Source organism: Zootoca vivipara, chromosome 16, assembly GCF_965207765.1.
Source record: "Zootoca vivipara chromosome 16, rZooViv2.hap1.1, whole genome shotgun sequence".
Classification (NCBI taxonomy): Eukaryota; Metazoa; Chordata; class Lepidosauria; order Squamata; family Lacertidae; genus Zootoca; species Zootoca vivipara.
In genome coordinates this window covers 33,530,766-33,670,879 of record NC_142599.1, presented here as the reverse complement: position 1 = coordinate 33,670,879, position 140,114 = coordinate 33,530,766, and the positions used below count along the sequence as shown (strand labels likewise).

The window sequence follows — 140,114 nt, the reverse complement described above, 5'->3', positions numbered from 1 at the left end:
CTCTCTCTCGCTTCCCCCCACACACCCCACCATCTTTGCCCAGCTGGCACCCAGGTTATCTGGGCGAAAGGTGGGTGGGAGAACAGGATGCAGCGGGAGAAACATTATTAGAGGGTGCCGGAGGGAGTTTGGAGGGCGGCAGATATTATTATTATTTTACTTTCATTTGTATATACCACGTTTTTATCCAAGCAGCCTAAGGTGGCATGCATTGCTCCCCCCTCCCCACAACAACCCTGCAAGGTAGGTTAGGCTGTGAAGCAGTGACTGGCACCAAAGATCACCCAGTGAGCTTCGTGGCCAAGTTGGGATTCAAACCCTGGTCTCTCCCAGGTCCTAGTCTGACGCTCTCGCCACCACTGCCGCTCTCTTAAAAACTGACGTCTTTTAATTGGTATTGGGTAGAGGACGCAGGTGGCGCTGTGGGTTAAACCACAGAGCCTAGGGCTTGCCGGTCAGAAGGTCGGCGGTTCGAATCCCCGCGAAGGGCTGAGCTCCTGTTGCTCGGTCCCAGCTCCTGCCAACCTAGCAGTTCGAAAGCACGTCAAAGTGCAGGTAGATGAATAGGTTTCACCAGAAGCGGCTTTGTCATGCTGGCCACTTGACCCGGAAGCTGTACACTGGCTCCCCCGGCCAATAAAGCGAGATGAGCGCTGAAACCCCAGAGTCGTCTGCGACTGGACATTTTAGGGGGCGAGCTAACCCTTTTCATTTCAGTTTCTCATTTCTACCACTGTTCGGTTTTTTGTTTTCCCAAAAAATGAAAATTCGTTCCGTGTGAATTTTTCCTACTGTGCCCATTTTTTTGTGTGCAGTTTGCCAGAGAGGCACATTTTCTTTGCAGAGCATTTCCCCCTAATATAATGCATGTTTGGGTAGGGTGTTTTCACGAATACATGCACCCCAAAGCACAATTTACCCTCAACAGTGTTTGCACCATCATCCTTTCCCATACCCCAGAAGTTGTTGGACTACAACTCCCATCATCCTTGACCATTGCCTGAGCTGGCTGGGGACAATGGGAGTTGTAGTCCAGCATCAGCTTGGGGAGGAGCCAAAGCTGAAGAAGGCCGTGGCCTAGATTGAATATGCTGGAGAAACTGCATCACAAAATTCAGGCGAGTGCAAATTTCGAAGGCGTTTCAGTTCTCGCATCATTTCGGAAAGTGCAAAAATTAGGTAGGGTTGCCTTAAAATGTGAAGTGAATCGAAATTCTCCCTCTTTCTTGGGAAATTGCACCTGGGACCTCACCTACAGGGGTCTTTATAGTTCTACTGGAGGTTGGCAGGGGGTTGGACTGGATGGCCCTTGTGGTCTCTTCCAACTCTATGATTCTAGACTCCTGTCAGCCCCCAGTCAGCATGACCAGGGCTCAGAGAATGAGGGGAGCTGTAGTCCAGCAACTTCTGGAGGGCCACAGGCCCCCCTCTCCTGTCCTGGACCGTGTCCCAACCCATCAGGGATCACATATGAAATGATTCCAGCACGGCCTACCCCTGATCTGTACTCTGGCGCATAGAAACAGCAGTGCCCCATAGCACATACAATCAGGATTTCTACCTGGGAAGCGCCACGCAGCCTTGTTAGGAACATCTAGGGCAGCCAATGCCCTCCAGAGGTTGGGAGCGGTCATTCACAACCTCTGGAGGCCAGGAGGCTGATCTAGGGAACGGCTTGGCTGAAGAGGCTATGCTGAGGGCCACATTCCCTTCATGGGGGGGGGCACGTGCCAGTGATGGGCGGGGCCAGGGGTAAAACTGGGTGGAGCAACAGATGTGATTTGCCTGGATAAAAAGCGCGGTTTTGTGGAGGGAGACCACGGTGCAAAATTGTGCGAGGGCACGGCAACCAAAATGACGGCCGTGCTCTCTCCGTAAAAAACCGGGAAGATAGTACGTCTGGGGAGATGGCGTCCTGGATTTTGCCTTCAAATTTGGTATGGGCTGCTTTCCAACCACCACATCCCCCTCTCTGTCTCTTGCCTAAATCCAGGCCAGCCTGAGGCATGATGGGAGTCCAAGGCTGCATCCCAGCCAGCAAGGGTGTGAAGGCAGGGTCCGTGAGGGGCGTGGCCTAGGGAGAGAGTTCCGGGGGCCAGACTGAGAGGCCTTAAGGGCCGCCTGAGACCTCTCCCCCTCCTTCCTCCTGTAGCTTTCGCTCTGGGTCCCCTCTCTCTCTCCTCGGGCACCCTGAGAGTGGAGGGTTTGAGGCTCGCAAGTGCCATGGGTCGTGGGCGGCAGGAGGGAACCGCCCTATCTTTCCTAGGAATCTGCCTCTAACTCTGTCTCTATCAGGCCCCTGATCTCCTTTGCACCGTCTGGGGGCGAGGGACTTCCTCCCGCTCTGAGAAGAAGTCAGTGCTGTGCTCTCTCTGAGTCTGCACACTTCCTTTTCGTGTGTGTCTGATCTTTTTTGAGTTTCTTCACGTACATCTGCCATCTTCCCTGAAGGAGGCCTGGCTTTTATTCCTTTATTTAATTGAAGCTTCCACGTTGTCTTCTCTCCCCCACCTCATTCAGTAGAGAGCGTAAGACTCTTAATCTCAGGTGTCAGGCCAAAATATTCCGGCATTGCAGGGGGTTGGTCTAGATGACCCTCGAGATCCCTTCTGCTATTCCGTGATTCTGTGATAAAGGTTCTAAGAGCAGCTTACGTAAGATCAGTTAAGAAAACGAACAACTGTAACGCAGCTCGCCTGCTTGCACTCTGGAAGACATGGCACAAAGGGGAAAGGCATGTGGAAGGAAGAAGAAAGTGAGCGAAACACAACCCCTTTTTTTATTTAGGCTTGGAGGGGAGGCAGGCGGGAAAGGTGAATCCTGCACTAAGAAGGCCTTTCTTCAAATCTCGCCTCCGTCTTGGCCACAAAGCTCACTGTGGGTGACCTAGGCCCCGCCACTGCTCTTCAGCCTAACCTGGGTTATTGTGGGGATCAGTTTGAGGAGGAGAACCATGTACACTACCTGGGGGGAAATGGTGGGATTTAAATGCAAGAAATGTATAAACAGGACTAACTCAACCCTCTGTTAGCCTTAGTAAATGATTGCGAGTTTAAGGAACGGATTGCAACTTGAGGGATTAATTGATCAAAACTTCTCTTCTCAAAATATTGTCCGTCCCCAAACACCTTGCTTTGAATGGCTTTTAAATACAAAACCTAAATGCTGTCTGTATTGGCTGGTGCTAACATCCCTGCTCCACCCCACCCCGCTCTTTTCCCCCTGCCCTTGCAGGTGAGGCAATGGGAAGCCCCGAGGATGACTTGATTGGGATCCCTTTCCCAGAACACAGCAGTGACCTGCTGGGCAGCCTCAACGAACAGCGCCGGAGGGGAGTTCTCTGCGACGTGACCTTACGGGCCCAGGGATCGGAGTACCGGACCCACCGGGCAGTTCTGGCAGCGTCCAGCCGCTACTTCCGGCGGCTCTTCGCGGGGCCCGGCATGGGCGTCTGCGAGCTGGATTTTGTGGGGGCCGAGGCACTGGGCGCCCTGCTGGACTTTGCCTACACTGCCACCCTGACCATCAGCACGGGCAGCCTGGCAGAGGTGCTGCGGGCCGCGCGCCTCCTCGAGATCCCCTGCGTCATCAAGGCCTGTGTCGAGATCCTGCAGGGAAACGGCTTGGAAGCACCCGTCCCTGATGACGCCGCCCGCGAGCGTGCCCACCGCTACCTGGAGGCCTTTGCCACCCTACCCAACGCCGAGGGTGACCTGCCCGAGCCGCCCGTCTACCCGGCCCCCCGCCGCAGCAAGAAGATCCGCAAATTCCTACAGGCCAAGGGCTCCCGCCTCAACAACCACCTCGCCGAGCTGTCGCAGTCGCCGTCCCCTTCGTCGACGGGGACGCAGGAGCGGCCGAGCCCCCCCAGCCATGCCTCTCCGGTGCCAGTCCTCGCGCACCCCCACGAGGACGAGGTGCTGGCGCCCTCTCGCGCCTTCCCGTACCCGTACGCCCCCGGCCTCTCGCCGGAAGACCTGGGCTCGGACGAAGAGGCCACCGAACACGACATCATGTCCTACATGCGGGCGCTCAACCCGGAAGTGCCCTCCCTGGGCCTCGACCCCCCGGACAAGCTGGTGCGCAAGCGGCGCTCGCAGATGCCCCAGGAGTGCCCCGTCTGCCACAAGGTCATCCACGGCGCAGGCAAGCTGCCTCGCCACATGCGCACCCACACCGGGGAGAAGCCATTTGCCTGCGAGGTCTGCGGGGTCCGCTTCACACGGTGAGCCTTTGCCCCCTCTCTTTCGAATCTGGCTCGCTGTGCCCGCCAGCCCGCTGCAGCCTGGCTTGGCGCCGGCAGCAGGATGAGGCAGGTGCAAGAGAACAGACTGTACCACATGGGAGTGTAGGTGTGTGTGTGGGGGGGAGGAATACCACAACTTCCTCCTTTTGATGTTGGCCATGTTGTTGAAAACACAGCTCCTTGCAAAGGGGGAGGAAGAGGTTCTAGATCAGAGGGGAAGGGGGCTTTTTCTGTCCGAAGGCCCCATTGCTTTGCAGGGAACCTTCTGGGGGCTGGCATGCCCAGGGGTAGATGCAGCAAATCCCCCAGGAAAAGGGGATTGGTGGTTAAACCACTCAGGGGGAGGAAGGAACGGGTGTGTGTCTCCTAACAGCTCCGTTGGTGTAGCATGAGGTTCTTAATCTCATGTTGGGCAAAAGACTCCTGCATTTCAGGGGCTTGGACTAGATGCGACCCTCGGGGTCCCTTCCAACTCTGAAATTCTGATTCTAAGAACTCTCAGCACTCCTGTCAAACTACACTTCCCACGATTCTTTGGGGGAAGCCACAGCTGTTTAAAGTGGTATCATAGTGCTTTAAATCAGTGTTTCCCAACCAGTGTGCCTCCAGATGTTTTGGGACTACAACTCCCATCATTCCTGACCACTGGTCTTGCTAGCTAGGGATGATGGGAGTTGTAGTCCCAAAACATCTGGAGGCACACTGGTTGGGAAACACTGCTTTAAATGGCTAGTGCAGATGGGGCCTAGGCAAAACCTTATCACTCCCATTTCTGCTGAAAAGCTGGCCCCCAGCTTCCTTCCGTTTTGTTTGTAAATGGGCCATTAGTCACCCTCCGAAAAGACCCATTGAAATCGGTGGGCTTAAGTGACTCAGGTACTGAATCCAGCCCAGTGTTTTTTTAAAACCGCACTGGCTTGGTTTTATTAGAATTACAGAATTTGTAGAGTTGGAAGGGGCCACGAGGGATATCTGGTCCAATTCCCTACAATGCTGGAATATTTTGCACAACATGGGGCTCGAACCCACGTCCCTGAGATTAAGAGTCTCATGCTCTACTGAGCTATCCCAGATGTCTTACTTGGTGTGTGTCCCCTCCCCACCCCACTGTGCAGAAGGGGGACAGAAGTTTAAAATGAACAGTACCTTTTAACCCTGCACAAAGTGGTGCTCCCTCTCCTAGAACTGTCAACAGGTGAAGAGACAGGCAGCGAGGACTGTACCATCTGTAGCAGTCAAGGGAGTCTGCCTATAGCCAAACTTCAAAGAGGCTTCTTCTCCTTTCCTAGAGCTCCCTCTAGAGGCCATTCTGCATTTATCTAACTGAGCAATTACTGCAGGGGGGGGGGCGGGCATTCTGGCTATTTTTGGACCCCATTTGCCACCAGCCCCTGCTAGCAAGGACAATGCTCAGGCATTGCGGTTTTTGCATAGCACGCAGACACACAAATCATGATTTGCAATATATCATATTCTCCAACATTTCTCTGATGAAAATAGGGCCGTATTATAATTATCTGAAGAAGTGTGCATGCACATGAAAGCTCATACCAATGGCAAACTTAGGTGGTATCTAAGGTGCTACTGGAAGAAAATTTTGTTTGTTTGCTTTGACTCCGGCAGACCAACACAGCTACCTACCTGTAACTACTACTACTACTACTACTACTATTATTATTATTATTATTATTATTTACTATTTATACCCCACCTGTCACAGTGGTCGGATGGGACTACTTCAGAGTAACTACTCTGCACCGCTCTGCATTTTATCTTTTTATTGGTGCTGCTTATTTACAGTGCTAAAGGTAGAGCTATTTACAGAGACACATCTCTTCAGCTTTCATCAGAACCTCCGAATGGCTTTTGGCGCGTCTTGCGCCAGCATAACAACTTGGGGAGCCCCATCCTCTTTCCCCGACGCTTTCTGCGAAGTTCCGGAGTTGGGGGGATGGGTCTGCCCCCGCTCTTTCCTCCTTCCTGTCCCACCTGGGACGCTGGCTCTTCTACCCTGCCAGAGCCTTGGACCCCACTTCCTGTTTCCCCACTGGAGCTGGAGCTTTCCCTGCTCTCAGTCGTGCTCTGGGCTGGGCTGGAACTCAGGAGGGGAGGGGCTTCGCGATACCCCTTGCCCCTCACATCCATTCCCCTCCCAGGCCCCCCTTCCTCCCTCCCGGGCGGCTGCACGGGTGTCGGTGGTGACTGAAAGCCTAAAAACTCCGTGCTGTCCGAGCCGGTTGGTGTGAACACCTCCCCCCAGTTCCCTTGGCCCCCTCTTTCCTCCTGGGAAGAGGGAAAGCCCAAAAAGTCCGTGGCCTCAGAGCTGGTGGGGGTGAAAATCTGCTGCCAGTCCACCTCTTCTCCTGACTGAGTGGACCTCGGAGATACCCACATCTCCTCCTCCGTGTCCTCAAACTCTGCTTCCCATCTCCATGGTGAACTGCTTTCCCCCTCCTGTGCTTCCTCCTCCTCCCCCTCCCTTTCCATGTGCCAGGGCTTGGGCCTGTGTGGGAAGAGGGCGTGGAATTCTTCCACTAAGAATTCCTCCTGTATCTGGGTGGCTGGGACCCATTCATTTTGGGATGGCGGGGCGTCCTCCCATGCCATAAGGTACTCCAGGCCCCCCACCCCCCTTCGTGAATCAAGGATGGCCGTTGCTTCATTGAGTGGCTCCCTGCCTCCTCTCTCCCCCCCTCCCTCGGGGGTCTGTGCTCCGTCTCGGAACCTGCTACTTTCCCTGTACGGAGACAGCAGCGATCTATGAAACACTGGGTGCACCCTCATGTCCTCTGGCAGTGCCAGCCTGTATGCCACCGGGTTTACCTGCTGCGTGACCGTGAAGGGGCCCAACCTTCTGGGTGCCAGCTTCTTGCACCTCCCTCTGGTGGGAAGGCCCTCCGAGGAAAACCAAACCTTGTCCCCCACCCTGATGACCTCCCCCGGTCGCCTGTGGCGATCTGCCCCCTTCTTGTACGCTTCCTTGGCCCTCTCCTCCCTTGGCTTTCTCTGCATCCAACTTGTTTCGGAGGTCCACGGCTACCGCCCTTAACTGCTGCTCTTTCTCCTGAAGTGCTCTCACCTGTTCAGCAAGGTTGTGCCTGTCCTCTTTGATTTTCTCCGTTTCTTGCTTCGCAGCCTTTAATTCCCCCTGTGCCTGCAACGCCAGTTCCTGCAGGTCCTGCTGGGCTTTCTCCGCGATCTGCCGCCATGTCTCCGCTTCTTGCGCGCTCATCCCGGCAACTCCAAAGTAGCCCAAAAAAGATTCGGAGGTTGCTGTCACAGTGGTCGGATGGGACTACTTCAGAGTAACTACTCTGCACCGCTCTGCATTTTATCTTTTTATTGGTGCTGCTTATTTACAGTGCTAAAGGTAGAGCTATTTACAGAGACACATCTCTTCAGCTTTCATCAGAACCTCCGAATGGCTTTTGGCGCGTCTTGCACCAGCATAACAACTTGGGGAGCCCCATCCTCTTTCCCCGACGCTTTCTGCGAAGTTCCGGAGTTGGGGGGATGGGTCTGCCCCCCCTCTTTCCTCCTTCCTGTCCCACCTGGGACGCTGGCTCTTCTACCCTGCCAGAGCCTTGGATCCCACTTCCTGTTTCCCCACTGGAGCTGGAGCTTTCCCTGCTCTCAGTCGTGCTCTGGGCTGGGCTAGAACTCAGGAGGGGAGGGGCTTCGCGATACCCCTTGCCCCTCACATCCATTCCCCTCCCAGGCCCCCCTTCCTCCCTCCCGGGCGGCTGCACGGGTGTCGGTGGTGACTGAAAGCCTAAAAACTCCGTGCTGTCCGAGCCGGTTGGTGTGAACACCTCCCCCCAGTTCCCTTGGCCCCCTCTTTCCTCCTGGGAAGAGGGAAAGCCCAAAAAGTCCGTGGCCTCAGAGCTGGTGGGGGTGAAAATCTGCTGCCAGTCCACCTCTTCTCCTGACTGAGTGGACCTCGGAGATACCCACATCTCCTCCTCCGTGTCCTCAAACTCTGCTTCCCATCTCCATGGTGAACTGCTTTCCCCCTCCTGTGCTTCCTCCTCCTCCCCCTCCCTTTCCATGTGCCAGGGCTTGGGCCTGTGTGGGAAGAGGGCGTGGAATTCTTCCACTAAGAATTCCTCCTGTATCTGGGTGGCTGGGACCCATTCATTTTGGGATGGCGGGGCGTCCTCCCATGCCATAAGGTACTCCAGGCCCCCCACCCCCCTTCGTGAATCAAGGATGGCCGTTGCTTCATTGAGTGGCTCCCTGCCTCCTCTCTCCCCCCCTCCCTCGGGGGTCTGTGCTCCGTCTCGGAACCTGCTACTTTCCCTGTACGGAGACAGCAGCGATCTATGAAACACTGGGTGCACCCTCATGTCCTCTGGCAGTGCCAGCCTGTATGCCACCGGGTTTACCTGCTGCGTGACCGTGAAGGGGCCCAACCTTCTGGGTGCCAGCTTCTTGCACCTCCCTCTGGTGGGAAGGCCCTCCGAGGAAAACCAAACCTTGTCCCCCACCCTGATGACCTCCCCCGGTCGCCTGTGGCGATCTGCCCCCTTCTTGTACGCTTCCTTGGCCCTCTCCTCCCTTGGCTTTCTCTGCATCCAACTTGTTTCGGAGGTCCACGGCTACCGCCCTTAACTGCTGCTCTTTCTCCTGAAGTGCTCTCACCTGTTCAGCAAGGTTGTGCCTGTCCTCTTTGATTTTCTCCGTTTCTTGCTTCGCAGCCTTTAATTCCCCCTGTGCCTGCAACGCCAGTTCCTGCAGGTCCTGCTGGGCTTTCTCCGCGATCTGCCGCCATGTCTCCGCTTCTTGCGCGCTCATCCCGGCAACTCCAAAGTAGCCCAAAAAAGATTCGGAGGTTGCTGTCACAGTGGTCGGATGGGACTACTTCAGAGTAACTACTCTGCACCGCTCTGCATTTTATCTTTTTATTGGTGCTGCTTATTTACAGTGCTAAAGGTAGAGCTATTTACAGAGACACATCTCTTCAGCTTTCATCAGAACCTCCGAATGGCTTTTGGCGCGTCTTGCGCCAGCATAACAACTTGGGGAGCCCCATCCTCTTTCCCCGACGCTTTCTGCGAAGTTCCGGAGTTGGGGGGATGGGTCTGCCCCCCCTCTTTCCTCCTTCCTGTCCCACCTGGGACGCTGGCTCTTCTACCCTGCCAGAGCCTTGGATCCCACTTCCTGTTTCCCCACTGGAGCTGGAGCTTTCCCTGCTCTCAGTCGTGCTCTGGGCTGGGCTGGAACTCAGGAGGGGAGGGGCTTCGCGATACCCCTTGCCCCTCACACCACCCATCTGACTATGATGCCCCATCCACTCTGGGCGACATATATGAAAACATAATAAAACATTAAACATTTTAAAACTTTTAGATGGCTTGGGGGTTGGATAACTCCATATCCTCTTAACATTTCTCCAGTGAAAACTAGGAAACTTCCTAAGGAAAAGCAGGACGTTCCGGAATCAAATCAGAAACCAGGATGGCTTTTTGTAAATCCGGGAAGGTCCCTGGAAAATAGGGTCTGATACATTGCCAGGTTGAAAATTATGAAACAGATACAGTATCACAATGTGGACTTCAGGCCTGTTTCAAATAATATATCACCCAGCCTTAATTCCGTGTGGTCCGCTGGGTTCCTCTCCGCTTCATAAGGACTAGCAGCGCTCTTGTTTGAAGCGGAGGTTGCCCACAAGCAAGGAAGATGCTGCTGGGTCGTGGGCAGAGGTTTCCCTAAGCTCTTGCTGATGAAAATCTCCTGTCTTCCCCCCTTTCCCCCCTCGCAGGAACGACAAGCTCAAGATCCACATGCGTAAGCACACGGGAGAGCGCCCCTACTCCTGCCCGCACTGCACGGCCCGCTTCCTGCACAGCTACGACCTGAAGAACCACCTGCACCTCCACACGGGCGCCCGTCCCTACGAGTGCTGCCTATGCCACAAGGCCTTCGCCAAGGACGACCACCTGCAGCGCCACCTCAAGGGCCAGAACTGCCTGGAGGTGCGCACCAGGCGCCGGCGCCGCGGGCCCGAGCCCGACTCCTTGCCTGCCGCGGGGACGCCCTCGGCCGACCACGACTTGACCAACGGGCAGGCGGAGGGGCTGGGCCTCTCGCTCGCCCGCGGCTACTGGGATCCGGCCCGCGCCCAGCAAGCCCTGTCTCCTCACGTCAAAGAGGAGGAGGACGAGGAAGAGGAGGAGGAGGAAGGCCGCGAGGAGGGAATGGCGACGGACGACGGGCCGGCGGCGGAGGCAGAGGCGGAAACGGCGTAGGCTCCCCCCCCCAGACTAGGCCTCAGGCCTTCTTTGCTTTGGCCGTTGCCACGGCGACTCCGGGGACTAGGCCGTGGTCCAGGCCTGGATGCACTATTTCCCCACCCTTTCTGTTGCCGCGGCGACGGAGACGAGATGCACTATGACCCGCCCCTCCCTGGCGCACTGATTTGGTGCCTTTAGCAGCCCCTCAAAGGTGTAAGGGGGCAGTTAATGAACCAAAGCAGGTGGGGTTGGGGTGGTGGGAGGGCAGAAAAGCAAGGGAGAGGGTTCATATGCTCAGGATCAATGAAATAAGCAATTAAATAGGGGTAGCGCTATTTGGGAGGGGGGTGGCGTGGGAGGGAATCCTGATTTTTTCCCCTAAGAAAACAAGAGAATTATATAACTTTGGGAAGGGGGGGAGTGGTTGGTGGCCCCCCCAGACCCTGCACTTTTGGGGGGTGCTCTGACCCCCACATTAGGGAGGCTAGGATGGGACGACTAGATTTATTTATTTTTCTTAAGGCGAAAATGTCAGGTTGAGGAGCTTTTTAGGAGTGTGCCAGGTTTCCTGGCTTTGATCCCTGCAGAATTTTATTTCTGAGGAGGCAGGAGAAAGAAAAGAAGATCTTTATATTATTCTGGGCCCAGAGACTGGAACCTGCTTTTTGAGGAGGGGGTGAGGGGGAGGCCCTTACCTTTGCATGGTGGGGAAGGGAAAGCAGGGGGTGTTTTTTCCACACCACCCAGGGACGGTGCCTGCTCCCTATATCGACTGCACCTCCTTTTTTGCACAGAGAGCCCCCTGCTCGGCCCTCGACGCTTCCTGGTGGCGTCCTTGCACAGTGCAATGGGCTGGTCCCAGCAGCAACCCGTCCCCCCCCCCCAGCTTGTTTTTTTGGGGGTAGGAGGATGCCCCCGAAACAAGGCTTCTGACCCACATCCCCATAGCTCTTCCACACCAAGACCCAGAACTCCTTGCAAGAAGATTGGTTTTAGCACTTGGCGGGGGACGGACCATCAACTTGGGGTTTGCCTCCTCCACCCAAAAAAACCCCTCCCCACAGAAGTTTCATTCCACAGCAACAGGTGTCAGGTAAACCTTTGCACAAAAAGGCAACGACCCCGTTGTGTTGACACAACACCCCCCACCCCACTTTAATTTTCCTCCTCCACCATTGCACTAGGGTTTTTGCCTGCAATTTGAGGGCGGGGAGGGTTCGGACTGACACACTCCTCGGTGGTGGTTAGGAATCAGGTCTAACCCCTCACCCCCATTTGCACATTCCTAAAATTTCTGGGGGCCCCCTCATCTCTCTGGAGGGGGCAAAACAGCCGGTGGGTTGGGTTAGAGAGAGGTGGCGTTTGGGGAGCACAGGGGAAAGTCCGTCCCTAGAGTATTAGCACAGAGTTTAATCTATATTTAAGAGATGATGTAATATATTATTCCCCCCTCCCCAAACTCTGCTTTCCCTTCCACCCCCAACCCTGTCGCAATTCCCCCCACCCTCCCCGCAGGTGTTTTTTTGGGGAGCCTCTCGTTAGGTGAAAAGAGGGAGGGCGGGTCTCTGGTGAGAGCCCCATGTCGTCTTCCCTTTTTTTAAAAAAAAGTGCCTGTATGTTTAAACTTGAATCTTTAGCCTACTTGAAGTGCAAAGAAAAACCGCTTCTTCCACCTTACCCTGCAATACCTCAGCTACACCTCACCCTGTCTTCCCTGTCTGGAAAAACCCCTCCTCTTAGACTCTTCCTGCAGCAGCGATTTGGTGATTTGGGGGGGGGGACAGCTGGAGATAAATGGGAAAAAAACACTCCCCTCATTGCCTTTCTCTGGGCGCGCTAGCAAAAATGTGCATATTTTCCCAGATGGCTGTGGGGGCAGGTATGTGGAAAAGACGGATGGGGTGTTCACCTTCCCGCCCATTTAATTTGTTTTTTAATATTATTAATGTGCTGGTATTCCCGGTGACTGTTGTCCGTTGAGGCTGCTTGACAATAAAAAAGGAAAGCAGGGGAAATTTTGGGTTTGCGTTGGTGTCTGTAGCCTTGCCTTCATGGTCAAAAATTCTCCCAGAAAAGGTGGAGCGAGGTGGCTTGCATTACCTGCTGCACGTGGCATTACCTGTGCCAGGAGGTGCCACTAGGCCGGCTGCTGCCACATTGTGTGTGCAGTGCTTTTTTCTATTAAAAAAATATGTTTAGGGGTACTCTAACCACCATTTTATAGTTCAACCACCATTTTATAGTTCAAATCGGGGGAAATAAATACAGTAAATGGACAAAAGTACAAAGAATCACAAAATGTTTAGGGGTATATGTACTATGTCCCCCCAGAAGAAAAACAAAAGCACACACGCACACACACACACACACACACACACACACACACACACACACAATACACATCAATAGGAGTATAGCATCTAGATCAAGGGAAGTAATAGTACCACTGTATTCTGCTCTGGTCAGACCTCACCTGGAGTACTGTGTCCAGTTCTGGGCACCACAGTTCAAGAAGGATACTGACAAGCTGGAACGTGTCCAGAGGAGGGCAACCAAAATGGTCAAAGGCCTGGAAACGATGCCTTATGAGGAACGGCTTAGGGAGCTGGGCATGTTTAGCCTGGAGAAGAGAAGGTTAAGGGGTGATATGATAGCCATGTTCAAATATATCAAAGGATGTCATATAGAGAAGGGAGAAAGGTTGTTTTCTGCTGCTCCAGAAAAGCGGACATGGAGCAATGGATTCAAACTACAAGAAAGAAGATTCCACCTAAACATTAGGTAGAACTTCCTGACAGTAAGAGCTGTTAGGCAGTGGAATTTGCTACCAAGGAGTGCGGTGGAGTCTCCTTCTTTGGAGGCCTTTAAGCAGAGGCTTGACAGCCATCTGTCAGGAATGCTTTGATGGTGTTTCCTGCTTGGCAGGGGGTTGGACTGGATGGCCCTTGTGGTCTCTTCCAACTCTATGATTCTATGATTCTATATACACGTCTTGCACAAATTCCTGCCCTGGAAGGGAAAATATGTGGCGAGCAAAACTCCTCCTCCTTCTACTACTGAGGGGTGACCATGCTTTTTGGCTGTGGCTTCCACATGGGGATGTGGGAGAGGGTAATAATTATATCCATGTAGCACCTCCAGCAAAACGCCGCAGGGATTCGAGTGGCAAGAGAGGAGATTCTTATTAAACCTTAGGAAGAATTTTTTTGACTGTGGGATGGAGCACCTCAGAAGCTGGTGGACTCTCTATCGGACGTTTTCAAACAGAGCCTGGACAGCCATCTGTCAGATACTTTAGCCGCAATTCCTGCACTGTGCGGCCACTGAGAATGCTCAGTCCTCACTGGACTGATTTTAGGGTATTCCTAGGGTATTCCACCACGTCCCTTAAAGGTAAAGGGACCCCTGACCATTAAATCCAGTCGCGGACGACTCTGGGGTTACGCCGCTCATCTCACTTTTACTGGCCGAGGGAGCCAGCGTTTGTCCGCAGACAGCTTCCGGGTCATGTGGGCAGCATGCCTAAGCCGCTTCTGGCGAACCAGAGCAGCACACGGAAACGCCGTTTACCTTCCCGCCGGAGCGGTACCTATTTATCTACTTGCACTTTGACGTGCTTTTGAACTGCTAGGTTGGCAGGAGCTGGGACCGAGCAATGGGAGCTCACCCCGTCTCGGGGATTCGAACCGCCGACCTTCTGATCGGCAAGCCCTAGGCTCTGTGGTTTAACCCACAGCGCCACCTGCATCCCATACCATGTCCCTTAGGCTTTTCCTAAATACCTCTCAGGATGTGTGTGACATTTTGGCAAACCAAGATTCCCTCCTGCTTGCGGGTGGATGGTGCAATTCTGACTGCTTAAGGACCAGCATGCCCTGGCTGTATATTGAAAATAGAAGGCACTGATACCTAATTTATTGCCATACATACTTCCTCTCTTTATGGGAGGTGACAGAACCTCGTTCTCTGCCTCCCTCCCTACTTTTTTGGGCCAGACCTCTTTTCACTTTTCACCTCCTCCAGCTCCTCACCGCTGCTGGTCTCCACTTCCTTCTGGTAGCTGAAATCGAGGCTGCTGGAAGTGGGGGGAGGGGGGAGAAAGGGGTGGGTGATATAGGAAATCTCATTTAATTTTAAATGGTTTCATAGCCTCACTTTTCCCGCTCGCCCGAGGTGCTTGAAGCTGCTTGCAAAGGGACGTCTTAAAAATGAGACGATCTCGGCAGAATAATTTTAAGAAATGATTCAGGCTTGATGAGGGGTTTTTTTTTATAAAAAAAAAACCCTCTGTAAGGTCAAGGTTTGCTTCCCACACCACCTTCTGTGGGGGGCATGTGGGGGGCAGAACCAGAGGCACATTGGGTGGAGCATTCCAGATGCTCAGAGGTTGCTACAACTATGCACACGACTTCCCCCATGGCATCCAACAACACCTGGAAGAGCCGAATTTCCCCTTCCCTGGTGTATTCTCTGCTGTCATGAGCTGTCCGGCAGGCAGGAATTCAACAGGCGCAGTTGTGGCTTTGGCACGCCCCTTTGTGGCTGGGCCACAGTGCTGCCGGTTGACTGCCTGTCTGTCCCACAACTGCCAATGGCACAAAACAGTGTTTGGGATGAACAACGGCGGCTCTTAATGGGGGGGGGCCTCTGCTTTGGGTTCATTCCCTGGCATCTCCAGGCCAGGCTAGGATAGACTCCCTATCTGAACCCCTGAAAAGCCCCTGCTTGCCGGTGCGGGGCACAGATTGCAGCTTTCCTGTGTTACTGTTTTGACCAGCCCAGAACCCTGAGGACTGGCATCTTTGTTTTATTTCTAGAGACAAGGCCCCAGAGCTCCAGCTCCTGGGAGCTCCTAGGTGCCAGCCCTCCCAGTGGGCTGCGAAAGAACTGCTGGCAGTCAGTGTAGACAGTATTGAGCTAGATGGCCCCAATGGTGTGACTCCTGGGATAATAAGGCACTTTCCCACGATGCCTTGCCCTCACCTGGATGTCGACCCCGAGGAGCCGTCTTCCTCAGAGCTGCTAGATGTGTCGTCGTCGTCTTCGCTGCTGCTGCTGCTGCTGCTGCTCCCTTCCTGCTCCTTCAGCTGCTCCAGGATCTTCTTGGCCAGTTCAGGGGGTAACCGGCGGCAGCCCCCGCGCCCTTTCACGGCCCGCTCGATCCGTGCCCTCAGCAGTCGCCGCTGCTTCTGCCGTTCCTTGTCTGGCGACCCGCTGAGCGACTGCACTGCCTTGGTCCACAGAGCCATGGCCTCTTCGTCGCTGGAATCCCTGGATGAAAGAGAAGGGCTGTGTGGCTTAGTGAGTGGAGCACCTGCTCTGCATGCATCTCTGGGTAGGACAGGGGGAGGCACACTGCCTCAAAGTCTCGAGAGCTGCTGCCAGTCTCAAGACTGGCCAAGAGGGACCAGCGGTCTCACTGGGTGTGAGGTGACTTTCTATGATTTTTTTGGTTTTGGTTTTTTTTTTAAAAAATTATCACTTATTTTTACATCCATATGTAAAAATGAGGGGGCGCTCAAGGTGGCATACACTCCCCAGAAGCTCAGTCGGTAGAGCATGAGACTCACAACCTCAGAATTGTGGGGTTCGAGCCCCACGCTGGACGAAAGATTCCTGTATTGCAGGGGGTTGGACTAGATGACCCTCGTGGTCCCTTCCAACTCTGCGATTCCACAATTCTACGAGGTAGGTTAGGCTGAGAAGCGGTGACTGGCCCAGGGTCACCCAGGAAACATCCTGGCAGAGTGGGGATTTGAACCCTGGTCTCCCAGGTCCCAATAGTGTAGCGATGGGTTGCCAGTACCTGGGGCAAGGCAAGTATTGCGCCCCATAACCCATGGTTCCTGTCAGGGCCGGACGGCAGCAGCAATGGTGGCGGAGAAGGGTCTTCTCAGCAGGGAGAAGGAAGCTGGGGAGGGGACAGGAGCAGTAGAGGCCGTTTATTTTATTGTTATTATTAGTTTCATGAAAATTTTACACTGCTTGATTTTTTTTTAAAAAACCCCCTCAATATGGTTCTTTTTCTTTTGAAATCCCCCCCCCATTTTGCACCCAGGGCAACAGCCCCACTGCCCCCCCCCACTACTCCACTGCCAGGACCTACCCCAGTGCTCTAACCACTACGCCACAGTTCCTTTGCCATGGTTTCAGCGCCAACGACGTGTAAGCTCTAAATCATTTCATCACTTCTTTGCGTGCATGCATGGGTGCGGCAGGAGAGGCGCTGCAGAATTAGCTCCTAGAGAGGCTGACATGATTTACTAAGTGAGGGCAATGGAAACATGAAGTTTATCACTCACACCTCCTCGTCCATGTCTCCCTGGTAGGTTAAGGGTGCCATGCAGATGGAGCACATGTTGTCCAGGAGTTTGTAGCAGTCCGGACAGTAGATACCTGCGGAGACGGGATGGGGAGAGTCACGGGGCGTAAGGCGAGCTAGGCTGGGATACCTTTATCAACCCTCTGAGTGGGCGGGGGCAGAGACAAAGATAGGAAGAGCAATGGCAGAGTGAGAGGAGCAATATAAGGTGGTTCACTTTCCACACACTCCTCTTATCCAGGAAAGATCAGGGTGTGAAGGCAAGGCCAGTGAGGGGTGTGGCCTGGAGAGAAGGGGTGTGGCCAGTGATGGGGGTGTGGCCTGGGGGAGAGTCCTGAGGGCCAGACAGACAGGCTTGGAGGGCCGCATTTGCCTCCTGGACTGTGCTCTCCCACCACTGCCGTACAGATTTCCTGGGGGACAATCCCAAGGGTACATACGGAAACTTTTTCAGCTCAAGACATGGGCATAGCTCGCTGCCCCCCACCCCCAACCGCCAAAATCACATGAATAAATAAAAATACTTAAGTAAAAATGGACAGAGCAAAGGGTATAAGTTTAACCTGTTACAGCAAGCTAGTTCCTACCCTCACTGCCACGCACCCCGCCCGGCGCTCTAGTCTCCGTCCAAACAAGTGAGAAACAGGATCAGAATTCAAGGACACAGTCTGGCCAGGCAAGAACATGCAAGCAGGGTCGGGAGCAGGCTTGGTGAAGGCTGTGGCCTGGGGAACGCTCCAGATAGAGAGGTTTGGAAGGCTGCATTAGCCCTCTGGGCCTGAGGCTGCCTACTCCTGCGGCAGCGGCCAGTAACTACATCCTGCAGAATATTATCGACTCCACCCGCCTTTTACAGCCTTTCTGGGCCTCGCCTTTGCCCCACAGCCTCCCTCTCCCTGCCCCGGCTTCCAACCTCGGCATCCCTGCGTACTGCAGGTGACAAAGTCCTCGCTGTCCGTGTCCTTGCGGATCTTCCCGCAGCCCATGCAGTAGGACTCGTGCACGCCCAGTTTCTTGACCAGCCACGAGCACAGTCGAGACCTGCGGAGGAGACCCATGGGGGATGTCTATTTCTCTCTCACACACACAAACGGAGACACAACACACTGCATGTCAAGATTCTGCAAAAGCACCATCAGTCTCTGCTTTTATCTCTGTGCAGGTGCAACGTCGTCGTTTTGATTTATATACCACCCTTATCCAAAGATCCCAGGGCATCAGCCACAACTGTCTGCAGGTTCCTCAACCCTATTATTACAACCTGCCCTTCACCAGAAGGTCCCTGGGCAGGTTACACCAGTATAAAATAAAGCATTAAAATCAGCGTGAAACAAATCAGAATCACAACCAAAGTGTGTCCTGAAAATATATTTCTCAAATGTAGGATGATGGATAGGTTGTATTTCCTGTGCTCTGGCCAGAAGGAAAAGGATATCGGATGGAAAGCATTTCTGACAACGACGACAACAGAATTGTGTGTCCAATGTTTTTGACTACAAGTCCCATCAGCCCCTGCTGGCACGACCATCATAGACTACAACTCTTTCCTTCCATTGTGGGGAAAGGGTTTGGGGGCTTACTTAGCTGCGAGGACCAGCAAAATGTTGGTGTGTCCCCCATCTGCTGAGCGATTCCTCACGGCCTTTAGCACGGCTTGGGCCAGCCCCGTCCTTCGTGTCAGGATGGTGTTGTAGAGGTAACAGGTGCGCTCCTAGAGAATCGTTGCGGGGAAATAAGGTCACTGGGTTGAGCAGGAGACCAGGCGCCCAGGGAATTAGTTGGGGTGAAGGCCGCATGCAGAAAAAAGCAGGAGTTGAGGTGGACAGGTGGCTCAAGGTGGTGCTGTGGTTAGAATCGTAGAGTTGCAAGGGACCCCCATCTAGTGTAACCCCTCAAATGCAGGAATTTCAACTAAAGCATCCACAACGGATGGTCATCCAACTTCTGCTTTAAAAAAACACACACCAAAAACCTTCAAGGAAGGAGACCCCACCACCTCTCGAGGGAGACCTTTCCACTGCTGAGCAGCTCTTGCTGTCAGAAAGTGCTTCCTGATGTTTAGTCGGAATCTCCTTTCTTGTAATTCGAAGCCAAAGTTATCGATTGCAGAGGAAAGGGAAGAGAAACAAACTCCTCCCACTCCATACATCTTTGGCTTATTAGCCCACCTAAAGCTAAATTCCTCCCCGATCAAAGGACGTGTGTGTGTGTGTGTAGAGTCACTCACCTGTTCACGGGAGGGATAGTACCAAGCACACACCGCCCGCCGCAGGCGCTGTATGTAAGTGCCGAAGATGGCGATGAAGAAACAGACGCCGTACATGAGACCTGGGAGATGGGTGAGTGAGAGGTTTGAAGGAGCAACTGCCGGGTCACACCACTTACTTTATCTACTTATTTGGGGCATTTATATCCATCCTCTCCCCCCCCCCCCCGGAACTTGATGTGGCGTGCATGGTTCAATTCAGTTAATCCCCACAACAAGGCAGGCAGGTTAGGCCAAGAGGCAGCGACTGCCCCAAGGTCCTCCAGTGAGCTTCATGGCCAAGTAGGGATTTGAACCCTGGTCTCTCTCTCCCCCCCCCCCCCCGTCCTAGCCCGACACTCTAACCCAGGCATCCCCAAACTGCGGCCCTCCAGATGTTTTGGCCTACAACTCCCATGATCCCTAGCTAATAAGTTTGGGGATGCCTGCTCTAACCACTGCCCCACACTCTGATATCACACGGAGAATCCTGGGAACTGTAGTTTGTTAAACCAGCTTGCCGGAAGGAGGCTTACAAGGCACCACCCAACCATCTCAGGGACACCACTCCAGATTTGTGCAGGGTTTGTCCCTGAGCCTTTTCTTCCCCCGGAGATATCCCACAAGGCAGCAGAGGTTTGGGATCAGAGCTTTCCTTCTCCCAGGTTTTCTGCCTCCCAAGGGATATGAGCCCCACCTGCCCCTCACCTCCCTCTAAAGCAGGTGCAGAAATCACCTTCTTGACTGTCGGGCCCACTCTTGGACTTGCCCACTCAATCCTTCAGAGCCTGTCTTTGCACGCAGGGGCATTCCCAAATTCACCGAGGGTTTGTGACCCATCGGCTCCCCTCACTTGGTTTAGCCGGCCAGTCAAATATGTTTCCCGGAGTGTGGTTGCTGTCACACGCTGACGCAGCTTCTAAGAGCCACAGGTGACAGGTGGGTGCAAGGTGGGGACCCAAGGTGGACAAACTAGCCTAGAAGGAGCACGATGCAACTCCTGCTCCCCTAACACCCCTGTTGTACCCTTGCGGAACATTTCATGCACCCTGCAATTCCAGAAGCAGCCACAAGAGGCTGGTGCAGAGCTTCGCGCTTTTAATGGGAGAGTCCATGGACCAGAGCAGTTCAGCAGTCCAGGGAATCTTCCTCTCCTCCAGCTAATGTACTTTGTCACTGATATGAAGTTCTGGTGCGCTTTCTTCTGAGTGATACGGCTTAGACATCTGTATCCCCCCCCATCTAGTTTCTTCCCTGATGCTGGTGGCCAAGTTCTACCTTACAGGTAGACTTGTGGCCACAATCCCATAGGGACCTTTCAAGTCCGCCTTTCACCAACCTGGCACCCTCCAGACGTTTTGAACTACAACTCCCCATCGTCCCTGAGCACCGTGGCTATTGACTGATGGGAGTTGTAGTCCACAATGGCCCGGCTGCCTGGGGCCGATGGGAAATGTGGTCCAAAACATCTTGAGGGTGCCAGGTTCGTGAAGGTTGCTCCAGCCCACAACCTCCCACAACCAGTCCTGGAGTTCTGCCCGGACACGGAGGTCCAGCGCCGAGGGCCTTCTGGCAGTTCCCTCGCTGCGAGAAGCCAAGTTACAGGGAACCAGGCAGAGGGCCTTCTCGGTAGTGGCACCGACCCTGTACAACACCCTCCCATCAGATGTCAAAGAGAAAAACATCTGCCAGGCTTTTAGAAGACATCTGAAGGCAGCCCTGTTTAGGGAAGCTTTTAATGTTTAACAGGCCATTGTATTTTAATATTTTGTTGGAAGCTGCCCAGAGTGGCTGGGGTAACCCAGCCAGATGGGAGGGGTATAAATAATAAATTATTATTATTATTATTATTATTATTATTATTATTATTATTATTATTATGGAGTGGCTCTGCCTGTCACTGTCGCTGCTGCCACCTACTGCTGGCCTCCCCATGCCACGCTACAGCAGAGGATCTCAACCTTTTGGGGTCCATGGCTCCCTTGACCAACTACATTCTTTCTGCGGCACCGCTGTGGGGGCTCGGGAGCCCTGTTTTGTCCCCCCTTGCCTGCAGAGCTGGCAGCCTCTCACCCTTTTTCAAATACCCTCCCTTGTGAAGTGTCCCCTCGGCCTCCTCTCTTCTCCCCTCTGCTTGGGAGTCCTTTGGGCAGCCACAGCCACTGCCCCTGGTTTCTGAGCTACCTCCCCACCCCAAATAAAGGTGCCTCCTCACACTGCCCCACAGGGGCTTGGGAAGCACCCCCTAGCCAGCCCCAGAGGCGCCATTCGCTTGCAACAAACAGCTGTGCAAGCCTTTGGGAGGCAGAGACGCAAGAGGGCATCAGAGGAGGGAGGGAAGGAAAGAAAGAGGGTCCGAGGCCAGTGTTGCCCACGGCACCCCTGACCATAATTCAAGGCACCCCAGGGTGCCACGGCACACTGGTTGAAAACCATTGCTCTACAGGACAGAGGCAGGAACGGAAGCAGGAGGGGGCTATTCGTGTCCTGCCCATCTGATAGGCTCCCTGGGAGCATCTAATGGGATGGCACTTCCAGGAAGAAGATGGGGACAAAGCTAGCATTCGTTATCTCTGCTCTGGCTCCACCTACTGTTGGACCTCCAGTCCTACCAGTCCCCAAAGGCAGCCACCACTGGGGAGGAAGCCTTTCCCAGCCCACCCCCAGTTACCAATGACGATGTAGCCGTCGTAATCGGGCTCCGACGGGCGCAGGCGACATTTCCGGGACAGGACGCTGACGTTGCCCCGCTGCAGGACCTCGAAGGCCGAGACCATGTCGCGGTACATCTCGCCGGTGTAGCCCGTCCCGTTGACACTGACGCTCAACGTCACAGGGGCTGCGGGGAGACACGGCTCAGGCCCTGATCTGAACGGGAGCCGTTATGTCTGAATCTGAATCCCTGAATCTCCACCCATAATTAGTGCAAAAACAGGTCCACCCTTGTACTCTTTTGGCGGGGCGGGTGGGCTGCACAATTGGCCACCACCCCACCAGTTGTGTTACCTCTTGCAACAATTTCTCCATGCAGCAGATACCGCACCAAGTCCAACAGCCAGAAGACCGAAAAGTCAGCAATGATCAGCAGGACAGCAAGAATCAGTTGGCGGAAGAGGGAGACAATGGCCAGCGTGTAGCGGAGTTGCTCTTTGCGGGGCAATATGAGCGAGGCTGCAGAGGAAGAAGCAATAGCAGCTGGGAGGGCACAGGGTGAGGGGAAATCTGCCTCTCTCTCAGGCCACATTCACACCATTTAAAGCGCTACGGTGCCCCTTTAAACCACCATCCTTTCCCCCAAAGAATTGTGGGAGCTGTAGTCTGTCTGGGGTGCTGAGAATGATTAGGAGACCTCCCAATTCCCCTCACTGAGCTAAACTTTGGAAATTGCCATTGTGTGTAGCACCCTTAACACACTACATTTCCCATGATTCTTGGGGGGGGCGGAGCCATGTTGTTTGGTACTGCTTTAAATGTACAGTGCAGACAGGCCTCTTGGCGTGTAATGCAATATTATTATTATTATTATTATTATTATTATTATTATTATTATTATTATTATTTATACCCTGCCCATCCGGTTCAGTTGCCCCAGCCACTCTGGGTGGCTTCCAACACATATAAAACGTAATGAAATGTGGTGCATGCTCTAGTTATCTCTCGCTTGGACTACTGCAATGCGCTCTACGTGGGGCTACCTTTGAAGGTGACCCGGAAACTACAACTAACCCAGAATGCGGCAGCTAGACTGGTGACTGGGAGCGGCCGCCGAGACCATATAACACCGGTCCTGAAAGACCTACATTGGCTCCCAGTACGTTTCCGAGCACAATTCAAAGTGTTGGTGCTGACCTTTAAAGCCCTAAACAGCCTCGGTCCAGTATACCTGAAGGAGCATCTCCTCCCCCATCGTTCTGCCCGGACACTGAGGTCCAGCGCCGAGGGCCTTCTGGCGGTTCCCTCGCTACGAGAAGCCAAGTTACAGGGAACCAGGCAGAAGGCCTTCTCGGTAGTGGCACCCACCCTGTGGAATGCCCTCCCACCAGAGGTCAAAGAGAAAAACAACTACCAGACCTTTAGAAGGCATCTCAAGGCAGCCCTGTTTAGGGAAGCTTTTAATGTTTGATGGATTTCTGTATTTTAATATTTTGTTGGAAGCCGCCCAGAGTGGCTGGGGGAACTCGGCCAGATGGGCGGGGTATAAATATATTATTATTATTATTATTATTATTATTATTATTATTATTATTATTATTATTATTAAACATTAAAAACTTCCCAATACAGGGCGGCCTTCAGATGTCTTCTAAAAGTTATGTGGTTCTCCTATTTATCTGATGGGAGGGCGTTCCACAGGGAAGGCGCCACTACCGAGAAGGCCCTCTGCCCGGTTCCCTGCACCCTACATATTCATGTTTCCACCCAACGCCTCTCATTTTAGTAAATAATCTCCAGAGACCAGAACATCCAGGCTGGGTCTTTCTAGAGTTGCTGCCTTACTTGGGCGGATGTACTTGGTACACTCCTTCGCAGACAATGGCAGGACAGTGGGCTTCTTGTTCTTCCTCCGCATTGCGTCCATCTCCAGGAATGGCTTGGTGATGAAGATGTTGTCAAAACTGTCCTCGTGCAAATAATGCTTCCGGTAAAGCAGAGCCCTGTTGAAGCCAAGCAGCTGACATTTCCATGTCGCTTTCACAGGAGAAAGGCTGATAGGTTAGCTCCGCAAGTATAAGCAGATCCCTGCTGGATCAGGCAAATGGCCCATCAAGCCCAACACCCTGCTCTCACAGTGGGACCCAAGCATAAAAAGCACTGTTCTCCTGCAGTTTCCAGCGCCTGGTCTAAATGTCCTCCCAACCAATCAGGGATCACATATCAAATTGAACTTAACAGTGGTGTTTAGCCAAATGGAACTTATAGAGGTGATCCTCCGGAGGTTGTTGGACCATAGCTGCCAAGTCTCCCGTATTCCCCGGGAAACCCCCGTTTTTCCAGCTGTTCCCAGCTGAAAAAATGGATTCCCCCCCCCCCGGTTTATTCTGGCGCAGCGGCCATTTTGGAACTGGGCAGAGCATGCTCAGAAGCGACTTTTGATGCAGCTCTGCCCAGTTCCAAAATGGCTGCAGTGCGACTTATGGCGTGGCGGCCATTTTGGAACTGGGCAAAGAAGCATCAAAAATCGCTTCTGAGCATGCTCCGCCCAGTTCCAAAATGGCGGCAGCGCTACTTCTGGTCTGCTACTTCCGGTCCAGTCCCTTATTTCTCAGATAGGAACTTGGCAGGTATGTGTTGGACTCCATCTCCCATCAGCCCCAGCTAGTAAGACCAATGGTGAGGGATGATGGGAGGTGTAGTCCACCACCGCTGGACAGTCCTTAGCCCTGTCTTAGGAATGGCAAAGAAGCTCCTCACTCTTCTTGGCCTCCTTGCTGTGACTCACTTGACGTAGAGGTAAAGAATGACCAAGGTAGACATATAGCCAAAAAGCCCCACAGCCTCCTTCGCAGGCTGCAGGCGCCTGGAGACGTCCTCCATGATGTCAAAGGCGACTTGGGACAGGCTCTTGCTGGCATTGACGGTCACATCGTAGTGGTGCACAGCTGTGATGTTGAACTCAAACTCCTGTCGCACGCGGTTCAGCACATCCACAATCGCTGGTGCATATTGGGGGAGATGGGAGGGTGTGAGAACAAGGGTGGCTACGTCTATACTACAACTCTAGCGGGGGCTTGAATCGCTTTGTTAAAAGGTCACGTTTTGGTGACTCACAGCGCCACAAGACTGTTAAGTATAATTGTTTAATAGCACAGTGAGATTGAGAATGCCTGTATGTATATTGCGAAGGGTTTACTGTTGGAATATTCCACTTGAGCTTCCTGAGCTCTAACAGGTTGATAATTAACTGCTGGTGTTCTCTGATAGCTGTATCGTGAGTGTTTAACCTTAGATCATGTGAGGGGTATTTGACTGCAAATCTCTGAAGGGAGCTGCCTGTTAGTCTTTCTCTGGAAGCCACAGGGAGCAACGGATGTGGTAATGATGTTTCTCCAGCAGCAAATAACCTTATGCTGGATGCAGCTATGGCAGAGATTTTGGCTCTGATCGTAATTATATTATATATTTAAGAAGAAGAACCTCTGCTTGAATATGCATATGCTTCATACTACTTTCTGGGTGTGTCATTGATCGTTTTTGTACCTGTTTTGAAGGAGTCATGGTCAGTAAAGCTTTAAATCATATTCATAGGTCTGGGCAATTTTTATTCCAAAAGGAGTCAGTTTTTATGCATCCAATTGTTTCATGGTGCGCAGGGATGATGGGAATTGTAGTTTCAAAACATCTGGAGGGCCGAGTTTGCCTATGCCTATGCCTGGTCTGAGTTTTGGGTTTAGTTTTCCTTTGCCCTCCCTGTGCCTTTTACCTTATGTGTCTTTAAAAAAAAAGATTGCAAGCTTAGGAGTAGGGATTGCCTTGCTTTGATTGTATGTAGGCTGCTCTGGAAGCCTTTTGCGGTATCAGATGCTATGTACTGTATAAGTAAAGGTGTCCACTTAAAAACTCAGGGAAGGCCCTGCTGGATCAGACACCAGTTCAGGCCCACCTGAGCTAGACAGGTGCTTTATCCCCCAAGCTTTCTTCACACTCACGCTCAACAACCTTGCGGCGCAGGAACGGTGCTATGTACTGTGGGATTATGCAGAAGACCAGGAGGACTGTGGGAGGAAAAGACAAGACCATTAGGAGGGCAGGGCAAGGTGGTCTAGCTCCCAGCCGCACACTCATTCATTGGCTGGTCTCAACCACAGCAGTACTGCTACTCCTAAGCAATAATATAGTGATTCGGTGAGGTCAAAGCAAGTTCAACACATTATCTCATTCGCCCACATGCAACAGTCCTCTAAGGTACGCTGGTATTACGATCCCTTCTCTTGTCAGTTAATCGGGGTCTGAAAAGCTAATGAACAGCAGCTACCATATATCTTGCCAGCACATAACACAACCATAACACACCAGTCTCCCCCGCCCCAATAGCTCCCAACAATATATTATTAAATGGCTGATTTCTGCAAATCTCTCTGGATTCAGCTATACAGTTGCAAACATAACGTTTTAAGTGCATTATACAAATGTGACAATAGATGGTGATGGTGAGCTATTGGCAAATTCAATATATATATTTAAACTTTTTTTTAAAGCATTTTTACAGCATTTTTAAAAATGTGTCTAGATTCCATCTCTGTCTGGCCTGGTCGGACTCCAGGGCTGAGCTCCGGCGGTGTTTGAGGTTGGGGCCATGCAGAGTTTGTGAAGAAGCACCAGAGTCATGCTAGCTATTTGCCACAGACACCAGAGGTCAAGGCTCACACTAGCATGACGAAGGGGTCAGAGGTCAGAGGTTACACAAAGCAGGGCTCATGAGAGGTCAAAGATAGCGTTAAGCAGGTGGACGAAGGGCTCAGAGGCCAGTTCATGGACTGTGATTAAGGCCAGGGGTCACAGTAGGCAGAAACAAAGCTGCCCAGGGGCCAGAGGTCAGGGGTCATCCTAAATAGTGACCAGGCTTGTAGGAGCTAGAGGAGCTATGCCGTGTCTATCATGAATAAGCATAGTTTGTGCTGGCTAGGTCACAAACAGTGACTAGACTAACGTGGAGTCATGCCAAGCAGTGAAAAGTCGGAAGAGGTCATAGGTCAGGGGTCATGCTAATCAGAAACTAAGTGAACCAGGGGTCAGAGGTCAGGAGTCACACTGGGCAAGGACTAGGTTAATGAGAGGCCATAGGTCATGCTAAACAGCGATTAGCCTAGCAAGAGGTCAGAGGTCACAGTAAGCAGTGGCTAGATTGACGAGAGGTCAGGGGTCACGCTAAGGGTCAGAGGTATGGGGATGAAGGGCTGGAGACAACAGAATCCCACTGACCGCTGCCCTAGTGTCAGAGGTCAAGTGCAGCCATTGGAGGGGCGACAGGAGGGTCAAGGGGTCAAAGTTCATGCTCACTATTAGCCAGGCCGCAGAGGTACTTGAAGAGCAGGACGACGGAGCAGAGGAAGTAGAGGAAGGGGATGGCCCGCTCACACGTGTCCTTGGCGTCGTCAAAGAGACGGGCGCACTTCCGGTAGGGGGTGCCCATCTCCTCGTTGCAGACCTCGCCCAAGTTGAGGAGGAAGTACCACACGTTGCGCAGGCAGTGAGCTGCTCGGAAGGAAGGGACAGAAGAGAAAGGCGTGAATTTGCCTGTCGGAAGCACGTGCAGAGCGCAGCAGCTAGGCTACTTGGGGGGGCTTGTGGCTGCCGGCCAGTAACACCCTGCGGGCAGGATTTGAACTCGCGGCGAGTCTTCTGCTGGGCCAAGTTCAAGGTATAATATGTCCTTCTCCAGCTCAGGAAGCAGGTTACTTGAGAGACAGCCTTACCCCTTATACATCATCCAGGAGATCACTGTGGTCTGCGGCAGGATCTCTCCTAAAAATCTCAAAGATTTCAGAAATCCACTCTCTCAGAGCAGGGCTTTTAGGGGGCCTATACCTGTTCTGTGGAACAGTATCCCTGTCCAGATATGATAGGCACCCCATTAGCTGCACTTCCTGGAAACAACTGAATATATTTTTGTTCTGACAGGTTTTTCCAGCCGGATGAATGGGTCTTTTCCACAAGTGTGCACTTTGCTTGTCTGTTTTTAATTCTGCTTGTGGAAAGCTCTCCCCAGAGAGACCCGCCTGACACCATCTTAGGCCCTGGGGAAAAAACAATCCTCTTTCACCAGGCCTTTAGCTTGTAACTTGTAGGCTGTTTTAAATCGTTTTTAATATTTTGTTTTAATGTTGTAAATCATACCTTAGGGTGAAGGGCGGCTAATTAGTAAATAATAGTAATCTGTGGCCTCATTAACTGGGTGGGATGTTTTATTCCTGCCTACTGGAAAGTGGATCGTGGTTTAGGTTTTTCTCTTCTTTTGTGCCAGCTTTAATGGATGTGTTTGTTTGTTTGTTTGTTTATATACCATAGGTCGCTTTGAGTTATAGATGCATTCATTATTATTATTATTACGGTAAATTTATTGATTGCTTTTTCTTTTCTTTTTTACCAAAGCCACTTTTGGTATATAAACAAACGAACACATATTATTATGATTACATTTAATTTTTATTACCTGTACATTTGTTTGGAAGGTGATTAGTAATTCAAAGATGATAAGGATGATAATCGTAATAATGACAGACAGTCTCTGTGGGTAAATTAGCTGCCTTGTGATAGGTTGGAATTAGCCAAAAGCTCTCTTCTCCTTTAATCCCACGGGTGACACCATAGGAAACCCAGCCAGATGGGCAGGGTATAAATAATAAACTCTTATTATAGGGCGCAACCCCTTTTGTCCATCTCCTTGGCTTCTCGCATCCCCCCCCATCCCAACCCATTCTGCGCCCCTGCAAGCTCACCCACATGCCGTACAGAGTCCATGACAGATCGGAAAAGCTTTCGGACGCGGTCACCAACCACTTTTGCCTTCTGAGCGATGTCCTTGATTTTTCGTAGCGCATCTAGGCAGATGATGTTGGGAGAGAGAGACAGCCCACCTTAATTATGGTCGGTGTCTACTAAGAACCAAGAACAGCGCCAGGGTTGCTAGATAGGGTTGCCAGATTCTGGAGCTTTTTTGGGGGGGAAACCTAACCCAAAAATAGTGATTCTAAGCTTTTTGAGCTGTTTCCACTGCTTTTTCCACCATGTTGCCATACACCCGGCTTTTCCCCTGACATTTTGCCAATTCAGCAAAATTCCCCCCTGGCGCCGTTTTTGCACCCGAAAACCAAGACGTGTCAGGAATTTTCCTGACGTATGGCAAGTTACACCAGCTCCTGTTAGGATGGTTAATGAGGGTGCTTGGCGTGGAGAAAGCAGATAGGCTGCCTCATCAACACCGTTGGGCACCCGAGGGAGATGAAAGTTTGGAAATTCGGGACAGATAAATGGATGTCCACACAGTACAGAAACGTAAGGGATATGCTCCAAAAGGAGGCAGTGATGGCAACTAGCTTAGATGGCTTTAAAAGTGGATTCAGCAAAATCACAGAGGCTAGCAATGGCTACCAGACACAGTAGAGATGTTCTGCCTCCAATGTCAGAGGCCTTCATGTGCCTCTGAATTACCGGTACCAGTTTGGTGGGAGTTGCTGCCGCACTCTGTCCTGCTTTGGGGTTTACCAGATGCATCTGCGGGTTGTTTGTTTGATTGTGTGTCTGACTGTTAACCAGAAGGTTGGTGGTTCGAGCCCACGTAGGGATGTCTGTGGGGAGGATTCCTGCGCTGCAGGGGGGTTGGCCCAGGTGCCCCCCCCCCCAGGGGTCCCTTCCAACTGTACAATTCTGTGATTCTACGATTGATTTATATTTTGCTATTTGTTTATTCATTGGATTTATATACTGCCCTTCATCACAAGATTTCAGGGCGGATCGCAAGATCTCTCCTCCGGAAACTTGTGCGGAATCACATGCTAGTGGTGGGCGATGTCAGAGACAAAAAGTGGGTGGGGCCACGGAGATAAATATTGCCTTTGCGGAGAGCAAGTAAGGCAAGCAATAGGCATTCCTCTTCTTCAAGGGAGCATGTCAGAAAAAAACACAAAGAAGATGTGAAGCTGGACTGCTGAGGGGGCGTGGCCTGGGGAGAGGAGGTGTGGCCTGGGCTGCTGAGGGGAGCATGGCCTGGGGAGAGGAGGCGTGGCCTGGGCTTCTGAGGAGGCGTGGCCTGGGGGTGATGAGGGGGCGTGGCCTGGGGAGAAGGGGCGTGGCCTGGGGAGAATTCAGAGTGCCAGACAGAGAGGCCTAGAGAGCCACATTCAACTCCTGTGGACAGAGATCTTCCAACCCCTGCCTTTTAAAAAAAATACACTTCCAACCCAGCCAGGAATAAAAGTGCACGGCTGGTGCAAGCACAGCAGCAACAAAACCCCGTCGTCTCACTGATCAGGGGCTCGCGGGCCCTCTGCAGCATTTCTGCCGTCTGGTTGAGGGCGAGCTCAGCGCCACACGACACGGCATCGGCGCAGCGGGTGAAGTTGCGGATGATGTTGGCGAAGGGGCCCTCCATGGCCAAGCCGAATGCCAGGACCAACAGCATGGTCTTGCCTTCTTCTGTAGGGGGCGATAGAGATGGGAGAAGGAATAGAAAAGCGTCAGGGGCTGAGTGGGGGTCCCTCTCACAGAAGCCTTTCTCCCCCTGCCCCAGAACCGCAGCTGTATGTCGCCAGCCAGTTCTTAGGCCCTGCCAACAGCACTGAGTGAGGCGCTTCAACAAAACGTTGCAGTGGGGAGTGTGGCTGTTTGCAGCTCTCTCCTCTCAGGCCTACCTGGAGATGCCAGGCATCGAAACTGGGACCTTGTGTATGCAAGGCAGATGCTCTCCCAGCGACTACAGCCCTTGTTCTCTGAAGTAACCAGTATTAGGGGTAGGAATATCCCCCAAATAATAGCAGCTTTTGCTGTGGGTCGTTTCCCAAAATGGTGGATTCTGTCTGGGGACTGCATTATTTTCACTTGTCTTGGGTTTCCCCACACTTACTTGAGAAGATCTGCGGCAGCATGAGGAGGACGGTGACACGAACTTTGCGTGAGAAGGCCATGCCAAGGCCAAGGCCAAGGGCCAGGGTGATGGTCGACAGAAGGCAGTACCAGATGTTGTACCCCTGCACGAAAATGACCATTGCCCCATAGGCTGTGGCAAGGATCATGCCCACGGCAAAGCCACCCACGCTACGGGCCACGGACCGGCTCAGGGTGTCCTCGACCACCCATGGGACCTGTGGCTTCTTTCTCTTCCTGTTTTGACCCCCACGCAGTGAGAAAATAGACAGTAGACCCATGGCAGTGATGGCTTCAGGGAGGCTACCCAATAGACTACTGCATGGACCAGAGCAGAAGGTGTTTCTTGGTCGGTGTCTGCGATGGGTTTAGAAGTGTGTCTGGTAAAACACACTGTGTTGAAAACTTATGGGGTGGTAAGATATTTGGAATGGGGGAGCCAGGAAAGGAGAAAGTCTCCAGTCAGTGTGTCATTGTCGCACCAACAACTATACCAAGGTTCCTATTAGAGATCTGAAAAACCAGTAGTCTCGAGATTCTGCTAGGCTCCACACTGAGCATGTCAGATTCTGTCCCTAGCTCCACCCACATTCTAAGTAGCTCCTCCCATCACCTGCTGGATACTCTCTTGACTCCACCCTAGCCACGCCCACATTCCACACTAGGTCCTCCCACCACTTGCTGGATTCCTTGTTGACTCCACTTTAGCCCCACCCACATTCCACACTAGCTCCTCCCCTGGCTTACCAAATTCTGTCCCAGCCTTGCCCCTAGTCCCACCCACTTTCTGCCCTGGCTCCTCCCATCACTCGCTAAAAACACTTACTGTATTTTCAGATTCCACTGCAAGTCTGTTCCTATCCATTTACTTAAGCCCTGCCCTGATTTTGGGTGACTCCCCCTAGCCCAACCCCCAGCATTATGCAGAGGATATTAAATTTGTGAAATCAGTGTTTGGCAACTTAAATCAGAGGGACAAGCCATGAATTGCTCTAGAACCTCAGAGGGTATCCTTTGAAAGGGCATTGTTAATAATAATAATAATAATAATTTTATTATTTATACCCTGCCCATCACAGAACACTAAAAACAGAATAAAACTTCAAACATTAAAAACATTAAAAGTCAGATAGTTGTTTATTTCCTTGACATCTGATGGAAGGGTGTCATTACTGAGAAGGCCCTCTGCCTGGTTCCCTGTAGCTTCACTTCTCGCAGGGAGGGAACCGCCAGAAGGCTGGACGATGGGGGTGGAGATGCTCCTTCAAGTATACTGGGCAGAGGCAATTTAGGGCTTTAAAGGTCAGCACCAACACTTTGAATTGTGCTCAGAAACGTACTGGGAGCCAATGCAGGTCTTTTAAGGAACGGTGCGGCCACTCCCAGTCACCAGTCTGGCTGCCGCATTAACCCAGCTTAATCAACTCAAATCAATTCTGCTCTTGCAACTTAATCAACCTTGCTTCTATTCATCCAATGATCTCAACAGATGACTCAGCAGAGGTGAAATTCTGAGAGAGAAGGCAGTGCATCTTTCCTGTCCCTTGTAAACACACTTTGCACGGCAACGTAGAACCCAGATTGTGATGACACAATTCTCACGGAAGGGGTCAAGCTGTGTTTGGAGCTGCTCCGCTTCAGGTTACTTGTTGGTGTGTGTTGGGGGGAGGGGTTCCCCCTTCAATGGAATGCTCATCTGCACAAATAAGATAAAAGAATCACTGCACTTAGAAATCTAGCCTGTCAGGAAGAAGGCTAGGCTAGTGGGACTTTCTGCCACTCCGGCTGTTACCCAACTGCTGATAGATGACAGTGGAGGGAGTTGACAGCCTGTTGGAGTTAATTACTGTGCACGAGGTTCTTGCATATAATTAACAAACAACAACAACACCCTGACCATTCTAATTTTCCTCGACAACGTCCTGCCCTTTTTTTGCATCAGGAGACAGGTGCTATGGGGCACTCAGATGGCAAAGGAAAGTACCAAAGAGTGACGAAGCAGAAGGGCCGGAGGCAAAAGCCCCCCAACACCAGTAAGTCTCCCCCCCTTTGAGCCCCTGCCTCCACTCGAGCCTCGGAGGAGAGGTGGGGTACGCACACTCGAGGGTCAAAACAATGTCCTCCAAGCCTCCCTCTCAGGCCCTTAGTGACTCTCTCCTGGCCATGCTCCCTCTCCCCCAGGCCATACCCTTCACTGGGTCTGACAGTGGAGGAAGAACGTAGGAACCAGGACTAGTAACCATTGGCAGACTTCCCCATTAATTTGTCCGATCCTCTTTTAAACCTGTCCATATTGGTGGCCATTATGGCCTCCTGCGGAAGTGAGTTCCATAGTTTGCGCTGTGTGAAGAAGTCTTTTCTGTTATCTGTCCCAAATCGTCCAACACTCAGCTTCATTGTACTTCCATGAGTTCTATCCACCCTCTCCGTGCCAAGCGTAGTTTTATAAACTTCTCTTGCAGCTCTGAAACGCGCTCTCAGCTTCCTCCTGCCTCGCTTCTGCATCACGTTCCTTTGGAGTCAGCCGGACGAATTCTGGGCTGCCAAGTTTTTCCTGGGGGCTGGAATCGGGAGCTTGTATGCTCTGGGTGAGTCCACTTTGATCCAGTAAGGGCTGGAAACGTGAATGGAGACTGAGGTATATATGTGCATTTTGAAATGGTCTCGGCCAACGTCGGGTCCCAAACTATCAGGGTCCCATGAAACAGTTTGGAAGCAGGTGGGTAGTCCATAAGAGGCAAATGTTGCATTCTAGAGAAGCAAAGAAGGGCAATAACTCAGTGGCAGAGCACCTGCTTTGCTTGCAGAAGCTCTCATGTTCAATCTCTGACATCATCTGAGAGCTCTGGGTATAGGGCGGTACAGTATATATATTCAGGAAATAATAATAATAATCTCCAGATAGGGTTGAGGGAGACTCCTTGTTTGAAACCCTGGAGAACTGCTGCCACACAAGGTAGACAGTATTTAGCTCTTTTGGTGATCACTCGTAGCCGAGTAAGATTGTCTTCCATAAACACAGTTTTAACAATGGGTCCGTAAGTGACTGTGGAGTCCAATTCTGGATCCGCACGTCCTTCCACAGTGGGGTCATTGGTTTCTGGGCGGGAGTTGATCACGGTGTGGGTTTGCCAAGCATGCCTTCCTCTTAGCACGTTTCTCCCTTGCAACCTGAGATTGAGTGTCTTCAAAGCCCATGACACCTTTGGTAAAGGCTGTTCTCCAACTGCAGCGCTCACAAGCCAGTGTTTCCCAGTTGTCAGTCTTTATACTATTTTTTTTAGATTTGCCTTGAGACAGTCTTTAAACCTCTTTTGTTGACCACCAGCATTACGCTTTCCATTTTTAAGTTCGGAATAGAGTACAGTGGTACCTCTCCTTATGAATTTAATGCGCTCCGAACGCACATTCGTAAGTCGAAAAAAGTTGTAAGTCGAATCCCATAGGAATGCATTGGGAGAAAAAATTCCTAAGTCGAAGCAACCCTATCTAAAAATTCGTAAGTAGAAAAAAAATCCTATCTAAACCGCATCCAAGATGGCAGACGGAGCTTCGTTCGTAAGTAGAAACATTCGTAAGTAGAGTTATTCGTAAGTAGAGGTACCACTGTACTGTAGTTGCTTCGGAAGACGATTATTCATTCATTCATTTAGCTACACGGACCTAACTCAGTATATGGTAGCTTCGTATGTTGCCATTTAAGTCACCCCTTTATCCAGAACCATGAGGACTGGTATCTTTATAATCAAGGCCGTAGCTCAGAGGTAGAGCACTTGTCTAAAACCCTGCTTGGCACAGACAGAACTGATATAGAAAGAACAATTGGTCTGACTTGGTATAGGGCAGCTCCTGTGCTCCTTTTAAAAATCACCTCCTTTATTAAAAAAAACAACCATGAGGACTGGACTCTTAACTTTATTTTTAGACACACAGTACCACAGTAGCAGAGCATGAAGTGTTGACATTCCTAAGGTAGATGGACCAGTGCTCTGACTTGGTATGAGGAAGTCGCCTGTCTCCTATCAGACAAGCATATTCTGAGGCTAGGAGTTTATAGGGCCTGGGGGGCTGAGATAGACCCTTGCAGATTGTCAGCTGTGGGGATACTCAGCTCAACAACTTTGGGCAAAACTGGATTTTCACTTTCTGAAATATGGCAAGAGCCATGGCTGTTGGAAGCTGTCTCAAAATGCTTTAAATGCATGGTGTGAATGTGGCCAATGGTAGAGGGTGGTGGGACCAAAATAAATATGGTTTCCAAGGGTGGGGGGGACCAGAAAAGACGATGCACCGTTCGTTAAAGGGATAGAAGCAAGACAGAGGAGGGCAAGACAGAGGAGGGCTGCCATACATCCGAGAACTGGGCTGACAAAATGGCGTCCGCACAGATTTTTGTTGATTGGCAAAATGTCTAGGGAAACCTGGCCGTATGTCAAGTAGGGGGATTTTTATTTATTTTTACAAAAATGCTTTTTTAAAAAAATCAATCAATAAATAAATCAGGATTTTCACTTTGGGGAACTCTAAGCAAGAGGAGCTGCAGGTGTCACACCTGTGACCCAGGCGCCTGTCTTGATTCCCAGGCCTTTCCAGGATGCTGATTCTCCCCATGTCCATCTCCGAAGAGCACAAGATCGACCTGATGTGTGGCATGGCTGGTGAGGAGGGACGGCGGAGGCTCTGGGGAGAAAGAGGAGGTGCCAAGGCGGCGGAAGGATTCGTAAAGGGCCCACTGTCCTGGGAGACCTTTTAGCAGAGGCCCCTGGTTCCCATTGGCTTTCTGCAAATACCCCTGTAACCCAAAACCTACATGCAAACAACCAAAAACATGGCATGGTCTAACACTGGAAGAGGCTTATCCATAGCTGTCAAGTTCTCCGTTTTTTTAAGGGAAATTCCCTTATGCTGAATAGGCTTCCTTGCGAGAAAAGGGAAAACTTGACAGCTATGCTTATCTGGGAGCCAGTGGGCATATTTGGAGATTTGAGAAATCGCCGTGGGGGCCGCGGCATGGCACAAAAGGGCCGCCACGGACGGGGTGTGTCAGGCCTTTTGACACCTGAGGTGCATGTTTGCAAGGCCTATGCCAGGCTTCCTCAACCTCAGCCCTCCAGATGTTTTGAGACTACAATTCCCATCATCCCTGACCACTAGTCCTGCTAGCTAGGGATCATGGGAGTTGTAGGCCAAAAACATCTGGAGGGCCGAGGTTGAGGAAGCCTGGCCTACGCTGTCCCTGCGGTTGTAATCGTTTTCAACTGTTTTTGGTTTTGAATTTTGAATTGTTGTACCCCCGCTCATGGGACCTGCTGGTAAAATGATGCTAACTCGCAATGTTTCCCACGGGGACGGGGCAGGACACAAAATGGCTACCACAGGGCGCGTGGCATGGGCATAGCCAGAGTTTTTGTTAGAGGGGGGGCAGCCCAAGTTCTTGAGCTTTTTTAAAGAGATGCCCCCACCCCCGGTTATTGAGCCTTTTGGGGGGGAATCATGGGTAAATATACAGTATACCCCAAAAGAGGACATGGGACAGGCTTGGGTTGGGGGGACAGGCTTCTCCAGGGGGCATAACCTCAGATGACTGAGTACTTTCAATGGTTTTCAAATAAATCTGAGTCTGTCTGTCTGTCTGTCTGTCTGTCTCTCTCTCTCTCTCTCTCTCTGTGTGTGTGTGTGTGTGTGTGTAAGTTTTCAGCGCCCACTCTGTTCCCGTTATTGTAATCTGCTTTTACTGTTCCTAACTTTTAGTTTTTTTAATTGCTGAACCTCCCCTGGGATCTGCTGGTGAAGGGCAGGTGGTAAATTTAAGATAAATAAATGAACATGCCATGGGTGCGTGTGTTGAAATTCCAAAAAGTGGTTTAAACAAACCATCTTTCTTCAGAAGTGCAATGTGTATGCAATTAAAAAAGGTAAAGGACCCCTGAGAGTTAAGTCCAGTTGCAAACGACTCTGGGGTTGCGGAGCTCATCTCCAGCGCCGTCTTAAGCGCCCCTGTCGCCATGGTGCGCCGGATCTCTCTGGCGCCCTTCCGCCCCGTTTTGCAGCGCGGTGGACGGGTGGGCACGGCGCTGCTGCGCGGCGGGCGGGCAGGCACAGCGCGATCTCTCCGGTGCCCTCCCGCCCTGTTTCCCAGCGCGGTGGGCAGGTGGGCGCCGCGCGCAGCTGCGCAGCGGACCAGCGGACCGGCTGGCCAGCGGGCGGGCGCAGCTCGCGGTGCCCTCCTGGCGGGCCGGCGCCATGGTGCCCTGCGCCACCGGGGGTCTACGAAGAGCCGGCCCTGCTCATCTCGCTTTACTGGCCGAAGGAGCCAGGGTTTGTCCGCAGACAGCTTCCGGGTCATGTGTCCAGCATGACAAAGCCGCTTCTGGCTAACCAGAGCAGCACACAGAAACGCTGTTTACCTTCCCGCCAGAGCGGTACCTATTTATCTACTTGCACTTTGACGTGCTTTTGAACTGCTAGGTTGGCAGGAGCTGGGACCAGCGACCGTCTGATTGGCAAGCCCTAGGCTCTGTGGTTTAGATCGAGCTAATTCATCCCCAGTGCTAATAAGAGCATGGGGCACCCCACAGCATAAAAACTGACAGTCTCCCCCATCTCCCTCCCCTAGGTGTGGCTGCCCTGGGCTGGGGCACGTCCCCACACTTCCGCTGTGCCAGCCTCTTGGTGATACCCAAATTCCTGGGGAAAGAAGGACGGATTTACATCCTCACCTATGTCTTGGCAAGGGTCTTTGATGGTACAATTAATACTCCTATCTATGACTGCATGAGAGAAATGTGTAAAATTAAGCTTGATATATGGAGAAAGTGAATGGAGAATTTTTTTTCTCCTCATGTAACACTATAAAACTCGGGGATATCGAGTGGTACCTCGGTTTACGAACTTAATCTGTTCCGGAAGTCTATTCTTAAAACAAAACTTTTCTTAAACCGAGGTGCACTTTCCCTAATGAGGCCTTCCACCGTTCGGATTCCGTTCTTAAACCGAGGTAAAGTTTGCAAACCGGGACACTACTTCCGGTTTAGCGGAGTTCGTAAACCGAATTGTTCGTAAACAGGACTGTTCTTGAAACCGAGGTACCACTGTATAGTTTATGGAAAGTACTCCTGTGGGTTTCAAGCCCCATATTCCTGCATTGCAGGGGGTTGGGCTAGATGACCCTCGTGCTCCCTTCCAACTCTACAATCATTTGATTCTAGGATGCAGGACTAGGATGGGCCATTGACCGGATCTAGGCAGTGTCTCCGAATGTTCCTAAGAGTCTTACTGACCTTCCCACCTTGTTTTCCCTGTTCCCACCATGGAACTCTCATCTTCCTGCCCTGGTCTGTCATTGGATCCTTCGTCAGCAAATTTTTAACGGGGTGTTTCTATTAGCGCAGGTTTAGGAAGCCTCAGGCACCAGGGCCTAATGTGGCCTTCCAGTCCTTTCTATCTGGGCTGTCAGAAAAAAATAGTGAGACAATAGTCATGCTCACGTCATACATTTAAAGCACTCTTACGACTCTTTTAAGAATCATGGCTCCTACCAAAGTATCCTGGGAACCACAGTTTCCCAGTTCCCTTCACAAGCTACAGTTCCCAGGATTCTTTGAGGGGAAGCAGCCATGGCTGTGAAAGAGGAGCACTTTAAATGCATGCTGTGATCTTACTGTATTTTGAGGGCCCTGTTTTGTACAGGATAAGAGAAAGGGAAAGGAGTAATCTCACACTGTATAAATTTATGAGGGTTTTTGCAGTAGCTGGGCTGTAGTGTTTAGTTGCTATTGATTGTTGTTTTCAGTGCATTTTATACTGAATATATTTTTATACGCCTCTACCCAGCATGATAATGTGTGTGCGCTTGTGTGTATACAGTGGTACAACTTCCGAATTCTTCGACTTCCGAAGGTTTCGACTTACGAAGTCGGCAAACCCGGAAGTATTTTCGCTGCACGTGCGTTCTGTGCATGCGCAAAGCGCAAAATCGTGCTTCGCCCATGCGCAAAATGGACGCTTCAACATCCGAAGGTTTCGACTTACGAAGAGCGCCGTGGAACGGATCGCCTTCATAAGTCGAGGTACCACTGTATAATACAACTTACTATATAATAAGGTTGTAAGGATGTCGTCATGCTGCAGTTTGTGTTGTTGCTGATAGTATGCAAAAAAGAAAGAAAGAGAGTGTATGGGGTGAATATGACCAGTAAAGATTATTAACAGGGGCAAGTTTGACCATCCCTAGTTTTTCTTTCTGGCTGAACCAGAGGGCTACCCACAGAGGCTGTGGTAAGCAGCCTAACTTCTGGTGCCAACTCTGCTGCCGGTGCCGAGAAAGCCACAGCAGAGGCCTCTGCCGCATTCCTGGGTGGTTTGGCACAAAGGGTAGCAGTCCTCTTTCTTGCATGATGTTTGTCTCCTTCCTCCTGCCACACTCTCTCCTCCCCACCAAGGCCCGGTGGCAAATACCCGGCAAAACCTGGGCGAAGTGGTGCGTTCCATCAGCTGCACCGTGGAGATGCAGATCGACAATGCCAAGCGTGCCTGGAAGGTGTCGCTGTCCCCTCTACGCAAGATTCTCAAGGACATGGTGGTGAGAAGCAGTTCACTAGGTCGCCAGGTGGGGTGGGCCCAGGGTTGGCAGTACTGCTAGTGGCAGGGAGAAATCCTGGTGTGATTGATTAATAATATACTATTATCTATTAAATTTGTATACTGTCTTTCATCCGAAGATCTCAGGGAGGTTCACAGTATAAAAATGCAAGTTAAAAACGCAAAACTCATCATATAAAGTACCTACAGGACCGCCTCTCCCGGTATGCCCCACAGAGGACCTTAAGGTCCATAAATAGCAACACCTTAGAGATCCCAGGCCCTAAGGAAGTCAGATTAGCCTCAACCAGAGCCAGGGCCTTTTCAACATTGGCTCCGGCCTGGTGGAACGCTCTGTCTCATGAGACCAGGGCCCTGCGGGATTTGATTTCTTTCCGCAGGGCCTGTAAGACAGAGTTGTTCCGCCTGGCCTTTGGCCTGGAATCAACTTGATCCCCTCCCCCTTTTTCCTTTTCTGATGAGGCTGCATTTTAAATGTTGTATTTAATCTTGTTTTTAAGCTGTATTTTAATTAACTGTTTTATATTTGGTGTTAGCCGCCCTGAGCCCGGTCCTGGCTGGGGAGGGCGGGGTATAAATAAAATTTATTATTATTAGAGCCACTATGGAGAAGGCCCTTTTCGTGTTTCCACCCTCCAGACCTCACGTGGAAGGATACACACAAAGAAGGGCCTCAAAGGATGATCTCAGGGTCCGGGGACAGTTTATATGGGGAAAGGTGGTCTTTGAGGTATTGCGGTCTTGAGACGTTTAAGCCTTTTAAGGAGTCTAGGCAGAGGCTTAAGAAAGCAGCTCAACACAGAGGGGATAGTTTTCCAGGAATGGCTTGGCTCTCCAAGCTGGGGTGCTGCTAGTTCTCTTGGACCATCTGCCTGGCCACTGGGTGTTGCTGGACTCCAATCAGTCCCAGCCAGCATGACCAATGGCCAGGAATAATGGAACATGTGGTCTGGCAACACCTGGGGGGCCGTCACAGATCCCCTCTTCCCTAGATTACATGGACAACTGGCCCCATCCATCAGGGTTCACTTCCTGCGCTCATGCGACGTGAGAATGGTAGAACGGGAGCCCTGCAATTTGCCCATCGTGCTAGCTGTCCCCGCTGCTTTGGGGAAAATATATACGAGGCGATCTTTTCCATCTGTGGGGCTGCCATCTCTAGTCCACCCCCTCTGCCCCCACCCCTGTTTTCTGCACCAGAGGAGTGGCAAGACCCTGAGGTCCGAAACCAGGGACGTCGGACGTTCCTTCTCGGAGCTGAACGAGCAAGTGGCTAGCGAGGCAGGCCTTGGGGGTCGCTCGGTGAGGTCGGCGGTGCACAAAGCCAACCCTTCCACACAGGAGATCTACGAGGCCAAGACCCGGATGCGCTGCACCCGTAAGCATATGGGAAAGGGACACGTATTGTGAGCACAGATTATTCTAAGGGTGGGCGTGAGGATCAAGTATCTGGTCAGCATCCCTTTTGCTTGTGTTCACCATCAATTCTGTCCCATTTCCACCTTTGTCAGAGGTTATTATTATTATTATTAATGCATTTAAACCCACATTTAACTCTGCATTCAAACCTGCATTTAATATCACATTCACACCACCCATTTACTGTAAATCACTCTTAAACCACTTCAACAGTCATGGCTTTCCCCAAATGTCTCTCTAAGCCGTCTTTGTTCATTCATCTCATTGGGGCTACTGCAAGTAAAACTTAGTTGATGCCGCCCAGAAAATGTAAAAATATAGAGCATTAAAAAGTTGACAACATCAAATAAAAAATGGCAGTGGACACCAAGGAAGTTATTCCTGATAAATCCTAATCTTTCCCCTATATATTGGAGAGGGTGTTTTATAGTTGGTACATCCACCCATGAGGGGTGGGATTGGTTGATTGATTGATTGATTACATTGTACCCAAGGAGCTCAAGGTGACCTACATAGTTCTCCTCCTAGCCATTTTACCCTGTGAGGTAGGTTCAGCTGAGAGTGAAATTACTCAGATCGACAGATGTGTCCATCTCTGACTTTTGTTCTACTAAATAGGACTCTCCTTCCTTGGAGGTTTTTAAGCAGAGGTTGCATGGACATCTGTCATGGATGCTTTAGATGAGACTCCTGCATTGCAGGGGGTTGGAATAAATGACCCTCGGGGTCCCTCCCAACGCTGCGATTCTATGATTCTAAGCATGTTCTTGAACAGAAATCTAGATTTTAACCATAAGGAGCTGTTGAGTCTTTTACTCTCGGCTACTTGAGTGAACTGGAAGATGCATACATATTGAACAGTGGTATCGAAAAGTTTAAAGGTAAAGGTAAAGGGACCCCTGACCATTAGGTCCATTCGTGACCGACTCTGGGGTTGCACGCTCATCTCGCATTATTGGCCGAGGGAGCCGGCGTACAGCTTCCGGGTCATGTGGCCAGCATGACAAAGCCGCTTCTGGCAAACCAGAGCAGCACATGGAAACGCCGTTTACCTTCCCGCTGTAGCGGTTCCTATTTATCTACTTGCATTTTGACATGCTTTCGAACTGCTAGGTTGGCAGGAGCTGGGACCAAGCAACGGGAGCTCACCCCGTCACAGGGATTCGAACCGCCGACCTTCTGATCAGCAAGCCCTAGGCTCAGTGGTTTAACCACAGCGCCACCTGGGATCGAAAAGTTTGGCACTGTGCAAAAATCTAGGGCAACCAGGGGGCAACGGATAAAGGCCCCATCTGAGAAAATATGGAAAGCATTTATTGACTGCACAGCAGAGCTTTCCAAATTGTGTCACGACGCGTCAGTGTGTCGGCTGCAGTGTGCGGACGCTCCCCATGCTCTCCCTAGGCCTGGAAAGGGGTTAGTTTAACCTCTGGTTTGCTAGTAAAACTGAATTACTTGTGTTGCAAAATGATGCATGTCTAAAAAGTGTGTCACCAACATGAAAAGTTTGGAAAGCTCTGCTGTACTAGGGCGTGCGACTCTTAATCTCAGGGTTCAAGCCCCACATTGGGCAAAAGATTCCTGCACTGCAGGGGGTTGGACCAGATGTCCTTTGGTGTCCCTTCAAACTATATGATTCTACTCTTCAAACTTTTCACTCCAGTTCCCACTTTGAGCCCAAACATTCATTTGTGGACCCATTTCTGAACCTTTCACCAAATATTTGCATGGCAGTGAGTGCTCCTGTCGCAACCCACCTCGGACCAGGCCGTGACCCACGAGGGGATGTCGATTCACCAGTTGAAGACCTCCTAGACTGCAGACCTTTAAAGTCATCTCTTCTTCTCGGACCCTGTAAAGAAAAATCTAGCGAGGAAAACCCTGTTACAGAAACTGTAAAAGGGAAAAGAAGTATTAAGTGTGAATAGCTGCCTTAAGCCTGTTACATGAATGACTTGCCCCTTGCATTTGTTTGGTTTGATTTATTTTCAATTTGCATTTTCAAAGAAGTTTAGCAAATAAAATAGCAGCAGCAGCAGCAGCAGCAGCAACAACAACAACAACAACAACAACACTGTCAACACTTTCCTTTCCCCCCTTCTAGACATTATAGACGAAGCCATCAAGCGCTGCCAGAGCTGGTTTGCAATGAAGCATGCATCTTGCATGCGGACAATTGCCGTGCCCTTCATCAACCACCTGCTTTGCATCCCTATGAAGTTCAGCTTCCTCTGCCACTTTGCCAAGCGTGAGTTCCAGCCAAGGACAAGAGAAGAAAAGCCGCTGTGAGGCCGTTGCTGCTCTAGTAGGGGCTCCTTGTTGTGTGGCTAATGGGCTGTTTGATAACGGCTTTGCTGCCTAGGCTGAACTACAGTTCCCAGGGATATTTGGTGGGCAGGGGAACCCACGCTGGACCTCCCTAAACCAAGGTTTGGCTCAGCACACTGTGTGAACCAGACTGGCGTGTCAGACTCAAATCCCGATCCAAGCCACGTGCTTTCCAGTAGAGGGTCCCTGAGGCTGGGCATCCCATCCTGGGAGTCCCCACCTGCCACCAGCAGTGGTACATTCCCCCCCCACCTGGCCGTCTGAAGTGGTACATCCCTGCCCACATCCTTGCTGAGCACTTAACTCTCCTTCTGAAACGCAGCTTTGCTCTCCAGCTGCTTTCTTCCACCTATTCCTCCTCCTCTGCAGTTATGCACACTTGGTGCCGTGACAAGATTCCCGTGGAAGGGAACTTTGGCCAAACCTACGACCGGGTGAACGATTCCGTGGACAGTTTGAACCAGGACTTCACAGCCAGTTTAGCGGTCAAGGTGCGTATGGCAGATGCGGTAGGGGTCAATTTATTCATTTAAAGCACTTCCGCCCTGTTGTTCAGCTGAAAATACCCCTAACATAGCTGCCAAGTTTTCCCTTTTCTTGCGAGGAAGCCTATTCAGCATAAGGGAAAATCCCTGTAAAAAAGGGATAACTTGGCAGCTATGACCCCTAGCAAGGCTTACAGTTCAATTAAAAAACAAACAATTAAAAAAATAAACAAGCCCCAGCCACTCTGGGAAGCTCCTAACAAAATATCAAACAGACAATAAAATGACAAACGTTAAAGATTTCCATATACAGGGCTGCCTTCAGCTCATTTCTGAATGCCATACAGTGGTACCTTGGTTTATGAACACAATTGGTTCCGGAGGTCTGTTCATAAACTGAAGCGTTCATAAACTGAAGCGAACTTTCCCATTGAAAGTAATGGAAAGTGGATTAATCTGTTCCAGACGGTATGCGGAGTACTTAAATGGAAGCGTTCATAAACTGAAGCTAACTCTCCCATTGAAAGTAATGGAAAGTGGATTAATCCGTTCCAGACGGGTCCGCGGAGTACTCAACCTGAAGCGTACTTAACCCGAAGCATGGGTGTAATTGGTTCCGGAAGTCTGTTCATAAACTGAAGTGTTCATAAACTGAAGCGAATTTTCCCATTGAAAGTAATGGAAAGTGAATTAATCTGTTCCAGATGGATCCGCGGCGTTCGTAAACCAAAAATTCGTAAACCGAGGTGTTCATAAACCAAGGTTCCACTGTATAATTCTTTTATCTCCTTGACATCTGACGGGAGGGCATTCCACAGGGCAGGTGCCACTACCGAGAAGGCCCTGTGCCTGGTCCTTTGTAACCTCACCTCTTGCAGGGAGGGAACCGCCAGAAAGCCCTCAGAGCTGGACTTCAGTGTCCAGGCTGAACAATGGGAGTGGAGACGCTCCTTCAGGTATATTGGGCCGGGACCGTTTAGGGCTTTGAAGGTCAGCACCAGCACTTTGAATTGTGCTCAGAAATGTACCGGCAACCAGTGTAGATCTTTTGGGTGTTTATGATATTCCTTTCCTTTCTTCTCCCCCACCTTCCCCCTGTCCAGGAAGAACACCAGACCATGCTGGTTGGTGCCAACCTCTCCCACAGACACCTGGTGGATGAAGTCAACGAAGAGGTGGCCAAGCAGGGCGAGCGCCTGAGCACCTCCATGTCTGTGCTTCGAGTCCTCCTCTCCTGCATGTTCATCATCGTCTTTGCCTCGTGAGTTGGGCTGGGGGCGCGGCGGCTCCTGGGTGGGGGCAGGGAACCTACTTGGGTTGTGCCAAGCAAACGCTTCGCAAGCCTGAGGCCCTAGTTTGGGCAGCCTTCGGCACGTTGGCAACCTTCAAACGTCTTGAGGGCCGTAGGGCCTTCTTTCTTTGTCCCCCCCAGATAATTTTTATTCTTTTTATACTTAGCACACAATAAAACAACAACCACAATATAACATATACATAACAATAAACACACAAAAAAACAAAATAATATATCTTTCTCAATTCTTAATCTTTTCTTCACATTTTGGGGTGACTTCCTCGAGTTCCCCCCTATCTGCGCTTCGTTAACAATCATCTTTAGCAATTTCTATATCCTAACTTTAACTCATACACAGTTTATATTAAACTTTCCTCAAAAATTAACCTATAAATTTGAAACCTACAGTTTCTATACACTTCCAAATCACTTCATACTAATCAATTTTGCAATATTTCTTTAAATATACTTTAAATTTCTTCCAATCTTCTTCCACCGACTCTTCTCCCTGATCGCGTAGTCTCCTGGTCAGTTCAGCCAGTTCCATATAGTCCATCATTTTCATTTGCAATTCTTCCACAGTTGGTACTTCTTGTGTTTTCCAATTCTTACCGGTAGCTATCAATATTATTGCTGCTGTTGTGGCATACAGAAAAAAAGTAACATCTTTCTTGGGGATTTCTTTTCCAACTATGCCCAATAGAAAGGCCTCTGGTTTCTTAATATTTGTGTTTTTCAACACTTTCTTTAATTCATTATAAATCTTTTCCCAGAAGTCCTTTACTACTGGGCAAGTCCACCACATATGGTAAAAGGTTCCTTCCACAGCTTTACATTTCCAGCATTAGTTATCATGCACATGATAAATTTTTGCTAATTTATAGGGCCTTCGCCCCTGTTGTAGAAGCAGGAGCCAATAATAACAGAAACTATGTCTCTGCCCTGCCTACCGACCTTCCTAAGCCTCTGGGCGAGCTTTCGACACCTGGCTTTTCATTGACTGCAGCATGAAAACGTGTTCTGTCATTATTCCGTGCATGAAAATGAAAGAAGCCAAGGAAGGGGAATCTGTGGCCCTCTGGGTGTTGCCGGTCTATAGTTCTCGTCATCCCTGATGGGAGTACTAGTACAGTCATACCTCGGGTTACAGACGCTTCACGTTGCGTCTTTTCAGGTTGCATCCTACGCCGAACCCGGAAGTACCCAAACGGGTTACTTCCGGGTTTGGGCGCTTGCGCATGCGCATATGCACTAAATTGCGCTTTGCGCATGCGCAGACCACTGAATCGCGACCCGCGCGTGCACAGACACAGCGCTGCGGGTTGCGAACGCTGCGGGTTGCGAACGTGCCTCCCACACGGATCATGTTCGCAACCCGAGCATCCACTGTACCATCAAACAACGGGAGGGCTGCAGGGGCCCCATCCCTGCTTCACACCTCTGCAAGGGCATTTAACATGTGGTCCCTGATTGGTTGGGATGTGTGTCCAAGACAGGGGTGGAGAACCTGTGGCCCTCCAGAAGCTGCTTGATTAGAATCATCCTCCCCTGCCCATTGGCCACAAGTTCCCCTCTTGTGCAAGAAGAATTATATGTGGTGCTCCACATCGGCTGTGTGCAATGGGGGTGTGCAATAAGCAGGTGTGCAATGGGGATGGATTTTGAATTTCTACCAATGGTGGGTTGGCCACCAAAGCTGACAACCAGCAGCAGTCCTGACCCAGGGCTTTTTAGCCTTAGGCAGCTGTGATCTGAATGTTGAGGACTAGTTGCATGCTGTGTCATTGGTTGAGTGTGGGTTTTTTTTAACAAAGAGGCTGTATCACAGGCCTTGGCAGGAGCTTTTGCGGTGGGCTGTGGTGGGTTGGGAGTGGGGCTCGGTGGGTTAGGCAGACAACCCTCCCCACATTCTTCCCCAGCCCATCTCCATCCTCCTTTCCCTCAGGGCGTTCTCCTACACAAACAGCTACACGCAGGACATCCGCTTTGACAATATTTACATATCCCGCTACTTCCGGCAGATAGACGCCCGGCGTCGGAAGCAGGTAGGAGCAGCCAGAGTTTGCGGCTTGGCTACATGGCTGGGTGGTGATGGTCAGCAGTCACAGCCAGAGGGGGTTGTGGTTGCAGGCGGCAGAGGTCAAAGGGCATTCGGGGGGAAGGAAGCAGAGCCCCTGTGGGGTTCTCAGACCCGTGAAGGATACGTCCCTCAGCAGCCTTTCAGTCACAAGAGCTGAAATGGAACCTCCACATCCAGAGGCAGTTGACCTCTGGATGTAATGTGCTGGGTGATGGCAACAGGGTGATGACAACTCTTCCCCCCTCCTACTGCCTCCTCCCTCCCTGTAAACCTTGCAGAAGAAGCGGACGCTTCTGCCCTTGCGGCGTGCCGAGCAAAGTGGTCTCATCGACCCCCTCCGCCTCGCTTTCCAGCCGCCCGAGACCAAAACTATGGTAAGTGGGTGGGCTTTGGGGGCAGAGACCTGCAGAGTTGGGGGTGGTGGGAGTTAGAGGGAGGCACCGAGGCAGGAAACCGGAGGATTGGGATCCTGCTATGCTTTAATAATTGTGAGCTGTGTATCCAGTGCCAGCCTTACTCAGAGTAGGCGCATGGAAGTCAATGACATGACTCACTTAGGTCCATTGATGTCAGTGGGTCTATTCTTATTAGGGATTGCAGGATCTGTCCATTTAAATTCTCTTAGGCCACATTCGCACCATACCTTTGAAGCACTATGATATCACTTTGAACAGTCATGGCTTCTCCCCCAAAGCATTCTGGGAGCTGAAGTTTGTCAAGGGTGCTGATCATAGCTGCCAAGTTCTCCCTTTTTTAAAGGGAAATTCCCTTATGCTAAATAGGCTTCCTCGCGAGAAAAGGGAAAACTTGGCAGCTATGGTGCTGATAACTGCCAGGAGACCCCTGTACAGTGGTACCTCAGGTTACAAACACCTCGGGTTACAAACACTTCGGGTTTCAGACTCTGCTAACCTGGAAGTAGTACCTCGGGTTAAGAACTTTACCTCAGGATGAGAACAGAAATCACATGGCGGCAGCTGGAGGCCCCATTAGCTAAAGTGGTACCTCAGGTTAAAAACAGTTTCAGGTTAAGAATGGACCTCTGGAACGAATTAAGTTTGCAACCAGAGGTACCACTGTATTCCCCTCACACAGCTACAGTTCTCATCCTGGGGTTGGCCCTGTGAGTTTGTCTACCCCCGCACCCCCATCGCTGTTTTCATACCAACTTCAGATTTATTAATAAGGCAACCAAATGAAGGTTGTAGCCAAGCAGAATCATACTAACATAAAAATATTCATAGGAATTATACAAAACAAAAACAAAAATGTGACCTTTACAATATATCATTATGCGTTTTTGGGTACCAGACGCCCCTAAATTCCTGGATCCAGTAGATGTTAGAATTTAACCAAGCCTCCTGAACCCCTGGATCCAGCAAGGGTTAAAATATAACCCAGGCTAGTCTCCTGATGAGGTAATCACCTGGGAGATGAGCCATTAAGAAAACAAAAGGAAAGTAATGGGCCATTAAGAAAGCAATTAAGATGGCTCTGTGCCAGACGCAGGTGAGTGGGGCCCCTCCTTCAGTTCAGAGCTAGTTAGAAGAACGAAAACCAGGGTTTGGAGTTTTAGCATTGGCTGGGATGTGATTGGGAGAGAAAAGGTTTCAGTTTGGTAAAGGCGGCAAACTAGAGAGAGGGTCAGAGCTGTGTCTGATGTCTATTAGAATCCAGGGCTGCAGCTATGGGGGAAATAAGACCCTCTTGGGACCAGGTTGTATATATGTGTAAATAAACCATATATCATAGAGATGCCACAGTCTGCACTGCGCCTCCTTTCCAAAGGGAAACACAGGTGATGCATAGGTTGTGCCTGATACCCCTCAAATTTTGCACTGCCCAGAGATGTACAATATAAAGCAGGCATAAAAATCCAGACTCTTAAATCTCGAGGGAGACCGCATGACCTTGTCCAAGTTCAGCAGCTTTCCCTGTGAGCTCTATATGTCCAGTGGTGCCCTCTTTCTTTGGAGAGGCAGCGGTGGAATAGCGGTTAGATTGCCGGGCTAAGACCAGGGTTCAAATCCCCTACTCCGCCATGAATCTCACTGGATGTGACCTTTAACCAGTCACTGCGTCTCAGCCCAATCTATCTCACGGGATTTTTTTTGCGGATAAAATGGGGAGGAAGAGAAATGGGGAGGAAGGCAAAAACGTTCCTTTTTAATCAGGCCTTTGGTTGATCTTATTGGCATCCAACACCCTTTTAGAATATGGCTTTTTGGGGGGGCGGGGTTAATTAGGTTACTGCTTTTGGTTTGATTTTATATGTTGTGGTCTTGTTGTGAACCGCCCTGAGACCTCTGTTATTAATTGTTGCCCAAGCCGGACAACAAGTTCCTTAACCTGACTCCTATTGCTGGGGGTAGCCTCCTCCTCTCGAGATTTCTCTGAACGCTTTTCATGTAGGTGTTTCATGCTGTTTACTGTAAAACATGGGCGATGTCCTCTATCTGGGGGCTGATCAGCCCCATATGTGTCACTGACCCACACTTATTCCTCCCGCACACACACACACCCTGCTTCTTTCCAGATGTCAGAATTACTGGGCTGCTTGCCTGCATCGCTCTTCGTGATAACTGCCTGCGTCCTTGACTTCCTGCTGTACACCATATTCAGCACCATCAGACACCACTCCTTTGTGGAGTATTCTTTCCGCAGTAAGTTTTATGACCCCGGAAGGGAGGTTCCCCTTTCCCCTCCTCTCCAGCCCTGCCTTAAACACCAGCTGGATATTTGGAAAACATCAAACGGGCAAATATTTATTAATTTCCTTTATTTTACTACAAGGATGGGAGAACCGTTCATGTACTACAAGGCAAACCTGCGGTGACCCGAGAACGGGCAATTGTCTGCCGCCGCCTCTATGCTGAACCATAAAATAAAATGGCATTGGTTACGTTCCATCCTGCCTCTTATCTCAGTTATCTGAAATAAAAGAGCAAATTGCACGACGTACGCTCTTTTTATGCATTTGCGAAAGAAACTAATCAAGTGTGTATAACTCAGAAGAAAGTTATTGCAACACACAATTGGATCTGATTTCCTTGCCTTGCTTTGATGTGTGTTGGTGGGACACCCCCTACTTTAATGCTTTAAAATAAATACCATTCTAGGTTTTTTTCGGGGGTCTTGCTCAGCTGGTGCCCTCAGCACATGCCTGTACAGTGGAACCTCGGTTTATGAACACCTCGGTTTACGAATTGTCGGTTTACGAACACTGCGGACCCATCTGGAACGGATTAATTCACTTTCCATTACTGTACTTTCAATGGGAAAGTTCGCTTCAGTTTATGAACGCTTCAGTTTATGAACAGACTTCCGGAACCAATTACACCCATGCTTTGGGTTAAGTACGCTTCAGGTTGAGTACTCCGCGGACCCGTCTGGAACGGATTAATCCACTTTCCATTACTTTCAATGGGAAAGTTCGCTTCAGTTTATGAACAGACTACCGGAACCAATTGTGTTCATAAACCAAGGTACCACTGTGTGGTAATTCAGCACCACTCCCAGGCACAGAGTCATTTTAAGAGCAGGAAGGTCTTATGAGCGCAACATTTGTTGTTGGAAAAGCGGGATACAAATCAACAGCCCTGTTGCAATGTGCTCTACCTGGGTCTGCCGTCAAAGACGACTCAAAAAACATCAGTTGGTCCAAAAGGCAGCAACCAGATTCCTGGCTGGGGTTCCATTTAGATCTTGTATAATCCCTGCTCCTGCCAACCTAGCAGTTCGAAAGCACGTCAAAGTGCAAGTAGATAAATAGGAACCGCTACAGCGGGAAGGTAAACGGCGTTTCCATGTGCTGCTCTGGTTTGCCAGAAGCGGCTTTGTCATGCTGGCCACATGACCTGGAAGCTATACGCCGGCTCCCTCGGCCAATAATGCGAGATGAGCGCGCAACCCCAGAGTCGGTCACGACTGGACCTAATGGTCAGGGGTCCCTTTACCCTTTATAACCCCTGCACCAGTTGCCAGTTCGTTTCTAGGTCCAGTTCAAGGCAGTGGTGTAGCATGGGGGTGGGTGGGCACAGGGGCGGTAGCCCAGGGCACAACATTCTTAGGGTCACAAAATTTCAGCACCTGGTGCTGTCTCCATACAGCTGCGTGCTTCTGTTGAAAATGGCTTCTCTGTGTGAAGCAGGAAGTGACCCCACCCAACAGCAAAACAACTCTTCTTCTTCTTTTTCCTGTGGCTGCAATCTCCTGGGTGACACGGATGGTGGGCAGTTGAATGCACATGTGTACCCCATCTGTTTCCCTCTCTCCTACACCCTCCCCGCCTTGCCCCGGACGCTTGCTACCCACGCTATGCCACTGCTTCAATGTGTTTATGTTGGTGTTTAAAGCCCGATATGGCTCACGCCCCAAATACCTTGAAAGGCTGCCTTCTTCCCTCGGGTGCTGTGATAGACAGAGGGGTCCCTCTTGGTCATTCCTCCACCTGCAGACCCCTGGGGTGGTGGTGAGCTGCAAGAGGGCTTGCTCCCTGGTGGCCCCCAAACATAGCTGTCAACTTTCGGATTTGAAAATAAGGGATCAGCAGCAGCCTCACCTGTCCTGGGGACAGTGTAAAGCAGACATCCCCAGACTTCGGCCCTCCAGATGTTTTGGACTACAATTCCCATCATCCCTGATCACTGGTCCTCTTAGCTAGGAATCATGGGAGTTGTAGGCCAAAACATCCCCAGACTTCAGCCCTCCAGATGTTTTGGACTACAATTCCCATCATCCCTGACCACTGGTCCTCTTAGCTAGGAATCATGGGAGTTGTAGGCCAAAACATCTGGAGGGCCGAAGTCTGGGGATGCCTGGTCTACAGTATATCTAACAATCCAGGATAGCAGCGGGAAACGGCGCCGGAATAAGGGAATTTCCAGCAAAAAAAGGGAAGGCTGACAGCTGTGGCTTGGAATAAGGGAGTTTCCCGCAAAAAAAGGGAGGGTTGACAGCTATGCCCCCAAAACTCCCTCCACACAGACATGTCTCACGCCTTCATTACGCAGCTTCTTGCAAATGTTGAGGACGCCCCTTTTCACCCCGGCGTTTGACGCTTACTATTTTTGTGGTCGCAAGCTGTTTTAACTTCTTTTTTTAAAAAAACAAAACAAAAACATTGTGTTTTAATGTTGTGAGCCACCCCTGGGATGGCCGGGGTGAAGAGCGGGTGATAGCTAACTAGCTAAATCCCTTCTCCTGCTCCTCTCCGCAGGCAGCCACCACTTGGAAGTCATAGTCGGAGGGAACACCATGATGGCCCGTCTCCTGCGCAGCACCATCGGGGCGCTGAACACCTCCTCAGAGATGGTGATGGAGACAAACAACCTGCGTAAGTTGGGGAGGAGTCCAGGCAAGGGCGCCGTGCAGAGGACGGAGACCATAAGATGGAGGGGGGGGAATATTTTCTGCACGGTCTTCCTGGAAGTGGGGAGGGATAAGACCCCATGGTCCAGGGGTTAGCCTCCAGAGTGGCTGCCTATGAATCACTTGCATATGGGTCTAAATATCTAGCAGCAGGTGGCCCCTGAGAGGCCTGTCCACTTTGGCCCCTGGCCCTGCCCAGCGGAAGTCTTCCCAGAAGGCAATGTGGTGTTTGGGCTGAGAGAGGCTCCCTGCATGCCTACACCCGGGACTGAAAAAGACCATGGCCAGGCTTAGGCAACCTTGGCTCTCCAGATGTTTTGGAACTACAACTACCATGATCCCTAGCTAACAGGGCCAGTGGTCAGGGATGGTGGGAGTTGTAGTTCCAAAACATCTGGAGAGCCAAGGCTGCCTGACTATGGCTATTGCGCTCTGCCAATGGTTGCTCCTCCTGCCCGTCTCTCTCTTTCTCTCTCTTCCACAGACTGCTTGCCGGAAGCGCATAGAATGAGCAAGGAGCAGTATGTGAGCTGCGTCACCCCGCTGGGCGCCCTGATCCTGCTGTGCATTGCGCAAGTTTACGTCTTCCGCATCCGCCGCGTCATCGCTGCCTTCTTCTTCCCCAAGGTTGGGACGCCGGGCCCCAGATTAAATGCACCCACCCTGCCCAACACGAGAAATGTTCTCCATTGCACCGTGAGGGCTCCCAGCACTGCTGGATTTACGTATAAGATACAAGCTATAGCTCAGGGCCCCACGCTCTTGGGGGCCCCCCAAAAAAGTCTAAAGGGGGAAAAAACCAGGGTGTACATTTCCAAAATATAAGATAAAAAACAAATAAAATAAAACCTACATACAGCAACAGTGTTTTGTGTTGTGTAGGCTCCTATGATGTAAGTAATGGCCTGCTCCCTAAAATATCACTGGTTTGCTCATTTCTATATACCAGGCACGTCCAACAGGTAGATTGTGATCTACCAGTAGATCACTGGATGTCTGTGGTAGATCACTGCTAGATCACTGGCACCCCTAAAAAAAGCTCACCCAAAATTTTCCTCCTCCCTAAAAAAAAGCTTAACTATGACCTGAAGCCCTAAACAAAAATGGGCCTCCCTCCCTCCTAAAAGAAGCTCAACGAGTTTGACCTAAACCCCAAAAAACAGGGCTTCCCTTCCATAAAAAAACTCAACAGCTTTGACCTGAACCCCCCCCCAAAAGGGGGTAGATCACTCCCAGTTTTTAACTGTGGGTAGATCAGAGTCTCTTGGGAGGTGGCCACCCCTGCTATATACAGTGGCACCTTGGTTCTCAAACTTAATCCGTTCCGGAAATTCATTCCAAAACCAAAGCGTTCCAAAACCAAGGCGCGCTTTCCCATAAAAAGTAATGCAGAACAGATTAATCCGTTCTAGGCTTTTAAAAACAACCCCTAAAATAGCGACAATTTGTTGTTGACAAAGGACAGTTGGACATATAAAGGGCCCCATTACCTTCAGTAGCTTAGGGTAAGGTTACCAGATTTCCCGGGGACAGTCCCTGGATTTACAAACCGTCCCCATACAAAATCCATTGAAGTTGAAGTGTTTCCCCAGATTCATTGAAAAAAATCTGGTAACCTTAGCTTATGGCCTCATCAAATCTAAATCCAGCCCTGGCTACCAGGGTGGGTGACGTCCATTTGCAGCCAGAACGGCCGGACGGCATAATAATAGCGCTTTCTCCCCAGCCCCACATTCGCCCTGCCTCTCTCTCTCTCTCTCTCTCTCTCTGGCAGAGGGAGAAGAAGCGCATTCTCTTCCTCTACAACGAGATGCTCCGGCAGAGGATGGCTTTCATCATCGTGCAGCGGAAGCGCATCATCCTGCGCGTGCGGCAGCGCAAAAGACTGGTGAGTGGAAGAACACAGGCAGCTTTGCCGAATTGTAGAGTCGGGAGGGAGCCCCAGGGGGCATCTAGTCCAGCCCCTTGCACTGCAGGCACCACAGCTAAAGAATCCCAAACAGAGGTCCAACCTCTGCTTCAAAATGTCCAAGAAAGGAGAGTCCTTCCCTGGAAGTCCGTTCCAATGCTGAACGGCTCTCGCTGTCAGAAAGTTATTCCCGACGTTTAGTCGGAATCTCCTTCCTTGCAGTTCGAAGCCAATTGGTTTGGGTCCTCCAAAACGAGCTTGCTCCATCTTCCATGTGACAGCCCTTTAGATATGGCTCCCATGTCACCCACCGTGCTTCCCTACTCCAGGTTAGGCATACCCAACTCCATCCGCCGTTCCTCATATTATCTCGCTTCTTCTTTATTTCAATTGTGCTATTGAATACTATGTTTTTGATTGAATAAAAGGAAGTATTTTCCCCAAACATGCTTGCTCCCAGTGCGGATTTGCTTGTGTGCACCTGTTCTCTGCCCCCAGTCCATCTAGCGCATGAGTGTTTGGGCAGTTCTGTGCAATCCATTAAATCTCTGCACGGAGGCAACACCCTGCCCCCGTTTCCTGCCCACTTGAGCCTCCTACCTCCCCACCTCCCCTGCTGCACGGGGACCTCGGGGCAAGGCTTCCTCTTGGCTCAGCTGATGGGCCTCCGCCCATTCCCTTCCCACTGGGGACCACTGAGTAAACCAGCAGCCTAGCCGGGCGCTTTTAAACACCTGATGATTTAGCAGGGCAAGCGTTGGATAGTTTCATTCTAGGAGCTCGGCTGAAAAACAAGGCCCATTCAGGCTCTGTTTCTGAACTGCGACTATACGAAATGCTGGTTCAATTGGCCCCTGGGCCAATCTCTCTACCTGCAGGGGAATGGAGGGGTGGCATTATTTTTTTTTAGAGCATTTGCACCCCGCTTTTCAGCCAGAGGCTCCTAGAACGGCTTACATGCAAGCAAGATTGTCCCTGGCTGCAGGCTTACAATCAAAAAACAAGACACAGAAAAGGAAAAGGCGCAGGGAGGGAAGAGGGGGAAAGCAAACTCCACATGGATTGTACCACTTCAGATTGCAGGTGCGGGGTGGGGGTGGGGGGGAAATGCCATTTTAAATGGCTCTGGAATTTGGATCCTAAAAGAGACTGTCAAATGCCAACTTTTTGAAATGGGTTGTTCAATTTTTATTTTGGTGAAGGTTGTCAATTTTGTTGTGTAATTTAATGTTGATGTCCCCAGCACCCTCTCGACTTGGATATATTTCCAGCCAGCAGTCTCCTTCCTTCCCCAGGCATTCGTTGAAGGATTCTAAGAAATACACCCAAAAACGTCTGTGCTATTCTGAAACTGGTGGTTAAAATCAGGGCTGTATTGAAAGGTTCGGTCGGCCATCTTGATTCAAAATGGCGCCCAATTGTATCCAAACATAGATACAAGGATATCATTAAGAGGCATCTGGAAACATGTGGCGAACACACAAAACAACTTTCCCTTCAGTGGAAATTCCTGCATTGCAGGGGGTTGGACTAGATGACCGTTGGGGTCCCTTCCAACTCTGCAACTCTAATTCTATGATATAACGTAGGTGAATAGCTCCTTTTTTGGCTGGGGCTGAGCACCTCCCTCCCTCCTCTCCTCCCGCTGCAGGAGAAGCCCTTCCTGGACAGGCTGGGCCGCTGGCTCCCGTTCCTCCAACGATTTCTCCGCAAGCGCTGCATCCTCTGCGGCCTGCCCCAATCCAGCAACTCCAAATTGTGCCCAGACCCGGAGTGCGGGACCCTCTACTGCCGGATGTGCTGGCAGGACATGGGGCGGGTCTGCTTTGCCTGCAGCCCCGAGGAGCTCCTGTCCTCCGACGACAGCAGCGAGGACCAGACGGGCTACGCAGATTGAGGCAGTCAAAACAGCACCCACCCCGTTTGTTTGTTTGTTTTGTTATTAAATGATTGGTTTGGTTGTTCGTTTTCCTAATCTTGATTTTTCTTTTAAAAAAAAATAATTTTCATTCGATTTTACAAATATAAAATTATAACCATACAACCATCAACATCCACATTTAAGGATTTTTCCAAATCTCTAGGCTTCCCACCATCCCCTCCATGGGTCCTATTATTAAACCTTTTCTAATAGTCCATATTTTATGTTTTATATAACACCATTACCTCCATAGTACTTGCTACATTACAAGTGTTATTGCAGGCACCCCCAAACTTGGCCCTCCAGATGTTTTGGGACTACAACTCCCACCATCCATGACCACTGGTCCTGTTAGCTAGGGATCATGGGAGTTGTAGTCCCAAAACATCTGGAGGGCCAAGTCTGGGGGTGCCTGTGTTATTGCAATCCTCCTAATGTTTTCATCTGCTTACAGTGGTCTCCAAGATAAATTATTATTTTTTCCCATTCTTTGTTAAAGTTTGGTTTTCTTGGTTCCTGAGATTTCCAGTCAGTTTCGCCATTTCGGCATAGTCCAACAGTTTAATTTGCCATTCTTCTCTGGTAGGGACTTTATCTTCTTTCCATCTCTGAGCTAATAGCATCCTTGTGGCTGTCGTCGCATACATAAAGTCTTTTCTGCTCCCTTGGAATTTCTAATAGAAAAGCCTTTGGGGTTTTTTTTGTTTGTTTTTTAATAAAAGTTAATCTCAACATTTTTTTCAACTCATTATATATCATTTCCCAGAATGCTTTTATTACCTTACAAGACCACATATGATAAAAGGTGCCTTCTTTCTTTCTTTCTTTCTTTCTTTCTTTCTTTCTTTCTTTCTTTCTTTCTTTCTCTCTCTCTCTCTCTTTCTTTCTTTTTACATTTCCAGCAGATATTTGTACCTGTCTTATACATTTTTGTTAACTTACTGGGAGTCAAATACCATTGGTACATCATTTTCATATAGTTTTCTTTCAACGTACAGCACGCTGATAATTTCAAATCCATTTTCCGTAACCTTTCCCAATTTGAAAGTTGGATGTTATGCCCTAATCTCGATTTTTTTCCTTAACACAGGGGTGTGGGAACCTCCAACCTGCGGGCTGAATGTGGCCCTCCAGGCTACTCTGTTTGGACCTCAGGATTCTCCCCAGGCCACGCCTCTTTGCAGGCCACACCCACTCTCCCAGGCCATGCCTTCCACAAGTGCCTTTGGTCTGGCTGGGATGAGTCCTTGAACTTTTATAATGGTGCTTGCCTGGATGGAGATGGAGATGGAGTGTGTGTGTGTGTATGTATGTATGTATGTGTGTGTGTGTGTGTGTGTGTGTGTGTGTGTATATATATATATATATATATATATATATATATATATATATATGATTAGGCAGGAGTCCCCAAATTAAGGCCTGGGGGCCAGATGCAGCCCAATCACCTTCTAAATCCGGCCCGCGGACGGTCTGGGAATCAGCATGTTTTTACATGAGTAGAATGTGTCTTTTTATTTAAAATGCATCTCTGGGTTATTTGTGAGGCATAGGAATTTGTTTATATATTTTTTCAAAATATAGTCCGGCCCCCCACAAGGTCTGAGGGACAGTGGACCGGCCCCCTGCTGAAAAAGTTTGCTGACCCCTGGGCTAAAGCCTGCTGTTGATTTCCTGGATGCAGGCAACTCCCCACCTAGGTGTGATTGAGGTGACTGCATATACGCATGGCGTCGGGAAACAAACAAACAATTCGATTCAAACCCGGAAATGGCACAAAAACGGCCCGGAAAGTGCGTGAAAATGGTGAAATTTGTGCAAAAAGGAGCGATTAGCAATCCCAGGAGCCTGGGGAGAGTTGGAGTTTGAAAAAGGAGGTTTGGAGGGAGTCTGGTACGTGCTGCTGGCTTTCTATCTAAAGGGTTTTTCAATCGTTTCCAGAGGTTGAGAGGGTGTTCACAGGCTTTTCCAGCAGTGCTCCTACCAAATTTTACGAATATGCGCAGTACCCCGGAATGTAAGCCTCGCAAAATGTGGAGCCAGCATTCCGTACACCAATTTGAAGGCTTCATGCTGTGTGGTCTATGATTTTTAATTTTTGTTTGTTTATTTATTTAATGTATTCATTTCACAAGATTTATATACTGCTTACCCGTCATAAAGCCCTCGAAGCAATTTACAAGAAGAATGAAAGAATAAAATCATCAGTAAAAATAAAGTTAAAAAGCAATAAGCTAGAAAAAAACAAAAAACAAAAATCGGCCAACGTTCTACATATCTGGGTAGATTTGCTTAAACAAAAATATTTTTAGCAGGTGCCGGAAAAGACCTGGCATCAATAGGCAGGGAGGCAGGGAGTTCCAAAGGAACGACGACTATGAGGGTGTTATGCGAGGATTGCAACAGGGCCAATTCTGCAGATTGGAGCAACGGAGTGGGCGTGTTTGGGGTAAGGCGATTTCGCAAGTAAGATGATGATGTTTGGCAACTCCTGTCAGGTCCAAAATGCCATGCCTTGTCCTTCCCTCTGGGGTAGGGAAATCCCGAAGCTCTCCACCGCCCCCCTTCCCCGCTGCTGCTCGGTGGCAATCCCTTTCCGGAAGCTGCGTCGCTTTCCAGCATCGGAGCGGAGCCCCTTCTTCGGCCGGGCGGAGAAGCTGGCGTCTCGCCCGCCCGGTGCGCCCTCCTTGGGCGCGTCCAGGCTCTGCGCCAGCCGGGGAGGAGGGCGAGCTGCGCAGGACGGGCGCGCCGCGGCTTCTCGGGCCGGGCTTTGGCAACGCGCAGCCGGGCGGAGGCTGAAGGTCGCTTGGGCAGGAAGTTCCAGTTCTCGGGCGGGCCCAGCAGCTGCGCTGCAATGCGAGGCGGGAGGGCGGGCGGAGGCGGCGGGGCCGAGGAGGAGGAGGCGGCCCCTGATCCGTTGCAGCCCGGCCCCGGGGAGGGATTTAGCCGGAGCCTTGGCTGCTGCCCTCGTTGCTGCTCCGGAGCCAAGCTGCTCCCCTTCCCGGCCGCCCCGATCTCCGGCTGCTCTCCAAGCGAACGCCCGGAAAGCGGCGCCAAGGGCGCACGGACCTCTCCAAAGAGCCGGCGGTTGTTGCGCGCTAGGGCGCACCGTCGGGGCGCCTCTTCCCGCGGTTTCCCGGCGGCTGCGAGAGACGCATGGCGCTGATTTGGGGGGTCGGGGTACTTCTGGCTTCCTGCGTTCCCTTCGGGGTTGGCGGCTTTTTCCCCAAAGTGGCGCCGGAGCGGCGCGAAGGCACTTCGAGAGCACTGAAGGACGGTGAGTCAGAGAGGCGTATGCCGTTTACCCCTTTCCCCGCCACCCCTTGGGGCCGCCTTCACACGTTACTTCTTCCCAAGCGCGGGTCCGTTTGCAGTCAGCTACCACACAGGCTGACCCGGGAAGCGAGAAACCCGCGGCGGTGTTGGGAATCCCGAGTAAACACGCATGAAGATTTGCAGCATTATTTAAAAAAAAAAGAGGAAGCCTAGCTTGGTTTGTTTTGATCCGCTGCTCCAACAACCCTGCAAGGTAGGTGGGTTATTGTGAAGCTTCCTTATTTCAAGTCAGTTCATTGGTCCATCTTCTGTATGTCTACACTGGCTGCCTAGCAGCTCTAACCAAAATGTTTTTATTGCCAAGCTTACCTGGAGATGTTGGGGATTTAACCTGGAGCCTTTTGCATGCAGAGCAGGTGCTCACAATAATAAATCAGGGCAGCGTTATTGCATGTTGCAGAGAAAACAGCAGCTTGTCAGTAGTGAGGTGGGAGAGGTAGGAGTGGAATTTCCTGATGACTCAAGTTGCAGTTCTATTCATATCTACAAAGAAGTCAATCCCGTTGGATTCGATGGTAAGTGGCAATAGAATTGCAGCCTCTCTTCTACGCTGTTTTACCAGGGTTGAGAAACCTGTGTATCTCTCTCTCTCTCTTGCCAAATGTTTGTGGACTCCAGGTCCCATCATCCCGTGTTGGCTGGAGCTGATGGAAGCTGGAGCCCGACATCATTTGGAGGGCCACATCCTTTTGACCTCTGTAAATGCATTTTTATGTGATCCCTGGTTGGTTAGGACAGGCATCCCCAAACTGTGGCCCTCCAGATGTTTTGGCCTACAACTCCCATGATCCCTAGCTAACAGGACCAGTGGTCGGGGAAGATGGGGATTGTAGTCCAAAACATCTGGAGGGCCGAAGTTTGAGGATGCCTGGGTTAGGACATGATTGGTCCAGGACAGGAGTGGAAAACCTGTAGACCTGCAGATGTTGCTGGACTACATCTCCCATCATCTCTGACCATGGGTGCCATGCAGTGTGCATGACCCGGCTCCGAAATTTGTGGGTGCCCAGCCCCTTCATAGGAAATTCTGAGGGTGCTCGGGCACCCAGTGCCCCAGGGAGTTGGGCACCTATGCCCCTGACCATTGGCCAAACTGGCTGGGACTGATGTGAGCCAAACAACATCTGGAGTGTGACAGCTTCCCCATCTCTGCCTGTGGTTTAATTTACCCCACCATGGAGCCATTGGCCCAGGATCTAATGCCAACCCTCTTCATTGGAGTATGTGATTGTCAGACAAGATGAAGGTGCCCCTGAGCATGTTCAGAGAGCATTTGCATTATCACGCAGTAAATTAGACCCATATCAAATATTAGAGGAAAAGTTTCCAAAATGAACGGAGTGGGGAGTCACTGATAACATATTTAAACCCCCCTTACAAATTAAGCACTGAGTTGTTTAAACATGTTTTCATTGCATTCAATGGGATTGCTCCTAAGTAAGTGTGACGATAAGATTGCAGCCCTTAACTGCCCTGCCCTGGAAAATTAACTGAAGTAAACCCTATAGACAGGTGCCTCTTTGAACGTGTCTTGCTCATCTAGAAAGCCAGGGTTGGCACTGATTTCTGACTGCACCCTTGGTTGTGTGAGTCTGGGCTTCCTGTATGGTGTGTGTGGTCTACCCTTGCCCTCTGAATCAGCAGCTGAAAGAGCCAGTTTTTGCCACAGTTCAGTGGCGGAGCAACTGCATTGCACACACAAGGTCTCAGGTTTCCTCCCTGGCATCTCCAGGTAGGGCTGCGAGAGACTCCCTCTCTGAAAATCCTGCAGAGCTGCTGCCAGTCAGTGTAGGCAGTACTGAGCTTTGATGGGCCTGACTCGGAAGAAGGCAGCTGCCTATATTCCTCTCCCCATCTTGGGTGGAGGTTGCTGATAGCCAGAGAAGACAGGTGCGGAGGACCTGGCGGGTGCGTGTGTGTGTCTCCATTTTTTAACAGTGGTTTGAGATGGAGAAATCAGCAGGTGTACTTTCCATGACAATTGGAAAGGAATACGATCACCTGTTCACTGCTGCAGGTCAAATTGCTGTTAAAGGCGCAGCTGTAGAAGTTGGCAACCCTAAACCAAACATCAATGAGTTTGTTTTCCAACAAGTTTATGAATCCAAGAGCCCTCTCCCTCTCCCCACCGTTAATCTCTCTAGCCCATCCTTGGTTACTTCAGTTGGGGCCAGAACTCCCATCCCTTGACTGTGCGCAACGATGGCTGGGCCATTGCTGGCTGGGGCTGATGGAAGTCGGAGTCCAGCAACGTCACGAAGGCTGGGTCTCTCCATCCCTGCTTCGCACCTCTGTTAAGTAAATGCCGTTAACCTGTGATCCCCAATTGGTTGGGACGTGTGATGGGCAAAGGCGGGGAGCCAGCGACCCTCTTAAAAGTGTTGGACTACAACTCCCATCATCCCTGACCACTAGATGCACTGGCTGATGGGAGTTGGAGTCCAACCAACATCTATGGTTTTGGCAGCTAAGAAATCAGGGGGAGCTGGTAGAGGTTTTTACTGCACTCCTTAAAATCTACTCGACCCTCCTGGAAGTGATGGGGGCATTGTGTGTCCGCACACTCAGCTTCTAGTGCCTCTCCAATAACAACACTCTGTTTACATTACTGCGCTCTCCTCGATCGGATACAATCTTCCAAGAGGATCCTCATTCTGGCTTTCAACTTATCCTAAGTGCTGCACAGAAATCCATGTGGTTTCTCCTTGGCCACCTGCTAATTTTTTTTAATTGGTGCCTCCACAATGGATTTTGGCTTTGCCCTTCTTGAGCTCCTGGGCTGCATTACCTTCCAAGCAACCTTCTGGGGGCCAGATGCCAGGGGTGGGCAGGGCCAGATGTCAAAGTGAGCAGAGGAATACGGGCTTCCATCTGGCTAGCAGCCGCTGCGAGGACAGGATGTGGGCCTTTAGCCTGATCCAGCTGGGCCCTTCTGATGTGCTTTTCACGGAACCGTAGGGTTGGAAGGGGACTGTGAGGGTCATCTAGTCCAACCCCGAATATGCAGCTGTCCCTTACCAGGATTGAACCTGCAGTCTTGGCGTTGTCAGCACTATGCTCTCACCAACTGAACTATTTTATTAACCTTCACTCAGACAGTCTTCACAGTTCTTAAATAGTATAGCAAACAGGCAGTAGCTCATTGGTAGAGCGCTTGCTTTGCATGCAGAAGGTGCCAGGTTCTGTTTCCAGAATCTCCAGGTAGTGTGGGGTGAGGCACTTGTCTGAAACCCCAGTTGAGCTGCTGCCAGCCCGTGTACGCAATACTCGGCTAGAAGGAACAACGTTCTGACTCCGCAGAAGGCGGCTTCCAAGGTTCCTGTTCAGCCATACGTTTTGAGCGATGGGGGCTGGGGTCTTGCGTCATTTCTAGGGGAGGCCCAGAACTCGGCGGCAGCGTGCTTGCAGAATCACAGCGTTCAGCTCCCGTTATCTGAAAGTGACTCTTGTCTGAAATCGCTGAGAGCTGCTGCCAGCCAGTGTAGACAATACTGCACTTGATGGACTGAATCTGCATAAGGCAGCTTCATAGATGGTACTGTGTTTCTCCAAAAATAAGACACTGTCTTATATTTATTTTTCCTGTTTAAAACCACGGTGGCTTATTTTCAGGGGGTGTCTAATTTTTTTAATTCCATGGCCAGCCTAGCCTCTTCCTTGCCGCCCTCCAGAACTGCGCCTATCACTATGTCTTATTTTCAGGGTATGGCTTATATTGCGCAAATGCGTAGAAATCCTGCTACGGCTTATTTTATGGGTATGTCCTATTTTCGGAGAAACAGGGTAGGAAGGAGCTTAGTCCACCCAAATTCCCAGGCTAGTGTGATCAATCCTGATGTTGACGGGTCAAAGATTGATTTAGAAAGACGTTTTCCTTTATCTGTGCACCTACATGTCAGGTCAAACAGCAATCAGCTGCGCAGGGGGTGGTTCTGAATAAGCATGCATGGGCTTGTAATGTTAGTCACCTGTTCTGCACCCCCCCACTCCCCGCTTTCAACTCACCACCCTCCCCTTTCCAGCACCATTTAAGCCCTTAAGCCTGTTTGAGCAAAGGCTCATTTGCTGCACACCTCGGCTGGCAATGCACTGTGTCAAGTGATTCAGCAGAACCCCACAAAGAAAGGAAGTCCTTTCTTTAGTTCCTTGGAAGGAGGGGAGGGAGAAGTGTATTGTGGCATAATCTTGCTTGTATTTCAGTTCTAAGGCTGCTCGTGCGTGCAAAAGAATAGTAATAGCTTTTAAAAAAACCTGTGCACAACGCCACACAGGTTTCTAGTCCTTAAGATCTTCAAAGTCTGCAGAGAGACTCAGAAGGTAGGGCAGATCTAGGGAACTTGTGGCCCCCTCCAAAGGTCAGACCACCAGCACTCAAGGCTCTGCCTCCCATCGGCCTCACAGCCAGTATGGCTAGTGGTTAGAGATGGTGGGAGTTGGGGAGCCCAGCAATATCTGCAGGGCCGAAGTTCTGTCTGCGACTGTTTCCACGCCTTTCAGAAGCTGAACCAATTAGGCATTGCAACTGTTTATAACAGTGTCCATTTGCATTATTCATTGAGGTGACGGCATAGCAAGCTTTCACCATGGGGAATCCAGACTTTCCAAGATACGGATTTAATACATGGCTGGGCATAAAAGCTGGGGGGGGGAGGGCTTTCAAGTGGATGGAGCAAAGAAAGCTTTGGGGTTTTTTTTGGCATTCCATGTGGCACTGGAGAAGAAATCTGTTTCCGTTTGCATTTAAAGGGGAACTTGCCATATCTGCACTTCCCAGAACAATCTGCACACCAGAACGCGCTCCTTTGAAATGCGCAGTTCTCCAAATTTTGCAGTTCCGTCCTCCAGCTGAGTTACGGGGTCTTCAAATACATATACCAGGACATTGTGTGCGTCAAAATGCACGCATTAGTCCAAAAGGCATGCAGCACAGTGCATTGTGTTTAGGAAAAGGCCGTTTTGCAAAAATAATAGGTGAAATTGCATACCAAAAAACAGGCACGAGAAATTAGCACTGAAATCAAGAAGGATGAGAACCTCCAGACACTTTTTATGTGATATGGCGCCCCTTTATCACGCATGCGGCAAAACCATCGCTTTCATTCCTGGCAAATCTGGAACTTGATAGTCCGATATCGGTGATACTCTTGATTGTTGCTTTAACCCAGGCATCCCCAAACTGCGGCCCTCCAGATGTTCTGGCCTACAACTCCCATGATCCTTAGCTAACAGGACCAGTGGTCGGGGAAGATGGGAATTGTAGTCCAAAACATCTGGAGGGCCGAAGTTTGGGGATGCCTGCTTTAACCCATGTGCTACTGGATTTCATTCTACGTGCCTATTTTGTGGTTTCATTTTTCACTTGTTAAGTCCCTGTGGTTTTATATGTGTTATACAGTCATACCTCGGTTTAAGTACGCTTTGGTTTGAGTACTTTCAGTTTAAGTACTCCGCGGACCCATCTGGAACCGATTAATCCACTTTCCATTACTTTCAATGGGAAAGTTCGCTTCAGGTTAAGTATGCTTCAGTTTAAGTACTCCACGGACTGTCTGGAACAGATTAATCCACTTTCCATTACTTTCAGTGGGAAAGTTCGCGTCAGGTTAAGTACGCGTCAGGTTAAGTACAGACTTTCGGAACCAATTGTGTACTCAAACCGAGGTACCACTGTATAGTGAAACAAAACCTCGTGGGGAGAAATTGACGCTGAAAAGCTGGTGAAGTTCCACGAGAGCTTGAAAAAAAATTAATCGTAGATTGGAGCGGTGAGCCAAATTTAAGATTGCAGGAAAACATGAAACTTGAGTGTAACCCGTTGCCCATTCCCAATTTCAGATGTTGGGACTCAGCGGCCATGGGATGACAGGACCTGTTCGTGGCCCATCTCACCAACGATCCTGCAGGGTGGGCAGCCTGTCAGCCTGAAGGAGGCGGCCTTGGTGAGTTTCCCTGCCGGCTTTCTGGCTGGAGAGAGATCTGTTAACTGGGAGAAAAAAGCTGGAGGCAGTCGGAAAGGGGGGCAGTGGAGCAGCTGCGGTGACGCCGTGACCTCGAGCTGAGCTGGCCAAATGAGCTCATCGTGCTCTGCAACCGGTGCCATTCGGCTCCCCCTCTCCAAGCCTTCGGCCTGCCCTCCCAGTCCTATGCCTGACCTCCAAGCATTTCCGGGTATTACTCCTGGGCAGGAAAGGCTGGGTGGGGGGAAGCAGACACCCCTGTGCAGCATGCTGGGTCGCGTACAACCCCCCCCCGCTCCCCTTCACGCCTGCAGGACAATGAGCTAAGCTGGGCGAGGCGCTTCCTGCCATCAAGGGGACGAAAGGAGCTTTTTTCTCCCTGCCCTAGGTTTGGCCTTGGTGAAGGGGGCACTTTTGGAAAGAGTTTAGCCTGCAGAGATCTGGCGCAAGTGGGTGGTCTCAGTCATTAGCTCTGGCTCACAGCGATCTTTCTTTCTTTCTTTCTTTGGCGATCACTCGTAGCCGAGTAAGATTGTCTTCCATAAACACGATTTTAACAATGGGTCCGTAAGTGACTGTGGAGGCCAATTCTGGACCCACACGTCCTTCCACAGTGGGGACATTGGCTTCCAGGCGGGAGTTGATCACGGTGTGGATTTGCCAAGCGTGCCTTCCTCTTAGCACGTTTCTCCCTTGCGTCCTGAGTTCGAGTGTCTTCAAAGCCCATGACACCTTTGGAAAAGGCTGTTCTCCAACTGGAGCACTCGCAGGCCAGTGTTTTCCTATTGTCGGTGTTTATACTACATTTTTTTAAAAAAATTGCCTTGAGACAATCTTTAAACCTCTTTTGTTGACCACCAGCACTACGCTTTCCATTTTTAAGCGATATCCCTTCCTACTAAGCAGGGGCGGGTGGGATCTGTCCACACAGAAAAAAACAGGATGGGTTCTCTGTCTCCTTTTGCCAACCATCACCTCTTTGGGCATCTCTCCTTTTCAGGGGTCTCAGGGCTTCCCGGCTCGGCTGAGGGTTGCGCTGGAGGTCGAGGGAGATCGCCTCCTCCTGGACTTGGTACAGAATCGGTGAGTTCAAGTTAGCATCATTGGCAGAAGTGATGAGGGCCTTCTAACAAGAAATCTCTAGCTTTGCCCCTGGAATTATTTTGGCTCCTGCTTCCATACTCCGCAGCCACCATCACATTATGAAAACAACCCACAGGAAATAAAGCAGGGGGTCATGTCCACCATTTTATCCTAACCCCCTCCCCGAAACTTAGTGTAATCCAGTGGTTCTCCAAGGGTGTCACACAGAGGGTGTCAAGTGTGGCAGGGAGATGCAAGGAGAATCAGAGAAATGTTTAAACATTTCAGTGTAGTACAGGCGACAGCTGGTTTTTTTTGCTGGTCCAATATGTGTGTGACTATCGCAACAAACCCATAAGTGGCCAGAAAAGGGGGAAGGTTTTGTATGCTCCTCCAACACATGCAAGGGTCAGGATTGTAACCCCCGTGCAAAACGGCTGTTGCCTGTATAGTATCAAAAATAAAATAAAAATTGCAGAATATGGCCAGATATCTTCTCAAACTGAGAGCGTTGAGCAACGTTGAGGACAAACCCAGTTGCGATCTTTTCGTTTTCCATTGCATTTCTTTACCGTTGAAAAATTCAGCGTGGCACGAGCAAATGTTTATTCTGAAAGTGTGGCCTGGAGAAAAGAGCTTGAGAGCCGCAGTAACCACCCGAGATCCCTGCAGGATCAGGCCAAAGGGCCATCTAAGCTCAGTCTGATCTAACCTGTGGTGCTCCAGCATTTCAGAGAAAGGGATATTCCCAGCCCTGTCTGAAGATGCTGCTGGAGGTTGAGCCTGAGACCTTCTGCATGCAAGGCAGGTTCCCTGCCAGGGTTCCCTCGCCTAAAAATCAATTGAGCTTCCAGCCTCGTGGTTCTGATTCAAGGGGCGAATTAAAAAAAAGGAGCTTTGCTGCCATCTTTCCCCTGCAACCTTCCTGCGTCCTCCAAATCCACGGTCTGTCCCTGCTGATTTGTATGTCTTCCATCGTAGGGAGCTGCTGGCAGGCACCCAAGGACTCGTCTATTACCTGTCCAACGGGGAGAGGGCGACGCGTCCGACGAGCACGGAGGTGGGCATCTGTTTTTCTGGCTCTGCGTAGCCCATTCCTCTGCTGGCAGATCCGGGGCCTGGGGAATGTTTATTCCTGAGCTCACCTCCTCTGCCAGCTGCGACTCTGCCACGATGCAGAAGTTTCAGTGGAGGTGGCAGCTCCAGGGCTGGAGAAGCAGGCTGGGGTCTGAGCGGGCAGCGATTGGCCAGGAAAGAGAGATTGGGGTCACGGCAGCAGAGGGTTTGCGGAAATAAGGTCCAGCCTGTGGGCGGAAACTCTGAAAAAGGCAGATTTCACGTTGGGGAAAAGGCAGCTTTCATAGTCCAACCACACTCTGTACCGTTCTGGTTGTTGTATTTCAAAAAAAGCTTATTTTGGAGCTGGGAAGGGTTATGGGTTATATTTAAAGCTCTTTAAGCTGTCAGGCTTCCCCCAAAGAATTCTGGGAGGTGTAGTTTGTGAAGGGTGCTGAGAGTTGCTAGGAGACCCCTGATCCCCTCGCAGAGCTACAGTTCCCAAAGTTTCCTATGAAGACGAGGAATCTGTTGTTATACCCTTCCGGGAATTGCAGCTCCTTCAGGGGAGTAGGGAGGCCGCCTGACAACGCTCAGCACCCTTAGCAAACTCCAGCTCCCAGAATTCTTTGGGGGAAGCCATAGAACAGCATCACAGTGCTTTACAATGTATGGTGCAGATGTTTATAGACTTGCAGAGGTCCCAGCAGTGCAGGAATCCTTTGCCCAAATGTGGGGACCCTGAGATGAGGAGTCTCTTTCTGTACCGACTGAGCTATCCCAGGTCATGTGGCCACTGTGGTCAAGGGGAAGGGGCAAATCTCCTGTGAGAAAAGCAGGGGGTGGGGACGGGGGGGGGCTGATAATGCCAAACTTGGGAGGCTGTGCTTATTCTCCTTGCTTTCTCCGTCTTCCAGGGCAATTGCTGCTATCGAGGCAAGATCCAGGGCTACCGAGACTCCTGGGCCAATGTCTGCGTTTGCTCTGGGCTAAGGTATGAGGAGCGGCTGGACGAGGCGAAGCTCTATGGGAGGGCGGAGGGATCGCCCCTGAGCAGCTTCTTTTCCCTCTTGTGGTTTTCCGTGGGCAAAAATGGGGCTCGAAGTTGACGTGTTTTTTTCCCTTTCTGCCCTCCCAGTGGTCTGCTGGTTGTGTCCAGCGACAGGAGCTACAGCCTGGAGTCCAGCGCAGAAGAGAATCAGGGTACGAGGGCCTACAGACTTGAGTCGGTCAGGCAAGAGACAGGGGAATGCGTGCTGGTGTCTCTGTCCCGGGGACAGTTCCACCCGCGGCCTCAGCCCGAGCGCAGCTGGCTACAAAGGGTACGTTTTGAACACCTGGGCCAGAGCATCAGCCCTGCTGGCCCTGTGCTGCTTACTCTGACCGGCAGTAGCAATCCAGGTGTGTTTAACAGTGTTTTTTGCCCCGTCTCCCAGGCGAAGCGAGAGGCGAAGCCTGAACGTGGATTTGTGGAGCTGGTGATGGTGGCCGACCAGGCAGAGGTGAGACGATGCTCCTACCGGCCCCCACCCCCCGGCCCTCCATGGCAAAGCCCTTAACACAAACGCAAACACATTCCTCGTAGCTTCCCAGAAAGGAAGCGTGTCTCTTCTAAAATGGATCACAAATGTGCAGTTTTACCCAGTGAGGGACATTTCCCAATGGACCGATTCCTTAAGTTGCCAGATCTCAATGAGGAGAGGTTTCCCTCTTTCTCTTCATTCCCTCACCGTCCCCACCGGAAACCAAATCCCCGGGAAAATCTGCGTTGAATGTTTCCGATGGTTTAATCTGTTGCCGTTTGGTAAATCTATTGCAGTCGTGGTACACAGAAAGATGGTACATCTGGTAAGGTGACTGGTTGAAAAGGTAAAGAAATCTATAGGTCTTTAAGTTGTGGCATTCAGAGCTGCTCTAAGTATAGTCGTACCTCGGAAGTTGAACAGAATCCATTCCGGAAGTCCGTTTGACTTACAAAATGTTCGGAAACCAAAGCGCGGCTTCTGATTGGCTGCAGGAAGCTCCTGCAGCCAATCGGAAGCTGCGGGAGCTCCATCGGATGTTTGGCTTCCAAAAATAGTTCGCAAACTATTGGCTAGAATGGCTAGAATGGAGCTAAGAAGTTGACACAAGGACATGCTAACTCAGCAATGGCTAAACACGGAGGAGAAGCGGGAAGAAAGTAAACCCTCAGTACATAATCTGCTCATCCAAAAGTAGCCCCTGAAGGGAGGAATCTGCACAATTGCAGGAGTGAGGCCTAGTCACCATATAAAACACATGTTCTTGGAGAATTGGACTGGTTGTTGATTTGCTGCCAGCTGGACCATAAAGAAGGCTGATCGCCGAAGAATTGATGCTTTTGAATTATGGTGCTGGAGGAGACTCTTGAGAGTCCCATGGACTGCAAGAAGATCAAACCTCTCCATTCTGAAGGAAATCAGCCCTGAGTGCTCACTGGAAGGACAGATCGTGAAGCTGAGGCTCCAATACTTTGGCCACCTCATGAGAAGAGAAGACTCCCTGGAAAAGACCCCGATGTTGGGAAAGATGGAGGGCACAAGGAGAAGGGGACGACAGAGGACGAGATGGTTGGACAGTGTTTGCGAAGCTACCAACATGAGTCAGACCAAACTGCGGGAGGCAGTGGAAGACAGGAGTGCCTGGTATGCTCTGGTCCATGGGGTCACGAAGAGTCAGACACGACTAAACGACTAAACAGCAACAACAAGTTCAAGCTATAAAGCCCTTAACAACTGGGACCAGTTTACCTGTCGATCGTGGGGCCCCAGACGTGCCCACTTGCCAAGCTGTGCAACTGGCACAACTACAAGTGCCACATAATACCCACTCCACATTCGTAAGAAATTGATCTTTTCCTGTAGCAGCACCAGCAACTTTGGAACTCTCTGCCTCTTGACATCAGGCAGATGCTTTCGCTGGACTCTTCTCAGCGCCTGCTAAAAACATTTCTGCTTAGGCGTTCCTACCCAGACACCTAGAGGTTTTTTTTAATGTATGTTTTAGCCTGTTTATTGCAGGTTTCATTTCTGTGCTTAAAATTGTTTTTAACCATTTATGCTGATGATTCCTTCGTTTTATTCTCTCCGTAAACCGCTTTGAGGTGGGTTGTTGTTGTTTGTTTTGTTTTTAAACCGAGCGGTGTGTAAATTATAGAAAATAAATAAAATTACAGGAATTCCATTGGAGATAAAAAGTAAAGTAGAAAAGGTTCGAGTAAAAACACCGTGGAGGTGAGGGTCAGAAAGTCAACTTATGAAGGAATGTAATTATTTGATTTGAAGGTTATTGTGAAAATGTTTGAAAAACTTAAAATATTATACATTGGTACCTCGGTTCTCGAACTTAATCCTATCCAGTAATCTGTTCGACTTCCGGAACCGTTTGAAAACCAAGGTGTGGCTTCCGATTGGCTGTAGCAGCTTCCTGCACTCAATTGGACACCGCGTCGGACATTCGGCTTCTAAAAACATTTGCAAACCTGAACACTTCCTTCCGGGTTTGCGTCATTGGGAGCCGATTTTTTCGGGAGCCAAGCCCTTTCGACAACCAAGGTACCACTGTATATAAATACAGGAATTCCATAGCGAACCCAGACCTGTTCCAGCATCTGGGCTTTAAACATGTGGCACAGGATAGGGCCTTAACTTTGTCGTGCAGGAAATCTGAGGTTTTTCTTTGTACTTGCATACTTCCCACCTTCTGTGCAGAGTAGCAGGAGGCATGATCAGCATTCATGCGCACATTGCTGCCAGGCAGAAGTGTTTGAGGAGGGGCGTGGCCTGGGGAGAGTTCTGAGGGCCAGACAGAGAGATGCAGAGGGCTGAGCTTGGCCCTCAGTGTCTGAAGTCCCTTCCCACCACCTCCGCTTCTGTTTCCTTTTCAGTTTGAGCTGAACCCCGACCTCAACTGGACGCAGACACGGATGCTAGAGATCGCCAGCCACATGGACGGGGTGAGTGGCTGCCCTAGGCGGATGTGGGTGGCGTATGTGGGAATTGTAGTTTGACAACATCCTTGGACTCCAGCTCCCATCACCCCCCCCCTAGCCAGCATGGCTGATTGTCAGGGATGATGGGAGTTGTAGTCCAAATCCTCCAGGTTAGGGGAGGTTGGCTAGGCAGTTCTGTGTTAAGTTGGCCAATGGTCTCCCCTGACACCAGGCAGCTTCATATATATTGGGGAACTGTCTTTGCTTTTGCTTTAAAAATACATTTCTCCAAATATTTCAGTGTTTACCTCGCACGGAGAGTAATTTTGGGGGGAGAGCTCAGCAGGAAATTCACAGCTTAGGACCCAAGAACCTTAAGGGTTGCTGTTTTCTTCAGCTCTGCCTTCTGGGCTGAGGTCTTCTGAGGGGACACTTTGATGGCTGACGCTCCTGAGGGCCGGCTCGTCTTTGCCAGGGGCAGAGCCTTTTGTATGGCAGGGTCCCAACCTGTGGAAATCCCTTCCACTAGTTTCGACAGGAATCATCTCTGATTGGTATTTGGATGTCTTCTAAAAAAAGAAACCTCTTGTATTATTCAGACAGGGCCTTTCGAATGTGCAAATCTTTGCCAAGCAGCTTTGACTGATGTGCTTGACACTTTTATGATGATCTTGTACTTTTTTGTCTGTGTACCGCCTTGCAAAATTAATAATTATTTGAATGAATGAATGAATGATTTTTTTCTCTTGCTCTCTGGCTTTTTCCTTTCCTTTCCTTTCTTTAAAAACCCCTCTCTCTCCCATTTTCTTCCCCTCCCCTGCCCAGTTTTACCGGACGGTTGGTCTGCGGGTGGCTCTCGTCGGCCTCGAAGTCTGGAACAAGGGGAACCGTGTTTCTGTGGACGGTTCCCCCCGGGCGGTTCTGGAGCGGCTCCTGCGGTGGAGGCAGGAGGAACTGCTTCCTCGGATCCCACATGACAGCATCCAGCTTATCATGTAAGGAGCCTGAGGGTTAGCCGCCCTGAGCCCAGTCTCGGCCAGGGAGGGTGGGATACAAATAAAAGTTGTTTATTATTATTATTATTATTATTATTATTATTATTATTATTAGGAAGGGCTCCAGAGAATCCCTAGTGGGGGAGTGTAGGAGGGGTTGGACCGGCAAAGTGAGGTAGACGGAGCAGCCTGGGTCTTCGTTTGGTGCATTCTGGGTAGTAATAATAATAATAATTTATTTATACTCCGCCCATCTGGCTGGGTTTCCCCAGCCACTCTGGGTGGCTGCCAGCAGAATATTAAAATACAATAATCTATTAAACATTAAAAGCTTCCCTAAACAGGGCTGCCTTCAGATGTCTCCTAAAAGTCTGGTAGTTGTTTTTCTCTTTGACATCTGGTGGGAGGGCGTTCCACAGGGTGGGTGCCACTACCGAGAAGGCCCTCTGCCTGGTTCCCTGTAACTTGGCTTCTTGCAACGAGGGAACTGCCAGAAGGCCCTCAGCGCGCTGGACCTCAGTGTCCGGGCAGAACGATGGGGGTGGAGACACTCCTTTAGGTATACTGGGTACTTGCCCCAGGAGTGCCAGGGGCTTAGCCTGAGTTATGGGTGCTGTGTGTTTGGCCAGGCAGGGATTGTGGCCTGCACTATTGACACTAACCAGGGCTGTGGGCGGGGCTATCCAGAAGCCTGCCCCCTTCGTGCCTGCCCACTCAGCTGTGGCAGGATTCCCAATGTGTACTTGGCTCTTGTCTTGTGTTAAACCTTATCTCTCTCCCCCGTTTTGGTGATCTTCTCCCACACTTCTTTCTCCTGCCCTGCCCCATAGGGGATCTCCATTCACAGGAGGCTCAATAGGAACGGCCACGCAGGGTTCGATTTGCTCCCATCGCTCCGGCGGAGTCAGCATGGTGAGTACTTGTGCCTGTTAGGAGTCAATCTGCAAAGAAACAGAAAAGATGATTGTAACTTTAAGAACTGTGAGCTGATTAGTTACAGGTGGTGATGAGTACAAAAGAAGGAGAAGTGGCAGTTTGAATTTGCCTGCAGAGAAAGAACACCCACATGCTTTATGTTCGTTGTTTTTTTATAGCTAAAATAAATCCTTTGTATTATTATCTGTTCCACGGAACCAGAGCAGCCTCATTGAAAGCCTTGCTTGGGGTTGCTGTGGAACAGCACTTCTGATATTTTTTTGGGGGGGGGACTGACCCACCAGGCAGGGCCGGCGGCTCCACTTAGGCAAACTAGGCCATCGCCTAGGGCGCCGAAATGGAGGGGGCGCTGTCGAGCCTGCCTGCCGCCCACCGCCTGCCTGCCGGCTGCCCGTGCTGCCGGCCCCGGCGCCTCCATGCGCGTCGCCGGAGCCTGGCGGGCGGCTGCTCGGCTCCGCCCCTGAAATGGAGGGGGCGCTGGCGAGCCCGGCCGCCGCGGCGCCGGCCGCACTGCCGCCAACGCCACCCTCACAGCGCACTTCCCCGGGCAAAGAGATCCGCGGCGGCAGCGCTGTTTTGCCCAGGCCCCGGGGAAGTGCGCTGAGCCTCCGGTCGCCGCCAGAGCTCAGCGCACTTCCCTGGGCAAAGAGACCCGCGGTGGCAGCGCTGTTTTGCCCAGCCGCCACGGGTCTCTTTGCCCAGGCCCCGGGGAAGTGCGCTGAGCTCTGGCGGCGGCCGGAGGCTCAGCGCACTTTCCCAGGCAAAGAGAGGAAGCAGGCAGGAGGGGGGGAGGAGAAGGAGAGGATCAATTGTTTTTTATTTTATTTTTGTTTTTGTTTTTTCTACTTTTTTATTTTTTCCTATTTTTATTTTTATTTTTTCTATTTTCTATTTTTCTTCTTCTATTTTTTCTATTTTCTATTTTTTCTATTTTATTTTTTATTAATGGGGGGGGGGTGACGGGGACGCCAGAAGGTGATCTTGCCTAGGGCGCAAAAAACCCTAGCACCGGCCCTGCCACCAAGCATATCAGGATTCTGGATTTGTGTAGACGTTTGACCTAGTTTGCATCTTCGTGTTCATTTGTGTTGTTAAATGTTGCAGAGCTTTTTGTTCCAGCCGGATTTAATATCCTCCCGACCCAAGTGCTTTGGGGCAGGGATGCTGGTGCTCCTCTTTCCTTAAGGGTATTATGGCCTGTAATAGTCAGGAGCTGGGACCTATAGACAGCTGTCCTTCTGTTTAAGTGACTTAGATGCTGGAGCTCGGCAGGAGACAATTGGCCTTTTGCTGGCCAAACTTCCGGGAAGGTCAGTTCAGTTTTATGTTAGATATTTAATGGAAGGAAAACCCCAAGATATCACTGGCAGTGGCTGAATTTCTGCCAGTAACACTGGGAGCAAGGGAACATCTCGCCGCCTGAAACTGTAAGGGCCTTTTTTCAGGGACTAATGTGCAATTATTGTAGCTTGTATAGGATGGTTCTTACATTGTGCAGTACTTTACAATCTGTTTTGCTCCAAGATTGTTTCATATGGTGTGTTTCTTTTGGCCTATTGACTGTAATAAATTGATGGATGGATGGATACGCTTTTGAGTTTGGGGTGAATTATGGAGAAATGGAACAAAACAGAAAGGGTCACAGTCCTGATCTGCTTAGCAAAAGTAGAATAGAATAGAATAGAATAGAATAATGATTTATTGGCCAAGTACTAACATTTTGTTTTGGCTACATTGCAATGTAAAAGTAATTTATACAAAGTGTGCAGAACACTTTTTCAAGATCACCAGTGGAGTGATCTGGGAAGAATAGTATAAAAGTAAAAACAAAGAATAAATGAAGTATATAATTTCTTCTAATATAAATAAATTCAGCTTTTAAACGCCTGCTGAAAACTTTTCTGTTTCATCAAGCTTATGGAGGCCGTTAACAAGACACCTTTCCACAATGTTTATCTGATTCTATTTTATTGTATGCTTTTTATGTCGTTTTACATATATAAGGTAACCTTCCGTAGTTTGCACATTAAATGTTTGTTGTTGTTTTTTTAACTTGTACATTGAACTACAGAAAGGGAAGAGAGAGTGGGAAGAAAAACAAGTAACTAATCGAAATGAACAAATCTCTAGTCTCTCCACACAATGCTCTTTCCAATAGACCACAAAACAGTTCCATCTCTTCTCATGGATTATATATTCCCCTCTCATGTGTTTTCTCTTTTTCCGGATGATGTCTGTCGTTTTATCCATCTGTGTCCTTCCATTTCCTTTCCCACAGGGTTTTTTTTTTCCAGCCCTTACCTAAGGATCTTTATTCTTTATGAGTTAGCGGTATATGCAAGCGTTTTTATGAATGAATAAAGGAGGAGTGCGAATTGGGTTGGCTTGCTTAAAAATGCGAACCAAAGGGAGTCGCAGAACAATCTCCAGCTGTCTTTCCCCCTCTTCCAGGACCACTCGGTCAGCCCCTTGATGATTGCCTCGACTCTTTCCCACCAACTAGGCCACAACCTGGGCCTCGACCACGATGGCGCTGGCTGCAGCTGTGACGGCTCTGGCCCTAACTCCCCCCCTGGTCGCAGCTGCATCATGGAGCCACTGACGGGGTGAGCCTCTGCACGCACGTGGGATTCCCCGCCCCCCGGTTGGCTGGGTAGATTGCTGAAACGCAGGGGATTCGAGGACACCCCGCCTTTGACCACTTCCCTCTTCTCTGCCAGCTTCATGCCCGGTTTAGCCTTCAGCAGCTGCAGCCACCGGAAGCTCCAGCAGATCCTGCAAAGCGACCGGGTGTGGTGCCTCCTCGATGTGCCGGATCCAGGGCGCCTGGTGGATTCTCGCTGCGGGAACTTCCTTGTGGAGGAAAAGGAGGAGTGCGATTGCGGCCTCCTGGTGGTACGAAGGGCACATCTCTCCCCATCTTTTTCTTCCTCCTCCTCTCCTTCTTTTTATTTTATTTTTTTATTTATACCCCGCCCATCTGGCTGGGTTTCCCCCCGCCGCTCTGGGCGGCTCCCAACATCATCATCATCATCAGGCAATAAATAATCAAACATTAAAAACTTCCCCAAACAGGGCTGCCTTCAGGTGTCTTCTAAACGTCAGATAGTTGTTTATTTCCTAGACATCTGATGGGAGGGCGTTCCACAGGCCGGGAGCCACTACCGAGAAGGCCCTCTGCCTGGTTCCCTGTAACTTCACTTCTCACAGGGAGGGAACCGCCAGAAGGCCCTCGGAGCTGGATCTCAGTGTCCGGGCTGAATGATGGGGGTGGAGATGCTCCTTCAGGTATACTGGGCCGAGGCCATTTAGGGCTTTAAAGGTCAGCAGCTTTGCCCCATGCAGCTTCCAGATGCCCTTGCTGTGTAGTAGTAGTAGTAGTAATAATAATAATAATAATAATAAGTTTCATTATTTGTACCCCATCTATCTGACTGGGTTGTTCCAAGGCACGCCGCCTTGAGGTTAAGTCCCCTCATGTATGACTCGTCCATATAGAGGCCTCAGCACAGAAGCCTAGGCCGAAAAGGGTCCCCTTGAAGTAGAGAGTTCTCCTGTGTAATTGGCGGAGGAGTAAGTTAGCGTTGGTGAGAAAGCTGGAATTGGTGTGACGCATGCATCCTCTACGTTTTGCTGAGAGCCTGCTTTGGCTTTGCTCATCTCACTGCGGCCCGGTATAGCTGTGCATGTGAAGCCTAAGCAAGGATCTGGGGCAGCCCAGTGGGTTTTTCCACTGTTCTTAAGCCTTTCTCCTCTTTCAGGATTGTAGAGACCCATGTTGCAATGCAAGCTCCTGCAAGTTGATTCCCGGAGCCCAATGTGCCACGGGGGGAGCCTGTTGCCATGAGTGCAAGGTAAGCTGTTGCAGCAGAGGAGTGGGGAGGGAACATCCGCTGGTGGTTTCTCAGCCCTGCCTCGAAGGGGTGTTGCATTCTCATTCACACAAGCCCTCTGATAACTTGACTTTTCAGTGAAAGCGCACAGTTGCATGTTCCACCTAAAGATCTGTATATGTCGTTGACCCATGCGGGAGACCTGTGACTGACAAGGCATGTTGACCCCAAGTTTCTCTTAGGCCCCCTTTTGAGCCCCCAACTCTGATCTTGCAATAGTTATCTGAGGCCCTTCTCTGGGTGCCCCCTCCCTGAGAGGTCCCATGTGTGAGAGCAGGGACTTTTCAGTGGTGGCTCCCCGCTTGCAGAATGCTCTCCCCAGAGAGGCCTGCTTGGGGCCATCAATACATACATTTAGACCCCAGACAAAAACATATATTTTCCGGCAGGCCTTCAGCTTTTAATTCTCGGTAGCCTCTTTGTGTGCATGCGATGTTCTAACTCTACCTTTTAAAATTTTGAATGTGTTCCAGATTTTTCTCTTTTGTGTGACGGTTTTGATGTCAATATTATTTGATTGATGTAGTACATTACAGTGGTGCCTCGCTAGACAAATTTAATTCATTCGACTGGTCTTTTCTTATAACGAAAAATTCGTCTAGCGAATCCCATAGGAATGCATTGAATTTTTTTGGAATTTTTTTTTGCCCATAGGAACGCATTAATTGAATTTCAATGCATTCCTATGGGAAACCGCGATTCGCTAGACGAATCTTTCGTAAAACGAATTCGTGTAGCGAGGCAACCTACGCTCGAAAAATCCTTTCGTTAAGTGGAAATTTCGTTAAGCAGGGCATTCATTAAGCGAGGCACCACTATATTTGAGTTGTGTTTTTTTTTTTACAAATAAATTTTATGAATTATAATAATATAGGGGTGTATTTGCAGCAGGCAACTCCTAACAGGCGCTTTTGTGATTTGTCCACCTCCTTGATGGCCAGAAACTTGATTTATTGCACTAATTTATTATACTGCTTAATGTTGCAATAGGCTTCCAAGCAGTTTGCAAGTATGAAAATCAGTTACAACGAGAAATAACATTTTTGTGTTCTGGCTTACTACTACTACTACTACTACTAATAGCAATTGTATACAGCCCTTCATCCACAGATCTCAGGGCAGTTCACCACATAACTCTGATTCTCCTCACAAAGCTACAATTCCCAGAGTTCCCTGTGAAGAGGAGTAGATTGTTAAATTGCTCCAGGAACTGTAGTTCTGGGAGAGGGATGAGAGGGTCTCCTTTCACCTCTCAGCACCCTTAACTAATTCTTTGGGTGGAAACCATGACTATTCATAGCGCTTTAAATGTTGGGTGCGGCTGGGGCCAGAGGTGTGGCGCACCCCCTCCCCCCTTGTAGGCTCTGCCAACACCTGTGTCCCTCTTCCCACCATCTTCGTCCCTTTGGCAGCTCCGCAGCGCAGGATTTCCCTGCCGGGAAGCCCAGAACGAATGCGACCTCCCCGAATACTGCGACGGTACCTCCCCGCGTTGCCGGGCCAACTTCCACAAGCAAGACGGGACGCCGTGTGGGGACGGGAAGGCCGTCTGCTATGGTGGGGTCTGCCCCAATTACTTGAGCCAGTGCCAAGAACTCTGGGGCCCAGGTGAGCTGGTGTTTGGGGCTCTGTGCAGGTGGGAGGTTTTTTTCAAGGGTTGGGCTGGGGCAAGCGCCCAAGAAAGCCTGGTCTGCTTCTTGGCAGGGGCGTACCCAGGATCAAAATTAGGGGGGGCAAGGGGCGGGAGGGGAGGGGCCACAGTGGGAATGTGGGCAGGGCTATGGGGCCTGCGCCTCCCAGCTCTTCCAAGGAGGCGGCCCCAGGCTCTCGCTCCCGGCGCGAAGCTCCAGAGGCACGCGGGGAACGCGAGCCTGTGGCTGCCTCCTCCGCTTACTCTCCCCGCTCCCGCTTAGCGCTCCTCCACCTACGCTCCCCGCACCTCTGGAGCTTCGCGCCAGGAGCGGGAGCCTGGGGCTGCCACGCTGCGCCCCTCAGCCTTTTGCTTCTAGGGGGGCAGTTGCCCCCTCCTGCCCCCCTGCCTACGCCCATGCTTCTTGGCCTCATCCGCACCATGCATTCAAAGCATGCTTACGCCACTTTAAAATCCATAATTCAGAACAGTTAAGAACATAAGAAGGGCCTCCTGGATGAGACCAATGGCCCATCTAATAGCCGGCGTCCTGTTCTCACAGTGAACAACTGGGGAAACTGCAGGCAGGATCCGAGCACGCCAGCTCTCTCCCTTTTTTCAGGGCTGGAGTCAGATGCAGGTCAGCACAAAGAAGCAGAGCCAGTTGTCAGTGAAGTTAACTTTTTATCCAAGGAAACAAATGTCCAGCTCTTCAACCCTTCCCAGTAGGCCTTGCCCCCCCCCCCCCCGTGAACCAGTTGCCAGGACTGATGCTCCTTGCCTTCCGCCCTTTCCAAGGCTCCTCCTCTCCTGGATGTTTCCCAAGCGGTCTCAAACTGCTTCTGTGCACTTCTTTTCCGCTTCCCTCGTTATTATCCCGGGATCATAGATTTGGAAGGGACCCTGAGGGTCATCTAGCCCAGCCCCCCTGCAATGCAGGACTGTGTCCTATACGGGAATCGAACCTGCAACCTTGGCATTGCCAGCACCACGCTCTAACCAGCTGAGCTATCTAGCTATCGGATAGGTTCCTCAGTGTTAAATAACCACACATACACCATTTTGGGTGAAAGTTCCCTAGTAGTTGCTAACAAAGATTTATCTGGTTAATTTGCCTGTTAATTTTTTTCCCATTTATTCTCAAGCCGTGACTATTAAAATGGCATCATGCTGCTGCTGTCGTTGGCTGTCCTGACTGTCTCTCTCTCTGTCTCCCCTGGCAGGTTCAGTCCCTGTCTCGGACGCCTGTGTGGCCTCTTTGAATGGCAGAGGTGACCTGGAAGGGCACTGTGGTCAGCAAGCCAATGGTTCCTATTTGCCGTGTTCAGAAAAGTGAGTGCTTTCCCTGTAAGGATGGGGGCCAGTGAGGGGGCGTGGCCTGTTAGAAGGGGTGTGGCCTGATAAGATTTCCAAGGACCAGATCAAGCGGGGGGGGGGGCAGATTCTAGGCCTGAGGCTCACCACCCCTTGTACAGGCAGGCGAGACTAGCTTCCCTGGTTTTTTGGCAGGTATAACTTTCCTAGTTCTACCTGGAAATGCTGCAGGTCTAAGCCCAAGCCCTTGAAAAATTGTAATAATAATGTAAGCTCAAAGGTATATAAACCAGGCATCCCCAAACTTCGGCCCTCCAGATTTTTTGGACTACAATTCCCATCATCCCTGACCACTGGTCCTGTTAGCTAGGGATCATGGGAGTTGTAGGCCAAAACATCTGGAGGGCCGCAGTTTGGGGGTGCCTGGTATAGACAAACAAAAACAGAATTGAAGTTACCAAACATGGGAGCAGTACAGAGGTTGCATTTTCCAAATAGAGAGGCGATAATAAAAATGAAAGCAATAAAAGACATTATGGAAGCTTTCCATGAAAGGGAGAGAGTTTTCTTTCGTCTGAGTTTGATAGGTAAGAAATGAAATCCCATTTGAACGGCGTAGAAATGTCCCGAGTCTTCCTTAACCATAGAAATACATGGGATATAGGAGTTATTTTCTCTGCAATGGCCGAAGCCCCCATATTATTGTACCGTGGTGACACTAGAAGTCTCGCTTCGTTTACTTGAAAAAACTTGAGGGCTAGAGACTTGACGTGGAGAGAGTAAAGTGCAAACAGTGTGTCAAAGACTTGCAATCCCTTTCTGGCAGGGACGCCCTGTGTGGGCGGCTGCAGTGCCAACCCAGCAGCTCCAACGCTAGAAAACAGAATAGAACGACCAGGGCTCCCGAATGCCCACATCACACCCCGACTCCTGTTGATGACATCCTGGATCTGGCCATGGTGTTGCCCGGCACAGGCTGTGGGGCTGGCAAGGTGAGTGGGCATCGTGTGGGCGCAGGGGGTGCATCTTGCTAGGTTCCCCCCCCCCCCCGCAAACTGCTTGGAATGCCAAGGCAGGTGGGCAAGCCTCCTCTGAGATGGTCCGTATGTTCCCTCTCTGGCTGCAGGTGTGTGTTGACCAACGGTGTCGAAATCTCTCCTCGCTCAAGCTGCCAGCATGCCAGTGCAACGGCCATGGGGTAAGTGGAAGGACTTGGGGGGCAGAGCCGTAGTTGTCCGGGGTTGCAGTGTTTGTGTGTGTCTGTTGAAGAACCTATTGGGATTTCTGCAGCCCAGTCCCCACCTCCAGGATCCTAGAGCCAGCCAATCAGCATGAAAGGAGAGCTTTTTAGCCGCTGGGAAGAAGTCTTCTCACCCTTTGTGCTGACAGCAGCCAATCAGAGTGAAGGGAGGGGAGTCGGCCTCTGAGGATGGGCTCCCAGGGTCACTCTGGGGAAAAGGTGCTCAGGAAGAGGAGGAGGGTTTGGATTTGATATCCCGCTTTATCATTACCCGAAGGAGTCTCAAAGCGGCTAAACATTCTCCTTTCCCTTCCTCCCCCACAACAAACACTCTGTGAGGTGAGTGGGGCTGAGAGACTTCAGAGAAGTGTGACTAGCCCAAGGTCACCCGGCAGCTGCATGTGGAGGAGCGGAGACTCGAACCCGGTTCCCCAGATTACGAGTCTACCGCTCTTAACCACTACACCACCCTGGCTCTCTGAGCACTGAGGGGGGGGGGTGGTTGTTCTGTATATGCTCCAAAGCTAAGCTTTTAGGAACACATTGAAATCACAAGGCGCTTCAGTTTCGGGAGAGCGGCGTGCATGTTCTGTTGTGGACAATGGGACTTTCAGGGAAAACGCAACTGAAGTCATTCTGAAAGAAGATATCGGAGCACCCCAAATTATTTGCCCATGAATATGCACAGAAAATAGTAGATCTGGCTGAAAGGCTAATTAGAAGCCACGCTTTGGTTTTTGAACGTTTTGGGAGTCGAACGGACTTCCGGAACGGATTCCGTTTGACTTCCAAGGTACGACTGTATACCTGTAGGAGCATCTCCACCCTGATCGTTCAGCCTGGACACTGAAGTCCGGTTCCGATGGCTTTATGGCGGTTCCCTCACTGTGAGAAGTGACGCTATAGGGAACCAGGCAGAGGGCCTTCTTGGAAGTGGCGCCCACCCTGTGGAACGCCCTCCCGTAAGATGCCAAGGCGATAAATAACTATATGCCTTTTAGAAGACACCCTGTATCGGGAAGTTTTTAACGTTTGATGTTTTGCTGTGTTTTTCTTCTGTTGGAAACCACCCAGAGTAGGATTGTAAGATTATTGTACAATCTTGGGAAAGGGTGTGGCAGTGACTATCATGAACCTCTGCACCTCTAAACCTGCCACTGCTCTACTGTATGGCAGGAGGGGAGTTAGGAGCCAGGAGTCCGCCCCCCCCCATTCCCCTCACAGAACTACAATTCCCAGAGTTCCCTGCGATGACAGATTGCTAAACCCCTCTGGGAATTGTAGCTCTGTGAGGGGAATGGGGGGTGTTGCCTAACAACTCTCAGTCCCCTTAACAAACTGCAGTTTCCCAAGATGCTTCAGGGGGAAGCCGTGACCCATTTAAAGTGGTATGGTACTGATTTAACTGTATTGCGTGGATGGAGGCTGAGTTTCAGCAGCCTCGTCTCCTATAGAGGCGGATTGGGGCCTTTATGGATGCTCATGGTCCACGATGTGGCAGAAGTGAAGGGGGGGAAAGAAAGCGCTCTGGCCTTTTCCGATTCTGCCAAGTCACCTCCCTCTGTGGGTCCTTCTTCCCTGTTTGCAGGTATGTAACAGCAAAGGACACTGCCATTGTCAGTCTGGCTGGGCCCCTCCGAACTGCCTGAGCAGTGGGTCAGGGGGCAGCATAGACAGCGGGTCGGCTGCTACGGAGTCAAGTAAGTAGCCGTGGGGCCCAGTGGGTGGGGATCAGTACTACAATTCTCAAAGAGGCTGAACGGTCAATTGTAGCTCTCTGGAGGGAATAGGGGTTGCTCCTAACTCTCGTCAACTTTATCAAACCCCGGATCCTGGGGATCTTTGGGAGAAGCCATGACTGTTTAAAGTGGCATCACAGTGCTTTAAATGCGACTCGACAAACTTCTCTCATTCAAAACCTTTGAAAAGGCCTTCAACTATTTTTCTAGGCGTTAGCTTCCATTGCTGCCATTGATAAGCTGCTTTCAGGTCCTGCTTTCAGGGTTCCCCTAGGGGCACCCGGTTGACCACTGGGAGAACAGGATCCTGAAGCAGGTGACCCTTTGGCCTGATCCAGCAGCCATGCTGTTTTTACGTTCCTATCTGACACCCGTTCTGGGCCTGTTTAAAAACTCGGTCGGCTCAAGAAAGGCATGGTTAGCCAGGAGTCTTATTTCTATCACTTATTTCTATTTTATTTTATTACTTACTATTTATTATCTACCCAATCACCATTATTTAAATCATAGTCATGTGTTGAAACGCAATGTCTTCAAAGCCTCTTCTGGAAGCCGTAAAAGTTGCAAGGCAAGACCATTTTAAAAATAAAACATCAGTAACAGCAATGGAAAATACCATAAAAGGAGGCAGACAATTGCTCTTCTCTCCTGCTTTCTTTTACAACAGTGATTTCCCAAACGTGCTGTAGCCCGAGGCTGGCTTTTTCCCCTTTCCTTTTCCAAATTAAAAAACTTGAAGGTGCACATAATTCTTAGACCCAGAAAGCAGGTCCCAGTGAAAGGTCAACGCAGCCTTGAAGGACACTCATGCATATACAAACCAGCCACTTGGTCATTATATCTCCCTAGCATCCCTTCCAGGCACACATTTTATCTTGCATTCCTGACCGTTTGTGCTCCTGATGGCATCAGGACGGTTTTGGGTGCGATCCTGCTCTTGATGCTGTTTGCGTCTCTTTTATGTCCCGCTTTTGTTAACGGTATAATAGCATGAGACTCCCCCCTCCAGGTGGCAATAACATTGGGGAAGCATTGCAGAACTGCTCATAGAATCATAAGAGTTGGAAGAGACCACAAGGGCCATCCAGTCCAACCCCCTGCCAAGCAGGAAACACCATCAAAGCATTCTTGACATATGCCTGTCAAGCCTCTGCTTAAAGACCTCCAAAGAAGGAGACTCCACCACACTCCTTGGTAGCAAATTCCACTGCCGAACAGCTCTTACTGTCAGGAAGTTCTTCCTAATGTTAAAAGGAGGATGGCGTGGGGGACGGGTAAAAATCCGCCACGAATGCATGCTTCTTTCATCGACGAGAAGAACGTAAGGAGATCCAGGCAGGCTCGCCTCATGTTCTTAACATTGCAGAACACAGCTGCAAAGCACAGCAGCCCAGGGTTGTCCCAAGCGAAGTCCTACAGAGAGTAGACCCCTTTAAATAACTCTTGTCTAAGTTGGTTGCGTCACTTGACTTCAGTGGATGCAAACCCCTGTCTGGAGGAACCCCTAGTGCATCATAGCAAGAGGAGATCAGTATCAAGGCCAGATTCTAGGGAATAAGCCATAAGATCCTAGGAAGAGCCTGCTGGATCAGGCCAGGGACCCATCTAATCCACTATCCTGTTCTCACAGTGGCCACTTGGATGCCTGCAGGAAGAACACAGGCAGGGCGTAAAGGAAAGAGCCCACTGTTGCTCATAGGAACTTAAGAACAGCTGTGCAACTGGATCAGGCCAAAGGAGGGGCATCTGACCCAGGATCATGCCCTCACAGTGGCCAACCAAATGCCTGCGAGCAGGACCCGAGTGCGAGAGCAGCTCTCTCCATTTGTGACTCCCAGTATTCAGAGCAATAGCCATTGTGGCTAGCAGCCAAGCATAGCCACCAACAGCTTTGTCCTCCACAAATTCATCTAATCAGCTTTCAGAGCCATCCAATTTGGTGGCCATCCCTGCCTCCTGTGGCAGAGAGTTCCATAGTTTTAACTGCTCTGCGTGAAGAAAGACTTTCTGTTGATCTGTCCTGAATGTTCCAACATTCGGCACCCACGGACGCCTGCCAGCTCTCGTATGTTGAGAGAGAGGGAGAACAACTGTCTCCACGCACGCATAATTTTATAGATTCCCATCGTGCCACCTCTTAGTTGCCTTTTCTCTCGGCTTAAGGAAGAGGAGAGTCGCTTCGAGCCTATTGGGAAGGGAGGTTTAAGCCCCCAGCCCCTCTCCTCCTGCCGGGTGGGTGGATAGCTCCGTATTGTATACAACAGCGTGGGGCGTTCAGAGCTGGTGACTTGAGTTGGGAACAAGGTCTCTTTTGTTAGTGGGAATGCAAGTGGGGGAATATACAGCCTGGCATGGGGCATTGTGGACCGTGTGTCTGCCTGGCACTGAATAACACTCTGTCTCCTCTTCCCCCCCCCCTCCTTCCCAGGGGGCAGTGCCACCTCGACCGCCTTAGTGCTGACGGCCCTCTTGCTCGTCTTGGTCCTCTGCCTCGGGATCTACTGCACCAAGCGGGTCGGCCTGCACAAGCGCCTCTGGCAGATCGGCAAGGGCACCAGCTGCCAGTACAGGTAAAGGACGGCACACCCTCCTTGCCCCGCACCTTTGTTCCCTGCCCTGCTTTCCACCGGTGCCCCCGTGAAATGACCCCCCCCACTTCCCCCCCGACATCCCCTCCAAATGGCTGCCCTAGCAAAGATATGAATCTCCCTCCCTCCTTTCCATTAAAGGCCAAAATGTGCCTTTCCGAGCACAATTCAAAGTGTTGGTACTGACCTTTAAAGCCCTAAATGGCCTCGGTCCTGTATACCTCGGTCTCCACCCCCATCGTCCAGCCCAGAAACTGAGATCCAGCGCCAAGGGCCTTCTGGCGGTTCCCTCATTGCGAGAAGTGAGGTTACAGGGAACCAGGCGGAGGGCCTTCTCGGTAGCGGCACCCGCCCTGTGGAATGCCCTTCCATTAGATGTCAAGGAAATAAGCAGCTATCCTATTTTTAAAAGACATCTGAAGGCAGCCCTGTTTGGGGAAGTTTTTAAAGTTTAATGCTGTATTGTTTTAACACTCGGTTGGGAGCCGCCCAGAGTGGCTGGGGGGACTCAGCCAGATGGGCGGGGTACAAATAATAAATTATTATTATTAAATTATTATTACCGAGGTGGATCAAAGCCGTCATGCAAGGATCTCCTTCCCTATGCTGGTTTTCAGTTCAGGGCCACAATATCTTTCATAGCACCTCTCCCGATATGACCCTATCTGGATTCCGCCCCCCTCCCCCCTTGGTCTTCATTTGAGTGCTTTTTCCAGGTCTCCTCACTCTGAAGGAGTATTGGAGGGTGGCGACCAAAGAACGGGGCCTTTTCTGTTGTTGGGGAGTGCTCTTTCCAGCCAAGGTCCGCCTGCTGCCATCGTTCCTCTTTTATTGGCATCAGGCTGAAACTCCCCTCTCCTTGCAGGTCTCCTAGTGGAGTGTGTTGGACGGTGGCCTACGTGGTGGGAATATATTCTTGCTGCAGAAATGTTTTTTAGTGGGTTTCTTTATGAGCTATCTCCAGTGGCTCTATCGGAATGTCTTATTTTTATGATTTCTTTTAATGTTCTGAACCTTTTGGAAGTTGCTTGGAGACTTGTCTGCAGCAAGCAATGGAGAAGTCAAATAGCTGTTTGTGGAGGTGGGTTGTATCCCGCTTTAGCCCTAGTCGGAGTGGACCCGCTGAAATTATTTGTTTATTATGTTTTCATCCCACCTCTCCTCCAAGCGGCTCAAGGTGGCATGCACAGCTCCTCCTTCTCCCCATTTTATCCTTGCAACAACCCTGCGAGGTAGCTTAAACTGAGAGACAGTGACCGGCCCAAGGTCACCCAGTGAGCTTCACGACTGGGCGGAGGATTTGAACCCTGGTCTCCCAGGTCTTCAGTCAGTACTCTAGCCACTATACCCCCCCCCCCCGCAGACTCCTTAATCAACATCACTAACTTAGGTCCATTAATTTCAATGGGCCTACTTAGAGCGCAATTGGATGCCATCCAATAATAATTCCTACCCTAACTTCCATCTGTTTCCTCACACTGTGTTGACTCTTGGCTATTTCTTGTCCCCACGCACCCACCCCGTGCCCCACAAAGGGACCTCTGTCCCCGCCCTCTCCCCAATGTCGCACACTGCTGTGCAACACTAACTCTGCTCCCCTCACCCTGCAGCACTGAGGCAGAGTCCCGGGTGCGATTCATCTGCCCAGCTGAACAAAGAGGGTAATGTGGCTGTTCCTGCAACAGCTGAGCTTTGGGTGTGAATGAAATGGTGGAGGCCCCCCCCTTCCTACCTGGTGTTGGTTTGGTGCTTTGCCTGGGTTTGGTGCTTCTACGCAAATATATTTCTCTCTCTCTCTTCTCTCCTTTGGGGCGAAATCCAAGTCCCTGGGAGCCTGAGGGCTGCTTGTAGACTCTAGAACCTTTTTCATCCCGAGGGCCGCATTCCCTTCTGGATGACATATGGGGGGCCGCATTCCAGTGCTGGGTGGAGCCAGGGGCAAAAGCGTGTCGGTCTCTCTCTGTGTGTGTATATGTGTGTGTTGGCCTGTAATATGTCCCCTAATACCGAGGCCTCAGCCTTCCTGTTCTCCCCATCAGGATTACACACCCGGAGCCTCGGAGCTACAGCCAAGCCCCCCCAGAGCGCCCCCGACCCCCACAGTTCAGGCAGAACACCGAACTCCAGCTCATGCCGGCTTCCAAGGTAAGTGATGGGTTCCCACCTTCGTACGTGGGCGTCGCCTGGCTGTGACACCTGTGGTCGCTGCATTTCTTAGATTTCCTAATTCGTTAGATTATTACAATATCATCTTACGGTTCAAACCCCTTACTTGCAAGCCCCTCCAAGGGTCCCTATTTCCCAGGGACATTCCTGATTTGGAGAAGCCGTCCCGGTTTCTGTTTTGATCCCGGAATTTCCCACTTTTCCCTAGGACGTCCCTTTTTACATCAGAGAAATGTTGGAGGGTATGGAGTTATCCGACCCTCCAGGGGTCAGCAAACCTATTCAGCAAGGGGCCTGTCCACTGTCCACTTGTGGGGGGCCGGACTATATTTTGAAGGAAAAAAATGAACGAATTCCTATGCCCCACAAATAACCCAGAGATTCATTTTAAATAAAAGCACACATTGTACTCATGTCAAAACACCAGGCAGGCCCCACAAATAACCCAGAGGTGCATTTTAAATGAAAGGACACATTTTACTCATGGAAAAAACATGCTGATTCCCGGACCATCCATGGGCCGGACTTAGAAGGCGATTGGGCCGGATCCAGCCCCCGGGCCTTAGTTTGCCTACCCATGCTCCAAGTCGTCTGAAGGCAATCCTGTGTAGGGAAGTTTTTTCAAAAAAATGTTTCATGTTGTGTTACGTTTTTATATATGTTGGAAGCTGCCCAGAGTGGCTGGGGCAACCCAATCAGCTGGGCAGGCTATAAAATTATATCATTATGGAATGGGACGTCCCTATATTCATCGGAGCAATGTTGGAGGGTTTGTACTTGCAATAATGAGATACCAGAAGAATTTGGAAGGGTGCCGCTTTGACAAAGTAGTACAATAAAGTCTGGCAAATAAGCACTTGTTTGGGGGGTGGGGACTGACTAACTAAACTTGGCCCAAGGTTTGAAGCACAAAGACCTTTTTGCCATGAATCAATACACCTCCTTTTTATGCACATGGCTAAAAATGAATAGAGGGCTCCCCTAAAACTATAAAACCTTGTGGTTAACGCAAGCTGCGTATCGCCTTCCTTGCTGATGGGTAGGAACATACATTCTTTGGATGCTATTTTGGATGTAAGGTCTAAACTTCCATCTTCAGGGCTAGGGTGGGATATTTTATTTATTTATTGCATTGGTAAAGGTAAAGGGACCCCTGACCGTTAGGTCCAGTCGCGGACGACTCTGGGGTTGTGGCGCTCATCTTGCTTTACTGGCCAATGGAGCCGGTGTACAGCTTCTGGGTCATGTGACCAGCATGACTAAGCCGCTTCTGGCGAACCAGAGCAGCGCACAGAAACACCGTTTACCTTCCCGCTTGAAGTGGTATCTATTTATCTACTTGCACCTTGACGTGCTTTCGAACTGCTAGGTTGGCAGGAGCTGGGACCAAGCAACGGGAGCTCACCCCGTCGAACCGCCGACCTTCTGATCAGCAAGCCCAAGCCTCTGTAGTTTAGACCACAGCGCCACCCACGTCCCTCATTACATTTATACCTCCACCTTCTTCTTCAAGGAGTCCAGGGTGTGGAGTACATGATTCTCACCCTTCATCATTTAATCCCCACCATAACCCTGCGAGGTAGGCTAGGCTGAGAGGCAGTGGCTGGCCCAGGGTCACCCAGTGAGCTTCATGGCTGAGTGGGAATTTGAACCCAGGTCCTAGTCCAGGCATCCCCAAACTTCGGCCCTCCAGATGTTTTGGACTACAATTCCCATCTTCCCCAACCACTGGTCCTGTTAGCTAGGGATCATGGGAGTTGTAGGCCAAAACATCTGGAGGGCCGCAGTTTGGGGATGCCTGTCCTAGTCCGACACACAGCTTACAACCACCACACCATGCAGGCTCTCGGCTTATGTGTGTACTAGTGGTTTTCAGCCCGTTCAATAACGGGCGCTAGAATCCTGGGGTTCGGAGAAGCGCTTGCGCAGCGCTTCTCCGAACCCTGGGACCTGTCCTTGCTTTCGGTGGCAGGGGGACAGGAACGGAGGAGGAGAAAGCGCTGCTTTCTCCTCCTCCGTTCCTCTCCCGCAGCCGCCGACAGGAAGCAGACATCCCAGGGTTCAGAGAAGCGCTTGCGCAGCGCTTCTCCGAACCCTGGGACCTGTCCTTGCTGTCAACGGCAGGGGGACAGGAACGGAGGAGGAGAAAGCGCTGCGTTCTCCTCCTCCGTTTCTCTCCCGCAGCCGCCGACAGGAAGCAGACATCCCAGGGTTCGGAGAAGCGCTTGCGCAGCGCTTCTCCGAACCCTGGGACCCGTCCTTGCTGTCGGCGGCAGGGGGACAGGAATGGAGGAGGAGAAAGCGCTGCTTTCTCCTCCTTCCTTCCTCTCCCCCAGCCGCCGACAGGAAGGACGCGCGCACTCTCCCCCCCGCCTCCTCCAACCGCCGCTCCTCACGGCCAGGGAGGGTTGTGAGGAGGCCTTTGCCGGCCTCCACCCTCGCTTCCCTGACGTGCCCTGGAGTGAGGCGGTGTCCGGCGGGAGCGGCGGTTGGAGGAGGCAGAGTGGGGGGAGAGTGCGCGCGCGCAGTCTCTGCTGTCCAATCCCTGTATCCCTGGGGCACATGCGCAGTGACCCAGGGACACACGGGACAACTGGACGCAGGGACAACTTGGACATTATTATATAGGATGATGTAGTTATATGATACTGTAACTGCATTTTTGTTGGATGAGAAGAAGCTGTTTTAGTGCCGCAAAAGGAATTTGGAAATTATAGGGGGGGGGGAATATATAGGAGGTAGGTTTTAAAATTACTGAACTGAAGCACTCTCTCCCTTCCTCCCCAATAGCAACAAATTTTATTTTATTTTAGCATTAAGAAAAATTACCTCTCCCAGTTCTTCTTTATTATATTTATTACTTTTAATTTTTTTAAAATTAAGTTATTAAATACGATGGATACAAACCGGGGAGCTGGCAGTTGTGCAGAGTCTGAAGAAAGCCAGAATCTCATAATCTTCTTTTACGCATAGTCTCCACACACCCAGTTGTCAAATTTTGTTTCCTGGTGATAAGTTGTACTATCTAGCCTTATGGACATTGCAAACTTTTAATTCCAAGGTTGCAGATAAAACGTTTAGTAAATTTGTGTTTACTCAATTTGTGTACCACGTGTGTGCATGTTTAGATCTATACAGATAGATATCTATATCTGTCTAGATCAGCTATAGGTTGCTCTGAAGTTTTCACTGATTATAATTGGTCCGTTTGTGTGTTGGTTGCCATGGTAACTAGAGGCTTGGGGCCTGTCTCCTAGGCTGCTGCTGCTATGGGTCATGGATGGTGGTGGGGCTGTTGAGCTGTTGCCACGGGTGATTGGCTGAATTGTTACTGACAGGTGGCGGGGCTTAGAAACTGTTGCTATGGCTGGCTGTGGGAGTGGTCAGTTACTGTTGGGAGGCGGGGCTTACAGATCATTCAATCCTGTTACATCCTGAGAGTGTTACCTTGGTTTTTTTTGTGGGTTTGGGGTGGTTTTTTTGGGGGGGGGATTAGTGGGAAAAGAGAAGCAATTACCCTTTCCACCAAAAGAGAGAAGTTCCCTTCTACCCGGCTAGCCCGGAAGCATTTGATGCTAAATGCAATATTTTAATATAAACTCAGCTGCATACAGGTGAAACTTGGAAAATCAGAATATCGTCAAAAAGTGCATTTATTTCAGTAACGCAACTTAAAAGGTGAAACCAATATATGAGATAGATGCATGACATGCAAAGCAAGATATGTCAAGCCTTTATTTGTTGTAATTGTCATTATTTGTCGTTAGGCGGGTCAATTATAAACGGAATGTAATTAATGAAATGTAATAGCGATGCTTATTTTTGTATTATTGTAACTCTTTGTTTTATTACTGTGGAATTTCCAAAAGAAAGCATTTGTAAAAATTAAAAGGAAAATTAAAAATAATAAGTTGCATTACTGAAATAGATGCACTTTTCGACGATATTCTAATTTTCCGAGTTTCACCTGTACACTGAAGACTAATTTTAATCATGAAGGGCCGTCTCAGTTTGAAATGCCAGCAGGGCTTAACTTTCTGGGCCTGCCCTCCAAATGCCAAGTAGTGGGTTAAAAACAAGAAAAGGAAGTTGGGGGGGGGGGCTTTGCAATGGAGTATCGTGGTAGAGGGCATGGAATTGAGTGTCCCAGAAGCAGCTGGCTGGCTGGGAGCCCTGAACAGGAGCGCTCTTTCTTAGGAGCTGGGGATGTGCTGCAACATTTTTGTTGCTGCGCAACCCCTTTATTTAATCTTTAAGTTGGAAGAGGGGGCCCGGTGCGTCCATAAGGGAGCTGAATCACCCACAGGCCCCCCTCTCCCTGTGAACATGGCCCTGAATAAAAGGCAAACCTTCAGAATGGAAAAATTCCCCAGAAAAAGGGGGAGGTGTTGCCTGGTGAGACTATGGCAGTGTTTTTCAACCTTTTTTGGGCAAAGGCACACTTGTTTCATGAAAAAAATCACGAGGCACACCATTAGAAAATGTTTAAAAAATTAACTCTGTGCCTATATTGACTATATATAAATTGAATTTTTCAATTTTTCCCACGGCACACCAGGCAACATCTTGCGGCACACTAGTGTGCCGCGGAACAGTGGTTGAAAAACACTGGACAGTGTTGTGAAAAAACAGTAGTACAGTATTGTGAAAAAACAGGTAGAAGTGTAGATAGGACTGGCTAAGGAGAAAGTTCCACAGCACCCTCAAGTGGCTGGAGAGTGTTACTACAGCTTGTGCTACCTCCTTAGTACAGTAAAGGCTTACTGCAAAGGTGGGACTCCGACTCCCATCAGCGCTGGTGTCCAGTGATGATGGGAGTCATAGTCCATCCGCATCTGGAGGGCCGCATCTTCCCCAGCCCTGCCGTTACTGGACTTAAATGCTCTATAATTCACCAAAATCCTGTGCCAGATTTGTAGAAACCTGGTTCTAAGCCAGAATAGATGTGACTCAATGTAATTTGAGTGGGTTTGTTCTGAGTAGAACATGGCTGGATATGACCTCTAAATGCTTTTTTAAAAAAAAAAATCCTGAAGATCAGTGGGATTCTTTAAAATGTGACTAGGAGAAGACCCCCTTCCTTAATTTTGGAACGCCCTTTAGTTTCTCCTTCCTAAGCCTCCCAAACCGGCCTCAGGCTGGGTGGTGGCAGTTTAACCCAGTGGAGCTCAAGGCACTCTGTACGTGCTCTGGGACACCCCTTTCTTCTTACTCGCGCAAGGTGTTTGCGGCAGAGCCTCTGCCACATGTTCCGGGACCGGTCTAAGACTCAGAATTTAATTCCTAAATGGACGAGAAATTTTGGGGTGCCTGTTTCTCTCTCTGTCTGCCTCTCTTTTCTCCTTGCACGGTTGCATTTGCATGAATATGTGTGCCTGCCTCTCATGTACCCCTAGCCATGCATGCCACAGGCCGGAATGATAACACCTTCTCTCTCTCTCTCTCTCTCTCTCTCTCTCTCTCTCTCTCTCTCTCTCTATCTATCTATCTATCTATCTTTCTCTCTATCTCTATCTTTCTCTCTGTCTCTTCCAATCTGCTCTCTGGTTTCCTTGTGGCGCTCCCTTCCGTCTCTCTGCAGCCTGCTGCCCCCGATGCCTCTCGACCTGACCCACCATCCAAGCCTCTTCCGCCTGACCCGATCCCAAAGGGTCAACAGGTAATGGAGTGGGAAGAAGGAGGGGGGCAGGGCCAGCTTCTTCCTTGACCCCATTGCATGGTCTTCTGCGACGGGAGGAAAAGTTGTCGGTCAATGGCAGGGCATCAGTGTTTTGTGTGCAGGTGTCCCAGATTCTATCCCTGGTGGCATCTCCAGCTAAATGTTGCCTGAAACCTGGGAGAGAGGCTGCCAGTCCGTGTGGACAGTGCTGAGCTAGATAGACACAATGGACTAACTTTGGTATTTAAAAAAAAACAAAAACACTTCCTGGCTTCCTCTTTAAATCGGAGCTTTATGCAGAACCATGAGGACTAACCACCCTACTAAAAAGTTAGCCAACAAACTTAAACTAGCATGGGGAGGCCAAGCAAAGGAGGATGCCTCCCCCCTCCCCAGTTTGACCCCCCCTTTATTACACACACTGCACAACAAGACAGTGACCTACCCCCCCCCCAAGCATACGAATCAATATGACTAATCTGACCCATCAATGCGCCCCCTTCACCAACAAATGACACTGCAACCAGCTGAACGCAAGAAACCAAGAAGCTCTGGACCCTTCAATCTCTCGCAGTGCCAATGAAAATAGATAGATAGATAGACAGACCTACCCATGTGACGCTGGCACAAAATCCCTGCCCAAACACTGCAATAGAATGAAAGGTCATTATTCTCCCTATTTTTCTCTCTCCCCCCTCTTTTCCCCCATCTGCACAATGTCTGACAACTGTGTCTCATACTGAATGTCAACAGACTGTGAAAAAAGTCCCTATGAATTCTGTGAACCGCCCTAAAACCTTCCGGTATAGGGTGGTATAATAATAATAATAATAATAATAATAATAATAATAATAATAATAATAGAAAGTGGAGGTACTGTGTGCACTTTTCCTTGTTTATTCGTTTGTTTTGTAGCACAAGAAAATCTGTAATTAAAAAAAATTAAACAAGAAACTAGGACTAGAATCCAGCAAAAACCGACCACAGGTTCCCTCATCCCTGGTCTAAGCTGACTCCAGTTTTTCAGACAAGAGAGCCTTTTTCCCACCCCTCCTTGGAGACTGAAACGGAGTCCTTCTGCATGGTCTGTTTCTGAGTCTCAGCCAAACCTTAAAAACATGCAAGGTTCCAGTCCTCATGGTTCTGAACAAATACAGACATAGGAAGCTGCCTGCTGCTGAGTAAGACCACCCAGCCCTGCTTGGAGATGCTGGGGATTGAACCTGGGACTCTCTGCATGCAAGCAGATGCTCTACCTCTCAGCTACATCCCTTCCCTTAAACCAGATCTGCCTGCTCTTAGTAAACAGCAAGGCCCTCCCAAGCTTCTTCCAGGGCTGCTCCCCCAACATACAACACCCCTCCCCATTCTTTTTCTTCTTTTTCTTCTTCTTCACCCAAGCATGTCTTGTCTGTTGCTGTACCTCCTCTTTCTGCCCAGGCCTCGGTCCAGGACAGGCCAGCGCCCCCAACGCGCCCGTTGCCTGCTGACCCCATTCCTAAAGATGCTCAGGTAACTGGCACCATGGTGCCATTCCTGGTGGTGGTGTGTGTTTTTTTCGGAGAGGGGGGAGGGTGGTCTGTCTGGGGAGGGTGGGTGGATGGGAACAGCTGTGGGGGTAAATGGGAAGGTCTCGGTTCAGGCTGGGGGAACGCCCTCCCCCAGTTCCCCCTCCGGAAACAGGGAACGATCCCTCTTCTCCATACAGCCGGACATTTTATCCAAATATCGATAAATTCCACCTGAAATCCATTTCCCAGTTGTCCAGGAAGTTCCAGACCTATGCCAGCCCTATCCTCCCCGTCCAATGGGGAAGAATTTTTATCCCATAATTTTCACCTTGCCTGGCTCTCACCCTGCTGTGGGCCAAAAGCAGAAAGCTGTTGGAGAGCTGGTGCTTTTTTTGTGTGCCACTTGCCCTTCTTGGAATAGAGCAGTGCGATAGAGCAAAGCATTCTGGGAAGTGCGGCTGATGGGAAGCTCCCATGAGTGCCTAGCGTTGCCGTGAGTGAGACGCAGCCCTCTTTAGCATCTCATGCAATACTGGAACCTTGCGGCCATCCAGGGACGCCGAATGTCGAGAGGTTCGAAGCAGACGAAAGGAAAGACATGGTTAAACTGTGGAACTCACTCCCACAGGAGGCAGAGAGGGCCACCGAGATGGGTGGCTTTGAAAGAGGATTAGACAGATGGATGGAGAAGAAAGCTGTTCTGCTCACAGAGCTACAATTCCCCGAGTTTCCCCAGGAAGAGGGATTAATTGTTAAGCCACCCGCAGAATTGTAGCTCTGTGAGGTGAATGGGGAGGTCTCTTAACAGCTCTCTGCACCCATAACAAACTACAGCTCCCAGAATTCTTTGAGAGAAGCCATGGCTGTTTATTGGGCTTTCCAAGTGCTTTAAATGCATGGTGCGAATGTGGCCTGAGGCAAATTTTAGGCACGGGACACAACAACCAGTCAGTGGTGTTTAAAACCCCGTGTACCACTTCGAGCAGCCATGGCTTCTCCTAAAGACTTCTGGGAGCTGTTTTCTTGTCCAGGGCGCTGAGAGTTGCTAGCAGGCCCTTCTATTCCCTGCCCAGAGTAGGGTAACAATCCCTTTTCCCGGGGAAAAGAAGTGAAACTTGTAATGGCGCAGAGCTCCACACTATTCAGCTGCTGAGGCCCACAAGTGAAGAGAGGCCCACAGAGCTCATTTGCGTGGTTCCCTCTCTGAGCATCATTTAGCTTCATACCAGGCATGGAAATACAGATATATTCTTTCATTGGGCTTCCCAGAAGGGGCACCTGGTTGGCTGCTGTGGGAACAGGATCCAGTCTTCTTACGTACGTACTTAAGTTGACGTCAAAGCAAGCAGAAAAATGAGAGAATCCTTGACCGTTTTGTAAGGTTAATTAAAGTGAGCGGCAGGCAGCCCCCTCGCAAAGATGTCAGAAAAAAAATGCTCGTACACAAGTGTTACTTTTGCATTTTGTGTGTGTGTGTGATGTCGCACCCACGCACTTAATGAAAAGTCTAAAAATAAATGTTTCGCACCTCTCCGGCCTCAGCCCCCTTGCTAGCGTGAGGTGGTGCGCAAGCGTTTTGAGCACGCATCGCAACCCGCCTCCCTTAACTCAGGCTTCCTCTGTTTTCCTCTCAGCCCCCTGCCAAGCCTCCGCCTCCCCAGAAACCGCTCCCTTCGGATCCCCCCCGGGCCGAGCTGTGCGCTGTTCCCAACTATGACCCTCGGGTCCAGATGCTGCCATCGAGGTGAGTGGGAGAACGGGAGGCGGCTGGGGTGGGAGAGGCCAAGAGGGAGACGGCTGTTTCTTTTCCAACTGCGGGGAATTGGAGGAGAGGGGTGGTGGGCCTGCTTAAACCAGGGCTTCCCAAACTTGGGTCTCCAGCTGCTTTTGGACTACAGTTCCCATCATCCCTGACCACTGGTCCCGCTAGCTAGGGATGATGGAGGTTGTAGTCCAACAACAACCGGGGACCCAGGTTTGGGAAGCCCTCCCTTTCGACGGTGCTGCGGGTGGTTTTAGATGTTCTCAATACCGTATTTACTCAAATGTAATGTGCACCTTTTTTGGACAAATTACGTTGCAAAAATTAGAGTGTGCATTATATTTGATGGTGCATTAGATTTGCTTAAATGTGGCAATAATGGTTCATTTCATAGTAGCCTCGTACCCAATGTGCTTGGGAATTCTATTATTATTATTATTATTATTATTATTATTATTATTATTATTATACTACCGGTACTACTAGCTGGCCCTGCCACGCGTTGCTGGGGCTCAGTGTGTTAAATGGAGCCTCAGAGTCCCCCTTCAGACTCCCCTCACCTTCAGAGTCCCCCTGTTTTATGTGTGTTATGTTTTCATAGGCACATCCCTGTAACTCCCCCCACCCTGTTCCGACCCATTACCTATTCCGCCCCCTCCTCCCCCCACCACCTGCTCATCTCTGTGATTAGGCCCACCCTGTCCTGACCCATGACCTATCCCGTCCCTTCCCCCCCATCCCCCACCCAGGCAAGCCCCTCCACTCGGCCTAGTCTGGAAAGCGGCCTAGTCTGCAAAGCCAAAACGAGATACTGTGGAGAGGGAAGCTTTCCTAGGTGCAGTACCAGTGTAGCCGTCACTAGAGGGCGCTGTGTTGCAATCTTTCCTGTGCTCCCAGCATGCACTTTCGTATGATTTGTGAGTTCTGAAACATGAAGGGTTTGGGGTTTTACCTGGCGTAGGTGAGACATCTGTCTTTAAAAACAGTATGGGGTCACTCGGGTAGTCACATTTGACTTTGTGTGCAAATTTCAACACTATCGGTCAAGCGGTTTTGTTGAACATTGGAGACAAACGAACATACCCAGTTTACATTTATATATATATATATATAAATAAGATTATTAGGATTCATATACCACCCTTCATCGAAAGATCTCAGGAGAGTTCACAAAATAAAAATACAAGATAAAAGCACAAATAAATAGTTAGAAACAAACTAAAAAATAACCTTACCCCCCCAAAAAATGCAGTGCAGGGGTGTTGTAACTTAACATTACTGGATTCTGGCTCCCATCAGCCCCCAGTCACCATGGGCAATGGTCAGGGATGATGGGAGTTGTAGTCTGGCAACATCTGGAAGGCTCCCTAGCCCTGCTCTAGTGAAGTTAATTAAAAAAAGAACTTGTTCCGACACGTACGCCTCAGCACGAACCTTTCCTTCTTTCTCTGTTTCCCACGCAGGCCAGCTCCTCCTCCTCCTCCCATGGTGTCCGGCTCGTCATTACACATCCACAATATCTAACCCGGGCTTGGCCAGGCCCACGGACTCTTCCTGCGGCGCCCCGAAACAGGCGATGAGGGCGACGACCCCAGCCCCTTCTTGGCACTCGCTTCGCTGGCTGCTTCGGATTTACGGGAGGGCAGCTTTGCACCCTTGCGAAGGCAGGGCTGTGTTTCATTTTGTTTCCACCCCCGTTTTGTTGCCCAGAAGTCGCACTCCTAGCTTGGCTGGAAACCTCCGCCATTTTGGCTCAAAAGTCCCTGCTTTTGGTTTCGGAACCTGGACACAAGGAACTCGGTGGGGGGGAAAGGGAGCAAGTCTTTGCACTGGTGAAAAAGGAGGGCGAAGGTGTATGTATGTGTGTGAGAGAGAGAGAAAGAGAGAACTCGTGTGTGTGTGTGTGTGTGTGTGTGTGTGTGTGTGACATTCTGAGTTTATGAGGGATGTCATTCCCTAAGGGAATCCTCCCCTCACGAATCTTGGCTGGAAATCGCCCGTTTCTTTTCTTCGTAATAAAAACGGACTGGTTCCACTTATTTCTTTCAGCGCCTCTTTATTTCCCTCTTTATCCAGGTTGGGGCTGACCACCAGGGAGAAGCATAGCTGCCAAGTCTCCCGTTTTCCCCATGAAATCCCCGTTTTTCCAGCTGTCCCTAGCTGAAAAAACGGATTTTTTTTGTTTCCCCCCGGTTTATTCTGGCGCGGCGGCCATTTTGGAACTGGGCGGAGCATGCTCAGAAGCGACTTTTGATGCTGCTCTGCCCAGTTCCAAAATGGCTGCAGTGCGACTTCTGGCGCGGTGGCCATTTTGGAACTGGCAAAGCAGCATCAAAAGTCACTTCTGAGCATGCTCCGCCCAGTTCCAAAATGGCCACAGCGCTACTTCCGGTCTGCTATTTCCTGCCCGGTCCCTTATTTCTCTGACAGCAACTTGGCAGGTATGGGGAGAAGGCCTGCCTCAGGCTCCATCTGAAGGCGCCACCATCTTTTAGCAAATGTACCCACGGGGCAGGGGAGTTGCCACCCCGTCTCGTTCTGTCGGAGCAGCTGTGGTGTTGGGTACTTGGGCCACAAATCCCCAGTTGGCGTTAGGATGTCGGACAGTCCAGGGTCTTTCTCACACTATACCCGGCAGCCGTGTAAGCAAAGGGAAAAAGTGGTGTCTGTTTCTTTTAAGGGGGTGTTTGGGAAGTGGTAGGAGATCTGGTGCCCAGCAGAAAAGAGCCTGAGTCCCAAAGTCCTTACCTTCCAGTTCCCGGACTGCAGAATGCAGGACCGGCAGCCATGTGACACCGGAAGTTGCGTCGACGTAACTTCCGGTGTCGCTTTGCCCTTCTATGGGCACCAAAAATGGCCGCCGCCGGCTTCAAAAGTAGCATCTAAACATGACCGGAAGTGCGTCGACGCAACTTCTGGTGTCACCCCGCCCATCTATGGGCACCAAAATGGCCGCCACCGGCACCGGAAGTCGCATTTACGCACTTCCGGTCATGCGTAGATGCGACTTTTGAAGCCGGCGGCGGCCATTTTTTGTGCCCATAGAAGGGCAAATCAGAAAGGGAAAAAAATGGCCGCTGGCAGGAGAAAATAAGGGAGAAAAACGGGAGACGAAGTGATACGGGGGACCACCGGGAAAAGGTAAGTAAAAACGGGGGTTTCCCGGGGGAAACGGGAGACTTGGCAGCTATGCCCAAAGTCCCACCTCCTAAAAAAACGCCTCTGCATCCCTGGTTGCTGTTTTCTTCACTTATGAATAAGAAGAGCCAAACTGGATCAGACCAGCAGCCCACCTAGTCCAGCATCCTGTTCTCGCAGTGGCAAACCAGATGCTTCAGTAGGAAACTGGCAAGCAGGACCCGAGCACCATTGTAGAGGCAAAGTGTAGCCACCCATAGCCTTGTCCTCCACCATTCATTGGCCTCATGCACCAGAGTGGTGCATGCTCTGGTTATCTACCGCTTGGACTACTGCAATGCGCTCTACGCGGGGCTGCCTTTGAAGGTGACCCGGAAACTGCAATTAATCCAGAATGCGGCCAATGGTTGGAGGATGGATGGCGGCTAACAGATTGAGGTTGAATCCTGACAAGACAGAAGTACTGTTCGTGGGGGACAGGAGGCGGGCAGGTGTGGAGGATTCCCTGGTTCTGAATGGGGTAACTGTGCCCCTGAAAGACCAGGTGCGCAGCCTGGGAGTCATTTTGGACCCACAGCTGTCCATGGAGGCGCAGGTCAATTCTGTGTCCAGGGCAGCTGTCTATCAGGCTCCATCTGGTACGCAGGCTGAGACTCTACCTGCCCGCAGACTGTCTCGCAAGAGTGGTGCATGCTGTAGTTATCTCCCGCTTGGACTACTGCAATGCGCTCTACGTGGGGCTGCCTTTGAAGGTGACCCAGAAACTGCAATTAATCCAGAATGCGGCAGCTAGACTGGTGACTGGGAGCGGCCGCCAGGACCACATAACACCGGTCCTGAGAGATCTACATTGGCTCCCAGTACGTTTCCGAGCACAATTCAAAGTGTTGGTGCTGACCTTTAAAGCCCTAAACGGCCTCGGTCCAGTATACCTGAAGGAGCATCTCCACCCCCTATCATTCAGCCCAGACACTGAGATCCAGCACCGAGGGCCTTCTGGCGGTTCCCTCATTGCGAAAAGTGAGGTTACAGGAAACCAGAGAGAGGGCCTTCTCGGTAGTGGCACCCGCCCTGTGGAACGCCCTTCCAACAGATGTCAAGGAAATAAGCAGCTATCCTATTTTTAAAAGACATCTGAAGGCAGCCCTGTTTAGGGAAGTTTTTAATATTTAATGCTTTATTGTTTTAATATTCGATTGGGAGCCGCCCAGAGTGGCTGGAGAGACTCAGCCAGATGGGCGGGGTACAAATAATGTATTATTTATTATATTGGCCTAATCCCCTTCTAAAACCATCCAAGCTGGTGCCCATCACTGCCTCCTGTGGCAGGGAGTTCCACAGTTTAACTGTGTGCTGCATTAAGAAGAAGTCGTTTATTTTGTCTGTTTTGAATCTTCCAGTGGAACTGAATGTTGGATGCCCAGAAGTTCTAGTGTTATGAGAGAGGGAGGAAAGCAATTTTTTTAAAATCCACTTTCTCTGTGAAATGCATAATTGTATAAACTTCTATCATGTCTCCTGTTGTGTGCCTACGAAAAATTCCCAAATGCTGTCACCTTTCCTTATTGCCTTTGGCGCAATGTTTGGAACCCACCTGCTTTATGTGTAACTGTAGTGAGAAATTTTATTTTGCATTCAGAATTCATTTTGCGTTCAGTTTTCTTTGGGGGGGGGGATGTGTCCAAATAATAATTATTCTTGCACATCAAGCGGCTGATTGGAAGCCTGTTTTGGTGAACCATTTTTTTGCAGAGAGGCTGTTCTCTGAGAGGCAGGTTGGGTCCCCCCACCCACCCTTTTTGACAAAAAAATTGTCATACACCAAGACTCTCCTTTTGTCCTGGGAAGCTGATGCACACGAGGAATCATTTGGACACGTTCCCCAAAGAAGATTGTTTAGAAAACCTTTCCCAAGGACTAATTGGTACATATTTGCAACAGACTTAAGAGCAGAAACGGATCTATAACCAATTGTTCTGTAGCTTTTGTCGCCCATTGTTCCTTTCGTGTTATGTTTGTTTCTTTGGAGTACATTAGTATATTTTCGTATTTGTGGGTCTTGCCTCATGGTTGCGTTTGTCTTGGCACAAGGCATCGTGCTTTTCTGGAACCTAAGAGTCTTGTTCAAACAGGAATCGCGGATCTCAGTTGGCGGGCCAGAGCTTTGGGTGGTCTAGCTTGGACACAACACATAGCTATCTGTGAATTTCTGGGATGAAGTGCCAAATTATATTTATTTATTCATTTCGTGAAGATTTACAGCGCTTAATGGGGGCGGAGGAAGTGGAACCTTCAGAGCGGTTTATGAAAAGAAAGCGATGAAATTGTCAATAAGGACCAATAGAAACAACTTTTCTGAATGTACAAAAAATAATTAAAATCAGCAATAAGCTAAAAACCGGGTTAAAACATATGCCAAGTACATTCTACATGCCTGGGTTTCGCTTGTGTGAACAAAAAATATTTCAGCAGGCGCCAAAAAGAGTAGAGTCGTACCTTGGAAGCCAAACGCCTTGGGAGTTGAATGTTTTGGCTCCCAAATACTGCAAACCCGGAAGTGAGTGTTTTGCGAACGTTCTTTGGAACCTGAATGTCTGACAGAGCTTCCGATTGGCTGCAGGAGCTTTCTGCAGCCAATCAGAAGCTGCGCCTTGATTTCCAAATGTTTTGGAAGTCGAATGGACTTCTGGAACAGCTTCTGACGTACCGCTGTACAGGGAAGATGCCTGCATGATATCAATCAGCGGGGAGTTCCAAAGTTAACTGGTGTCACACTGAAAGATCAATTGCTTACAAATGCAGAATGGGTATTATGTGGGGACCTGTAGCAGGGCCAGCTCCACAGACAGAAGTGGCGTATAAGGGGGTTAACTGGTTCCAAGCTGGTAATGGCTTTTTCTACTGATAGGAACACCTTGAATTTGGCCCAGTAGAAAATCAGCAGCCAGTGCAGATTTCTTGAGCACAGGAGTTATATGCCGACAGACGTCCCTGCCATTTATGCTAACTGCTGCTTCTGGATCAAGCGCAAGGGAAGCCCCACCTAGGGTGCATTGCAGCAATCCAGTCTTGAATTAACCAGTGTGCATGAGCAGGTGAGAACCAAGCTTTATGTGCCCATCCCGTAGCTCCGCAGTGTTGTCAAGAAAGCAACCTGTTTTGTGGACTGGTCCAGGCTCAGGTGGATGGAGCAGGGGGGAAGTTGATGAAGTCCGGGTGGAATTTCTCCCCAGGGCCTCCTTCCTGCATGTCTCCAGGTGATGCAGGTGTTATTGATGCGTTTCTGGTAAAGGTGAGGCCTTTGGGGAGAGGAGGTGAAAGAGCTCTGCTCTGAATCAGGCGTATGTGATCATATTTGGGCATGCTGCGGAGCCATATGGGGTGCCCACAGCACGTCGAAGCCGCTCATGTTTAGATAAAATGTTCCCAGCGGTGGAGTTTGACTCAATTGTCTTGATAGGAAAGGGGGACTTTTTCGGTCTGATCTTGACGATGAATGTTCATTCATTTAACAAGATTTAGACATTTATTTTACAGTCCTGTGATTCTAAGATTTACATATTGCCCGAATGAATGAAATCCTCTTGAGCGGTTTATGTAAAGCAAAAGTTAGAAGATTCAGATAAAAACCAAACAACAAAAGCCAGTTGATGTAAAGTTTACCAAAATACCAGCAATCTATCTATAGAGCAGGCATCCCCAAACTGCGGCCCTCCAGATGTTTTGGCTTACAACTCCCATGATCCCTAGCTAAGAGGACCAGTGGTCAGGGATGGTGGGAATTGAAGTCCAAAACATCTGGAGGGCCGAAGTTTGGGGATGCTTGCTATAGAGCATAAGAACCGTTTGGCTGCTGGATCAGGCCAAGGGCCCATTTAGTCCAGCGTCTGTTTTGCCGTAGACAGCCAGAAAACAAGAGTTGGAGAAAGTGAAACTAACAGATTAATCTGTCCGTAGATATTTTGGACCCCCGACATTGGACTCCCCTGACGATTGTGCATGCTGGCAGGGGTTGATAAGGAGTCTGAGTCCTGCAAATGCCTGAAGGAGGCACAAAGTTGGATCCAGGAGCCCACCATCTCCCCCCCCCCCAAAAAATATCAGAATGGCCACCTCTGTTTTACCTTGGATAATTCTGTGTCCCTAGCTCTGTGTCCTCTACCTTTTGGCAAGCAAGTGGTGGTTGCTTTGCTATGCCACTAGGTGGCAGCCCAGCCTAGGAGCCCATCACCCCCCAGCAAAAGTTCTAAATATCCATACTTGGTTTGTTCCTAGAGATTTCAAGACTGGGCAGTGCAGGTAGTAGCAGAGGCTTCTGTTGCAAAGACCTCTGTTGGGGCGTAATGTGTACGTAAGCTTTGATGGCAACACTGAGTTCTTTGCTTGGGGAGAGAAAAGGGGTAAGAGCTTAGCCAACACTTGCAGCCATATTGTCCTCCACAAATTTGCCTAATCTTTTTTTAAATTTTTTTAAAAAAACATTTGTATTAACAGACTTTCCTAAGTAATCAAGGTACATTCAGTGTCTGTTTTCAAATCGTAGAATCCAGGCCAATTACAGTCGTTCTCAGACATTTTTGTGGTAGGCATTGAGGGGTGGAGGGGGGCAGAGCGGGGTAGGGGAGGAGAAAATAGAGAAAAGAAGAAGAGGGGGTAGGTGAGAAAGACAGTAAACCTTCCTTCTTTACTTAGTATATGAGTGCATCACGTGGCTAGGTGCCCCTAACCCTCTTTAAAAGCCATCCAAGTCGGTGGCCGTCACTGTGGCAGTGAGTTCCGCAGTTTAACTAGGCCCTGTTTTTATAAACTTATGCCATGCCACCTCTTGCCTGCTTTTTCTCTAAACTCGAGAGCTCCCAAGGGTTGCCACCCTACCTCGCTGGGGAGTCGCGTCCGTGGGCTAGCTCCCACCCCCCCTCTATCCCCCAACCAGGCCGGCAAAAGGCATAACCCCAGGCAAGCAAGGTCACTCAAGGAGGGAGAACAAGGCAGAGCCAGAGAGGGGTGTGGCTTGAGGGGAAAGGGGCGTGGCCTGGGGAGAGTTCCGAGGGCCGGACAGAGAGCCCTGGAGGGCCTGAGGCTCCCTCACCCTTGTCTTACACTGCTGCTGTTGGAGGTGGCGTCTTCCTGGCTGCCATCGCTGTTGAGTTTCACCTCCCAGGACACATCCTGTGGCGAAACGTCGAGGTTGAGTCACGGGCTGCGTTTCACGGGACGTGCAAGAGTTTCGGAAGGAGACTTGGGCAAGGGGGATTACTCTGCCTCGCAACCCCTGTGTGAGCTTCGGGTGAAATTGAAACCGCTGGGGATCGGGGCCTGTTGCCCGCACTGCAAATGCGTGCTGACCTTGCACTTTGGCACAAGTTCTCTCTCTCTGTGTGTGTGTGTCCCACGGTTCAAAAACCTCCCCCCCCCCGTGAGAACAAAGGTTCCCTTGTCCTGCCCAGCCACGCGGATCCATGTTTATGGGGCTTCCCAACCCTGTAATTTCACCAGGTACGTGACTCTCAACAGGAGCCCCCGGCTGCCAGTCCACATCATGTGCTGGCTAGCTTGGGAAGGAGGCCGTTGGCATGGCTGGCGCTGGCAAGGCTCTGCTGAAGCCTCTGGATTTGGGATGGGGTGGGTATATTTGGGGGATGAAGGGAGGGACAGGTTGCCCATCAAAAAGGCTTGTGTGTGTGTGTGTTGGTAATGGAGCACACCGTGTTTCGCACCCGGCTCCTTAGCCTCCTTACGTGATCTCCACGTGGGAAAACTCTCAGAAGGGTTTTCTTAATGACAGGGCATTCTCCAACACCTGGAATTTCTATGGGCCGCCGGGCTGTGTTCCAGGTCCCGCAGGACATGCCAATCATAATCGATCCCAGCTTTGAACTGCCAAAAGAAATATGGAAGAGGCCGGTAGAGCACAAGCGTCTTCATTGCAGGGTTGTGGGTTCGAGCCCCATGCTGTGGGGCCAGCCAGATACCCCAAGAGGAAACCCTTTATTTTCTGCAGGAGGCGACGTTTTGACGTTGCGACTGTGCAAAACACACACAAAACTCCTGTTCTCCATCCAGAAAATCAAGCATTGTCATCACACTTGGAAGACACCTTCTACCCTGGCTTAAAGCACTTGAAGAAGTCCAGCTAAAGGGTGTGGCATGGGCGTGGGGGGAAAGTCTGAGAGTCCTGGATAGCTTACAGGTCCAAGGCTGGAGTCCTCCCCCCCCCCCCCGGCCCAATACAGTTGTCTTTGGAAAAACCTACAAGAAGGATTTGGAGATTCTAAGCCCACGCCTGCTGTTTTCTCCATTCAGCGACTGGGAAGCGGCAGGACATCTGGTTTGAGTGCAGAAGGACCCAGCTTCAATCCCTAGCAGCTCCAGCCTCCAGGTCTGACTGGGAACGTCTCCTGCCTGCAACCCAGCCAGCGTAGGCGTAACAAAACGTCTTGCATGTATATGGAGATAGACTGTGTGTCACCCTGGAGAAGAAGAGTTTGGATTTGATATCCCGCTTCATCACTACCCGAAGGAGTCTCAAAGCGGCTAACATTCTCCTTTCCCTTCCTCCCCCACCACAAACACTCTGTGAGGTGAGTGGGGCTGAGAGACTTCAGAGAAGTGTGACTAGCCCAAGGTCACCCGGCAGCTGCATGTGGAGGAGCGGAGACGCGAACCCGGTTCCCCAGATTACGAGTCTACTGCTCTTAACCACTACCCCACACTGGCTAGATTTGCCCCTAATGGACAGATCTAGGGAGGTCATCCTTTCCTGCTCCAGATGAAATAAAGAACTTATACAAAGGATTATAACTGAACACTGTACAATTTATGTCCTGGTGCACAGCTGTGGACCTTCATTTGCTGCTGAGCTCTGACCAGCACGGCCAGTGATCAGGGTCTGGGACTGATGGGAGCTGGAGTCCAATGTAACATCTGGGGGTGGGGCAACAGGTCCTTCATCTTTGCCAGGCATCCCCAAACCTCGGCCCTCCAGATGTTTTGGCCTACAACTCCCATGATCCCTAGCTAACAGGACCAGTGGTCAGGGATTATAGGAATTGTAGTCCAAAACATCTGGAGGGCCGAAGTTTGGGGATGCCTGATCTTTGCCATAACTCCTAATGAGAGTATATGTCTTTCTTGCTTTGTGAATACAGATTAACTCGCCTCTTATGCAGGGGTTCTGTTCCGGGGGTCCACACCTAAGTGCAAAAACTCATAAACCCAATAATCTCTGGAACAGCCCATCCTTGCAAGGAAACCCCATATGGGTAGGTGGGAATAATTAAAAGAGAGTGGTGAATGGTGAATTCCTTCCCTTTTTAAATTTATTTTCACTTCCCATTTCCTTATTTATTTCCCGCCACCCGTGCAAACCTGCAATCGCGTGGGCAAAATCAGCAAGTTACCTGTATATAAAACGGGAGGGGGACACGAGTTATGCGCTGCAGGGAGAGGTTCAGAAAAAGGGGAGCAAAATTATCGAGGAGCGACTCCCCTATTAGAAAAAAGTAGCGCAGCATTAAATACTTTTTAATTGAGGGAAAAGGCAAATAAGTCACAACACGATCAACGTTTATAAAACGATGCCTGGTGATCGCAAGCTGTTGAGCTCAGGACCAGCTTGTGAGCTTCCTGTGAGAATGGGATGCTGGGTTAGATGGGTCTTGGGCCTCATCCAGTAGGCTCTTATTCTTACTTTCTTATGCGAGGAAGGAGACCCCAGCCCAGCTTCCCCAGTAACAGAAGATGGGGTTGCTGCATACTGTACTATAATGGAGTCGAGGAAGAAGGGAAAAGAGCAGACAGACAGACACGCACGGCTCAATTATTGCTGAGAGTTTGGGCCTGTGGAAGAGAGAAGAAACTTAAATCACACTAAACACTCCAATATGTTGTGCTCAGGACCAGTCTCAAAAGCACTCCGAATTTTCCGCTTGGCCTGGAGGATTAATTACGCCTGTGGTGATAAAATGATGATTTGATGAGGAGGACAATTGGGTTGGGGGGGCGTAGAAAGGTATCATTGCGGCCTGGTTTATGGAAGTTTATGCACATGGTTTATGTGCATGAAGGTCCTGGGCTGCCCAGACAAGAAGACCCCCATCTCGGTGCCGTTTTCCCGAAGGAAAGCAGAGCAAGACGTTTGGCACCAGCTTAGCTGCAAGAGTTGCAGGAAGGAGCCATACAAGGCGCCACCCACCCAACTGTTTTAGGGGCTCCACTCCGGATTTGTGCAGGGTTTACTCCTTAGCTTTTTCTCTTCCAGAGATATCCTGCAAGGGAGCAGGTATGGATTCTCCCCTCCCCCGGGTTTACTCCTCTCATGAATCGATATAGCCGCAAAGGCAGGAAAGGTTTAGGACCAGAATTTTCCTTCTCCTCCTAGATGGGATCACTTCCCAGGTGGACAAGCCCCACCATCCCGAGGTGTGGTGTATTACGATTTAAACAAGGGATGGAGGAATAAGGAGGACCCCGGAGGCCCCTTCTCCCCCCCCTAAAATATTTGAGGGCTCCGCCCCCCCCAAGTTGATGGGCATTGCCATACCAATGGTGCTCATGTGCCACGTCTTGTGATCGATTACCTGGCCCGCCATTTATTTTCAAGTTGGCACCCATGTATATGTGGGTGGGTGGGTGGGTGGGGGTGATGCCCCGAAACCGCGTTTTCCCCCCCGCACCAAACACCCCCCAAAAGGGGTGGCACGCTCGGGAATATCTGCCCGTCGAGCACGAAAGCACCGGAGCAGAGGCGAGCCGACAACGTTGGCAACCCCTCCCGCCCATATTCATCCAGATTCCAGACTTCCGCCGGGTGAATGAAGCGAGAGATAGAGAAAAAGGGGGCTTTCTCGGAGCGCCGCGGGCCTCGAGGGGTTAACACTCCGAACTTCCCTCCTCCCCCCTCGCCTTTCTTCTTTCTTTTCATTCTTCCTTTGCTCGGAGTTGCTACTTTCCGCGCCGAGCCCCAGCCGCTGATTGGTGGAAAGTTAGAGCTGGCCGTGATTGGGGGCGTGGCCGTGGCACCACTTTCTCCCCCGCTGGCTTCGCCTCCCCTCGCTCGGCTTCCCTAGTCCGGCCGATCGAGCGCGCTCAGTCCGTCCAGTTGCCCCGACGGGGGGCTCGGCAGGGGCGGCGGCGGAGGAGCGATGCGCCCGGCTGGGGCGCTCCCCTGGGGGCTGCTGCTGGTGCTTTGGGGGGCCCTGCTGGGCCAGCAGGTGCGGGGCCTCCGCCACAGCGTCTACTGGAACGCCAGCAACCACAGGTAACGCAGCCGCACCAAAAGTATTTTTAAAAAAAGAAAAGAAAAGAAAGATGGGGAGGGAGGGAGAGATCCAGTGGCTCCCATCCCTGCTCGATCCCCGTTTAGGCCTCACCTGCGCCCCGATCCCTCCCAGAAACGCATCCGCCTGCCCCACCTCCAGGCCCCTGCGCCCCTGGGGGGCCTTTGCCGCCGTGCGCCCCCTCCTCCCACAACCTAGATCCTCAAGTTTTCTGGATCGTTGCTTGCGGTTTGTTGGACGGGACTCTTTTTTGCTGTTGTTCGACGGGAGAGAGGGGTGCAGATTCCATACTTCGTTCCTTCTTGTCTCTTACCCCCCCCCCCAAAATGGGGTTCAGATCCTGTAAGGCTTCGCCGCCGCGCGCCCCAGGCCCTTCTTAAACGCGTTTTTTCCTGGGCAGGATTTGGTTAAAGAGGCCGGTGGGGTGGGACTTGTGGGGAGGGGGGGAGAGAAAGAAATGGGTGAGGGGCTTGCCTCTCCTCCCCCACCTCCCCTTTCCAAGCTTGCTTCATGTTGCGCGCTCAGCATCTCTTTGTCTGGCGGCCTCCCAGGTGCCGTCCCCCTTTCCCCCATCTCCCTCCATAAAAAATTCGCCTCTGCCCCCCTTCTTCTCTTCCCCGCCCCCCAGCTGGCCGTTTGTTCATCCAGTTAATGTGGGGAGGAAGGGGGTGTCTCCCCCTTGAACTACCTGGCAGGAGAGTCTGCCAGGCTTTTTTAAAAAAACACATTTTCTTAGGTTGGCGTGGCATTGGTGGCAGAGTTTGGCTGGGTTGGCGGAACCTCTTTAGGCCTGACTGCTGCCTTGGCCTCTATTTTCTCTCTCTTCCCAGAGAGTCTTGCCCGGTCTTGTGCCCTACAGATGCCCGGAGGCCTGGGTGCCTGTCCTTGCTTGTTGGACCTCTCTTGTGGGTGATGTTTGCCCTTTCTCCTGCCGACAGTTGCTTGGGGGAGAGCTTTCTGGCATCCCGGTGGCAAAAGTGACCCCTAACAGGCATTCACTATCTGGGGGCTCTGCCATGCCAGGATCAGTCCGCCTCTTTTCCCCAGTCTGGGGTAGTTTAAGGCTCTTCGCTCGGTCAGGAGAGCATGAGACTCATAGGGTTGTGTGGGTTCGAGCCCCATGTTGGGCGAAAGATTCCTGTGTTGAAGAGGGTTGGACCAGATGACCCTCGGGTCCCTTCCTGCTCTACAATTCTGTGATTCTGCGAACACCCTCCCTACTGCCTGAAACCATAGAGAGCTGCTACCAGTCATTGTAAGACAGTATTGCCCTAGAGATGGAACAAGCGTCCGACTAGGAGTAACGTAGCTTCCTGTGCTCCCCTGTGAATCAGTGCTTTATTTGGAACAATGAGGGCTGGAGTCTTGATTTATTTTTAGGGGATGGGCCAGCGCTCTGTCTTTGAGCCTGGGCTTTGCCTGCAAAGGTTCCCAGATTCAATCCTCAGCCTCTCCAGGTAGGGCTGGGAAAAGGCACCCTCCCCCTTGCCCTAAACCCCAGTGAGCCTCTGCCAGTCCGTGCAGGCAATACTGAGCTAAGTACAACCATGGCCTGACTTCGTAGAAGGCTGTTTCCTAGGTTCTTGTTTAAAATCATGAGGACTGGGATCTTTATTTTATTTTTTATTTTATGGCAAGGGCTCGTAGGCCTGGAGTCTAGTGGCAAAGCATCTGGTTGGCAATCCCTGGCATCTTTAGGTCGGGCTGGGAATATCCCTTGCCCGAAACCCTGGAAAAGCCGCTGCCAGCCAGTGTGGACAATACTGACCTAGATGGACCAACTTCTTACAATCCCACGAATGAGAAAGGGGAAGAGCCAACTCTGGGTGTCTCTAAAGAATGATACCCATGTCACATTTTTCCTTGAGAGAGAGAAGCAACAAATTGAAAACAAACAAACAAACAAATAACAAATAAAAACTAAGATTGGAAAAGGCCAGCTCACTTGACTTCTCAAATCTGGCTTTTCAACGCATTTGAGTTGAGCAATGCTGACTCTTTCTGGAAGGCCCCCTTTGCTTTTCTGCTGTGCACTCTGCACATGCACAGGAGCCACCTCTGCCCACCCGCCATCAATCCCAGGGTTGAGTTTGGGCCTTGTGAATGGGGCGCCCTCAGCTCAGCACAATTTTAAGCACTCTGTGCTGTGTGGCAATGCCCAGGACCTGGTACTAATCTCCTTTTCACTCTCTCTCTCCCTTTTACTGTTGTCAAGCTTATCTTCCTTTTTCCTTCCTCGGTGGGGCCCACCCGGGGAGGCAGAGGGGGCGAGTCGGGGCGAGTCTGCCTGGCGGGGTGGGGGGGCACGGGACACGGAGAAGGAGGGTGGGAGCTGAGAGTTACACGGGAACATTCCTGCTTGTTTTGTTTTCCCTGGCGTGGGAGAGTCAGGTTAGTTGGCGCTCGGGTCTTGGGCCTAGCCAGAGCGGCCTTGGGAGTGCCATGGAGGGGGGAGCTGGCTGCCGGCCCAATTGGAATTATAAATCCCGAGGAAGGATGGCAGGGTGAGAGGGAGCTCTGAAGGAAGTTTGGGAGGCTGGGAAAGACCCCCTCCCCGACTGTGCCAGCTTGTACATTCTGAATCTGCACCCCTTTTTTGCCATATAATTTTTTATTAATTTTTCAACATGCAATAATAGCATCCATCACATTATTCCCGCTTTTTAGCGCCCTGACTTCCATCAAACCCTCCTTATGATATTCTAATATTCATTACTATTATTTATACTTCACAAATCAATCGCTGCCTTAAATTATTACGCTTTAACTTATCACTAAAATTCCATACTGCAATGACTTTTTCCTTTTTTTAAAATCTTACAAAGCTTCTCGCAGTCCTACCAACGTATTCAATTGAGTGCAATTGTCTTTCAAATAATCTGCAAATTTGGTCCAATCTTTGATGAATTTCTGGTCCCGCTGTTCCCGTCATTTTGTCCAATTCTGCATACTCCATCAATTTCACTGTCCGTTCTTCCTTTGTCGGTGATTCTTCATGTTTCCATTTTTGTGCAATTAATATTCTCGCCACAGTTACAGCATATTGGAATAGTTTAACGTTTTGTTTTTTGATTCTGGTACCTCTAAATCTGCACTTTTATTCCTCCTTCCCCCCCCCCCATCACTCATTTTCGCAAGAATGGGGGTCAAACTAAGTATGCCCTGCAGGTGGAACAACAGAAGCTGGATCAGGGCAAAGGCCTTATCTCGCAAAGGCCTTATCTCGCCTAACATCCTGTTCCCACGTTGGCCAGCCAGATGCCACAATGGGAAGGCTGGAGGCAGCAGCCCTCCTTCACTAAGTCCTACTAAGTCCCTGCAGGATCAGGCCCATCCAGGCCACGGGCAGGGTGTGAACCAGTGTTAGAAACTCGGGTTCATAAGCTAAGCGCCACCTTCAACCTAGGTTGCAGTTGCCATCTCACGGGATGTCTGTTCGCCAGCGGGTTGGGCTAAATGACCTATGGGGTCCCTTCCAACGCTACCATTCTGTGACCTCAACTACATTGCTTGCCCTTGCAACGATCGGCTGGTCCCGGTGTGCAAGGAGGAGAAAGGCAAATGGGAAACGGAATTAGCTATGGACTAAGGAAGAGGTTTTAAAACTTGGTCGCCAACCTGGCTCCCCAGAAATTTCCACGTAGTTGCAGTTGGACCCGTGCCAGTAGCCAAATGTGCCTAGCGCCCGGCTAGTTTTCAACACTGGTGTGAACGTCCCATAGGGGCCTGCCTGCTGGATCAGATGGGAGGAAGAAGGGCTGTAGAGCTCAGTGGTTAGAGCATCTGCTTTGCATGCCAGGTATAACCTTTGGTATCTCCAGGTAGGCCTGCCAGAGACCCTTGTCTGAAACCCTGGAAAACTCTCTCTAGCCAGGGTACACCAGGGTTTCTCAAACTTCAGTTTCCAGCTGTTTTCCCCCAACCACAACTCCCATCATCCCCAGCTATCAGGGATGGTGGGAATTGTAGTCCAAAAAAAAAACACCAGCCAGAGACCAAAGTTTGGGGAAACCCTGGTGTAGACAATACTGAACTGGGTGGACCTAATGCTCTGACTCAGTATGAGGCCACTTTCTAAATAGTCTAGTCATAGAGTCTTTAACACAGAACCATGAGGACTAGAATCTTGAGTTAAGTTTTAGAAGAAATGCGACAGAGTGTGTCAGCGATAAAGCACCTGATTTTCCTGCAAAAGGGGCCAAGCTTGATCCCTGGCATCTCCAGGTAGGGCTGGGAGAGAGAGAGAGAGAGAGCCCTGTGTGGTGTAGTGGTTAAGAGCGGTAGTCTCGTAATCTGGGGAACCGGGTTCGAGTCTCTGCTCCTCCACATGCAGCTGCTGGGTGACCTTGGGCTAGTCACACTTCTCTGAAGTCTCTCAGCCCCACTCACCTCACAGAGTGTTTGTTGTGGGAGAGGAAGGGAAAGGAGAATGTTAGCTGCTTTGAGACTCCTTAGGGTAGTGATAAAGCGGGATATCAAAACCAAACTCCTCTTCTTCTTCTTCTGCCTAATAGCTCAAGTCAGTGGAGCATGGGTAGGCAAACTAAGGCCCGGGGGGCAGATCCAGCCCAGTCGCCTTCTAAATCCAACCCGCGGACGGTCTGGGAATCTGCGTGTTTTTACATGAGTGGAGTGTGTCCTATTTATTTAAATTGCATCTCTGGGTTATTTGTGAGGCATAGGAATTCGTTCATTTTTATTTATTTTTTTGAAAATGTAGTCCGGCCCCCCACAAGGTCTGAAAAACAGTGGACTGCCCCCTGCTGAAAATTTTGCTGACCCCTGCAGTAGACCATGAGGCTCTAAATCTCAGGGCCACGGGTTCGAGGCCCACGTTGTGTCAGAGATTCCTGCATTGCTTGGGGACTAGATGACCCTTCTGGTCCCTTCTGTTTCCATGAAATCTCCAGAGCCGCTGCCAGTCAGTGTAGGCAGTATGGAGCTATCAGGTGACCCAGTGTTCTGACTCTGTATGGCAGCTTCCTGGCTGGTTCAGCACCCTTGTTTCTGCAGTGGATGTCTCTAGGAAGTCCCTGGGGGGCAAACAAGAATGTGGCAGAAAGCCTCCTTGCTTGTTGCAAGCGGGTATTGAGAGGCACCCTGTTCTCTGATCCCGGGGGTAGTTCTCAGCCATCCTGTCTCATAGCCATCGATATAGACTTCCTTCTCCTCCGAGGATTTTGCCTAATCCCCTTTTAAAGCTGTCTAAGTTGGTGGCTTTCACCACATCTTGGGATAGCTAATGCCGTAGCTTAACTCTGAGCCATGCGAAGAACAAGCACTTCCTTTCGTCTGTCCAGAATCTGTCTCTAAGATGTATATGTATATATTATCCACAGCTTGCATCAAAACTAAATGAATTACATTTGAAGCCCTGTGGTGCCAGTCATGGCTTCCTGCAAATGATTCTGGGAGCTGTAGTTTGTTCAGGGTGCTGAGAGGAGCTACTATATTCCCAGAGCTACAATTATCAGAGCGGTTTCACCGCCAAGGAGCTCTGGGAGTTGTAGCTCAGGGAGGGGAATAGTGTTTCCTAACAACTCTCAAAATACAGTACCTATTATTTTTAATTATTTTTTTAAAAAATTGGCAGGGAGGAGAACCATGACTTTTTTTTCAAATGGTATGGTAGTGCTTAAAGTGTGTGGAGTGAATATGGCCTTAGGGATGTGTAATATTTATTTTTAACCCTTTGCACTTAGAAATGTAGTGTGTCAGGCAGAAACCTCCAACCCTGTCCCATTCTCCTGAGATGCTAGCTTTCTAAGTACAAGGATAGTTTTGTACCAAAGAATGTTGAATCAGGTGCACATCCCACCTCCCCAGCCTGAAATGACACTGCTCCTATACCAGACCATTACCCACTTACCTGGAGATAAGCCCCACCAAACTTGCTGAACTTCCTTTTGAGTAACCATTCTAACAGGTACAGCTTGAAACTCTTGGATGTAAATTTGTACAGGTTTGAAGTTTGGGCGGAGATACCGGTAATTTAACTGGCTGTTTGCCTCAATGGAGCCTACATGTTTTGGAGTAGTCTACCTCTAGAAGCTTTCTGAAAGCCTCTGGTTGACTGCTTTTGGGATTGAAATTGCTGGCGTGGGATGGAGTCTCCTTATGTTTCTTTTGCGTTCAGAGTTTTAGATGTTAACATTTGAGTGCCTGCCTAAGGAAGCAACTAAAGGAGCAGTTTACATTCCAAGGGATTCCTTGCTTTGCTGAGATTCTGTGCACGTTTCCTTGGGAACCCATGCTTACTTGGGAGTAAGTCCTGTTGAATTCAGTGGGACTTACACCAGAATTACTCCTTCAAACCAAGGAATCTTGGGCTGCTACCCGCAACCTATTTCAGTTTTAGACTCTCTCAATTCATTTGGGCCCTAGGCAAAGTCTTTGTTTGAGATTGCGTGTTTTTTTCTTTAAAAAAAACTATTTCTTTTTTCTTAAGAAAGGAATATAAATCTGCAAACTGTGGATTGCCTTGAGGTTTAATCATCCTTAGAGCAGATCCATTGGGACTCACTGAAGTCCTATTGCAAGGGTAGCCAGGACGGTGCCCTTCTGACATAGTTGGACTTCAACATATAGGAAAAGACAGTCGTGCTGGATCAGGCCAGTGGGCCATCTACTCCAGCATCCTGTTCTCATAGTGGCCAACTAAATGCCTGCGGAAAACCAGCCAGCAAGATTCAGGTTGGTGGCCGTAACTGCCTCTTGTGGGAGGGAGTTCCACAGTTTAACTATGTGAAAAAGTCGGGGTTTTTTAATCTGTCCCGAAGTGCTGGAGGTCCATGAGTTCTAGTGTCGGGAGAGAGGGAGAAAAGTTCTTCACTTTCCCTGTGCCGAGCATAATTATAGAAATTATAAAGTTGTAGTCCAGCAGATATCTGGAGGGCCCTATTCATGCCATGCTACCTCTGTATGGGCTTAGTAAGACCCATTAAACTCAGTGAGATTTAGTTCTGAGCAGAACTAAAAAGTGGAAGGGATCATCCAGAACACTTTTGTAGAAAACTTGAATATTTTGGGATATTTTGGTGTGTGTGTGTGTGTGTGAGCGCAATATTGATATACAGTATGTACGGTACATTTTTTATATTCCTTTTACGGGCGTAGGTTTCCCTTTTAAGCTTTGAATGAAAAGGTATGAGAGAGTATATAAATTTGTGGTGGTTTTTTTGCAAGCAGATTTGCACGGGGGAAATTCCCATAGAGAATTCCCTCTGTTCCTTGTGCCTTTTTACTCCACTTCAGTCTCCATTGCCCCTGTTTTACATCTTCCATCTTTCAAAACAGCCAGCTATTTGCTTTTGAGGCTTTAATGTTGAAGAACCCTTCGGTTGAGATTGTGTGTGTGTGCTAAAAATACAGCTCACTGCTGCGAGAGATGGTACATGTTGCTGCCTTCGAGAATGCCGCTCTGACCAGCTCTGCCCATGGTTGGGAGGACCAAAGGTAGATGCGTTCTGGGTCTCTTCCCAAAAACTTATGTGCCCTTTCTCGCTGCCTCTCCCCCCGCCACATAGAAAATCCCTTTCAACTCTCACATGCACCCTCTCCGAAGCAGAGCCTTAAACCCTGGTCCCCTGCAAACTACAAATAACAAGAACAATAATAATAATATTTTTTATTATTTATACCCCAGCCATCTGGCTGGGTTTCCTTAGCCGCTCTGGGTGGTTCCAACAAAATATTTTAAATACAACAAAGCATCAAACATTAAAAACTTCCCTAAACCGGGCTGCCTTCAGATGTCTTCTAAAAGTCAGACAGTTGTTTATTTCCGTGACATCTGGTGGGAGGGCATTCCACTGGGCGGACACCACTACAGTACTGAGAAGGCCCTCAGTGTACGGGCTGAATGATGGGGGTGGAGATGCTCCTTCAGGTCTACAGGACCGAGGCCATTTAGGGCTTTAAAGGTCAGCACCAACACTTTGAACTGTGCTCGGAAACGTACTGGGAGCCAATGTAGGTCTTTAAGGACCAATGTTATGTGGTCTTGGCGGCCGCTTCCAGTCACCAGTCTAACTGCCGCATTCTGGATTAATTGCAGTTTCTGGGTCACCTTCAAAGGCAGCCCCACGTAGAGCGCATTGCAGTAGTCCAAGTGAGACATAACCAGAGCACGCACCACTCTGGCGAGATAGTCCGCGGGCAGGTAGGGTCTCAGCCTGCATACCAGATGGAGCTGATAGACAGCTGCCCTGGACACAGAATTGACCTGCGCCTCCATGGACAGCTGTGGGTCCAAAATGATTCCCAGGCTGTGCACCTGGTCTTTCAGGGGCACAGTTGCCCCATTCAGGACCAGGGAATCCTCCACACCTGCCCACCTCCTGTCCCCCACGAACAGTACTTCTGTCTTGTCAGGATTCAACCTCAATCTGTTAGCCACCATCCATCCTCCAACCGCCTCCAGGCACTCACACAGGACCTTCACTGCCTTCACTGGTTCCGATTTGAAGGAGAGGTAGAGCTGGGTATCATCCGCATACTGATGAACACCCAGCCCAAACCCCCTGATGATCTCTCCCAGCGGTTGCATGTAGATGTTAAAAAGCATGAGGGAGAGGACGAAACCCTGAGTCAGCCCACAAGTGAGAGGCCAGGGGTCTGAACACTCATCCCCCACCACCACTTTCTGAACACGGCCCAGGAGGAAGGAGCGGAACCACTGTATAACAGTGCCACCAGCTCCCAACCCCTCTAGACCATGGGTAGGCAAGCTAAGGCCTGGGGGCTGGATCCGGCCCAATCGCCTCCTAAATTTGGCCTGCAGACGATCCAGGAATCAGTGTGTTTTTACATGAGTAGAATGTGTGCTTTTATTTAAAATGCATCTCTGGGTTATTTGTGGAGCATAGGAATTCATTCATTTCCCCCCCCCCCCTAGGTCTGAGGGACAGTGGACTGGCCCCCTGCTGAAAAAGTTTGTTGGGCTCTGCTCTAGACGCTCCAAACAGTATGGCCAATGATCAAAGGTGTTAGGGTTTGGAGTAGGTAAACAATGCCTGGCGGGCACCATGCCCACTTGCATACATGTGCAGACCCTGGTGCTTGGAAGAATCTACAGCAGCTATGTGCTTGCATGCGCACACCCATGCTATTTGAAGCAAACACGCACACTCTTACACACTTCCCTTCGTACACACAAACACACTTTCTCACCCACTTTCTTCTTCTTCTTCTCTCTCTCTACCCACCCACCCATCATGTATGTCTACATTTTTGGTGGTTTCTATGTGATGAGAGAATGTGGCAACCCTCCCCTCCCCTCCCTGTGCTCCCTCACCCCGCCAACATCTAGGTTGAGGATTCTGGATAAGAGACAAACAGCACGGCCTGTTTTTCAAACTCTCGGTTCTCACGTCTATTTTAAAAGGGGCCTATTATTTGCCCGCTTCCGAACTTTGTACCCTCTCTTGCAAAACCCTCGCAGCCTTGGCTCTGCTCTTAATCTGGGCTTTGAGTGCTCTTCTGTTTAGTCATTGTGAGGTGGCTGCTGTTGTTTTACAAAATTTCTCATGCAGGTATAAACAGCAACAAATCCAGAGGTGCCGTTAACCTGGTGAAGGCATAACTCTGCCCCCCCCAAACCCAAACGCCTGGACCTAAAGCTGCAGAACTCCGGAAGAAATATCAGACAAGGTTCTCTGTCGTGTGGGGGAAGCGTGTTTCCTTGGCTCTTGAAACCGGGGCTGCCCCCAAGCCTCAGACGGCTGAGATTTGGGGGAAAGTTTCCCGGATCTGAGAATTTGACACCTCGGTTGCCAAACATTAGTAGCTGCGAATCCTAGCCAGACTTTTTGGGCTGCAGGGCAGTGGGGCAAGCTTTTTGCTGTCGAACTACATTCCCTTGTGGGTTGTCTGTCGTGTGGTGGACCCATGCCAGCAGCAGGCAGGCCTGAAGCCACTGGGGGAGGCCCAGACCCCAAATTGGGGTTCCCTTTCCCTCTGTTTCTGTTCCTCCTTTCCCTCTCTTTGCCTAGATCCAGTTAAAGCACATAGCTGCTCCCCAAAGAATCCTGGGAATTGTGGTTTTTAAAGGGTGCCAGGAACTGTAGCTCTGTGAGGGGGTAAACTACAGTTCCCATGGTTCTTGGGTGGGGTGTGTGTGACCTCCCCACCTCCCCATCTGGAGGGGACCATTCTTAAGAATATAAAAAAGCTGCCTTCTACTGAAAGTCAGACTGCTGATCTATCTAGCTCTATGCTGTCTACACTGACCGGCAGCAGCTGCCCTCCTGGGTTTCAAATAGGAGGCTTTTCACTGGGGTTTAAGACGGGGAACCTTTGGTGCAAAGCAAACCTAGAGAAGGGAGAAAGGTTGTTTTCTGCTGCTCCAGAGAAGCGGACACGGAGCAATGGATTCAAACTACAAAAAAGAAGATTCCACCTAAACATTAGGAAGAACTTCCTGACAGTAAGAGCTGTTCGGCAGTGGAATTTGCTACCAAGGAGTGTGGTGGAGTCTCCTTCTTTGGAGGTCTTTAAGCAGAGGCTTGACAGGCATATGTCAAGAATGCTTTGATGGTGTTTCCAGCTTGGCAGGAGGTTGGACTGGATGACCCTTGTGGTCTCTTCCAACTCTATGATTCTATGAGAACTTGTTGCTTCCCAGAGGCCTTTTGGAATTAGCTCCAGACCCATCCATGCTTCTTAGATAGAACATTTTACATGTGGATGGTTTTTGTGTTATATTAGGAAGGCTGCAATGCTATACTTTGCTTACATGGGAGTAAGTCCCATTGCAGTTAGTGGGACTTTCCTCCCAGTTAAAATACACTGGCAGCCGTAGATCCGAGTTGCTTGGGAATGATAAGAGACCCTAAGATATCAGTGCAGTTTTGGAAGAGTCCGTCTGCCATCTTGATTCAGAATGGTACCCAACTGCATCTGGACATATAGAAAACTCAGTCCTGGATCTCAAAGACCATTGTGCAAAATTTGGTTCCACTCTTGTAAGAGGTTTCCGAGTGCAAAGCGGATAGCCAACTTCCGAAATCACACCACTGATAGGACCCACCCTGCATATTAGGATCCTCATGGGATGTAGGGACAGTTGGGTGACTAAATTTCCAATAATCGAAACAAGTAACACAGACCTAGCTTGTTTTGAATGTCTGCGGGTGCTCTTGGCTAATTGGTGAAAACCATTGGGTATGTGTGTGTTTCTCGAATGCTGCTGCCAGATCAAAATTTAATCAGAGTTGCGGTGATAGGACGGGGTCCTTTTTGTTGAAGCTCCGCCACCCCCACCCAGTTGCTTTTCCATCTGTTGGGGAAAAGATACTGATGTCCTCTATCTTTTCCCTATAGTGGGAGAAAAGCAAATGGGGGGTGATTATCCTCCCCCCTCCAGAAAAGCTGGCAAATTGTCAACACCTCCTCGCACTGGGTTCATTCCTCCAATCATAAGAAGGACCCGGTGGATTGGGCCAAGAAGGGCACATCTAGCCCAGCATCCTGTGGCACAACGGGTCAGTGCTTTTGGCTGTTAACCAGAAGGTTGGTGGTTCGAGCCCACCCAGGGATGGCTGTGGGCAGGATTCCTCCATTGCAGGGGGTTAGATCCCTTCCAAGTCTACAGTTTTATGATTCTAAGTGGGACCCAAGTACAGGAAGAGCCCTCTGCGCTCCTGTGCTTTCCAGCAACCAGATGTTCAGAAACATTTCTGCTTCCAACCGTGGAGGCAACAGAGAATAGGCATCTTGGCTTGTAGGCATTGAGAGCTGTATCTAGGGCTGGCCAATACAGTAGAACCTCCGTTTTCGAACGTAATCCGTTCCGGAACACCGTTCGACTTCCGAAACATTTGGAAACTGAAAGTGGAAGCCTCAATTCAATAGGGAAACTCAAAATGGAAGTCACATCGGACGTTCGGGTTCCGAAAACTGGAACATTTACTTCCCGGTTTTCAGCATTTGAGAGCCGAAACGTTTGAAAACAGCCGCTCAAGAACCGAGGTTTGACTGTACCTAGTTTTCAACATCATGATACATCACCAGCTAAATATTGTGATGTGTCGATATATCACCAGCTAAACATTGTGATAAACTGATTTATCACAATGTCTGATATTAGAATAGGGAAGTCTTTTAATGTTTAATTATGTTTTTATATATGCAGTGGTACCTCGACTTACGAAGGGGTTCCGTTCCGCAGCGCTCTTTGGAAGTTGAATCCTTCGTAAGTTGAAGTGTCCATTTTGCGCATGCGCAAAGTGCGATTTTGCGCTTTGCGCATGCGCAGAACGCACGTGCGGCGAAAATACTTCTGGGTTTGCGGACTTCGTAAGTCGAAACCTTTGTAAGTCGAGGTACCACTGTATATTGGAAGCCAACCAGAGTGGCTGGTTTATATATTGGTTGGAAGCCAACCAGAGTGGCTGGGGCAACTCAGTCAGATGGGTGAGGTATAAATTATAAAAAAATAACAAGTACAATAATCATTAGCTGGCTTCACAGTTCTTCCCATGTTGTGATTTTTGCATAGCACACACACAAGCAAACATCATGATTTGTGATATATTTCCAGGTCAAAAATATGAAACCAATATCATTTTATGGACTTAAAACTGGTTTGGGATGATCTATTGATATATTTCCCAGCCCTAGCTGTGTCCTACATGAATCTGCCCATTCCTCTTTTAAGGCTATCCAAGTTGGAGACCATTGCTGCTTCCTGTGGCAGCGAGTTCCACAGTTTAAACTCTTTGGCGTGTTAAGAACCCAGTTCAGAAACTTCAACAATGAAGTGAAAACAGGAGCTGCCAAGAGATAACCCACGTGTTTTCCCGCAACTCGCCTGCTTGAGCCCTTAATTCCTCCAGGATGGCAAGCAGTATCTAATCTCATCGATCTTCACAACAGTAAAATAGGTCATTGGTGCTCCTAATTAATGAGCGGCGATCCTTGCCTTTTCCAGGATCTCCACCCTGGCCATTTCCGATCCGTCCGGTTTTTTGCGCAATCTGTGCACAACGGCAGCAGCGCACTCCCCACGCATCAAGGAGTTGTGGTTTTCTTGTGGGGATTCCTCGTTCGCCACATGGCCAAACTGCAAAATTTTGGACGCACGGGTGGGGTTAAATGCCATTCCAGCCCATTCGGGTGTCGTATCCACTGTCGGTAATGATTTGCTATGTACCCGAGCCTGTATTTACAATAGGGGAAAGTTGGAAGCTATTCCTGAATGCCCAAATTCCATTTGTGTGTGTTTTTGGGTTTTTTTGGTTGTTGTTAAAGGTTATGAAGAGTGACATCTATGGCGCAACCATATTTTGGAATACCGTGTACTGTTCTGATCACCTTACCTCAAAAAGGATAATCTTAGGGTTGCCGTACGCCTGGAATTTCCCCGACATTCCTGGAATACTGTAGTCGGAAAGGTTGTCTGGGCGGAAATCGTTCTTGCCGATTTCCGTAAAAAAAATAGCTCAAAAATGGCAAAGACAGTAGGCCTTGTGGAAATCCACCAAAGCTGAATGAAGGAAGTTTCAGGACAGAATCCTCTTCCTGCAGCACATGGGTAAACTATGGAACTCACTCCCACAAGAGGCAGTGGCGGCGACTGATTTGGATGGCTTTAAAAGGGGACTGGAGGGGACGCAGGTGGCGCTGTGGTTAAACCACTGAGCCTAGGGCTTGTTGATCAGAAGGTCGGCGGTTCGAATCCCTGTGACGGGGTGAGCTCCCGTTGCTTGTTCCCAGCTCCTGCCAACCTAGCAGTTCGAAAGCACGTCAAAATGCAAGTAGATAAATAGGAACCGCTACAGCGGGAAGGTAAACGGCGTTTCCGTGTGCTGCTCTGGTTTGCCAGAAGTGGCTTTGTCATGCTGGCCACATGACCTGGAAGCTATACGCCGGCTCCCTCGGCCAATAATGCGAGATGAGCGCGCAACCCCAGAGTCGGTCACGACTGGACCTAATGGTCAGGGGTCCCTTTACCTTTACCTTTAAAAGGGGACTGGGCAAAATTCACAGAGGAAAATGCTAACTTCCTGACAGTAAGAGCTGTTTGGCAGTGGAATTTGCTACCAAGGAGTGTGGTGGAGTCTCCTTCTTTGGAGGTCTTTAAGCAGAGGCTTGACAGCCGTATGTCAAGAATGCTTTGATGGTGTTTCCTGCTTGGCAGGGGGTTGGACTGGATGGCCCTTGTGGTCTCTTCCAACTCTATGATTCTATGAGTCTATGATTCTATGATTCTATCAAAGGCTATTAGCCATAATGGCTACGTTCTGTCTACTGCTGGGCGATACCCGCTTTCCAACATCGCGATGTATCACCATGGCAATAGAGCGTTGCATCGTGATGTTGAAAGGGAAGGATCGTTTGCCCCGGTCCTGCGAGGCACCGTAATGCAACCGCTGCCGCCACCAGCTCCTGGCGCGGGGAGGAAGGCAAGCCCCACCTGCGATTTACCGCCAGGTGAAGGCGCCATTGCGCTGGCCCTCATACCAGTTCTGGACGATGTACCGATGAATAAGGCCTGTCACGTTTAAAAGACATGTCTCCTTCCTGTTTTTGTTTGTTTCGGGCGTTTGCATATTAGTTTCAGATTAATCTGTTTGGCTGTGTGTGCAGTGCTGTAATAACGGGAGGCCCTTATGTGGCAGGATATTAAAACGGGGAGCCAAACCTGAGGAAACGAAATCAACTTCTGTCAAAGGCATCCACTGCCCAAAGAAGCCAAGACTCAAATGTAATAAGAGCTTGACAAAACAGGTCAATCCGAATGATAAACTGGGAACGTCGTTGTTGTTTAATGTGTTTTTAAGAAGCCGTTTATCTGTTTCGAAACAGGAGCTACAGGGCCTGAGTCGCTCTTTTGCTGGAATGTCCTAAGAGGTGGTCTTTTGAGGCAGGGCCATGGCCCTCCAGAGGTGGCTGGACTACGGCTTCCATGGGACCCAGCTGCCATGGTGGAGTAGCCCCAGGGGATGATGGGAGTTGTAGTCTGACCACCTCCGGAGGGCCACAACCCTGCCTCAAAAGACCACTGAACTTTGGTTAGGATGTTCCAGCAAAGCAGTGGCTCAGGACCTGGGGGTGATGGGAGTTGTAGTCCAGCAACACCTGGAAAGAGCCCTGGGGGTGATGGGAGTTGTAGTCCAGCAACACCTGGAGGGCATCGAAGGATTGTGGTTTGCAACGGAGCGGGCGAGATGGCCTCCCGCCTGCGTGAGGATTTATTATTTATTTTATCACGCCCTCCAAGGAGCTTGAGGGGGCATACATGGCTCCCCCTCCCCAAACGTAGCAACTTTTCCTTTAGGGAAAGAGCACCCAGGCACCCAGGGTTCAATCCCTGGCATCTCCAGGAAGGGCTGGGAATGTCCTCAACAGCTGCTGCCAGTCCATGTAGGCAATGTTGAGCTGGTATAAGGCAGCTTCATCTGTTCCTTTTAAAATCAGCCCTTTGCTTAGCACCATGAGGACTAGAATCTTACTTTGTTTCAAGCGGATGGACCATAGTTCAGGTGCAGAGCATCTGCCTTGCATACTGGAAAGGTCCCAGGTTCAAATCCTGGTGTCTCCAGCGAGAGCCGTGGAAACTCCTGCCATGAACCCGGAGGACAGCTGCCAGTCAGAGCTAGGCGGTCCACAATTCTGATTCCTATGTTCCTGGCGCTGCCTGTGAACATGTTTTTGACATACCGAAACCATCCCCGCCAAACATGCCCGTTACTTCCCAGGGGGGTCATGTGGGTTTTGGCTGCCACATTCCCCGACGATGCATCACCCCTAGTCGGGGGGCCTTTGTCTTGGGGCTGGGCTGTCGGCCCATTGCCCTAGGGGCTCCCCGCTGACCCTTTTTGCTTCCAGTCACGTGAATTAATCGGAGCTGACATCTGCTTGTTTAGCAGAGCTGGGCAGCTGGATCGAAGCGGTGGGTGGGGAGCGCCTGCAAAGTCTGTGCCCCCTCACGTTTTTTTGGGGGGGGGTTGGAGAGAGTCCTTTCCTGTACATCATCAAACCTTGGGCTTTATACTAGGATGAAGAGAAGTCCGTGAGGGCTGGATTTGTGTGTGAAGAGAGAAACTTCTTCGGGATTGCTAGGTTTTTCTTGTGAAAGAGTCTTCTACAGACAAATGATTTTGGTGAAGAATGCGAAAGAAACAGGATGGCACCGCTGCGATTGAAAAAAAAAGGGAGGTAAAATAAACCACAGGATTAAGAGCGTCTAGCTGCATGCGGGTGGCACTGTGGTCTAAACCACTGAGCCTAGGGCTTGCCAGTCGGAAGGTCGGCAGTTCGAATCCTCGCGACGGGGTGAGCTCCCGTTGTTCAATCCCAGCTCCTGCCCACCTAGCAGTTCGAAAGCATGTCAAAGTGCAAGGAGATACGGTGGTGCCTCGCTAGACGAATGCCCTGTAAGACGGATTTTTTGCTTAACGAAGATATTTTTTGAGCGGGGGTTGCCTCGCAAGACGAATTCGTTTTGTGAAAAATTCGTCTAGCGAATCGCGGTTTCCCATAGGAATGCATTGAAATTCAATTAATGTGTTCCTATGGGCAAAAATTCAATGCATTCCTATGGGATTCGCTAGACGAATTTTTCGTTATACGAATTGACCCGTGGAACGAATTAAATTCGTCTAGCGAGGCACCGCTGTAAATAGATACCGCTCTGGCGGGAAGGTAAACGGTGTTTCCGTGCACTGCTCTGGTTTGCCAGAAGCGGCTTAGTCATGCTGGCCACATGACCTGGAAGCTCCCTCGGCCTATAGAGCGAGATGAACACCCCAACCCCAGAGTCATCATCCGCGACTGGACCTAATGGCCAGGGGTACCTTTACCTTTACCTTTTAGCTGCATAAAATCTGTGGGGCAAACTCAGAAAGAACTTGCAGCAATATAGTCCAGAAATCCCTCACAGCTACCCTTTTGCAGAATGAGGGTGCCCGCTTCCCCCCTGCGTGACTCCCTGCTCTAGCCTAAGATCCTTCTGAGGCAGGCAATGCTTTCTCGGTGCTGAAATCAGATGTGGCTGGCCTGTTTAGTCAGGCGCAGTGCCGCTATAAAGTACGTACTTGCCCTCGGAGGACGGCACTGGTTGCCCCTCTGCACGAGTGCCTGCTGTGCTTTTTGGCCGCTTTCAGTCAGGCACTGCTAAAGCGACAGAGGGAGTAATTCTACCACATTTCTGTGTTGGATGAGAGGTAAACATGTTGAAGGAGGTGGGGGGGAGGAGATTACAGGCATCTTTTCCCGCACGAGTGGGTGTTTTCTGCCTCATGGGAGCTGTGAATTATATTTAATTAATACTGGGAAAATCCCAGCATTTCCCCCCAGGGACTTTTCAAACATGTAAACCACAGCAAACCTGTGAAATGCTTACTTTTTCGGAACGGGAAAAATGCTTTTTTTTTTGCGATGGTATGTTGCTCAGAATGCTGCGTCTGGAGAAATTTATGTAAGGCAGGGGGGGAGGGAACATTCTTGAACTACAACTCCCATCACCCTTGACTACAGTCATACCTCGGTTTATGTACGCCTCGGTTTGAGTATTTTCAGTTTAAGTACTCCGTGGACCTGTCTGGAACGGATTAATCCACTTTCCATTCCTTTCAATGGGAAAGTTCGCTTCAGGTTAAGTACAGACTTCCGGAACCAACTGTGTTTGTAAACCGAGGTACCACTGTATTTGGGCCTCCAATCCAAGAGGCACCTCTGTGCCTAGAGCAGGGGTGGGGAGCCTGTGGCCCTCCGGATGTTGTTGCACTCCGACTCCCATCATCCCCAGCCAGCATGGCCAACAGTGGGGGGTGATGGGAGTTGTAGTCCAGCAACACCAGAAGAGAGACAGATTCCCATCCCTGCAGCAGACCTAATGCAAGACTCGAACCCAAGATTTCTGCACCCTGAGCCAGATGTTGTTGCACTCGGAGTCCCCTCAGTCCCACGGCCAGAATGGCCCAGTGGTCAGGGGCAGTGGGAGTTGTAGTTTAGGTTGGCCGGTTGCCGGCCTTTGATGTGGAAACTTGAGGAGTCTTTGGCCACACCTTAAATGAGGGCCTGGGAGCAAACTGGTTGCCAATGCGGATTACGGAAGGCTTGGCATTTGTGTTCTCAGCATCCGGCCTTAGCTCAAAGGAGAGTCGTGGTGTTCTCCAACCGATGGAATTTCTGACGTGTCTCCAAAGAGCTCTCTGATAATCTCCTCCTCCTTCTTCTGCAGCAGCTCCTCTGCCTTCTTTTCACTGCGTGCTTTTGGCCTATTTTGCCCATGAGAACTAGAAACTTGCTTGCTGTTGGGTGGTGGTTGTTTTTTTTTTAAAGAAAGCTGATTCTTAGAGATCTTCCTTTTGCACCCCTAACTGCACTGGGTCACTTAATCAAAAGCACCCTTTTACACATATATAGCATTTTTCTTTTTTTCTTTCCTTTTTTACCAGGTTATGTAATATGAATCCTTTGTTGCAATGGCCTGTAGGCCACGCAAATAAATAAAGTTTTACTTACTTACATCCTTCTGTTGTTGTTGCTGTTTTTTAGACGCCAGCCTCATTTTAATCCGGGTTCTCCTCCTTCCAGAAAGTGCCCCATCTAGGAAGGGGCGTAGAAAATAAAAAAAACATATTCTCCCCATCTTGCCCTCGAGACTCTACCCAGGCCACATCTCTCATTGGCTTTTGCTTTGCCCACTCTTTAGTGCCTACTTCCCAAAGGTAACATTTACCGCCGTTGCTCCTTCGGCTTTGGACCGTGGTCCTGCCAAACGGCCCCCCGGAAAGTTGCCCTGCAGGGAATGTGGCCCTCTGGCTCAAAACTCCTCCCTATCGCCTGATCGCTTTGGCCGCCGACTGATTTGCTCCTCCCCATTTGCAGATTCCTCGAAGAAGACTATGCCGTTCAGGTCTCCATCAACGATTACCTGGATATCTACTGCCCGCACTATGAGCAGCCGCTGGCCGCCGGGAGCCCAGAATCCTTCACTTTGCTCATGGTGGACATTGAGGGCTACCGGGGCTGCTACGAGACGCCGGGAGCCTTTAAGCGCTGGGAGTGCAACCGGCCCTTTGCTCCTTACGGGCCGGTCCGCTTCTCGGAGAAGATCCAGAGGTTCACCCCTTTCTCGCTGGGCTTCGAGTTTCAGCTGGGCCAGGATTACTACTATATCTGTGAGTTGGGCCTTTGGCAGGCAAGGGGTGGTTCTGAGTCGACTCGAGGGCCAAATTGCACAAGGTTTTCTCTTGAGAGAGAGCTCTGGATGGGATTTTAGTGCTGCACCAAACTTGAAATAAGTTTCTATTTGATTTTCAAGAATATAAACAGACATCAAAACCAATTCCGAATCCAAATGTCGAAATTACTCTGAATCTCCTGACCTCCCCCCCCCCATCCCTTCAATCAGCCCTATTGAAGCAGCATTTTCTCTTTTACATTTCTCTCTGTAATCTTTTTTTGGGGGGGGGAGGTTTTTTAAAAAATGTATTTATTTGTATTCGAATGTATTTATTGATTTAATAAATTTATATTGCGCTCCCGATCCAAAGGCCGCAGGGAGGGTTTAAGATATGGTGTGTTTATCTGTTGCATTTATATCCCACCTTTTTCTCCAGGGAGCGCAAGGTGGCACCAGTTTTAAGAAATAATAGCCCTGTTTGGACAGTGGCTAAGCTTTCGGTGTTCCTCTGAACCCTTACTGATAATCTGTGAACTTAACCTCGCCCATTCAATGCTATGGCATCTGTGACTTCCCCCAAAGGATTATGGGAGCTGTAGTTTGGTGCTGGGAGGTTTGACTTTCTTGCATTCTAACCCCCCCCCCCCTAATCTCTGGGTCCTTTCCCTCCCCTCAGCTATCCCCACCGGAGACAGTCCCGGACGCTGCTTGAAACTGCGGGTTTCAGTTTGCTGCAAGACAACCAGTGAGTCATTCTATCATCTGTCCATCTCGTTCAGCCGGTGGGGGGGGGGGATAATAGGCATCTGCAGGGATTCCCCACCCCGCGCTCGGTACAGGGAACAAAATAAATAATCCAGACACAGAAACAAGCAGACCTATGAACACCTGAATTGTTCAGCAATCGCTTCTCCAATAAGGACCGGGAGAAAATTCTGAAAAGCCAACCTGGAGTCGAGATCAGGGATAGGAAAACCTCGGGCCAAATGTGGCCCTCGAGACCTCACTCTCTGGCCCCTGAGACTCTCCCCAAGCCATGCCCCTTCACTGGCCCAACCCTCCCTGAATGTTTTTGCCTGGCTGGAATATGCCCTTGATCTCTGTGTGTAGAAACTAGTCTAGTGTACCAAGGTGGAATTTGCATTTATTGCCCCGCCTCGTTTTCCCCGTGGCCCTGCCCACTACTGGTATGCGGCCCCTGGAAGCTCATCCGGAATGGAATGCGGCCCTCCATCTCTGCAAGTTTCCCTGTCCCTGATTTAGAGAACGGGTGTTCCACTTTAGCTAGATCTGCTTTCCTTAAACGTAAATATATATTGAGGGGGAAACTCGTCAAGGACAGGGAGAGGAAGTTTGGTTCCGTCTGCGCCTTCTGAACTGACCCGTTCGTTTTGCTTCTAGCCGTGGAGCCTGTGACGGAGGGTCCCAAATCTCAACCACGTGGGAGAGGCAGCTCCGAGGGTGAGTGGGGCAAGGGGGTGGCAGAAAGGCAGTTTGTTGCATTTAAAGCACCGGGGGGGAGGGGGGAGGTGCATGATTTTAAAAAGGCATCCTCAGTGTGCCTTGTGCTTTACTGAAGAATACAGGTGAAACTCGGAAAATTAGAATATCGTCAAAAAGCATCTTTATTTCAGTAACGCAACTTGTTATTTTTTATTTTACTTTTAATTTTTACAAATGCTTTCTTTTGGAAATTCCACAGTAATAAAACAAATAGTTACAATAATACAAAAACAAACATCGCTATTACATTTCATTAATTACATTCCATTCATAATTGACCCGCCTAATGACAAATAATTACAATTACAACAAACAAAGGCTTGGTATATCTTGCTTTGCGTGTCATGCATCTATCTCATATATTGGTTTCACCTTTTAAGTTGCGTTACTGAAATAAATGCACTTTTCGACGATATTCTAATTTTCCGAGTTTCACCTGTATGACAAATAGAGGACAATTCTCTGCCCCAAAGAACTTACAATCACACATTTCTGTGTCCATGACAAAGACAGAGGAGGTGATGGGAAGGCAGCTGAAATGTACACTGACTGAGTAGATCTAGCTGATGCGTTCTTAGGCTTCAGTCCAGTCAGTGATGACAGCGAAAAGGTTGCCAACTGACCCCTAAAAACCAGCCTGACTGCTCTTGTGCCTTGAAAAAAATGGGGAGAGCTCCAACTGGCCAGCGAAGCTTTTATTTATTATTGTTATTTGTTTCATTTATATCTCACCTTTTCCCCCAAGGAGTTCAAGGTGGCATATGTATGAATCTCCCCCCTCCCCATTTTATCCTCCCAACAGCCCTGTGAAGTAGGTTAGGCTGAGAGGCAAGCACTGACCCAAGGTCACCCAGTGAGTTTCATGGTTGGTTGAGGATTCGAACCCTGGCCTCCGAGGTCCTGGACAAACACTCTTGACTTTTACACCACACCGGCTATTTTCCCAGCACGGAGCTGGGGCTAAAAGTGTGGCTCAATCTGCTGTTAATAGGTGTTGTTAAAACTTACAGGAAAGTTGGCAACCCATTCAGGTGTTTTGCCAAAGAGTTCACACACGTGGAAGACATTTTTAAGGAAGGAGGGTGGTGGGGAAGACGGAGACAGAAAAAGAGAAGATTAGCACCAATTCTTGGTATTCCAAGATTGGGCAAATCACCTTTCTTTGAAATAAAATATTGCACAAGCTGGAAGTTTTCAGGGGCCAAAAAGGCTTGCCATTTGATCCAATTTTATTTTAAAGACAATCACCAGGTACCCACACGTCTATGCGATTGTCTCAATCTACTGCTGTCTGAAGTTATTCTTTATCTCTCTTTTTGAAATAAAAACATGTACCTGTTTTGATTCAGACCACGGAGCCCTTTGCAATTACAGGCTGCACACCCCTTTCCTCTTGGCATGTGTTATTATTGACGCAGTAAATCACACCGCTGTATGCTATGCTTTTTTATTGGCAATTGTGACAGTGTACCTTTTTTTTAAACGACTAATGTTTCTTCATTTCTTGAAACCTGTTTGTTATTAGAGTTGAGTTTAAGAAAACTGGGGGGGGGGGAAGCAAAAGGAAATTAGAACTAGGAGGGACTTTGAGGGTGGAGTTGCAGATATAAGGGGCAGCGAGGGATTCCCATCATCCCTGATCATCAGGCAATTGTAGCTGGGGATGGTGGGAGTTGGCATGTGAAAACATCTGGGGGTTGATGAGTTCCCGCTTTATACCATTGTAAGTGCATTTAATATGGTCCCTGATTGGTTGGGCCGAAGGTTCTCCACCTCTCTGCCTATTCGGTACTCTACTGGTAAAGGTAAAGGGACCCCTGACCATTAGGTCCAGTCGTGACCAACTCCGGGTTTGCGGCGCTCATCTCGCTTTATTGGCCGAGGGAGCCGGCGTACAGCTTCCAGGTCATGTGGCCAGCATGACTAAGCCGCTTCTGGCAAACCAGAGCAGCGCACGGAAACGCCGTTTACCTTTCCGCCGGAGCGGTACCTATTGATCTACTTGCACTTTGATGTGCTTTCGAACTGCTAGGTTGGCAGGAGCAGGGACTGAACAACGGGAGCTCACCCCATCGCAGGGATTCGAACCGCCGACTTTCTGATTGGCAAGCCCTAGGCTCTGTGGTTTAACCCACAGCGCCACCCGCGTCCTACTGGTACCTCCCATCAACTTCCTTCTGGCAGTTCCCAAACTGTGAAAAGTGAAGTCACGGGGGGAACCAGGCAGAGTGCCTTCTCGGTGGTGGCACCCGCCCTGTGGAACGCTCTCCCATCAGATGTCAAGGAAATAAACAACTACAGTGGAACCTCGGTTGTCGAACGCTTCGGAACCCAAACGTCAACCACCCAGAAGTGAATGCTTCCATTTTCGAAGGTGCCTCGGAAGTCAAACGCCTTCGAGGCGCGTTTCTCCATTTAAAAAAAAGGAATTTGCCAACCCGCAATTGTGACTGGGTTGTCGAATGTTTCGGAAGTCGAACGGCCTTCCGGAATGGATTTCGTTTGACAACTGAGGTTCCACTGTATCTGACTTTTAGAAGACATTTAAAGGCGGCTCTGTATAAGGAAGTTTTTAATGTTTGATGTTTTATTGTGTTCTTAATATTTTGCTGGGAGCTGCCAGGAGTGGTTGAGGCAACCCAGTCAAATGGTCATAACAACAACAACTCCCTGTTTTTTCCCTCTGTCCTCCCCCCACAGATGCCGCTGTAGCCCCCGGACGTAGCTCTGCCCCTTCCTGGTCCAGTGGGGCCTGCTGGGGGCTGGCTCTCTTACCCTTCCTGTGGCTCTGACCCCACCCCCAGGGCTGGGGCCGGGGACTCTTCCGAGGATCTTTGTCCCCCACTCGTATGGATGCTGGATTCCTCACTTGGCACTTTAGAACTCAGAGGCGATGTACTGGTGGCCCTTCTTCACAGCCGGACCCCTTGCTCCCCAGAGATGAGATGAACTCCCGGTTGCTGCGTCAACCCAGCCGAAAGGGGGCAGGACACCCCCATAAATCTCAGTATGCCCACCCCCTTCCCCGTTTGGATTCGCTGTGGCAAGAGGAAGACCTTTGGCCTGGAGGTAAGGCTTGGAGCAGGCGAGGTAGTGGTGGGCCATGGGGGAAGCTTTCTGGCTAGACTACTACAATGCTCTCTGTGTGGGGCTGCCCTTGTTGGTGGTCCAGAAGCTGCAACTGGTGCGATATGCGGCGGCTCAACTGCTCCCTGGGGAAGGATATCTGCAACACATTACCCCACCGTTGAAAGAGTTGCCCTGGCTGCCAGGTGGCGATGAGGCTAAATTCAATGTGCTGGTTCTGGTGCAGAAAGCCATCTATAGCATGGGACCAGGAGGCCTGAAAGATCGTCTCGCCCCTTATATAACCAATGGATCACTGCGCTTTCCAAGTGAAGGCCTCCTGTTGGTATCATCTTATTAGGAGATCTGTTCCCAACTCTTTGGAATTCCCTCCCGGTGAATATTAGGCAGGTGCCAGGCACTGTTGTCTTATCGGCACCTTCTGAAGACCTTCCTGTTACAGATATAACTAAATATCCTAGCCAGCATCTGTATTGGAATTGTTTGCAATGTTTTTGTTTTGTTTTGTTTCATCCCTTGCTGCCTACTGCCCTGGGCTCCTTTGGGAGGAAGGGTAGGAGAAAAATCATACAAAGAAAAGAGAATTTAAATAAAGCCATAACAGTAGGACCATGAAGGACAGGCATCCCCAAACTTCGGCCCTCCAGATGTTTTGGACTACAATTCCCATCATCCCTGACCACTGGTCCTGCTAGCTAGGGATCATGGGAGTTGTAGGCCAAAACATCTGGAGGGCCGCAGTTTGGGGGTGCCTGATGAAGGACATTTACTCTAGCCCCCTGATTAATGCAGGATCTACAATGCAGGCTACAGCATGGATGGAAGATCCTGCAGCCTTCCCAGATGATGCTGGACTCTGACTCCCAGCAGTTCCAGCATAACCAGTCGACGAGTGTTGGGAGCCCAGCAACCTCGGGCTGGGCCAAAGGTTCCCCACACTTGAATTAGACCCATGAGGACTGAAATCTTACTTTTTTCCTGGAGGAATTGAGGTAGCTCAGTACATTTGCTTTGCAGGGTTTCTGGGCAGAGCCCTGCCTGAAACCCTGGAGGGTTACTGCCAGTCAGAGCAGACAGTATTGAGCTGGACAGTCCACCATCCGTGACCAATGGCCGTGCTGGCTGGGGCTGATGGGAGTTGGAGTCCAGCAATCTCTGGGAGGCCCGCAGGTTGCCCGTCCTTGATATACAGAGTGCCTTAAGAGGTGAACAAAAAGAGTAGGATTTCAGAGCTGGGGGAGGTCTTGAGAGGCCATCTCTCCTGACCTCATGCTTGGCACAGGGATCTCGCAACGTTCAGCATCTCTGACAGCCGTCCACCCACCCTCTGCTTAAATACATCCAGGGAAGGCCAGCTCGCCGCCCCTGGAGTTAGCCTGCTCCACTGTCCGACATCTCTTGCACGTCAGGACGTTTAACTCGTTTATTTCGACCGTTTAGAGGCGACTTAATTGCAACTGCCTTCAGGTGGCGCACAGGTAACTCAACAATACGATAAATAATTTTTCCAAAAGGCAGCTTAAAACTGTAAGATCAGAATTTGGTTAAAAAGCCTGCTGGGTTTTGTTTTGTTGAAATAAAGGAGGCTTCAGGAAGGTCAAGAGGGGACGGAGGCCTGTCTGATCTCAGCCGGGAAGGAATTGCATAGAACTGGGGTTCACAATATGGAACGCTCCGCTCCTGTTGGATGCAAACTGTGTATCTGAGCCATAAGGCCTGCTAACAGAGGCTCCTCAAAGACCTCCGTGATCGGGGAAGGATATACGGATTTGGGGGGACTGGCTTCACAGGTGGGTCTCGATTGGCCCACAAGCCGTCGATTCCCCTGCCCTGGGGGCTTTTTCCTCCCTAAATATTTTTTAGGTATCCCTGCAAGAACTGAGGTTCCACCCCATGCCTCTTGGTAATCTCTCCCTCTTCTTGTTCGAAGGGGGGCTGTTTTGACTGTGTGTAGGGACCAGCCCTCACCTCTGAACTTTGGAAGTAGCCGGTGGGTGGGTGGCAGGGGGGAGATAAAGGGAGCTTAAAACGAGTGGCCGACAAACAGCCGCAGAACTGCTGAGCTACTGGCAACAGGACATTAGGAGGGAAGGGACAAGGCAGAAAATTACAGAACAAATCACATAATCTGCGGAGGCGGATCAAAAATCAAATAACAGAACCATGAAAATGTCAGAAGGCAATATGAAAGACCGGGAGGAGGCGTGACCATTCGTGTCAGCAAAGGGCACTAAAAACATGGGTATTGCCTGCATATCGGCCGCAGCTCAGGGACAGAGAAGCTGCTTTGAATGCTGAAGGTCCCCGGGCCAGTCCCCAGGTGAGGCTGAGAATTGTCCCCTGCCCGGAAACCTGGAGTGCTGCTGCCAGTCAGTGTAGACCGTATGGAGCTAGATAGACTCTTGGTGTAAGGAAGCAATAATATATTTGTCAACCTTACAACTAATCCAGAATGCGGCAGCTAGACTGGTGACTGGGAGCGACCGCAGAGACCACATAACACCAGTCTTGAAAGATCTACATTGGCTCCCAGTACGTTTCCGAGCACAGTTCAAAGTGTTGGTGCTGACCTTTAAAGCCCTAAATGGCCTCAGTCCAGTATACCTGAAGGAGCGTCTCCACCCCCATCGTTCTGCCCGGACACTGAGGTCCAGTACCGAGGGCCTCCTGACGGTTCCCTCGTTGCGAGAAGCCAAGTTGCAGGGAACCAGGCAGAGGGCCTTCTCGGTGGTGGCGCCTGCCCTGTGGAACGCCCTCCCATCAGATGTCAAAGAGAAAAACAGCTACCAGATTTTTAGAAGACATCTGAAGGCAGCCCTGTTTAGGGAGGCTTTTAATGTTTAATTGTTTTATTTCATTTTTCTGTTGGAAGCCGCCCAGAGTGGCTGGGGAAACCCAGCCAGATGGGCGGGGTATAAATAATAATTATTATTAAATTATTATTATTATTAACCTGCTGGTGACAATCAGATAAATTGAATTTGGGGGGGCAAATCTCTGGTCGTGTGCTAATGTGGGGAGCTAAACAGAGCACCCATGTTCAGAAGCAGTCTATCTCCCAGGCAACAGAATGAATGGTCTGACCCAGCCGGACCCTTCTTAATGTCTGTACATTCCTCAGTAGGGAGAGGAAGGAACTCTGCACATGCTCTAAGGCAGCCTTTGCGTCATGTCACGTGTTCTTGGGGGGGGGGGTGTCGGTCTGAAGCCAGGTTGTGGGGAAAGGGCTGGGTAATTGAGCCCCCCTGGTCTGCCTCTTAAAAGCATCTCTCTCTTGTTCTCTTCCCTACAGGAGTTGATTCTCCACAGTGACATTCCTGCCGGAGGTCCGGTTGACCGTTTCTGGTGACTGCGATGGTGTCGGGAAGGGGATTTTCCAGCTCGCCAAAAAGACTCAGATTTGGTTTTTGGGGGGAAGTGGCATGGAATTGAGGGCGGGGGAGTGGGGGGGAGAGACTGAAATATCTCTTCCGCAGCGCAGCAAAGGACTCCCAGGATTTGTGTCCAGGACTGTTGATATGCCAAAGATGGGGAGAGACACTTTGCAGTCCCTGACGCTCGAAGCTCAGCTGCTTTAAAAGAGGGGGGGCATTCACTTCTCCCCCCCACCTTGCCCCTGTTTTATGTCTGCCGTGCTCGGCTTCCCTTCCTCCCCTGCCCGGAAGCAAAACAAAAAACTGGACTGTGTCAGCCCACCCTGCCACCCCCCCACCTTGTGTTCTCGGCGAGAACGGCAATGATTGATGCCTGCGCTTTTGTCTTCTATGAAGACGCTTCCTCGGCGTCACCGGTTCCTGGTTTACGACTTCTTCATTTTAAATATGTTGGGGTTCCCCCCCCCTATTGTCAGTGACTGAGCCAAATGATAAAATTGTTTTGGAAACTCGGCCCCCTTTCTTTCTGTCCCTATTCCTCCACCCCCACCGAAGAGTCGGAAGGGGCATGGGGGGAACCTAGGATATCAAGATGGGGGGGGGCTGGGAAAGCTGTGTGGCTGGTGGGTGCCTTTGGCAGATGTGGAAGTCTTTGGCTGCTGGGTTGGGGGGTGCAGGAGCAGCAGCTGAGATTTTGTATGGGAGAGACAGGGAATCTCAGGCCCGTGAGCTGGATGAGGCCCTTTGGGGGGGGGTCTCCCTCTGGCCCTCAGAACTCTCCCCGGCCCATGCCCCTCAGTGCTCTGGCATCGCACCCTCTTTTGGGTGCTTTTTCCTGAACTGAATGTCCCTTGGATTCTGATCACGCCCCTCGGTTGCAGGATAAGAGAGGGTTTTTGTAAAGCAGCTTGCTGTACGAAGGCACAATTAGTATTTGTTGCCCCACCCACTTTGGCCGCTGGCCCGCCCACCATGCGGCCCCCCAAAAGATTCCTGGAAGGGAATGTGGCCCCCAGGGCTGATAAATATTCCCCACCCCTGTTGTACAGGGGCTGATTCTAGAAAGTCAGGGGGGGGGTGTTAGGCAAGAGATCTGAACTTGGGTCCCTACAATTTTAGTCTGGGGAGGGCGAATTCATGGGAATGTTTCTTCCTCTCGGGGGCTCTTTCCCACTCAGTTGCGCAGAATGGTGGCAGTGGGAAGCTTAGGGCTCTTTCGTCATGAAATCCACCATTTTCTCCTTCCAGTAGTAGCCAGATCTCTTCCCCGCTCCTGACCAGTAACCTTTAAAAAATGGAAGTAGCAAACAAAGGTCATCTGAAGGGGACTGGACCCTCTGTAACCTGAGGAGGAAGGGCTGTAGCTCAGTCGCAGGACATCTGCTTTGCGTGCAGAAGGTCCCAGGTTCAATCCCCAGCGTCTTCAGGTAAGGCTGGGATTGCTGTCGTCCCCAATCCAGGGCTGGTCCTACGATGAGGCAGATTGAGGCAGCTGCCTCAAGTAAGATTCAACCCCCGGTGAAACTAGCTTCTGTATGTGCCTTGGGGGAGGGCACCATTTTGTTCTTCGCCGCAGGCAGCAAAACGTTTTGAGCCGGCCCTGGTCCCTACTGTCTGAAACCCTGGAGGCCGCTGCCGTTCGGTGTAGGCATTACCAAGCTAGACCCTTCTGGCGGTTCCCTCATTGCGAGAAGTGAGGTTACAGGGAACCAGACAGAGGGCCTTCTCGGTAGGGGCACCCGCCCTGTGGAACACCCTCACATCAGATGTCAAGGCAATAAGTAACTATCTTACTTTTAGAAGACAACTGAAGGCGGCCCTGTTTAGGGAATAATAATTATTATTATTATTTATACCCCACCCATCTGGCTGGGTTTCCCCAGCCACTCTGGGCGGCTTCCAACAGAAATATTAAAATACACTAATTAAAAGCTTCCCTAAACAGGGCTGCCTTCAGATGTCCTCTAAAAGTCTGGTAGTTGTTTTTCTTTTTGACATGTGATGGGAGGGCGTTCCACAGGGCGGGTGCCACTACCGAGAAGGCCCTCTGCCTGGTTCCCTGTAACTTGGCTTCTGGATTAATTGTAGTTTCCGAGTCACCTTCAAAGGTAGCCCCACGTAGAGCGCATTGCAGTAGTCCAAGCGGGAGATAACTAGAGTATGCACCACTCTGGCGAGACAGTCTGCAGGCAGGTAGAGTCTCAGCCTGCGTACCAGATGGAGCTGATAGACAGCTGCCCTGGACACAGAATTGACCTGCGCCTCCATGGACAGCTGTGAGTCCAAAATGACTCCCAGGCTGCGCACCTGGTCCTTCAGGGGCACAGTTACCCCATTCAGGACCAGGGAGTCCTCCACACCTGCCCGCCTCCTGTCTTGTCAGGATTCAACCTCAATTTTAATGTTTGATGCTGTCCTGTTTTTAATATTCGGTTGGAAGCCGCCCAGAGTGGCTGGGGAAACCCAGCCAGATGGATGGGGTATAAATAAATAATAATAAAAAATAATAATAATAATTTAGCTCGGTATCAGTGGCAGTGGCGATTGCAGATGGTTCTCTGCTGGATCGGGGACCCTAAAACATTGCTGGACTCTGGCTCCCACCAGCCAGTGGCCAAGAGTGGTGGCTGCTGGAGTCCAGCCACACCTGAAGGCGCCAAACTACAACTCTTGCATTGCAGGGGGTTGGACTGGATGGCCTTTGGGGGTCCCTTCCAACTTTACAATTCTGCGATTCTACAACTAACATCAGCCCTAGCCAGCACGGCTGGTGTTTCAGAGATTATGGGAGTTGTAGTTCAGCAATTTATGGAGCAATAACCAGTTGGCGGTGGTGCGAATAACCAGTTGGCGGTGGTGCTGTCCCAGCAGCGATTGCAGGGGGTCTTGCGAGAGGACGCCCCCTCCTTTAAGGCGGGCACCAATGCTGCCAGCTTCTGAAATCAGGCCCAGAACTCCGTGCGGGGCAGAAAAAAAGAGGTCTCTGACATCTCTCTGCTTCATTTGGCTCCCTTTTGTTCTCTTCCGCCTCTTCTCCCCCAGCCGCTTGGTACAGTGTTTGATATTGAGATGTCAGGAAATGTCACGATGGAAGTTTTAATTACGGACCGCCTGCCAGCAATTAGTGTAGACGCCGCGGCGAGCCGGGCCCAGTGGGGGGACGGCGCCGGCACCGTGGCAACGGGTGACCCAGCCCATGCCAATCCGTTTCGTGTGCCGCCTCGTAGGGGCAGTGGGGAGGGTCCCAGCTTCTGGGGGAGAATGGTAAGCCCACTTTTTTTGGGGGGGCGAAGGACTCTGGGCAAAGGCTGCCTGCTGGTCAGACGCAACGAGGCAGCCCACCTGCGGTGGCAGATTTCAAACGTGAACTAAGAATGGAAGCCCGGCAGGTCTGACCCACGGGGCCCCATCGACTGGGAAAATCTCCTGCACAAATCCCAGTTGACGTGAACATGTGCCATTATGCATATGCTGGTATTCTGCATCTTTTTCTTTTATAAGCATGACCTTATTGTTGCAAAGAATCGACAAAACTTAGGTTAACCCTCCAAAGCTGAATAAATTATTTTATTATTATTTATTAAAGTTGCATACCACCATAGATCTCAGGGCGATTCACAACATAAAAATGCCATTTAACAGCAACACTGGGCCCTGTCGAGTTTCAGGGGCTTCCGCGACCTGTGTAGCGCCCTCTTCCATGCATGGTGAGCGAAATTAGTAGGAAAATAGGTTCCCATCTGCATAAT

The 140,114-nt window shown here is 50.2% G+C and overlaps 5 protein-coding genes across 15 annotated transcripts in view; 4 read left to right on the top strand and 1 right to left on the bottom strand.

The window, feature by feature from the left end:
- The window catches only part of ZBTB7B (zinc finger and BTB domain containing 7B), a 57,825-nt gene extending 45,331 nt beyond the window's left edge, over window positions 1–12,494 (top strand). For all 4 annotated transcript variants that reach the window (XM_060269745.2, XM_035097667.3, XM_060269746.2 and 1 more), the window contains exons 2-3: window positions 3,235–4,225; window positions 10,008–12,494. In XM_060269745.2, the coding sequence (XP_060125728.2) occupies window positions 3,235–4,225; window positions 10,008–10,494 (1,478 nt within the window). In that variant the 3' untranslated portion in view covers window positions 10,495–12,494. The remainder of the gene's footprint in view (window positions 1–3,234; window positions 4,226–10,007) is intronic.
- Window positions 12,495–14,457: 1,963 nt separating this feature from the next.
- DCST2 (DC-STAMP domain containing 2) lies at window positions 14,458–30,907 on the bottom strand. Its single transcript, XM_035098882.2, has 15 exons — window positions 30,607–30,907; window positions 30,009–30,179; window positions 28,484–28,585; window positions 27,045–27,239; window positions 25,694–25,759; window positions 24,487–24,700; window positions 23,544–23,701; window positions 22,053–22,217; window positions 21,718–21,885; window positions 19,029–19,129; window positions 18,382–18,512; window positions 17,715–17,842; window positions 16,782–16,875; window positions 15,463–15,750; window positions 14,458–14,554 (listed from the first exon to the last, which is right to left on the bottom strand). The coding sequence occupies exons 1-15, from the start codon at window positions 30,905–30,907 to the stop codon at window positions 14,458–14,460; spliced, it is 2,379 nt and encodes a 792-aa protein (XP_034954773.2).
- Window positions 30,908–32,580: 1,673 nt separating this feature from the next.
- Window positions 32,581–56,072, top strand: DCST1 (DC-STAMP domain containing 1). The gene is made up of 16 exons (XM_035098880.3): window positions 32,581–32,659; window positions 33,089–33,214; window positions 35,210–35,284; window positions 37,243–37,371; window positions 39,068–39,207; window positions 40,428–40,605; window positions 42,751–42,894; window positions 43,344–43,465; window positions 44,563–44,720; window positions 46,699–46,798; window positions 47,112–47,207; window positions 49,370–49,496; window positions 52,052–52,168; window positions 52,688–52,830; window positions 53,978–54,091; window positions 55,764–56,072. The coding sequence occupies exons 1-16, from the start codon at window positions 32,581–32,583 to the stop codon at window positions 56,007–56,009; spliced, it is 2,094 nt and encodes a 697-aa protein (XP_034954771.2). The 3' UTR covers window positions 56,010–56,072.
- Window positions 56,073–58,155: 2,083 nt separating this feature from the next.
- On the top strand, window positions 58,156–98,889 carry ADAM15 (ADAM metallopeptidase domain 15). Of its 8 annotated transcripts, none has more exons than XM_035098435.3 (25): window positions 58,156–59,310; window positions 65,205–65,308; window positions 66,327–66,409; window positions 67,391–67,469; window positions 68,383–68,459; window positions 68,604–68,787; window positions 68,902–68,967; window positions 71,373–71,441; window positions 72,243–72,412; window positions 73,243–73,324; window positions 75,800–75,954; window positions 76,069–76,243; window positions 77,110–77,202; window positions 78,654–78,849; window positions 80,095–80,203; window positions 81,012–81,177; window positions 81,312–81,383; window positions 83,014–83,125; window positions 85,593–85,734; window positions 87,363–87,413; window positions 87,792–87,897; window positions 93,500–93,577; window positions 95,018–95,089; window positions 96,723–96,832; window positions 98,314–98,889. In XM_035098435.3, exons 1-25 carry the CDS (start codon window positions 59,190–59,192, stop codon window positions 98,372–98,374), a joined length of 2,733 nt encoding a protein of 910 aa, XP_034954326.3. In that variant the 5' UTR covers window positions 58,156–59,189; the 3' UTR covers window positions 98,375–98,889. The 8 variants fall into 8 exon arrangements, with proteins under 8 accessions (XP_034954326.3, XP_060125321.2, XP_088515288.1 ...); XM_060269338.2 differs by having other exon boundaries at window positions 94,979–95,089; XM_088659162.1 differs by lacking the exon at window positions 87,363–87,413.
- Window positions 98,890–108,974: 10,085 nt separating this feature from the next.
- Window positions 108,975–136,879, top strand: EFNA4 (ephrin A4). The gene is made up of 6 exons (XM_035098619.3): window positions 108,975–109,247; window positions 128,104–128,396; window positions 129,078–129,146; window positions 129,803–129,862; window positions 132,605–132,973; window positions 136,284–136,879. The coding sequence occupies exons 1-5, from the start codon at window positions 109,132–109,134 to the stop codon at window positions 132,694–132,696; spliced, it is 630 nt and encodes a 209-aa protein (XP_034954510.1). The 5' UTR covers window positions 108,975–109,131; the 3' UTR covers window positions 132,697–132,973; window positions 136,284–136,879.
- Window positions 136,880–140,114: the final 3,235 nt, after the last annotated feature.

Excerpts from the sequence above, each read along its gene's own strand:
- DCST2 (XM_035098882.2), bottom strand. The coding sequence starts at position 30,907 with ATGGGTCTACTGTCTATTTTCTCACTGCGTGGGGGTCAAAACAGGAAG. Across the intron at positions 30,180-30,606 it reads GCTGCCGCAGATCTTCTCAA|AAGAAGGCAAGACCATGCTG; the intron begins GTAAGTGTGGGG and ends CGCCCCCTACAG. Across the intron at positions 23,702-24,486 it reads ATTCTTTACCTCTACGTCAA|GGCTCTGCTTTACCGGAAGC; the intron begins GTGAGTCACAGC and ends TGGCTTCAACAG.
- DCST1 (XM_035098880.3), top strand. The coding sequence starts at position 32,581 with ATGGGGCACTCAGATGGCAAAGGAAAGTACCAAAGAGTGACGAAGCAG. Across the intron at positions 39,208-40,427 it reads AGATTCTCAAGGACATGGTG|AGGAGTGGCAAGACCCTGAG; the intron begins GTGAGAAGCAGT and ends TTTCTGCACCAG. Across the intron at positions 40,606-42,750 it reads GACCCGGATGCGCTGCACCC|ACATTATAGACGAAGCCATC; the intron begins GTAAGCATATGG and ends CCCCCCTTCTAG.
- ADAM15 (XM_060269338.2), top strand. The coding sequence starts at position 59,190 with ATGGCGCTGATTTGGGGGGTCGGGGTACTTCTGGCTTCCTGCGTTCCC. Across the intron at positions 71,442-72,242 it reads TCGCCAGCCACATGGACGGG|TTTTACCGGACGGTTGGTCT; the intron begins GTGAGTGGCTGC and ends TCCCCTGCCCAG. Across the intron at positions 95,090-96,722 it reads CCATTCCTAAAGATGCTCAG|CCCCCTGCCAAGCCTCCGCC; the intron begins GTAACTGGCACC and ends TTTTCCTCTCAG.
- EFNA4 (XM_035098619.3), top strand. The coding sequence starts at position 109,132 with ATGCGCCCGGCTGGGGCGCTCCCCTGGGGGCTGCTGCTGGTGCTTTGG. Across the intron at positions 109,248-128,103 it reads TGGAACGCCAGCAACCACAG|ATTCCTCGAAGAAGACTATG; the intron begins GTAACGCAGCCG and ends CCCCATTTGCAG. Across the intron at positions 128,397-129,077 it reads CCAGGATTACTACTATATCT|CTATCCCCACCGGAGACAGT; the intron begins GTGAGTTGGGCC and ends CCCTCCCCTCAG.